At 40.6% G+C, this 144179-nt stretch overlaps 7 protein-coding genes, 1 non-coding gene and 1 pseudogene across 9 annotated transcripts; 5 read left to right on the top strand and 4 right to left on the bottom strand.

Annotated features, from left to right (window-relative positions):
- Positions 1-254: 254 nt before the first annotated feature.
- Positions 255-3902, bottom strand: LOC143850103 (formin-like protein 8 pseudogene; annotated as a pseudogene).
- A 6527-nt stretch (positions 3903-10429) lies between these two features.
- LOC143850977 (uncharacterized) lies at positions 10430-17336 on the bottom strand. The gene is made up of 3 exons (XM_077360286.1): positions 16646-17336; positions 10986-11057; positions 10430-10895 (listed from the first exon to the last, which is right to left on the bottom strand). The coding sequence occupies exons 1-3, from the start codon at positions 17243-17245 to the stop codon at positions 10893-10895; spliced, it is 675 nt and encodes a 224-aa protein (XP_077216401.1). The 5' UTR covers positions 17246-17336; the 3' UTR covers positions 10430-10892.
- Positions 17337-19024: 1688 nt separating this feature from the next.
- LOC143851752 (serine/arginine-rich splicing factor) lies at positions 19025-30698 on the top strand. The gene is made up of 6 exons (XM_077361239.1): positions 19025-19619; positions 23447-23498; positions 27377-27460; positions 29785-29849; positions 29956-30189; positions 30306-30698. The coding sequence occupies exons 1-6, from the start codon at positions 19056-19058 to the stop codon at positions 30402-30404; spliced, it is 1098 nt and encodes a 365-aa protein (XP_077217354.1). The 5' UTR covers positions 19025-19055; the 3' UTR covers positions 30405-30698.
- A 2418-nt stretch (positions 30699-33116) lies between these two features.
- LOC143849609 (B12D protein) lies at positions 33117-46277 on the top strand. The gene is made up of 3 exons (XM_077358691.1): positions 33117-33270; positions 33427-33515; positions 45907-46277. The coding sequence occupies exons 1-3, from the start codon at positions 33235-33237 to the stop codon at positions 46052-46054; spliced, it is 273 nt and encodes a 90-aa protein (XP_077214806.1). The 5' UTR covers positions 33117-33234; the 3' UTR covers positions 46055-46277.
- Positions 46278-48510: 2233 nt separating this feature from the next.
- On the top strand, positions 48511-49809 carry LOC143850104 (uncharacterized). The gene has a single exon (XM_077359409.1). The coding sequence runs from the start codon at positions 48511-48513 to the stop codon at positions 49807-49809; it is 1299 nt and encodes a 432-aa protein (XP_077215524.1).
- A 6179-nt stretch (positions 49810-55988) lies between these two features.
- LOC143849993 (putative E3 ubiquitin-protein ligase HIP1) lies at positions 55989-69813 on the top strand. Its single transcript, XM_077359328.1, has 6 exons — positions 55989-56145; positions 63455-65286; positions 67837-67887; positions 68535-68582; positions 68662-68805; positions 69156-69813. The coding sequence occupies exons 2-6, from the start codon at positions 63544-63546 to the stop codon at positions 69285-69287; spliced, it is 2118 nt and encodes a 705-aa protein (XP_077215443.1). The 5' UTR covers positions 55989-56145; positions 63455-63543; the 3' UTR covers positions 69288-69813.
- Positions 69814-72305: 2492 nt separating this feature from the next.
- Positions 72306-72424, bottom strand: LOC143852062 (5S ribosomal RNA). The gene has a single exon (XR_013236641.1). It is a non-coding gene; the product is annotated as a 5S ribosomal RNA (ribosomal RNA).
- A 6086-nt stretch (positions 72425-78510) lies between these two features.
- LOC143851086 (AP2-like ethylene-responsive transcription factor TOE3) lies at positions 78511-81779 on the top strand. Its single transcript, XM_077360406.1, has 10 exons — positions 78511-79170; positions 79275-79300; positions 79756-79786; positions 79870-79957; positions 80058-80203; positions 80369-80413; positions 80489-80580; positions 80674-80831; positions 80934-81101; positions 81373-81779. Exons 1-10 carry the CDS (start codon positions 78767-78769, stop codon positions 81571-81573), a joined length of 1359 nt encoding a protein of 452 aa, XP_077216521.1. The 5' UTR covers positions 78511-78766; the 3' UTR covers positions 81574-81779.
- A 13776-nt stretch (positions 81780-95555) lies between these two features.
- Positions 95556-117029, bottom strand: EBS (PHD finger family protein / bromo-adjacent homology (BAH) domain-containing protein). 2 transcript variants are annotated; one of them, XM_077360306.1, is made up of 5 exons: positions 116567-117029; positions 115745-116087; positions 115554-115622; positions 107997-108138; positions 95556-95922 (listed from the first exon to the last, which is right to left on the bottom strand). In XM_077360306.1, the coding sequence occupies exons 1-5, from the start codon at positions 116637-116639 to the stop codon at positions 95896-95898; spliced, it is 654 nt and encodes a 217-aa protein (XP_077216421.1). In that variant the 5' UTR covers positions 116640-117029; the 3' UTR covers positions 95556-95895. The 2 variants fall into 2 exon arrangements, with proteins under 2 accessions (XP_077216421.1, XP_077216422.1); XM_077360307.1 differs by having other exon boundaries at positions 107997-108135; positions 116567-117015.
- Between the last annotated feature and the right edge of the window lie 27150 nt (positions 117030-144179).

The following is a 144179-nucleotide window of genomic DNA, read 5'->3' on the forward strand; positions in this document are numbered from 1 at the left end:
AGCCGTAATAAATCCACTTGGTAACTCATCTTCTGCAGAAGTTTAAAAAGAGGAAATGCTTATGAGAGAGACATCACCATTGAATGCTAGGAACTGGAAATAGATAGAGAGTCAAAGACAGATCAACAGATTCATCCGGCTACATTGCATCTAAAGTTGCAAGTAATATCATCTATCTTAGTACATATTATTTTGCCTCTCAGAACTAAGAAAAGAATTAGTCAAACCAATAAATAAAGTGTTCACTTGCTAATGGATTCTGTTTCTCACCTCATATATTTATGTACAAAATGCAAAATACTCGACTTCTTTAGAAGCCGTTCTCTGAATCACTAGAAGAAGTATTGGACTTATATAATGTGAAATGTGTGGGCAAGTTTGGAAATCTCACTGGAACTCTTTCTATCGGTCCCGTCGTTGATTGCATCCCAATGCTTGCTGCTGAAGGCTTCTTCCTTTGCTGATTCCTGGCTATGTCTACACAAACCTGATCCACCATGCCCAGAAAATCTTTGACAGTGAGAAAGAGCTGTAGTGGGTTGGCTCCTTTATCTTTAGAAGCCCCTGCCTGATAGTATTCATATGTTCTCTTCACTAGGTCCATCACCCTCATCTCGTCTTCTTTCACCACCTTGAGCTCCTCTTCTGCTGCCTCCAAGAACCCTTTCATCTCCCTCACAAACTCCCGACCTTCGCCCACATCTTGACTTGCTAAGAACTGACGGATTCCGCTGACTCGTCCGGCGAGGATGGAACATGCACCGACAAAATCATCATAGTCAATTGTTGCCGCCTTCTTTACGTTGGAGAATTCGATGCTGAGGCCTATGACCACTGGCAATCCGAGCATTATGTACTCCTCCTCTCTATCTTCTTTTCCAGTAACAGCAATGGAGTTGGATTTGTCATTGCCCCTGCCAAGACTGTAGTTTCGGTTGATCACACAACGTTTGCCTTCCGACCTCACGACTTCTTCAACGACAAAGTGGAGTAGTGTTGTTTTTCCATCGATGCTCTTCACATCAGAGAGCTTACATAGTGTGGAAAGGTTGAATGCTTGTGCATTTCCTCTCATCGTACCTGCATTCATATGGTTGCCGGCTTTGAGGACTGCTTCGAGAAGTTTTAAGAACAACCTGCATATTCTTAGCTCCTTGCAAGCTGATTCAAGAGTTTGCAATGACTGCTTGAGGTGGAGGATCTCAGGGTCATATGTACATTTGAAAAGCATGGTGTTTAGGCGGTTAAATGGGGAGGGAACAGTTCGTAATAGGTGAAAGAGGAAGGATTCGGCATCAGAAAGTTTGGAAGGGTCATCAGAGAATTTGAGGATCATGGTTTCTTCTTCTTGGGTGGGAGCAATTCTGGTAAGCTTTTCTAGGATGTCAGTACTTAGGCCTTGGCCTTTGAGCAGTGCATCAAAGATCTCTTGCCGAGTTATTGCAAGTGATCGCAGCACTATGGCTATATTTTGAGACTTACAGGCGTCGAGGAGGCAGATCTGAGTTGGGGGCAGGTTGGAACCGGAATGACTGGAATTTGATGAGTTCTTGTTGTTTCCATCTGCAGATTTTTTGTTGGCGGCGGCGTAACCAAATAGAGCTTCCATGAGATTGTCGTCAAACCTGTCGAAAAATAAAGAGGAGAATTCAGTAAGAAAAAAAGACATTGCACAAATTGCATGATGGTTTTGCATCACTTTTCTTGAACACCAATAATATGTACTGAATCAGTATCACTCTGATAAAAAGTATTAAATTCATAGCCATAAACACTAATTTTCACATGTAGGCAGTTCTTGCGAGTTGTTTCTCCTCTTACTCCACTTGCATTTTGTGCATAGTCTGTAGAATTAGCAATCTAAAATGGCTGTACTCAGATTGCTGTTTACAGAGAATTGTACCCAAAATGAAATTTACACAAGCAAAGAGAAAATCTGATCTTTGTTCGTGAAATAAAAAAAATGAAGAAAGTAAAGTCAGTGCAGGATGTCTTGTTGCCCCGATGACATTGAAGCCAAGAGTGGATGAAAGAAAATTGGAGGCCATCCCACATCTCCGATAGGTGTATTGGACATGTAAACTGTTGAACCATCAAACTTAAGCATCCTTTTAGTAGAATGAAACTACGATTCTCGTGGGGCCAGAACAAATTGTGATTATCAGACGGTCATGATCAACTGATTGGCGATGGGGCTCCCATGATGTTCAGTCCAGATTCATGATCAAAGCACCAATATCTCTAATACACCTCTTTAGCACAAAAATGATATGCTAAAAGTGAGAAGTGGCTGCTCCATGGATCATCATTCCCCGGAGAAAAAGGACTGTTGACATTCAATGATGGCATATTTTCGTCAGTAGGCGCCCACGAGATGGATGGTGGTCATCTGTGGCAAAACCAGAATCCGGCAACACAAACCCAATCTGTTCCACCCTCTCTAAGAGACTTCACTGAACTACACCCAAGGTACAAAAGATTTTTTTTTTCCTAGCAAAATTAAGTACTGTTTCTGATTTGAGGAAAATTAGAGTGTAATGAAATAAAACATATGATGAAGACAATTACTGGAATGAGCCGTCGTTGATCTTGTCCCAAACCATGGAATGTTCTGCGTGAGCTGTCACCTTATCCCAGTGCAATGGTTTTAGCTTTGTCTGAGCCACCTCTGTCGATCTCTCCTCTGATGAAGTCTCTGATATCTCACTGGTACTTGATTTTCGTTTCAATGCTGATGAAAGTATGATTGGTGGCTTTAATGATGAAGAAGACCCACCAGCCCGACGTGGAAGAGGTGGTGGCACTGGAATTGTATTTGTCATGACTGTTGGACGACATGGAGGTAGGGGCCGTTGCGACATAGGTTCTACTTTAAGAGGTCGTGGCGGTGGATTATGAACTTTCGTGATAATCGCATCAATTGGATTAGTACTGGAGAGAGTGTGATTTGGACCTTGTAAATCTGGCTGAATATGAGGTGGCGATGAATTGAAAGACTTCAAATAAAGCAATGGAATTTCCTGAATTTGGTTGGATTTCGAATATGGAACTCCCTTCCTTTCCGCTCCTTCTTCCTGAATTCGATTGGATTTCGAACGTGGAACTCCCTTTCTTCCCGCTCGTTCTTCCTCATTTCGATTGGATTTCAAATGTGGAACTCCCTTTCGTCCCTTTCGTTCTTCATCAATTCTATTGGATTTCAAATGTGGAACTCCCTTTCGTCTCGCTCGTTCTCCCTCAATTCGATTGGATTGATTAGATTTCCAATGTGGACCCGCTCGTTCTCCCGCACTTCGACTGGATTTCGAATGTGGAACGCCCTTCCTACCCGCTTTTTCCTCTACATTTGGTCTATCCAAGAACTTACAAAAACCACTCATTTGATTGCCATCTTCAAGCTTCTGCCAATACAGCACATCATGGCCATTCTCATTGACAATTACCCCTTTGAGGTTTCCATCAAATGGAGAAGTATGTGCATCGTCACGAGGTAAAGTTCTATTAGTCTTTGCAAGTTGGCGGCGACGGCATGCGATTTTGTACCTCTTGAGTAAGAAGAACAAGAGACCGCAGATAACGAATGTGATAGCGGCGGTGGCAGCGATGGCCTTGGTGACATTACTTCTTGAGGACTTTTTCGAAGGCGGCAATGTTACTGGAATTTGCGTTGAAGCGTTTGTAGTAGCCTTTTCAGGTAAGTTGGAAAAAGAGGGATGAGGGGATGTGGAGAATGCTGAAGAAGAGCCTGAAGGATAGATTTTTTGGAGAGAATTGGATTGAAGAAGGTTTCTCCGATGAAAAGAAAATGGTGAGAAAGAATAAGAAGAAGCAACAGTAAAGGAGGAGAAGAAGAAGAGCAAGATGATAGAAAGAAGAAGGCATGGCTGATACAAAAGAGCCATGAAAGGGTGGAGAATTATGGGATTGTTTGGCAAAGAGGAGAGAGGAGACTCCTTTGTTGTTGCTGTTGTAGATGTTTGTTTTGGAGAAGGGATGTTCTTTTTCTAGTTTTCTTTTGTTTTCTTTCTGGTTTTTGAATTATAGTTGGTGACAGTTTCAAGAAAGAATTCTTGTCGCTGGTGGGCTTTCTTTATCAAAATGGGTTTTGCACTTTTGCTATTTGAAATGACCAAAATGCTCTCAGAGATGTTGGGATGTTAGTTTTTCTTGAGAGGAAAAGGAGGGGGCGTTTTTAGTAAATTTGCTCTTTTAACAATAAAGATTTTTTTCTCTTCTTTCTGCTTTTGAATTATAGTTGGTCACAGTTTCAAAGAAGTTATTGTTGTAGCTGGTGGGCTTTCTTTATCAAAATGGGTTCTGCTATTTGAAATGAACAAAATGCCCTCTGAGATGTTGGAAATTAATTTTTCTTGAGAGGTAAAGGAGGGAGTGGTTTTAGTAAATTTGGGCTTTTAATAATAAAGAAACATGTGGGTATGTGTTTTGCTCCGTCCTTTGTATCTCTTCTTCCTTTTATTTCTTTGTTTTTGTGGGGAGATGTTGTCTTAAATCCTTGTATTGATATTGGATTAGCTGTTTATTGCTTGTGAGGGACAATGATAGCTACTGAGAAAAGTATAAAAATTAGAGAAAAGAGTGGTAATATCAAAAGAAAGTAATATAGATGTACGGAAATACGATACGAATTACGAAAGCAAAGGCCAATGCCGGCCGAAGTCTCTCTAAAGAGAATCTGACCATTGGCCGAGCAGTGCCATTCTCTTAATCGTATTGTTTTGTTAGAACAGCTTTTGAAAAAAATTCAAAAAAAAAAAAAAACAACTGTTTTTTTCTAGCGTATATGACTCTATTCTTGTTATGTAACTGATGGGGTATAAAAACAGCAGCCTATTAGCTGTCGACACGTGGCCCGAGGATGGCCCACCGCAGACCCCGCGTCAGCAGGAGTAGTTTGGTAATTACCGCAGAGTAGGTGAATTCGAACTTATAGCTGGCCGACACCTGTCCTGGGACAATAACTCCCCAACTACCTCAGGTTTCCTTCTATAAAAGGGCTTCCAAAGCTCATAAACAAGGTTAATAACTTCTCACCCTCCACTCTAAAACTAGCTCTGCACTCCTGCTCATACTGACTTGAGTGTCGAAGGGCCTGTCCGGAGCAACACTCCGGGTTGGTCTTCTGACCTCGTTTGCTCCTTGTGCAGGACTCAATTCCTCAGCCCCTTCACTTCTGTTCCTCAAGATTTAACTCATAAAACTCATCCACTTCGGCTCCTCGGGTCCTCCAGCTCGGCTCTTACGTCACTGCCGTATCTGTTACTGATTTTAGGCCTAACAGTAACAAAGAAAAAAATGTGAGCTAGCAAGAAAATAATTCATGCAAAAAATGGCTATTGATATCCACACCACCATGTTTTGATAATGGGGTGAACTCCCCTTGCGCTATACTTTTTAATTGGCTGCTTAGAGTTTTGTGGGAATTGTAATAGTGTTTGAAAACCCGTTAAACAATGTAAGTTCGCCTCATTATCAAAACATGGTTGTGCAGATATCCGTAGCAAAAAAGATGTACAAATATGTGCTTTTAAAAAATGGAGAGCTTAAATTTATGAGTTCACTAAGCAAACAAATATTGTTAAGATGTAATCTTAATGATCAAACTTGCGATCCAATCCGCACAGTGCAATATGATCAATGTGATCCTGGTCACATGCCACATGAACTCCCTACATGTAAGATCAACACTAAATAAATTTATCGTTTAGCTTCTCTTGTGAGCTCTTAGATAGATCAAGGTTCTTGGGTCATCCAATCATGGTGGAACCCGTAAACTTTTTTCCCCTCTTCTCCAAGACACAGGGCGTGTCTCTGGATTGTGTTTTAATGAAAACCCGATTTTATTTTCTTAGCATAACCCTCTTTGTTGGGGTTTAGCCTCTAGCTCATTGGTAAAAGGCTTTGTTCCTCAACGAAGAGGTCGGAGGTTCGATCCCAGCTTACCTACCAAAAAAAGACACTCTTTATCACTTGTTGTATACACTACGAATCCCTTAATGGACGACCCTATCATTCATGATCGAAACTCCAAAATTCCAGAATCTCGTGGGCCTTATTCCTTTTAGATTTTGCGAATTGATTTTGAGTCCAAAACTGACTACTGGACTCAAAATTAAACACAAATTTGACTCCAATAATCAGTTTTCGATTTTCAAAATCGATTTTGAAAATCGAAAACTAACAGGGCCTCAAACAAGACTAGTCGGCAAATCATTGGCTTGCAAATGAATGGTTTGAAACATAGGTAGCTAATAGTTCAAATTTGATGCAGTTGATTAGACAAGTTTGGATTCAGGTAAAACTATTTAGAATGAAATAGAATTTTGTGGAAATCATGTTACATCATTTGGATTGTTTGATTTCCATGGAAATCTATTTCACCAAGGGGCTCTGCCTCCTTTGCCTAACATCTTCGACTCTGTTCTTATTGTTCATCTTTGCCCCATTTTATTCACTTCGACTCTAGCTGAGCCAAGGAGGTCGCCGATGCTATCAGGAATGATAAACATAAATAATAAACTGAAGGGCTTGCAAAGTGCATTTATTATTCCTTTAGGGCCCGTTTGGATACCCCTTGGATTTGGATTTGGAGGTGGATTTGGATTTCCAAAATCCATGGATTTGAAATCAAGAATTTTAAAATTCACAAATTTATAAATAATGCCGTTTGGATGACCACGTATAGATTTAGATTTCAAATCTAAATTAATTTTTTTTTTTTTGGATGCACTTTGGATTTGAATTCGAAATCTAACAAAATCAAAAAGCCCTAAAATACTTGATATAGGGGCATTTCAGTCATTTTCCATGATCTAGGAGTATTCTAGTCATTTTATCCTGAATGGGGGTATTTTGATCATTTTTTATGTCATAAGGGTGTTTTAGTCATTTTCCATAACCCAGGGTATTTGGTCATTTTCACCCGGTATAGGTGTATTCCGGTCATTTTGCATGACCCGGGGGTATTTTAGTCATTTTACCTAATATGGCGTATTTTTATCTCATAGGTATTTTTAGTCATTTTTCATGAGTCATAGGCCATTTTTACTTGATATAGGGGTATTTCGATAATTTTTCATGATCTTAGGGTATTTTAGTCATTTTACCCTATATGAGGTTATTTTGATCATTTTTATGTCATAAGGGTATTTTAGTCATTTTAAACGACTCGGGGGTATATTGTCATTTTTACCTAATATAGGGGTATTTCTAGTCATTTTTACCTAATATGACATATTTTTATCATTTTTATCTCATGATGGTATTTTTTGTCATTTTTATGAGCCATTGGTCATTTTTACTTGATCAAGGGGTATTTTAGTAATTTTTCATGATATTGGGGTATTCTAGTCATTTTACCCTGTATGAGGTTATTTTGATCATTTTTATGTCATAAGGGTATTTTAGTCATTTTGCACGACTCGGGTGTATTGTCATTTTTACCTGGTATAGGGGTATTTCGGTCATTTTGCCCGACTCGAGAGTTTTCTAGTCATTTTACCTAATACGATGTATTTTGATCAGCTTTTAATGTCATGTGGGTACTCAAGTCATTTAACACTTTTTGGTATATTTTGATCATTTTAACCCTTACGGTTCATATTTAGATTTATAAATAACCTCTCGCAGAAAGGATTCATAAATCCAAAAAATTACACTAACATGAAGAATTTGTAAATCTTGTGGATTTCACTCAAATCCAAATCCAGACGTCATAAAGGCTTGCCAAACGCCGAATTTAGATTTAAAAATCCAAATTCACCTCCGAATCCAAATCCAAGGGGTATCCAAACGGGCCCTTAATTCTGTCTTTGTCTGCCCCATTTTTATAGTTGTAAATGCTCTTTTTTGGGATGAACCAATGGGGCGCCCTTCATTTTATCAATCCTCTAGAAAATCTACGGTTCTGTGCTCAATTTTGGTGTCCAACTTTGAATGATTTTTCTAAATACAATTGAAGATGGTGCAAGAGTATACCAAACTAGCAAATAAAAGTGAACCAAAGAAGCTCATCTGTAACAAATCGGGTTTGTATAGAAGTTGCAAACCTTAATGCTCCCTATATGTCCAAAAGATAAAAGCAAATCAAATTAGAAACAAACTAATAAAGTGGTGAGCACCAAGAAACAAAACAATTCCAACCATTTGTTTAATGGCTTTTTTTGCATTGAATATAGAACATTGCATATTATAATAGTAAAGATAATATTTTTCTAATCAACTATGATTAGGTTCCATGTGTTTCTTGATTAGACAACAAGGACTGTATTGGGAATTCTTTGATCCTCTTTCTCCTCCGAGGAAGAAGCAAAACATAATCAACTTGAATTCGAGACAGCTATTCGTTGTTTTGTTTAATATTATTTCACTCTATAATTATTTTTTAATTATTAAAACTAAGGGAAGTGACGATCTATCCACCCCATTTTTTTTACTTGGACAGCCACCTCTAGTGTATCTATGACTGCAGATGGCCTGCTTTACCACACGTGGGAAGGATTCAACGGGCCCGATTGCCCGTGGATGTGGCTATCCCATGTTAAAAAAGGGGCCAATTTATCATTGCCCAAAATTAATTCACTTCAACTTAAGAACACATTATTCTGAGAGAGAGAGAGAGAGAGAGAGAGAGAGAAGAGAAAGAGATTCTAACAAACTCAATGCACTCCCAACTCATAATCCCCCATGAAAAACATGCAAACTCTCCCCAAAAGAAAACCCAGAAATGATGTAAGAAAAATCATGGCTGCCATCAAAACACTATCCAACCAAGTCAGAGAGAGAGAGAGAGAGAGAGGAAATAAAACTCCATTGAAGGAAAATAAAAAACTAAAACAGAACAGCATCATACTATATTCACATCCTTGTTTTACATGAAAAAAGCCTAACATGACTTGGGTCTCCCAGAAATCCATTGATAATCCTTGTGATGTTGCCTGCAACGAAAGGAACCAGGGTGACGAGTAGGAGAGCATATGCACTGCTTTGACACATCACTGGTTGCACCCACTGCCACTGTAGGTGGCACCCGTGGGCTCACATCATCAACCAAAGCCACCTGTACCTGCAAACCAGACCATGAATATTGACCCACAAGGCTAAGCAGAGGGAGACCCGGATGGCACATCTTTTCTTCTCTCTGGCTATTTTTTTTTCACTTTGAAGGCTTTCTTTCTCTGGGTTTTGGCAAAGAGATTGATTCTCTTTCTGGGTTTTCTCTCTCCTATTATTTTTTTTAGTGATTCTCTTTGAGAGCTTTATGGGTGAGGAAAGGAGGAGAAGTTGCGTTGCTTGTGGGTGAAGAAATGCTTTCTTGATTCTTAGAAAAAGGATTGTCTTTTACTTGGATGATTTCGGCTTAAGCCTATCTAAGAAAGGGAATTTGTTACACTTGTCAATGAGAGGAATTGCCAGGATAAGGAAAGGAACCTTTAATAGGCTGGCCAAACGCTTGAACCTACATGTGCATTTTGGCTTGCCAAAAAAGTGGCTAAAAAAATACAGCTGATGGTATTGGGTTTTTTTCCTTTTGCTTTTTTTCTACTTGTTTCTATGTTGAAGATTTTGAGCTCGTTAGAGATGCCTACTTTTGGGTCTCATGGCTTTCCTGGCTAACAAAAAAAAATTGTCCCTCTACAACAGCTTTAGTCTTAAGTCTTATTCTGGAGGTGTGATGGGTGATGTTAGACACACCTGGGCTGTTTTAGGTGCAACGCCAACCCTAACCCCACACTGAAGTAGCATTACCTCAACCCTAATCTGACCTAACCCAAGCCTCAGGTTGAGGAAGATTAACTCTAACTCAACCCCCCTCTAAATCTCTCAACTCTAATCCAACTTTCCAAATTAGGTCGGGTTAGGTTTGGACTGGCCCAAACCAACAAATAGAAAAACATACAAAAAATTGTATATTGGCTCAAGCCGTGTTCCAATAAAATCATGATAAAATTAGGACGGAGTGATCAGGGTCGGGTAAGGTTGGGTTGCCCAAAGCCTCAATCCTAACCCAACCCAAAAGTAAATCAGGTTGGATTTTTTCCAGCATTAACCAAACCAACCTGAGGAAAGGCCAACCCAACTCGAGCAAAAATAGGGTTAAACTCATCGGGTTTGGGTTGAGAACGACCCAAGTTGCACCCCTATGTTTTCAACATCATCCTTGAGCGATGAGAATTAGCCTTGGGATGTTATGTTTAGGCTTCAATACTATTCATGGTACAACTGTTATGAAAGCCAGAATGAGGATGCATGGTTTCTGACTGTAGTTGTGTTCCCGTTGAACCATTGTCTGAACTTCGAAGAAAAGAATATACTAATAACAATGTGAAAAAATGTGTCCAGAAGAGAAATTAGGCCAGCTAATGGGGACCAGCTGGACATGATATATGCAACCATTGTTTAAAAACAAGTCTCTTAAAAATATAAAAAGATGCTTTAATTTGAGTTCAAAACACCACAGTTGATTGAGAGATGATATAGCAAGCCAAATTCAACGTTCTCCAATTCAAATGACAACAGCTGTTTTGGATGCTGGTAGGCCTTCTTGTACTGAACCAACCCATTGCTCTTGCAGATCTCCCCATCGAAAGGGGCGTGGCTCTGCATTAATCAGCACTAAAAGGAAAAACTACACCATCACACCTTAATTTGCTAGATTAATTGAGTATTATCACTATCCATCTCATGATAAAATTTGAAATACTACAATGTTTATCAATAAGCTCATTAAGCACGATATTATGTTACAAAGGCGGCCCATGATACAAACTTCATTCCACAGATACATTAGAAGGCAGGGGTAGATGAACTTTTGGCATTGGAGGACGCCGCACCACCACATTATCGGCCAAGTTCTACGGCATGGAAGATCTTTGTCACTGAATGTAGGAAGAGAGAGTTAATGGATTAGAAAAGAGCAAACAATGAAGACAACTAGACAGTCCACAAGAAAAACTTGAATCACGAACCTCAGGATAGCAATCTTGTCGAATTATGGTCTGATTGGCAGTGTTTACATATACCTCACAAGACATTCTTGCCTGATTACAGAAAGAAAGTATGAGGACCAACTTTGTAAGACCCACACGAGTAACTATAAGATCATATAGAGCAGGCATGAAAGAACAGACATCACATATAATGAAGGGTTGAGAGTTACAGCACGATCTACCCATGCTCTATGGAATCTTCTATAAAACAGCCAAGTTTGAATAGGATAGAAAAGGAACTGCAAGGATGGGGATAATCAACATAAATCATCATTGTAGATTGAAAGTGGGAATTTGAAAAGGACCTTAGAAGGTAAGCAAAATATTGCACAAGTCACTTTTATTGCAACAAACATAGATACAACAGAAATGAAATGGGACGAGATGTCCCTGTTACAACAATCACGCCTATATCCTAGCACACGTTAATCCCTCAATAGTAATCCAAAGAGACGAGCATAAGCTCTTTTAACTGGGAGATAGAAGCAGTAGCTTTGTCCTGGGATACGCTGGAGTCAAATTACAGCAGGAGTGTGGGCGCGATAGGGGGTTCTAGATTGGGGCTTCTAATGGGTTTTATCGGTCCAATATATCTACAAGCTTCTCTTGCCGATGTCACTGGTCTCGTCAGTTAACAGAGTTTGGGGGATTCTTGCTCCTAGAGTATGCTTTTTTGGTACACCATAGTTCTTAATAAGATCTTGACGATGTACCATTTGCAAAGCCCCTATCCCTTTAGGTGGGAGAATATGTTGACCATATATTCGTAGGCGAGTATTCTAAGTTGCTTCGGCATTTACTAGGTGTCACCAAATCACTTTACCGAACTTTTTGAAGCCCGGAAGTTCTCTCCATGGTTTGAAAGGGGAATTATCTTATGGAGCTTGGTCCTGTTGGCTACTATTTGGGCTATCTAGAAAGAAAGAAATAGACGTATCTTCAAGGGCATAACGAGCCTCACATTAATTTCCATCGGGTGGTGTTGTCGATGTTGGCGAAATGGGCTGTGGCTCTCCACCGATTTAGGAATGTCTCAGAAACCGCTTTAAGATGTTGGGTAGAGACTTGCTCTAGTAGGGAGGAGTCTAACACTCTTAACTCCCATAACCCGCATCGGTCTCCTCTCCCTACCGGGATATTAAAGCTGAATTTCAATGGATCTAGCATAGGAAATATGGGCCAGTATGCGTGGGAGGCCTTAGAGATGACTTTGGTTTTATGGTTTGGGTCTTCCCTGGACCAATTGGCATCAAATACTCAAGTGAGTTGGAAGTGCTTGCTTATCCCTCACGGGATCTGACAAGTTGGTAGTCAAGACTCAAGACGTCGACAACTTAATTGTGGAAGGCGACTCTCTAAATGTGATTAGATGGTTGAATCAGTGTAGTAAAATCAGAGAAGTATTCACTTTTGGGTAGACCTCGGCTCTTAATAAGGTCTTGATGGTGGACCATCTATGAAGATGAAAAATCATCATTATCCATCATTGCGCCCTACGCCTTAGGGTAGTCAAGACTCAAGACATCGACAGCTTAATTGTGGAAGGCGATTCTCTAAATGCGATTAGATGGTTATATCAGAGAAGTATCCATTTTTGGGTACAACACGGTCCTTAAAAAGGTCTTGACGGTGGACCATCTATAAAGACGAAAAATCATCATTATCGATCACTGTGCCCTACACCTTCAGGTGGGAGAATCTGTCAACCATATATTCATGCATTGCAGAGGGGACAAAGTGATTCAAGCGAGTATTTTAACCTGCCTCGGTATTTATTGGGTGTTCCCTAATCACTTTGCCAAACGCTTTGAAGACTGGAACTTTTCCCCGTGGCCTGAAAGGGAATGATCTTATGAAGTTTAGTCCGTTGGCCACTATTTAGGCTATCTAGAAAGAAAGAAAGAAAGAAACATATCTTCAAGGGAATAACCAGAGAGCCTCACATTAATTTCCATCAGGTGGTAATGTTATCGATGGTGGGAAAATGGACTGCGGTTCTCCCCCGGTTTAGTGGAGTCTTGGAAACCACTTTAAGACATTGGATCGAGATATGCGCCAGTTGGGAGGAGTCTCAACGCCCCCCTCCTCCTCCCCTAATCCGCATTGGTCTACTCCCCTTATCAGAATATTAAAGTTGAATTTCAATGGATCTAGCATGGGAAATCCGAGCACAGTAGGGGTGAGCGGCCTCGTAGGATCTGGCAAATGGACCAAATGGCATAAAAGAGAGAATTGAGGCAGAAGTATTCACTATCCTCATAGGATCTGGCAAGTTGGTAGTCAAGACTCAAGACATTGACAATTTAATTGTGGAAGGTAACTCTCTAAATGTGATTAGATAGTTGAATCCCTTAGAGATGAGCTGACACTCAATTGGTCTTTTTCATGAAAAGCGGACATGAGATAACAAATCAAGTGCTTCACTAAGATATCAACGAGATTTTGGATCTCTTTGAAGGTCATCATGTGAAGTTCCGGCATGTCTGGCGGTCAGCAAATAATGATGCTAATAGGTTGGCTCGGTCCGAGGTGTATAGGACCCGTATAGAGTTGTTTGACTTTCTCCACCCATGACGAGATTTTTCTTTTGTTCTTTTTGCAACTGGTATGGATTGTCCTTGGGGTTTCCCCCTTCTCTTTTCATTAATAATAATAATCTTGCCTACTCTCTTTCTCTCTCTCAAAAAAAAAGTCCAAACTCTGGAGATGCACAGCTAAGACCAAACTCTACAATGGAAACGAATCACCAATTACTAGATCTTCTATATCCACTCCTTTCTTTGCTAGTTGGTCTGTCATTTCATTTGCAGATTTGAAGTTGTGTTGCATCAACAGATTAATCATGATGCAAAGATCTAGAATCTTCACAATAGTCCTACCTATTTGCCATAGCCCCGTCGAATTTTTGTTCGCCCACGGTATCACATTTGATGAATCATCTTCTATAAGAAGCTGCCTACTTAATGATGATGAGGAAATCTTTAAGCCACAATGTCTTTTTCTTCGTAAGAGTCACATTCATTAGCTGACCCGATGGAAGCCTTTAACGCTTGACTGGGTTCGGCTCAACTCGGCCTCCCTTCGGAGCTTCCAACAAAATTGACTTTTATCCAACCCCAAGGGAGGGGCTACCATTTGGGTTTGGCAATAGCTTTAGATCCTTTTTACCAAACAATATTACTCCAATACCAAGGTATATCCTGAGTTGAGTGATGGCATTTTCTTGCAACTTTTGCTCAAATGATGATATTTATCAATTTTTATTTCCGTTATCATTTTATCAATATCCCCAACATAGAGGGCGAGCCTTGGCGCAACGGTAAGGTTGCTCCATTGTGACCTGGCCCTCTTCATACCCCGCAATAGCGGAAGCCTCGTGCACTGGGCCACCCCTTTTTTTATGTATGTAACTTATTACTCTACATGAGCCCAATTGATTTTCGGCCATAGGGTCCTCCATCTTATCCCAATAAATAGATTAGTGAATAGTGATTAGTATGCATGGGAGGCTATTACTTTTTTGGCCATTAGGCCCTCTATGTAGGCCCCACTAGTATATAACTAATTACTATACATGTGAGTCTCATTAGGCCATCTATGTAGGCCCCACTATTAGTTTTTCAATTTTTACGTCACAATCATCCAAATAGTAGAAATACTTTTCTAGGAAAAGGTTTTCCTTTCCATATTTATTGAACCAAACAATCAATATAGTTTTCAAATAACAGAAAGCCTACAACTTTCCGAGGGAAGCCCTTTCTATATGGAAAGACTCTTTCCTTCCAACCAAACACGCCCTCAAAGAAAAGGTTGTCAATTTCACCATATTTAAGGTTTCTCCCAAGTCTAATGTCTCATGCCATTGTCCTATACTCCAATAGCTCGTTCTCTCAATGTAGTCAAAGACTCTCACCCCTCTATTGGTAGCTGAAATCCAGAAGCGGGTAGCGTAAAGGTGACTCACTAATCATAAATCCTCCCGAGACCTTACCACCCCCCCACCCACACACACACGCCCTCTCCCTACCCAATACCTAACTCTAGGGAGCTGAACCACATTTAGACCGCCCTGTACCCGAACCTTTGCCTATTTTGGAGGGTTCCTACACTCCCAATCCCCCCAAACTTAGTCATGTTTTTTCCCAATGATTTTTTCATAAGCATCTTTTCATCACCATATCTCCATAGCTACTTTCCTATGAATGCTTTGTTTCTCAATATTAACTTTCTAATACCAAGGTCACCATGCTTCTTTGATTTACATACTTTTTTCCATTTCGTAAAATGCGTGATTCATTTGTTTGATTATCCTCTTTCCCAAAGTAACCTTTCCATTCCACTTGCAACCTTTGTGGGCATCATGAAAAGAGACATAAAGTACACCAGTATATTAGTCAAAGCTGCTTTAATTTCTTTCATAAGTATAGTTCTTCTACCGAAAGAGATGTAATTTCTTCTCCAAGAAACTAGTCTCCCTCCATTCTGTTAATGACCGGGACCCAAAGAGAGTGTTTTGGTATCCCAAAGCCTAGTGGAGCTCCAAGATAGATAAGAGGCAACTTTTCGTTTCTACATCCCATGATACTAGCCAGCGATTGGACTTCCTGATGCACATTGATTCTTATTAGCAAACCTTTTCAAAATTTAATTTCCAATCTCAAAATTATCTCAAACCACATTTTTTCTAAGTATTCTTTTTGAGGTTTTTTTACTTCCACTTCCACCTTGTTTAAGAAGATAAATTTGTGATAGGAATCCAAGACAGTCCTTGAAAGTGGACCAAAGAATACCCAACCCTGAAGCCCCAATTCTCATTTGGCATGAGACTGATGGAGAAGAGCCTATGTGGGTGTATCCTAGCCATAGGGAGGAGGCATTTGCCTTTCTTTTATTATGAAGAGTAGCTAAGTCTTTTATTATTAAGTCATTTAAGTCAAATGACACACATATGTTTTATAATACACTTAAGTTATTGAGTAATACAAGAAGACGCACATGTTTTAAAAGTCACTTAACCTATTCAGTCACCAAGGGAGTGCACTTTGCCTTTAAAATTTTCCAGGGTTATAGAGGGTTGCGTAGGTATAGAGTCCAATGTAGAGGCTTGATTAAGTCCAATGGATAAACCATAAGGACATGTGGCATGCTAGGATAGTTGGGTCTTTTCAGAAATAGAGTAGAAGTTGAGTCCTTATATGAGTATGATTGGATTTTCGTGGGCATCTTGACCATTGAGCATACTTGATAAATTAGAATAAAACCCAATGCTTGCAGCTGCTTGCTCTCTAGAGATGTGATGATTCAAGCTAGGTGATATAACTAGAACACGAGGGTAACAGCTACCTTCCCTAACCATTTAATCTGCTGACAATCCTAACCCCAGTCCTTTTATGCTAACACTCTTGATCTATCCCAGATTCAAGAATTGCAATAAACCCCTAGTTCAAGTTGGTCACTCAATTTAAATCCAATTTATTTTGCATGCTTACACAGACATAAAACAAGAAAAATGAAATGAATGATGCAATCATCATAAAGAACCAGAAGAACAAGAAACATAACTAATAACAAAATAATCTAATAATCTAATAAAAATTCAAGAAGATAAAACAAAATTAATCTAATAAAGAACCACTGACCTTGAGCGGAACATCTAAAAAAAGAAGACCCAAATTTCCCTTAAACTGAGTGACCGTATCAAAAGGAATAGAACCCTTAGCCAAATCATCAAGCAAGTAGAAAACATCATGTAAGATCTCAATCCCATCAAGATGTAGAGTGGCATTGACATAAGAAAAACCCCTAGCCCTCACATGACCCCCCTCAGATATTACAAACCCCAACTCCCTCCCTCGATACCCAATCGAGACCACAATCGAATTATAATCCATAGAGAAGAAATCTTTGTTACGAACTTTGAGGGTGAGATCTAATGAGACGTTTAGGGTTATGATTGGGAAGAGAGAGGAAGAGGATTTTTTGGTGGAAAGGGAGAGATGATCGAGGCGGAGACGGACGACCGTTAGATCTGGATGAGAGGGGAATAGGAAGAAGATGGCTAGTGCTGAAAAGAGAGCTATGGGGATGAAGGAGAGGACGCAGCGGCGGAGTTGGTGGGTCCTACGAGAATGGTGGTAAGGGGGAAGGAGGAGAACGTAGTTATTGTTGTTTGAGAAGCGATCGTCTGTGATTTCGTAATAAGGTGGTGGTGGTGGTGGTTCTTCTTCTTTTCTTCCCATCTTGGCTGGGAACTTGGGACTTTGGGAGTAGGAAGGGCGGTAGGTCCTTGGCCCTAAGAGGACTGGTTCTTCTCAGTGAATTCTTTTATTTTTCTAATTGAAAACTGATACTGGCACTACCATGTTTTAATAATTGCACAGACTCATCTTCCCTTCAGTGTTTTTAAATAGCTGTCAAAGTTTATTACAGTTCCCAAAAAGCTCTAAGAAGTAAAACAGACAAGACATACTAAATTTCTATAATTATTAATTTATAGTAATGCCAGTATCAATGGCCATATTTGTGGTAGTCTTTGCAAAGTCTTTAACTTTGCTTTAGTTTGGTTGCTTGGAGTGGTTTTGAGAGTAGTGGAATAGGAAGTCGAAGGGAAGAGACAAGCAAGCATTTTGATTTGTCTAGAATTATCTCAGAAAATTGTGTAATAGTGTTTGGTTGCGCGGCATATGCTAAGAGAATAGGAGAAAAAGTAAGGATTGTCATTACCAATATAAGGAGAGAGGAGAGAAAGAGAGGGAAGAGAGAGAGCATCGTTCCCTAGAAAATTAAACTATGATTCTTTTCTTTTGGAAGAATGGGACAAGAAATAAACAAGCAATTATTACACGAGAGAAATCCAAAGGGACTCAAATGCATTTTGGCAACCAAACGTGGAATGGCTTGCCAAATCCAAACCAAATTCCAACTGCCGAGCTTTTGTGCAACCAAACGATTGGCAAAAGATAAAAAAAAGGAGTACACCTTGACAATTTGGAAGGGAAAGTGTATAGAAGCCCCTTTTGATTACTTGGGGCACCCGGCAGCAGTCTACATGGCAATCAACCCCATTGAATCCTTCTGACGTGAAGTACATCAGCCCCTCTGCAGTCATTTATACACTGCTGCTAGGTGTTCTAAGTATTCAAAAGGGGCAGATATATCACTTCCCTTTGGAATAGGTAACCCATTGTAATCCAAAATCTTCAAAAGGGACCCAACGAGATGATCCAAATAGTCCATTGGATCGACCACACAGTAACTAGGTCGTGCCTCAAAAAACATTTCCACGGGATGATCCTAGTCCTCCTGTCTATAGAGCTACTGCATTTGCAACTGCATATTATGGAAACCTCTATAAACCAAAGGGTTGGAATCATCCTATGGAAGTGATTTTTGGGAACAACCTATTTACATTATAGCGTATCAAATGGACAGTTTGGATCATCCTATAGTCCTATATGCCTGCCTACTTCAAATTAGCCCCACTGTGACGAGTACACGAACGAGCCAACATGACAGGAGGAGCCCACGCGTACACCGGACCATCGTACGCCGGACCATCACCCCAATCACAGAAGATATCCTGATAGCCACTCGGACTCTGCATCGAGCCCCAGCTTATCAGAATTTCGGCTGTATGACGGAGCAAGACTCCAAAAATAGAAGAAAATAAAAGAGAGAGACTATAGACTCGGCAAGTTCATGAGGGAGAACAATCTGATCCAACTGATGACAAGAGATTTGAATGAATCGTGATTAAGACCTAGTGGATGGTTGACACCCCAAGCCTCGCAGGGGATGGTTTAGGAAAGAAATTATATGCCCAAAATTTCCATAGGGCAATCCTAACCCTCCAATCTATAATGTTCAGAACCTCTATAGATTGGAGGGTTAGGATCATCCTATGAAAATGTTTTGTTAGGGGTATGGCCAAACAAAATGGACAGTTTGGATCATCCTATGGAGTGGGCCTACCCGTAGGTCCCACCACAAACTTAACAAATGAGATCTCTCTTGCTCATATACAGAAGAGAATTTCAAGCCCTTGAAGTAATGGAGGAAGAAAAAGCTGCAGCTTATTACGAGGAGCTCACGCGCAAAGGTGAAGGAGCAGCCAAGTTCAAGCAAGGCCTTGGATACTCTTCACACTCTTCTAATCCCAATCTTCCTTCAACCAAAACCACACCTTCTTCATCTTCATTCCTCACCGCATTCGTTAGGGCCTCAAGCCCTAGCCGCGCTTCAGAAACCGAGAAAAAAACCCAACTCCACAACATTCAAAACAAGCTAAAAAAACATGTTTCCCCTTCAAACCATTCCCATAGCTTTCATTCTTCTAGTCGGAAGAGAGATGGGTCTTCAAGGAGGAGAAGAAGAAGCGGGTCTGAATCATCTTCTTCAGAAAAAGAAGAAAGACTTCGTATTCGGGAAAGAAGTAGAAGGAGAAGAAGTAGGAGCTCGTCTCCGCGTGTAGGAAGGTCAGAAAAGAGGAGAGGGGATGAAGGAGATGGGTACAAAGTTGAGGGTGGAAGCAAAGGTAGTTCAAAGGAGGGGATATCTAGGGATAAGAATGTTGGTGTTGATTATTCGCGGGTTATCGATGGGTATGACAAGATGGTTAGTAGGCAGGTTTCTTGGTTTTTACTCGATTGTGCATTTTGGGGGTTTGAGTGATAATTTGATAGTTGAATTTGGTCATTCATAAGTTTTGTTTATTTCGGGCTTTTGGTAATAATTTGGTATCTAATGCTGGATGGGTGATTAGGTTTATACATTGTAGTTTGACATTGCTTGATGGATTCATAAATTCTGTTTATTTTGGGATTTTAGTAATAATTTGATATCTAATGATGGATGGGTTCATACATCGTATTTCGACATTGCCTGATGGAATTTGTTCTTTAGTTTTTATGATGACTTCTAAGAAAATTTGTTGTGCAGTACACTAGCATGCTGTCATTTTTTAGCTCTTCGTGTTTGATGGATTTTCATGATGATGCATTGTGTAAGTTTGTTTGGGCCTCTTCATATCTCCTTATCGAACATAACAGGATAGTTTTGTAGTGGCTACTTTCAATCTAATTTAGTTTTACTCAATTGAAAATCTTCTTGATGGGGCATATTTTTTTATACCCACCCAATTGTTGAAATGGGATGCTTATTTTGGTTGCCTATTGATGCCTCCATTTGTGGATGATTGGGGGAACTATGCACGTAGAAGATCGAATTATGCACGTAGAAGATCTTTAGTTGTACTCAATCTTCTGAACTATTTAAATCAAACCATAAAAGCTTTGGTTCTCGAGTGTAAATCAAGGTTGTTAGAAAAATAATCTAGAGCAACCAAGGCTCTGATACCACTTTGTTGATGAATTACAGCCCAGATAAAGTTTTCCCAAATCTGAACTGTGAAATTAAATGGGATGAAATAAATATGGAAGCAAAAAATAAATGACAAATAACACCAGAAATTTTTACGTGGAAAACCCTCCGGGGTGAAGGGAAAAATCACGGGACCGTAGTCCACTTGAAAACTTCCACTATAGTAAATAATGGGTTACAACATCACCTGCAGGGTGGGTTTCTTACAGAGTGCATACAAGCGTTGTGCCTTCAGTGTATAGCCATAGGTAGTTAAGTAATTAATACCCCTCATACACTGGCTCTTACTACACAGCTATCAAAGAACTGTGTTTCTCTCTCTCTCTCTCTCCCATTCTCTCTTGTCTCTCTGCAGTGCACTTTACTTGTGCTTCTGCTGATGATCTTCACTTCCTCGGCTCCTCTATTTATAGTTGTGCAAAAGAGGAATCACGCATGCATTCGCCGTATATGGCTATCTTTCATGCATGTGTAGTAAGACTTTCGTCATGCACCGTCCAAGACATTTTTCAATAAAAATGTCTTGCGATGACTAACACCACATACGTCTACATCTTCTCTTTATTATATGACATACACACACCTACTTATTTATTACACACACATTGCATTTATTATTTAAAACAAAGAAACTAAAACTTTCTTTGTTTGTTTTATTGAGCGTGACCGACACTCCCTAAATAGGGAGGGACCCACTTCAACAAATCTCCCCCTCATGACCTATTTGGAGAGGCCGTCAAACCCGCTTCTTTTCTGCAAGCTTGTAGCTTTTCTCTAGGTAGTGTTTTTGTCATCATGTCAGAGCCATTGTTATCGGTGTGAATTTTCTTAAGCTGTAACAACTTCTTCCAACACATCACGTATCCAGTGATACCTTACATCGATATGTCTGGATCTGGCTCAAGCAGGTACCAAGACAGTGGTACAAGAAGTTTGACTCATTCATGGAGAAGCACGGCTAGAACAAAACCACTGCAGAGCACTGTGTGTTTGTCAAGAAATTTCTAGACGGTGATTTCATTATCCTCTTGCTTTTCGTTGATGTCATTCTAATTATTGGCCATGTTACCGGCAAAATTAGCAACCTGAAGAAGGAGTTGAGCAAGTCCTTTGCCATGAAGGACTTGGGACTGGCAAAGCAGATTCTTGGGTTGAGGATATCCCGAGACACATAGAACCACAAAATCTGGCTATCTCAAGAACGACATGTTGAAAAAGTTCTCAAAAGTTCAACATGAGCAAAGCTAAACCAGTTTGTTCTCCACTTGCAAGCCACTTTAAGCTCAGTGTGAAACAATGTCCTCCAAGTGAGACGGAAAAATCAGAAATGGATAAAGGGCCTTATGCATCGACAGTCGGCAATTTAATGTACGCCATGGTATGCACAAGACCTGATATTGCTCATACAGTTGGAGTTGTTAGCATGTTCCTCTCAAATCCTGGTAAGGAACATTGGGCAGCAGTCAAATAGATACGCAGGTATCTTAGAGGTACATCCAACATTAGTTTATGTTTTGGTAATGGCAAACCTGTACTACAAAGTTTTACAAATGCAGATATGGCTGGTGATGTGGATACGAGAAAGTCCACGTCAGGGTACGTATTAACCTTTGCTGGGGGAGCTGTATCGTGGCAATCCTGATTACAAAAGTGTGTTGGCTTATCCACCACAGAAGCAAAATACATTGCTATAACAGAAGCATGTAAATCGGTCCTGTGGATGAAGAAGTTCCTACAAGAATTGGGCCCGAAGCAAGAGAAGTTTGTTCTATATTGTGACAGTCAGAGTGCAGTCCATCTTAGCAAAAATTAAACGTTCCACTCCAGATCCAAATACATCGATATAAGATATCACTGGATACGTGATGTGTTGGAAGAGAAGCTGTTACAGCTTGAGAAAATTCACACCGATAACAATGGCTCCGATATGATGACAAAGACACTACCTCGTGAAAAGCTACAAGCTTGCAAAAAAGAAGCGGGCTTGACGGCCTCTCCAAATAGGTCGTGAGGGGGAGATTTGTTGGAGTGGGTCCCTCCCTATTTAGGGAGTGTCGGCCATGCTCAACAAAACAAACAAAGAGAGTTTTGGTTTCTTTGTTTTAAATACTAAATGCATTGTGTGTGTAATAAATAAGTAGGTGTGTGTATGTCATATAATAAAGAGAAGATGTGGACGTGTGTGGTGTTAGTCATCGCAAAACATTTTTGTTGAAAAATGTTTTGGACGGTGCATGACGAAAGTCTTACTACACATGCATGAAAGCTGGCTATATATGACGAATGCATGCGTGATTCCTCTTTTGCGCAACTAGAAATAGAGGAGCCGAGGAAGTGAAGATCATGAGCAGAAGCACAAGTGAAGTGCACTGTAGAGAGAGAAGAGAGAGTGAGAGAGAGAAGCACAGTTCTCTGATAGCTGTGTACTAAGAGCCAGTGTGTGAGGGGGTATTAGCTACTCATAGCCATACACTGAAGGCACAACTCTTGTATGCACTCTGTAAGAGACCCACCCTGCAGGTTATGTTGTAACCCATTATTACTATAGTGGAAGTTTTTAAGTGGACTACGGTCTTGCGGTTTTTCCCTTCACTCCGGAGGGTTTTCCACGTAAAAATTTCTGGTGTTATTTGTCATTTATTTTTCGCTTCCATATTTATTTCATCCCATTTAATTTCACAGTTCAGATTTGGGAAAACATTATATGCAGGCACAACAAATAAGGGAAAATTTTCCCAACATTATATGCAGGCATGTAATTCAGCAATAGTAATATTTTTCCCAACACATGTCGGGTTTATTATGCAGGCACAACAAATGAGGGAAAATTTTCAAATGAGCATATCATATGGATGTTCACAAGTGGATTCAATTTTTCCCATCCTTAACAAGCATTTGTAGAAATAAAGTGAAAAAGGACCAAAGGAGTGTATTCTTTCGAAAAAAAAGGACCTAAGGAGTGTCGGATCATATGCGTATTCTTCTTTCTTTCCCTTATCTGCCTTTTCTGTTAATTGTGATTTTGTAAGATGATGCCATCTTTCCTTTTGGTTTCTTAACAGACACCAGCTGAAAGAGTTAAAGCGAAGATGAAGCTCCAGCTTTCTCAAACTGGTAGTCTATTGGATGCTCTTTTAAGATTCTTGATTTTTCTCCATTTGTTACCACCTTGATGTTATAGACTTATAGTGATTTTGTTTTTCTTTAGCATACCCACTTTTTGCCAATTGTGCCATTCTTTATGCAAGTGATCTGTTCTCTACCACCATTTGAGTGCATTGACCTTTCCTGTTGTAACGTGACCTTGATTGTGCGCGGAGAGTTAAATGCCTTACATCTTGTCTCCCCTTTTTTTGTCTCTGTACTGACCATCTCCGTCCTTATTGCTTTTAATAAAATCGCTGTCCTTAAAAAAAAACTGCCTTACATCTTGCATGTTAATATTGGCAGTTTTGAAGCAAATGATTTTTTCCCAATGACGGATCCTTTTATTTAATTCACACCAACAGTTGCATTTAATGTTCTTGTGTTACATCTTTTGCATGTTGCACTTGTAAGTACTTCCATTGGATGAGTAATCCTTCTAACCAACTGTAGTTGTGTTTATTGCTTCTATGGACAGTGAGATGTTGCTTTATTTATTTAGAGTATTCTTATTTTTATTTTTTTTTAGAATTAACAGTGAATTTTATTAAATTTATGGTTGGGACAAGATGTCCCAGTACAAAAGTATTAGGGGGGAACCAGCAGACATAAGCCTATTGAGAGGCTAGAGGATCTATTTACATTTGTCCCATTAAAAGAACCCCTTCTTTTGCCAAAACGTCCGCCGAAGAATTTGCAGTTCTCCTATGATGAAATAATTGTGGACGAATATTCCTAACAAGGTCCCGAATCTCATCAAGAATATACTGCAATCTCCATGGCCCACCACCTTGATTTCCAGCCCAAGCTATCATATTTGACGAATCCCCCTCCACAATTAACGGGCCTAAATTGTGACTGGCGTACCACCGGAGGGCAAATAGCAACGCCCTAGCCTCAGCTTCATTCGCATCACATGTTCCCGCTGATCCGGAGTAGGACATTATCATTCTATTGGAGGGATCTCGAATCAAACCTCCAAAACCGGCTGGTCCAAGGTTACCTAGTGAACTTCCGTCAAAATTAAGCTTTAACCATCCCTCTCCCGGAGCCACCCATTCCGGAGTGATTGCCACCTGAGGCTTTCTTTCGTTTAAAACCACGTTCCAGTTTCTCAGAGCCACCCTAGTGGAGTACGGAATTTTACCTTTCGCCTTCGCCCAAGATATGAGTGATAACTTTATTTCCAGCGCTAAGTGCTTCCAGTGCCGGATTTTGTCTGAGAAAATTCTATTGTTCCGTTCCTTCTAGATGTACCATATAATTGCAAAAGGTAGGGGACTCCATAATGCTTCGCCCAAACAGTCATAGAATGCCCCTCGCCAATTTAGAATGACTTCGGATATTTGTCCCTGCATTACCCATTGAATTCTGAATGATCTAAACATGATATTCCATATTCTGTTTGCATACGAGCAATGGATAAAGAGGTGATCGATAGTTTCCTCTGCGGCACCGCATAATGCACATTTGCTTGCTAAATGAAGACTACGCTGTTTTAGCCGGTCGTCAGTATTTTGCAATTGTACAATACTGTCCAAGCAAACGCCAAGATTCTCGGCGGAATAGGTTGTCCCCCTTTTTTTATTTATTTAGAGTATTCTAATTTTGAAATTTCTTGATGTCTGCCAAATTTTCCTGGATAGTGATAATTTAAATTTTTAGACATCTGGACTTTCTATAAATCAACATTCTACTTCGCTCAAGAGCTTGAGTAATCATTCCTCTAGTTAATGCATTTTGATGTTTGGCCCTCGTGCATACAGTTGCCCAACTACTCTCTTCGTCCTCCCTCTTTCATTGTGCACTTCCGGCTAGTATTCCATACTTTGGCTTTAGATATTATGTTTTTTTTTTCATTGATGATGCTATTCAAAATAAATATGGTTAATCAAACCTCGTCGAAATCTTTCATAAATGGGTCCAAACTCAATTTGGGTGTGCCATCGAGATATTTCATTACAATAATGGAAGAGAATGCCTCTCTTTTGATTTGGCCGTGAATACACCTCTCTTAAGATCTATTTTTGTGGCAGAATCATTGAATCGAATTCCTGTCCTCTTGTCCTCATACCCGCCAATAGAACAGTCACGTTACTGAAGGAAAATTACATGTAGGTTGTAGATGGATCTATATCATAAAGTAATATGCAAATGGAGAATTGGAAATGTATAAAGCTCGCCTGGTTGTCAAAGGATATACTCATACGTATGGAGTGAATTACTTTGAGAGATTTGCACCTGTGGCAAAGTTGAACTCTATGAGAGCCATCATTTCGATAGTAGTTGATCTGAGGTGGCCTCTTTACCAACTTGATGTTAAGAATGCATTTATTTAAAATAGCCTGCAAAAGTTCATATGATCCAGAGGGCTTTGTACCCCAAGTGAAGAAACATTTTGTAAAACAGAGGTGAGAAGGTACTGTTACCTTAATTGTGTATGTGGATGGCATTACTTATTGGAGATGATAGGGAATACAGCAATTGACGGAGTATCTGCAAAAGGCCTTTGATATTATAGACCTTGGTCATCTGATATATTTTCCAGATCCTCTCGTGGAGTTTTCCTGTCATAGAGAAAGTATGCACTAGATCTTCTAATAGATATTGCTTGTCTGGGGTAAAACCTATTGACACCTACTGTGGTTAATCAGAGGCTATCTGGGTGGAAACTTAGTTGGAAAGCATTGCAGATCGTTCCAATGTAGAGGCTAACTACAGGGCAATTTCTGTGATTGAAAATAAAACAAACTATGCTGATGTTCTATCATCTATGACAATCAAGCTGCCATACATATTAGCCTTTGATCCTGTATCTCATGAGAGAACCAAGGATATTGAAGTAGACTGTCACTTTGTAAGAAAAAAGGTGTAGTTTAGTGAGATCTCTTCTCATATTCGTTCTGAAGATTCGTTGGCCAACATCTACACTAAAGCTCTTCCTAAGGACCAACGTCAGTTTCTTTCATCTAAGATGGGAATAATCAACATCCATTCGCCAGCTTGAGGGGAAATTTTTAAGTATATACACCATGGTGTTCCAATTTTTCTGTGTATATCTTTTTTATTTTCCACTTAGGTCTTACATTAAGGCATGCTTGGAATTCTCACCTTTTATGATAATTCATAAATAAAAGAGAGTCGTCCCTAGGGGAGACAATCTCACAATTCCCCTCTCTTTCTTCTTCTTTTTCTCTCCATTCTTTTTTCTTTTTTCCTTCATATTTACAATTATATCAAAGTTGAAATACCTAGATTGTTGTGTTGTAGTGATAGAGCAAATAAACTTATATGTGAAAGACTGGGCTTCTCTTTTGTTGTTGTGGATGGATGCTTCAAAATGCACTAGTAAAACTATACTGAAAATTTTGTCGATGTGCATGTTTGGCATTTTCCAATTTTGTTGGTTATTTAGATTGTGATATGTCAACTCAATGAAAACACAAGGTAAAGCCAGGAAATAATGTCGAAACACATCGAGTAGACCTGACTTGCATGCTCTCTTTTTTTCACTATTTGATCCACTAACGTACACACTGTACCGTTTTTGTTTCTGATACCCTAACATTGCAACCCTATATTTACTCTTTTGGAAATGGATGTACCTCTGCCTATTCTTTTTCAAGATGTGGAAAAATAATGCTTTGAAAGGAACCTGAAACCATTAACCAAAAAAAGAAAGTGGCTGACGTATAGATCAAATTGATATGATCAGTTAAGTACGGACTTTGTTTATCTATGATTGAAACCTGAGATTGACTACAACTCTAGTTTATATGCTTAACGAGAATTTCCACCTTGTTCAGAACTTTTGATTCAGTATCCTGTAATGTTTTTGGATTTTGCAGTTGCAAAGGACACAGTGATGGGGGCAGGATGGGAACGCTTTGATTTCGACCAGGAAGCTCCACTTGATGACGAAGAGATCGAAGGTAAATATGGCCTCCTTTTCTCATCTTCTTTATATTCGTGAATATACTTGAAGCACTACTTGCTTTGGGAGTGACGCAAAAATACTGCACTCGTCTTCTGGCATAATTTTGCCTGTTTTGTGTCAGAATCTTTCTTCCAAGCTATTTAGGTGATTGCAAACTTGGCATATGAATCTTTTGTTGGAACTTAAAACTAATCTTGAGTTGCTTTGACGCCACTTGAAAATTTTCCTTCCGCACGTCCCTTTCATCCATTCTTATATTGATATCCTTTATTTACAAAATTGGAAGCTTTTCTGTATTCTTATTCCGTCATTTACCATTAACATTTAGGATCTTCCTGTTCACAGCTTTCCATCCTGTGAGCCACATGGTAGGTGATCGATCTGTCCACCTTTTTTTTATGTCAATTACCAATAATGTTGGTTCCCTGAACTATAAAGACTTAGGTTTATTTACCAAGTTGGATGATTTTCTTTTTGAGTTCACTGCAGGGTCCCCATTGGGGCCAAAATTTTTTGGACCGAATATCTCCACCGCAGCATTGCAGATGGCACAAACATTTTACCTCCTTTTTGTTCTTGTAATTCTTGGAGGATTGTTGGATAGTTCGGTGATTGCCTCCAATGATCTATGGATACACAGATCCGAATTTCTAAGCTGTAAATTCTATGAGAATTTGGAATGGTAATCTCCAGCTTTCCAGCTCAAATCAGAAATCATCTTCCTTTCTAGATAATAACAATTGCACTGAAATTTTTTTACAAAAAATCCCTGACCTTTCATTGGAGAAGGGCCTCCACTCTGTTCTCTCTCACCGCAAGAAAAAATATCCTTTCCAAAAGAAAAATGTTCATCCCATTTTTCGTGTCCTTTTTGTGCATGCCCATCCCTTTTATATTGTATCTCCAACAACCTCAGCTACTCATTGGCTGACACTTTCAACTTTTGACTCTCTCGAGAAGGTTATTGAGAATGAATATTTTAGGATGCTCTTTCTCAACACGAAGCACACATGGAAGGGGCTGATACAACCCACAACTGGAGGCGTCCATGTGTATAGCATTTCCCATAGGCTTGCCCTTCGAGATTCACACGGTTCAGGCTCTCTTTATGTCTGACTTTCTGTTGTGCACGGCTTCTTGTTCCACCCGGTCTTTCATCCTAGATTCCTAGGAGTCCCAGAAACCTCTTCTCAATTCCTTCAAGACTTTCCGGGTATGTCGACCAACTGTATCGAGCGATTTTCGACGGATCGTTACTTCCTAGAATTGTGCCATTAATATGCATAATAGGTGCCTTGGGTCCCGCCTTGGGTTCCAAGTGTCTTAATTATTATCTCAGCCAGAAATCTTGATTTTCCGAATATCAAACCCAACTATACGTCTGTCTGAGACTTTTTTATTTTTTTGAATGGTTGCAATTTCATTCATAGAGAAAAGGGGAAGACCGAGATGGCCAACCCAAGAGTGCAAATAGAAGCCACAAGGGAAACAAAGAGAGACAATAGAAACAACAAACAGAGATCACGGGGGAAGGAAATCAAACATCTCCGGCTTCTGCTTCCCCACACCATCCCTAGGAAGTTTATCTGCCACACTGTTAGCAGACCTTCTTGTATGTTTAAATATGATTGACGAACCTTCCACCGGTATTGAATCTCGTCAAAGAACTGGGCAAACCTCCAAGGTGGGACAGTCGATCCTTTAAGCCACCGGATAGCGTTTAAGGAGTCACCCTCCACAATAACATTATCCATACTTTCTTTATCCGAGCACTTTATCCCCTGGTGGACGGCTCTAACCTCCGCCTCGCTAGCATCTTTAATCCCTAGCGGACTAGAAAAGGCCCAAATAACATCACCACTTGAATCTCTCGGGACCCGTCCTATACCAGTTGGACCAAGGTTACCCATACTAGAACCATCAAAGTTTGTCTGATACATGGATCTAGTAATCTGCACTAATCCATAAAATGGGTGTTGATTTTGTGAAAATGCACGGTCATAACACTCTTTTTTTCCTATGTTAACCTAAAATCAAAGGTCAAATACCTTATTCAAAAATTGATGTGTGGCGGGGATGTTGGGTCTAAAAGACTAAAACTATTCTTTTTACTAAAGACAATGTCGCTATTTTCTTTTTACCTGTCAACTGGTAAATTATGTTTCGCCAAGGCCATGTATTGGTGTCTGATAGTCATTGACACTTCATTTGATCATCAGTTTCTAAACAATCTTTCACACTGCCTTATTTTATTAAAAATGTGATTCCCTTCAAGTTTCGGAGACCTTACTGAATATTTATCTTTCCCATAATATTTAGTGGCTGAAGATGATGCTGCATTGGTCAAGGATATGGGGCGAAGCTTCCGGTTTTCTGCAGTGGAGGTACGCACACTGAGTTAGTCTATATACTTGTTGATGGACTGAGGAATATGTAAGAAACCTGGTATTTCAAAAGTCTCTGATGGAGCTTGTTTCCTTTGTTTCCAAGGCAAAACGGGAAGAAGAAATCAAAGCTGCCCATGATGAGGCCATGTTTGGATCAACAGCACCTTCTTCTCTTGGCACGAAAAATGAATATAACCAGTCTGCCCATGACGAAGCCGTGTTTGGAGCAACATCAGCATCACATCTTGGTACAGAAAGAGAACATAGCACAAACTTTAACAAAGAAAATGATACAGAAACAGGCAATGAATCCCGCCAAAACCTCATGAGTGACAAGGTAGGAGCTTTTAATGGCCCCCCTACTACTGATTTTCATCTATCAACTTTTCGTACGAGAAAATGGGAAAAAGAAAGAAACACCGATGTTGTGAATTGTGATCACTTTGGTTGCAGGTGCTTGCCATGAAACAAGGTTCTTGGCGGGATCGAGCTCGTAAAGTTCATGATGGATCGAAGACTGAGAATCACCGGAGGTCTCAAAACCATGATTAAGTTGCTAATAGGTCCTTCCTGCAACTCGGTTTATAAAGCGACTTGCTTGTGAAGCATTGTATCCAATGTGTAATGCAGGTATGAACTTATGTCAGGTAGAATAACAAAATCTGTTGATTTTCCTTACTGTAATTTGCCTTGTATTTGAGAAACAAAAGCAAAAGTTCAACCTTTATTTGGCAGAGGCAGAACAATTGGGTAGGAAGATTGAAAATGAAGATGTAGGTGATCACACTAGGAAACAGATTGAAATAATTTAATCGGTTTGGAGGGTTGAAACTAGAATTGAAATCACCAACTTGAATTAATGTGATCTCTCTTAAAGATACATTTTCCATCACTTTTAGTTTTTTGTGTTTGGAAAAGTAACATTTGATAAAGGGAAAGAGAGATAGTGGTGTAGCACGACGTAGACTTTCCAGGAGGTCACCCATCCTAGTAGTACTCTCGCACCAAGTATGCTTAACTTCGGAGTTCATGGGATACATTTACAGTGCATCTGTGCTAAACATGATTGCATCCTTCCCTCTATTATACGTGGCTATTGAAGAACTTCAGTCCCAAAGATACCAATACCCAATTACACCTGGTCTTCAATTCCTGCAGTTCTGCACCAAGAGGGATGATATCTCCTTCATAAGAAGTGAAAAAAAATGCCAAACCACCCCCTTAGTTGAAATAATTTTAGTAGAAATTGTTTTTTAGATTTCTGTAAGTAAATAACACTTGATATCTTGAATATGGAAAGCATTCTCCTAATATTTTAGAAGTTCATAAATCTGTCTTATCAAGTACTATAATGCATGCAAAAAATACCAACCTTGGATCTTGATCAACGGCTTTGGATTATCTGATCAGTGTGTGATCAAGAAGATCAGGGAACGTGAATGATCGCGACTACTTCTGATTAATTTATTGTTATTTCAAGATTTAAGAGTTCTTCTTTTTTATTCTTTATTTTGTTTTGATTTCAAGATGGAGATAGAACAGAGTGGTGCCCCAACATTAACAAGTTTTTGTCATATCTATTTGTTAAAAAAAAACCTTAGAAATCTGATTTTTGGCTAACTATTTTTTCCATGGAAAATATTTTCCAAATAACCAAGGATAATTTCAATCCTATTAGACCCCACAGTTCAATGGAATATCATCTTTTTTATGGTCTAACTACCAAAATGAATTGAAAGATGGTGAGTGTAAGTAGGCAAATTCTATCAAAACTAACAATCTATTTTTGGGCCCCACCGGTATTCAAGATGTGTAATTGAGACCGTTGATCTTGTAGACCATCATCTAGTGGGGGTGTTCAGGCTATGAGTGGAGAGAGTTTTTAAAAAAAAACACAGGGTTGCACTCCATACAATCATCCAAGCCATTCATTTATTGGGCCCCAACGTAAATTAGGCTGTCCCCAATCGTCTTCATCAGATAATCCTAACCCTTCTATCTATGGAGGAATACCATATTATAGAAAATTCTACAAATCAGAGGGTTAGGATCATGCTATGGAGATTATTCTGTGCACTCGGCCTAGTTGAGCCCCAACAAAACTAATGAACGGTTTAGATCATCCTACTTTTGTCACGGTATCTTTTGAAATGGATATGCTAGGGACCATCACAGAAGGGAGCCACCTCAACGCCCAAGCACATGAGCACATCCTTTATTAAAATAGCATATAAGGGCTATTGATATTGCCACTATCATAATATTATAATTGCACGCACTCACCTTGAATTTTCCTTCCTAATTAGCGTATGATAGCTTTTTTGGGAATTGTGATAACCTTTGACAGCTGATTAGAATGTAAAAGACAAGGTAAGTTGGTGCAGATTATCAAAACATGGTTGTGCAAAGCTGCAAATGTCAGCAGTCTATGTAAAAACTCCAGTTTGAGCAGAGAGAAAGAGAGAACTTGCCACATCATACGGACCCACTTTGGGGACCACTTTTGGGCAGCCCCCTCAATAAAAAAAAAGTGCTGATAAATTCGCACCCCGTGTAGGATAATTCACATCCCTTGAACGTGAAAAAACGTGAAAAAGCGTTAAAGTCTGCCACATACCCTCCCTTTTTATAGGGGTCCAACTCGGGTTGGATCCGACCCGACCCGAGGAACCCTTTTTTTCCGAACCCGAACCCGTCCAACTCAGGTTGGATCCGACCTGACCCGAGGAACCCTTTTTTTCCGAACCGGGCCAGCACATGCCAATTGCCACCTTGAGTTTTGATAAACATGGGCTCCAATGTTTGTCGTGTAGTATTTAAAGGATGTCATAGGAATACTAGGGTTCTTACAAAGCTATTAAAGCCCTTTAAATATTACACGACAAACATGGGAGCTCATGTTTATCAAAACATTGGAGTGCTGAAATCATTTCCAGGAAAAATCAGCTTTTGGACCAATAAATCCGAAAATGGAATAAATCAAACGGGATTTCCTAGAGACCATCGCAAAAGGCATTTGGCTGGTTGAATGTTGCATTAGAGAGCAGCCACATGTGCTCACTTTTTAACAGATTTTGTTTTATTCATGAGGGGGCTGCTCTATCATGCAACAACTGGCCTGCGAAATGCCTTCTGCGATTGTCTCTAGCAAATCCTAAATCAAAGATATCGGATTTGTTCATATCCACTCTACATTGGTCATTCCCCCGGTAGAGTGGATATTTTTTAGCAATTCAGGGGCATATCGGTCATTTCAGATATCAGTCTTCTCCGCTATATAATTGTGAGTGGTGTTGCGTTTTTCTAGGTTTAGATCTTGTTCTCTTTCCCTAAATCTTCTTCTCTTTCTTCATCTTTCAATCATCTTGCAGGGCCTCGATTCATGGCTTCTACCCCTAATCGATGGATTAGGCCTGAGGTAATCTCTCTCTCTCTCTCTCTCTTTTGAGATTTCTCTATCTTTCAAACAATAGATGTGTTTTATCATTTGGGATTTCGATCAAGACTCTCTCCTTTTCTCTTTCGATATTTTTTGGATCTGTAATCTGCTAATTTTTTTGGTGGGTATGTGAAGGTATTGCCGCTCTTTGCGGCGGTTGGGGCTGCTGTAGGAATCTGTGTATTTCAGCTGGTTCGCAACATTGTTATCAACCCTGAAGTTAGGTCAGTACTTTGCTAATATACTTTTATTTTTACAATAATTTAGCTTTTGTATCTGTTTGAATTCCCATTGATTCTACTCTATTTTGCTCAACTCAATCGGATTTCTTCACTGTCTATCATCAACATACTTTGTCTTTTGTGTGTAAATCCAATATTAGTTGTGGGTCTGATATTTTAGTTTGGTTGATTGAGTTTTCTGTTTTTGGGTGTTACATAGAATCACTATCCACTCTATTTTTTCGTGTATCATGTTTTTCCTTTTTCCGATTTTTGTATAATTTTCTAGCATGCATAGAATGTATTCTTTTCCTTTCTCGAGTCTGGGTTCTTAAAATATTAGGTTTGCTTATCCTCGCAATTGATCTGCTATTTCATTTATTGCGCCTCACGGATTAATGATGATCCACAGCCTTAAAACATCTCCTTTATCATATAGTCCTACCCCTCCAATCAATGGGCTGTCGTACTATTTTCATATGGAGAGCAAAATGTCCTCTAAATATATCATCACCTCTGTCTCTATCTCTCATGAGCAGCACTGGACTATCTGAACTAGATATCAACGAAGAATATTGTACACCCAATTTATAGATTAATCTGATCTGAATCAGAACATCTGAACTTTTACTGATCTAAGCAGTATCACCTTAGAGATTGTGAGGAAGATACAACATAGGAAATAAAGCTATAAAGTCTCCAAAGCATTTGAATATGGATCCTGAAAGAAGAGAGCAGAATCTCAAGGTGCTCTTGGATAAGGAAAATATCAAGAGAATATCAAAGGTCTTAAGGATTACAACAAAGCTTCAAATGAAGTTGAAAGAAAATGTTCTCCCTAGTGAACCAAACAGATCTCAGTAAAACTTAAGGGGCTGTTTGGATACGTGGATCTTAAAGTCTTGGATTTCCTCAATCATGGATGGCAGACAAGGGAAGGAGATCGTCCCGTCGTTTTCTGATTTCTCACCCCTCTTTTTGTCGAGCGAGAGTAGGAGATCGTCCTAAATTCAGGTTTTAGAAACCTCAAGATGGGGAAGAGATTTCTAAAACCTGGATTTCTTAAAACCCAGGATAATGGATTGTAAAATCCAGAATTTTACGCAACTTTCAAACTACAACCTGGATTCTAAACGTATCCAAAAAGCCCGTAAAAGAATCTCTGGGTTCTTACGGATTGAAATGAAGAACAGAAAGATCTTATAGATTGTTACAAAATAATTACTAATGCTTGTAGAGACTATAAAGAGGTTTGCAATTGTTCAAAAGAAGAAACATAGAGGATTGCCCTTGTTATCATGTTATCACCATGGTTAAAAATCCCAAGTACTTTTACTTTCCAATTCTTCCTTGGGCTGCTTCTATCCTTGTAATCATTGATTCATTGGCGACGTGTCATAGGCTCTGATGAACCCTTTTGTAGAGTGGGATGGAGAAGCATTTCACGCCACAGATGGTTCTGAGGAAGGGGTTTCGTCTAGCGCCTTCATCATGTTTTCAACCAGTGAAATCTTTTTGATGCCAAGCTTGACTTTTTTGATGTTGTCGATGTAACTGTAGATTGTTGGAATCACGAGTTCCTGAAGCCCTCTACCACTGCTTTGTCACGACCATTAACCTCTTCGGGCCAAAGTTGATGCCTTTTCTCAAGGTTGGTGTAAAGACAACAACCGGGGTATTGAACAAGCCACTAGCAAAGATGCGCGTGGGTCATGCGTTTGAAGGGGGTGCTACTTGTAGGGATGTAATAGATTTGGGGACTGAATGGGCCATCGCTCTTGACGTTTAGGGTTGTGACGTCAAATAGGTGTGCTACTTTCAGGAATGTGACGGGTGAACAAAGCACCATGGAGTTTGAAGAGGGTTGTGTTGTGGAAGGGGTGTCGACGATAGGGACGCAGGGTGAGTGGGTGATGGTTACTGAAAGAGGGATGTGAGAGAGATGGTGATGATGATTTTCTTTGAGGGAAATTAGGTCATTTGTGGCCTTAAATGTGAATACAATGAACAAGTGGGGTTGATGGACTTGAAAAGGGGTGGAAATGTTATTTTTCATTTTTTATATAATGTATACTTAACAAGGGATTGATATCTGTACGATAAGAAACAATAACCAGATGCCCTCATTTGTCATTTTATAACATAATGGGGTAGGGGTGGGGGTGCAGTGAGCTAGTCATCTTTAACACGTAAAAAAGGAAAAAAGAAACTTCTTCCCTTGTGAGAGAGTTAAACATGTTATTGGGCTTGATGTAGTTTTGGATTATCGGGTATTGCAAGCACGATTGAGTTATAGTAGGCTCTGGGGGATGGTGAGAGCAGTGGCTTGCATGATTCTGAGCGACTTTATCTAGGAGGGCTTTCTGCTGGCTGCGATTTTGCATTATGACAAAAAGATGTCAAGGATGGAGACAACATAGTAGGAATATTTGAGCATTGGGAGTGATGAAAAGCTTGTTCTAGAACTAGTGCTCACCCCAAACGAGCCAGATTCCATGATCTTGACGGCGCTCTCTTGGTGTGATGGGAGAGGTTGTTTTGTTAGACAGAGCCGTAGCCGCTTTGATCGAGATTGGAGGTGGATATGTAGAAGGTGGCGTGATAAGGGTGAGCATAGAAGTGCAATGGGGTCTCATATCGAAAGGAGCGCCTGTGCGGTAGACGACTAGTAAGATGGAGTTGAGGACAGATATGGTTCCACATGTAAGCAGTGTCACCAACGAAGTCTGAAAAGAGCTAAAAACAGAGTTGTGTTTGGGTGGGACTAAGAAGTTATCAACATCAAGAGTTTCAAACCAACCTGATTTTTCAATCAATGAATTGATGATTTTCTAAGAGCAAAAATAAAATAACACCAAAAATGGGGAGGCAGAGAATAACTCAACTCAACTCAACTAAGCTTTTGTCCCAAACTAGTTGGGGTCAGCTAATGAATCCTGTAGAAAATTTAGATGAAGAAGGTGAAAGGATCTACCTGGCTCAAATTGACTAAGTCTAATCTTGGCACTAGTTGGGTTCGTCTACATGGATCATTTTCTTCCATTCTCTCCTATCCAAGGTCATGTTCTCTGTTATGTTCCTAGCCATCAAGTCTTTTCTCACTGTTTCTACCCAAGTTGTTTTCGGTTTGCCCCTATCTCTTTTTACTCCATCAACTTGGCACAAGTCACTTCTTCTCGCTGGAGCATCCAAATGCCTACGCTTGCTTAATTGTCGAAAACAAAATCATATTATTGTCCTATCCTATGGTCGTAGGCACCATTGCAAGATAACATGTCAATGACACCCTTAAGATTTCTAAGCTCGTGGAGTAAAAACCCAACAAAAGGAAAGAATAGCAAAAGCAAAAGAGCTAAGATCTTCTTACCTTGTTGTTCGAGGTATTGGAATCCGGAGTTTAAGGAGCTTGGGCTATGGAGGCTTGAGAGACATAGAAGAGGGATGATGTGTGTTTGTGTGTGTGTGAGAGAGAGAATGCATAGTCATTGTTTTGGTAATATTGATGTAGGTGGAGGTTTTAAGGAAGGTCTATTAGAGCTCTTAATCTTTACTGGAGTACATGTGAATGTATTCCGATTTTAAGGAAGGTCTATTAGAGCTCTTAATCTTTTTCCGATTTTTGTATAGTTTTCTAGCATGCATAGAATGTATTCTTTTCCTTTCTCGAGTCTGGGTTCTTAAAATATTAGGTTTGCTTATCCTCGCAATTGATCTGCTATTTCATTTATTGCGCCTTACGGATTAATGATGATCCACAACCTTAAAACATCTCCTTTATCATATTGTCCTACCCCTCCAATCAATGGGCCATCGTACTATTTTCATTGGGAGAGCAAAATGTCCTCTAAATAAATCATCACCTCTGTCTCTATCTCTCATGAGCAGCACCGGACTATCTGAACTAGATATCAATGAAGAATATTGGACACCCAATTTATAGATTAATCTGATCTGAATCAGAACATCTGAACTTTTACTGATCTAAGCAGTATCACCTTAGAGATTGTGAGGAAGATACACCATAGGAAATAAAGCTATAAAGTCTCCAAAGCATTTGAATATGGATCCTGAAATAAGAGAGCAGAATCTCAAGGTGCTCTTGGATAAGGAAAATATCAAGAGAATATCAAAGGTCTTAAGGATTACAACAAGGCTTCAAATGAAGTTGAAAGAAAATGTTCTCCCTAGTGAACTAAACAGATCTCAGTAAAACTTAAGGGGCTGTTTGGATACGCGGATCTTAAAGTCTTGGATATCCTCAATCATGGATGGCAGACAAGGGAAGGAGATCGTCCCGTCGTTTTCTGATTTCTCACCCCTCTTTTCGTCGAGCGAGAGTAGGAGATCGTCCTAAATTCAGGTTTTAGAAACCTCAAGATGGGGAAGAGATTTCTAAAACCTGGATTTCTTAAAACCCAGGATAATGGATTGTAAAATCTAGAATTTTACACCACTTTCAAACTACAACCTGGATTCTAAAATCTACGTATCCAAACGGCCCGTAAAAGAATCTTTGGGTTCTTACTGATTGAAATGAAGAACAGAAAGATCTTATAGATTGTTACAAAATAATTACTAATGCCTGTAGAGACTATAAAGAGGTTTGCGATTGTTCAAAAGAAGAAACATAGAGGATTGACCTTGTTATCATGTTATCACCATGGTTAAAAATCCCAATTACCTTTACTTTCCAATTCTTCCTTGGGCTGCTTCTATCCTTGTAATCATTGATTCATTGGCGACTTGTCATAGGCCGTGATGAACCCTTTTGTAGATTGGGATGGAGAAGCATTTCATGCCGCAAATGGTTCCGTGGAAGGATAATTGTGGTAATTTTACATCCAATTATCAAACACGTGGTCCACAAACAGCTTATTCATAGCACTCTTCTCACAATCAGCCTTATTGGGCGTACTACCGCCCTCATCTTCGTCATTCCTATTAGTATCTGGTTATACTAGATTATCTTCATTCATATTAGCCCCATCATCAACCACAATTAGACCATGGGCGTCAACTTCTTCAATACCTAACCCGCTGGCTTGCGACAAAGTGTCATCAACAAAACCTAAAGGTGTACTGTCACCATCCTCAATACGTAACCCACACAGTTGCGAAGAGGTTGGTTCCATTTACCTAGTAATTGAAGTAAGAGAAATAAAAGAATGTACCCACATGATAAACAACCATAGAAAATGGAAAACGAACCTTTTTGTTCGAGAATTTGGGAACCATTTGTGAAAAAAAAATCAGTTTATTACTCACAATCAGTTCACTAAATCATACACATACAAGGTCTTAATGTTGAACCCGAAAATCAGAATAGAGTAGGTCTAAAACAAAGGCATAAAAGGTACAAAAACCCTAGAAAAATCTCTCCACAGGGAGCATCTTCACATTATTGGTATGAACTATGTATCATCAATGGTACAGAAAAGGGTACAAAAACCCTAAAAAATCTCAACCTGGAAGATGCAAAGGCCCTGTATCTAGGTATCACATCATGGGTATGAACTAAGGTGGTAGAAATTTCCCAACCTGGAAGATGAAAAGGGTACAGAAACCCTAAAAAATCAAGCATTTTTTTGTGATACCTAAAAAATCTACAAGCATGTCCTGTGGATAGATAAATTTTCAGGTGATACCTAAAAAATCTACCAGGTGAAATAGAGAAATAGGGGTTCGGATTTGTGTCAAAAACCCAACCTATCAACCCAAAACGAGTGCTCTTAGGGTACAGAAACCCTGAAATGCTTGAAGATGAAAACCCCAACCTGGAAGATGAAAAGGGTACAGAAACCCTAAAAAATCTCTACACAGGGAGCATCTTCACATCAAATAAATAAATAAAAATGAAAACGACTCACCTGGAAAATGAAATGAAGGTTGCAAACGACTCGCTCGAAGGAGAATCCTCGCTCCACGGACGATTGAACTAGGAATTTGCGATCTTAGGGTTTGGAGAAGAGAGAATGCGTTAAGTTGTATTCGAAACAGTGAAATGCGTTAACTTGGGGCCCCACATAAAACAGCCAATAGGCGTTTTTTCCCACTCAAGCGCATATAAGCCCGGTACGCTCAAGCGCATGAACATTTTCCTCTCTCTCTCTCTCTCTCTCTCTCTCTCTCTCTCTATATATATATATATATATATATATATATATATATATATATATATATATATATATATATATATATATATATATATATATATAGAACAACCGAGATATTGAACATAAGGGATTGAGGACAAATCTGGTTCCACATGTCAGCAGTGTCATTAACAAACTCTGAAAAGAGCTAATAACGGAGTTGTGTTTGTATGGGACTGATCAGTCAAAGTCGAGTTTCAAACTGACCTGATTTTTCAATCAATAAAGCGATATCATTTTCTAAGAGCAAAAATAAAATAACACAAAGAATGGGGGGGGCGGAGAGTATGGTTTCTTAATTGTCGAAAACAAAATCACATTATTGTCCTTCCTATCGACGTAGGCACCATTGCAAGTTAACATTTCAATGACAGCCTTATGATTTCAAAGCTCATGAAGCAAAACCCAACAAAAAGAAAAATTATCAAGCAAAAGAGCCAAGATTTGTTCGAGGCATCGGAATTCGGAGTGTAAGGAGCTTGGGCTATATAGGCTTGAGAGAGAGAGAGAGAGAGAGAGAGAGAGAGAGAGAGAGAGAGAGAGAGAGTTTGGATAATATATATTTTTTTGAATGTTCATTGTTTGCATATTATTGATGTAGGTGGAGGTTTAAAGCAAGGTATGTGGCTCCTAATTTTTTCTTGGACCACATGAGAAAATTTTAGGAAAAATAAGAATTTATTTTATTATATTTTAATGATGTAGGAAGCTCCTATTATTGCCCCAGCTCTTGAGATTCCACCATGACGTTAACTTTGTAATCTTTGCATAGTGGGGGCTCTATGATTGTTTTCGCCCATGGACATAGGCGCCATTGCTGGACCACATAAAATCTCATGTGTTATTGCGTGTGCTTGCTTGTTTTCAGTAAAGATTACATCAAGGCTTCAAATGAAGTTCAAAGGAAATTTTCTCCCTAGAAAACCGATCAGGTCTCTGTAAAATTAAAAGAATCTCTAGGTTCTTACGGATTGAAATGAAGAAAAGAAAGATCTCATAGATTGCTACTAAATAACTACTAATGCTCGTATATACTCCAAAGAGGATTGCAATTGTTCAAAAAGAAGAAACATAGAGGATTGCCATTGTTATTGCGCTGTCACCGTGGTTAAAAATTCCAATCCCCTTTGCTTTCTACTTTCTCCTTGGGTTGCTTCTCTTCTTGTAATCATTGGCGATGTGTCCTATGGCCGCGATGAACCCTTTTTTTAAAGTGGGATGGAGAACCATTTGATGCCACAGATGGTTCCGAGAAGGGGTTTTGTCTAGTATCTTTATCGTCTTTTCAACCTTTGGAATCTTTTTTATGTGAGGCTAGACCTTTTTGATAGTGTAGATTGTTGGAATTATGAGTTGTTGATGCCCTCTACCTCCGCTTTGTCACGCCCACCAACCACTTCGGGCCAGAGTTGATTCCTTTTCTCAAGGTTGGTGAAAAAACAACAACTGGGGTATTGAACAAGCCACTACCAAGTACGTGTGTGGGTCATGCGTTTGAAGGGGCTGCTACTTGTAGGGATGAAATAGATATGAAGAGTGAATGGGTCATCGCTTTGGATGTTAAGGGTTGTGACGTTGAATTGGTGCGTTTCTTACAGGTATGATACATAGATAGGGGTGAACAAAGCACCATGGAGTTTGAAGAGGTTGTTTTATGGAGGGGGTGTTGCCCATAGGGACGCAAGGAGAGTTGGGTGATGGTGACTGAAAGAGGGATGAGGGAGATATAGTGATGATTATTTGCTTTGAGGGAAATTAGGTCTTTTATGACCTTAAATGTGAATGCAATGAACCAGACGAGTGGATGGACTTGAAAAGTTGTGGCAATGCTATTTTTAATTTTTATATATAATGGATTCTTATAAGGGATTGATATCTGTACACGCTCAAGAAATAGTAACCACATGCCCTCATTTGTCATTTTGTAACATCAGGGGTGGGGTGAGGGGCAGTGAGCCGGTTATACTTAACAAATAAAAAAAAGGAAAAAAACCAAACTTATTCCCTCTTGAGAGTTAAGCAACATGTTGTTGGGCTTGTCGTCCTTGTTGTTTATCCGGGATTATAAGCACAATTGAGTTATAGTAGGTCCTGGGAGATGATGGGAGTAGTGACTTGCACGAGTCAAAGCGACTTTGTCTAGGAAGGCTTCCTGCAGGCTGCGATTTGGCATTAGTCAGAGAAGAAGTCAAGGATGGAGACAACAATCGGAAGAGTTGAGCATGGGGAGTGACGAAGATCTTGTTCTAGAACTAGTGCTCACCCCGAAGGATATTGTGTTAGACAGATTCCATGAGCTTGATCGAGATTGGAGGCAGATACGTAGAAGGTGGCGTGACAAGTGTGAGCATAGAAGTGCAATGGGGGTTTCAGATCGAAAGGAGCAGTTGTCGTGCAGAGAGGATTGCCATTGTTATCTTGTTGTCATGGTGGTTAAAAATCCCAATCCCCTTTGCTTTCCAATTCTTGCTGGGGTGCTTCTCTCCTAGTAATCATTGGCAATGTGTCATTGGCCGTGATGAAGCCTTTTCGTGGAGTGGGATGGAAAAGCATTTGATGCCGTAGATGGTTCCACAAAAGGGGTTTCGTTTAGCATCTTCATCATGTTTTCAACCTTTGAAATCTTTTTGATGCCAAGCTAGACCTTTTTTATGTTCTCGATGTCACTATAGATTGTTAGAATCACGAGCTGCTGGAGCCCTCTACTGTGGCTTTGCATGACCACCGACCTCTTCGAGCTAGAGTTGATGCCTTTTTCAAGGTTGGTGAATAGACAACAACTGGGGTATTTAACAAGCCACTACCAAGGATGCGCTTAGGTCATGCGTTTGAAGGGGGTGTCAGTTGTAGGGGTGAAATAGATGTGGAGAGTGGATGGGCCATCACTTTGGACATTAAAGGTTGTGAGGTCGAATAGGTGTGGTACTTGCATGTACGAGATATCGATAGGGGTGAACAAGGCACCATTGAGTTCGAAGAGGGTTGCGTTGTGGAGGGGTTCCGCCCATAGGGGCTTAGGGGGTGGGTGATGGTGACTGAAAGAGGGATGAGGGAGATATGGCGATGATGATTTGCTTCGAGGGAAATTAATTTGTTTAAGACCTTAAATGCGAATACAATGAACAAGAGGGGTGGATATTGGCTTGAAAAGGGGTGGAAATGTTATTTTTCTTTTTTTATATATAATGTATATCTAATAAGAGATTGATATCTATACGCTCAAGAAACTATAACCACATGCTCTCATTTGTTACTTCGTAACATCCGGGGGTGGGGGGCAGTGGGCTGGTTATCCTTGTTTTTTGGAAAGGATAACAAATAAAGAAGGAAAAAGAAACTTCCCTCTTCAGATAGTGAAGCAAGATGTTATCGGGATTGACGTCCTTGTGGATTATCAGGGAGTTCAAGCACAGGTGAGTTATAGTAGGCCATGGTGGATGGTGAGAGCAGTGGCTTGCATGTGTCTTAGCGACTTTGTCTAGGAGGGCTTCCTACAAGCTGCGATTTTGCATTAGTCAGAGAAGAAGTCAAGGTTGGAGACAGCATAGTCGGAAGATTCGAGCACTAGGAGTGACGAAGGTCTTGTTTGAATTAGTGCTTCCCCCGAAGGAGCCAGGTTCCATGTGCTTGACGACACTCTCTCGGCTAGAGGGGAGTGAATGTTGCGTTAGACAGAGCCAAAGCCCCACTGATCGAGATTGGAGGCTGATAAGTAAAAGGTGGTGCGACAAGGGTGAGGATAGAAGTGTAATGGGGATTTCAGGTCAAAAGGAGCGGCTACCTCTCTGGATGCTGTCTTGGAGGTTGGTAGACTCTTTACAAGGGTTGTCAGTGAATGGGAGGAAGTTTCATCACTCCCTCCGGTTATAAAAGGAAAAACCTTATGGGTAAAGGCAGTACCAGAGAAGGCAGACTTGAGTCGGGCCAGGTAGGTGACTCTGGTGCATAGGCATTTGTCTGTGAGTTTTTGAATTATCCACCAGATTGAGAATTGGAGAGGGACGGTGGGGATGACGATGGGCCCCTATCTGCATCGCTACAGATGAAATGATAGACATCGTTGCAGAGGAGCTGCCGTTCCCATTTTGAATTTCAAAATATCATTGATGGGACACTTTCTTCTAGTTGCGTGTGTGGGGAGCTTCTTTCTGGACTGACTGCCGGGTGTCTGGCTGCGACTACAGGTGGTGAAACAGCATTTATTAATGCAGAGGCTGAAGTGATATTTCTGAAATTTTACATCGGCACCAAACTTATAGATATAGGAGATGCAGATATGTTTGGGCCTTTTGGTGGGTTATTGCGAAAACCAGCTGTGTTTCTGCTTTTGTTGGATCGGGCCTTCAGAAATGTAGTATGATTACTTTCATGTTAGATGGTGGTTTGTGTTGTCAGAGGGTTGATGTAATTTGGATTGGGTCTTTTCGTGGGTTATTGTGAAAACCAGCTGTGTTTCTGCTTTTGTTGGACTGGGCCTTCAGAAACGTAGTATGATCACTTTCATGTTAGATGGTGGTTTGTGTTATCAGAGGGTTGATGGAATTCCTTTTGGAGGAGCTACTCAGTGGGCAGCAGGGGCTTTCTGATCAATTGGAGTCCGAGTCCCTAATCAAGGTTCTGGATTTGGAAAAGCGGTGTTGGAGGGCTTGGAGGGAGGGAAGCAGTATGCCATCTCTCTCTCTCTCTCTCTCTCTCTCTCTCTTCTTTAATGGTCGTCTTCTTAATCTCTTATATAAATAATCTTTCTTGGTTTGATAGCTGATCGCTCCAGGTATGCCCTTTTCTGTTTCTTCGATTTCATTGTCAACACTAGATGAGTCTTCTAGGGTCTGCAGGGCTGGTTCTCGGATCCCATTGGATTCTTATGGGAAGGAATTTCTCTTAGATGAGGTTGCAATAAATCCATTGGATAATCTTCTTCAGCTCTCAGTTACGAGTCTCGGCATGCGGTTACTATGGGTGATCACGAGTTATGTGATTTTCAGAGGACCATCGATCACTGGTATTGTAGATTCCTCAGATTTTGAAAGTTGAACTGATAAGAGAAGTATCTTACAGTAGGACTGTGTTAGTTATTCAGCCTTAGTTGTGGTAGATTCAGATGGGAACCCACCGAAATGCCCCTGAGCAATTTAGGTGAAGCTAAGTTCGAAGACATTAAGATACTAGTAGAAGCGCACTTGCTAGATTATATGCAAGAACTAGACCTTTTAGTGAGTTCTTCACAATGCCTCTGTCCAGGACAAGAAATCAACACATAGGTTTGAAGCCCCTTCGTTTTTTTTCCTTCAAGCAAATGAGTAAAAGACAGAAGAAACTAAAATCCCCTTTACTTCACTAATGAGAAGTTTGAAGAAAAGTTTCCAGCTTCTTATCAAGCAACTTTATCTTCTTGTTAGAAATTCTCTTCTGATATTAACCAGGCTACTTGAGCTCTCATCACTTATATATCTGGCTACTTGAGTTCTCCTCACCCCATCATCTAGATTCAGGTTGAATCCGTACAATAAGTTTACCTTTATCATGGCTATGTATATTTTTACCTTACATGTCTTTCATAAGAAGGAACAGCTTAGAGCATAGCCAGAGAGGTAAATAGGTTGCAAGTTAAAGAGGCAAATAGTGACTTCATGTATCTTTTGAGATCATTATAGGCATGATGTGGGACTTCTTTGGATACTTACCAAAACCGCTTCTTATTTGCAGACATGGTTATTTTAAGTTAAATCTTATTTTCAAATGTGACATTAAGGCACTGATAGAAGTTTTTTTTTTTTTTTTGAATGGTGACTGATAGAAGTATTATAACCACTTTGGAATCCATTTTCATACAAGTGCATGTTTCGCAACGATGAAAAAAATATTTCATGTTACATTAGTGGCGCCAGTTGTGAGTGATGGGCCAAGCAGAACAAACATTAGAGGGGGTGGGAGAGGGGAGCATGAAAAAAAAACAGGGAAAAAACCATTTCGAAGTAGGGTATTTTTTTCACTGTTTTTAAGGATTTATAATACACTCTCCACTCTTGCCCTCTCAAGTAGTCTCTCCCCCTTCGCCCATCTCAGTTCTTTCACAATAGGGCTCATGAATATTCCATGAAATAAATTTTCTTGGTTGCCAAACATGACCTAACTATATGCAAATAATTTTTATGGGGATCCAAAGAGGCCTGTACTTGATAAATTTAAACAGTAAGAGGCCTTTGTTTGTTGTCTTTCTTTTGGTTTTACACCAAGAACAGGGTGAATAAAGAAAACAGGGCTGCTGGAATATTGGACAACCATGCTGAAGGGGAAAGATATGCTGAACACTTTGTGAGGAAGTTTGTTCGCAACAAAAAACCTGAAATCATGCCGGGGATCAACAGTTTCTTCGCCGATCCAAAATGATAACAATTTGTCTCAACTCAAAAGTGTGGGAGGTATATGGAACTTCTTTGAGATGTTAATTGTTGTGCTGTGACTTGTTTTGTGGTTGTGATTCTACTCAGAATAGAGTTTGCATGATTCAGAACATATCAGAACGCTTTCAAATTAATAAATCGCTGAAACATGGTAGATGTGATATGGTTTTTGCTTATGTGAATAAAAGTGGAGAGCTCCCACAAGAAAACTGTGCCTGAGATCTATGCTGTGTTGTTGTTTAATGTTGTACAGGAAGACTTCTTAGTGAAAAAAAGATTAAAAAACCTGCTTATGTTTTGTATTTACAACATATCTACCATACATAATAGGAAAAATAGAGCGAATTGGAATTTCCAATTGAAGTTAGTCTCAGATGGGTATTCTTTGGGTTGGTGTTAGGTAATCTACCCTAGGCTCCCCACTCTGTACCCATGTGAAGTGGTGGTCCCACATGATTTGGAAAATCGTGTAAAAAATCACACCACCCCTATTTGCTTGTGTTTTAGCAGTCCATATTTTCTAAAACTGATCGGAGTGTTAAAATAATCTGATAGAAAAAAATTCTGGGGCCTCCCATCTCCATGTACTAGACCTATAGCCCATATTTTCTTTTTATCATGCTTGATCAAAGGTCTAGAATCATCTAATGAGGGTGGGATCAAGACCAATCGACTGCACTTGTCATCCCAAATATATTCGTAGACACGATTGCTGGCAGCAGAGGCCTAGAGGGTAAAAAGTGGCTGAAAATAGGAAAAAATCATCATAATTTGAGTAGTTTCCTGATTTTTGAGGCTATTCTTGCCCTATCCTCACTCCTGTCCTAAGCCCCTCTGGCATCTATCCCTCTCCCACTGTCTCTCACCATTGGGTAAGTTAATATTCGAGATAGCCAAACGTGGGGCGCCATGGTTAAACCTAGATTTAACCATGGTTAAACTAGTTTAGACCAAACTGAAACCTTTCAAAATTCAACTTTACTACCATCCTTCTATCTGCCTCTTCAAAATTCAACCACTTTGAATATGTAGTCATAAAAAAAAAAACAGAGAGGAGAGGGAAGCCCATCTTTCTACATCATCATCACTTCAAAGAAAAACAATGTGGGCCCCCGTCATGTGTTGGATGGGCCATAGACAATTTTGTTTAAGGAAATTATTTATTCGCCCCTCTATTTTTTATTTTATTTGGGACAGCTCCCTCTAGTGTAAAAGAGTAGTCATAAATTCACTAGAGGGAGCTGTCCCAGGTAAAAAACACGAATTTATCCCTTCCCTTTAATACAGTTCGGTTGGCAAAAGACAGTCCTTATCCTCTGTACACATCATGGAGCAATTCCACATTGACCAAATTTACTCTAGTGGGCCCACCAAGCCCAATTTCTCTATTGCACTTGTGGACTTGGGCCCCACAACCATGTGAAGATGCTGATTGAGGATTAGGCATCTTGTGGGCACCACCGCCACATCGTACGGCCCACAAAATGCCAACTGGCATTTATGATGTGGGTAGACAATTGGGTTCAACATCTCCATGTGGGCCTGCCGCCCAACTGTTTGGAATTATCTCAAACAACATTAAAACATCTCCCTATCTCTTGATTTCTCTTCAATTTTTTCCTCCTTTTGACTCTCTTGTATATTATGTTCCATACTAAAAAGCTGTTTTCCTCCTCCTCAAAGGGTCTCTCTCAAAACCAGGCAAGCTCTTATGGAGAAGAGCAGGTCATTCCCTGAGTATTCTTCCTCGTCTTATTCACGAGGATTCGGGTTCGAAGACCGCTCGAAGTCGTACAGTTTCAACGGGCCGAGCAACAAGGAGAGCGGATTCGCCGCCTCTAGTGATCCCGAGCTCAAGAGGAAGAGAAGGGTGGCATCTTATAATGTATTATCTATGGAACGCAAGCTCAAGTCGTCGGTAAGGAACAGTGTCAAGTGGATCAAGACTAAGTTCACGAAAATACGCCATGGCACATGAACATTTTACTGTGACTCCTTTCTCTACATTTCATGTATCGAAACCGCTTCGTAAAATTCATTTTTTTTTAAAAAAAAAAAATATTTGCCACTTACATACACGTTGATTACCGTTGCTAATTATGATAATAAGAAATGGGTGTCGTAAAGAAATCTATTTTTTCTTAATATGATCTAAGGATATAACAAAATAATTCTGACAAGAATCCTTGAAAAATTATTCCATGGAATATTTGTTGGCCCAATTGTGAGAAACGAGCTGAGAGAGGGAGGGGAGAGAGACTTGGGAGGAAAATAGTGGAAAAGGCATAGAGAGAATACTAAAAATCCCTAAACCAATGAAAATATTACCCTGCTTCAATTCAAAATGGGGTTTTTTTCCCTATTTTTTTGGGGCATTTTTTGCTCCCCATTTTATGGTTCCGATCCAAATACCTAAGAGGAAGAAACTTTTGGCAAATTCCAATGCCTCATTCCCTTTCCTGGGGTGCAAGAAGCATTTTTAAGAACAGATATGAATTCAAGGTCCGAATATGTTATCTGGTGGGTGAAGGAAGGGACCTGAATTTCTGGACGGATCCATGGCACCCTGATGGGCCAGTGGATTCTCAAACATCTATAGGCACCATGCTATCAAACATTCCAAGGAATGTATCTGTTCATGATATCCGTAGTGATTCCGACTGGAAAGAAGTCCTCAACTCTGGTCCATATGGAGAGCTCACTCAGATTGTTCATTCTGGTCTCTTCACAAAGGAGCTCCCAAGTTATCCGCTCGTACCTTGGTACTCTTCTCTTTGGTTTCCTGGCCATCTTCCTCGTCATTGCCCAGTAGTGTGGCAAGCTATTCAATCCAGACTGAGTACAAAAGACAGACTTTTCTTCTTGGGTTCCCAAAGAGACTCAACATGTTCCCTTTGCAGATCTGAACCAGAAACTCACCATCATCTTTTCCTTGCTTGTTCCTATTCCAGCTGGGTTTGGAGATTCATTCTCTTGAGGTTTGGGTATAGAAGAAAACCAAATAATGGCCTCCAAAAAGAAGAAGAGTGGCTGAGAAAAACCTTCAAAGGCAAGGGCCAGATTGCCAGAGCCATCAGAATTGCTTTTAGTGCTACTGTGTCTCACCTGTGGAAAGAGAGAAACAGACGAGTATTCGAGGAAAAATCCACCCATAAGCAGCAAACTCTCAAAGATATTTTGGATATCATCAAATTCAAAACTCTGTACTTGAAGCTCCAAGATATCCCATCAGAAAAGAACATAAGGATCTCAAATATCCTTGGTCTCCCCTGTTTTAGCAAAGAAAAATCGTCAAGACATTGCACATGGGATCCTCCTCCAGAGGACATGGCTAAACTAAACTCCGATGCCTCTTTAGCAAATGACCAGGGTAGTATTGGTGGCCTCATCCGAGGCAGTACTAGTAATATTATGGTAATGTTTTCTTGGAATAAGGCCCCAGAAACTATTTCGGAGCTCGAACTTGAAGCCATCCTGGAAGGAGTGAAGCTAGCAAGGTCTATGGATATCAGAAAGTTATGGATTGAAACAGACTCAATGAATGCTCTTCAAATCATCACAGGAAAATGCAATTGTCCTTGGAGGAAGAAAGTCACTCTAAAGTTACTGCAAGATCTTCTCACTTCATTTGAAATGTGGAAAGTGTCACACCAATGGAGAGAAGCAAACCAACCGGCGGACTATCTCTCTAAACATGACTGCCCTTTGAAAGGAATCAAAATTCTTCCCACCACAGCATAGGTCTCTGAAATTCTGATGAACCTTGTTAAAAATGATGCCCTGGGAGTCGGTTACTGTAGAATGCAATCTTTTCCCTCTGTGGCCAGTTTGTCCCTTTGCTTCTGTTTGTCTGGCCTTGTGCTTGTGTTGCCCTTGGGGCCCCCTTGTATCCTATCTCTTTTTTAGTTAATACATCTGGTTGGGGTCCTGCCTAACCCCAGCTTGCCAAAAAAAAAAAAAAAAGGTCTCTCTCTGCGCCCATCCCTCACAACTGACCATGGAATTTTTATTTTTTTTTTAATGGTCGTCAAACATGCCCTAGTTTGTATAATTTTTTTTCTGCATTTTGTTGCTTAATTACGTGTCTAACTGAACCAAGATGAGACCGAAAATAGGACTAGCTCCGAATGAATTGGGTCCGACTAGTTCTTGAAAGCGTTAATAGTGAGAACCAAAGAGAAGCGAGGGTTGTCAACATCAACGTAGCCCTCCCCCTAATATACATAGATAACTTAGTTAAGTAGTGCTGAAAAAGTGAAAATATGTCCACCTCCAGTTGAATTGGGTCGGACGGCTCGGACCAATTTAGGAAAACAACATTGATTGTGACAACCAAGGGGAAGAGAGGACTATCAATATCAAAACTAGTCCTCTAATATAGATAGACTAGCATGTTGGGGTTCCACGCAAAAGCAAATAGTCCCATATCGGATAAGCGAAATGTGGGGATGGGTTATAAGGGAATGGGCATCTTGCCCTTAACTGCTAGCTTTTAGGGGTAAGTTCTACCTGGTTAAGGTCCCAACAAATAGTATCAGAGCACGGGGCGTGGTGAACCCGGTTTGCCTTCGAGGCGGGAATGTCCCTCTGGGAAAATCTCGGAAACCCACGTGTAGTATTGCCTCCGAGGGCGGGAATGTCCCTCGGGGAAGATCATGGAAACCCAAGTGTAGTATTATCTCGTGGTTCCCACGTTGCCGCCGCATGGAGGGGCGAGACTGTCCATGTTGCTTCCGCATCGAGGGGGAGATTGTTGGGGTTCCACGCAAAAGCAAATAGTCCGACATCGGAAAAGTGAAATGGATGGGGATGGGTTATAAGGGAATGAGAACCCTCCCCTTAACAACTAACTTTTAGGAGTGAGTTCTACCCGGTTAAGGTCCCAACATAGCATTCTTGGTCCACACTATACGAGAGTGTAAAATAATGGGCCCCACCCATCAAACATGAGGGGCAAAATGGTGGGTCCCACCCTATGCATTGGCTTGGGTGGAGATTGTGGGACCCACCCCATCAAAACACGAGGCAAAATGGTGGGCATGTCCTATGCATGGGAGTTGGTGGGAGGCACCCTAATCAACACATGGTTTAAAATAGTGGGGCCCCACCCTATGCATGGATTCAGGTGGAGATGGTAGGCCCAGTCATGGTTGTAAAATGGCAGGCCCAAGTCCCAACCATGGGTTTGAGTAGAGATGTTTCAAAATGATAGGCTTCAGCTTCTTTTAAGGAGGTAAGCTAGGATTGCACTTTTTTTTTTTTTGGAGAAATTACATTTACACCCCCTCTAGTTTCTGACACATCCACTTCTACCCCTATAGTTTAAAACGTGACAACACCCCTGTAGTTTCAATTTGTAAAAGGTAGGTCCCCTTAGTTGACGGTTCGTCCACAGATTGAAGGGTTAGGATGATCCGATGGAGCTGATTTTTTGGGCACACCCTATCTATGTCAGGGCCCATCAAATGAACGCTTTGGATCATCAAAACACTACCAAAAACACAGTGGACCTACATTGTTTGGATGATCCAAAGCGTTCATCTAATGAGGCCTGACATAGATAGGGTGTGCCTAAAAAATAAGCTCAATCGGATCACCCTACCCCTTTAATCTGTGGACGAACCGTCAACTGAGGGGGTCTAGGACTGCACTTGAGCCTTGAGGTCCAATTGGCATAAATGTTTCAAACCGGCGGGCATGCACTTGGACAATCTAATAGTGTAAGAGGACTCACTTATCGTGATCAAGGGACTTGAGAAGAATTCTCTTCTTTCGTAGAGATTTTTAGTGATCTTCGATGAGATTTTTGATAGACTTGAGGGTGCATTTCATAGTTCCCGAAAAAAAGCTCCTACGACTAACGGTGGATTTCAAGAATCCGCCAAATACCCCCTAAATCCGCCCCCACTAACCCCCGGCCCTTAGTCTGTTTCCATCATGTCAGGTACCAATAAAAAAATAAAATGATGTGAGGTGACCAACGAACGGAGAGGTGAATGAGCTAGCTAGGATGGGAGTATGTCGTCCGTCTCTTCATTCAATCAGTTGCTTTTGAATGAATAAGATCTCATCATTTCAAAAAATAAAATAAAAATTGCAGCCTCGAGGTTCAGAGACAAAGTGTCAGCCAATTGAGCTACGGACCCAACCCTGATGGGCCTCATCTTGTCGAAACATGTGTTGTAAAATGATCGGTCCTACTCATGCTATGCCAGCATGAGGCTGATAAAAACAAATTCTATTGAAAATATTTTCCAATAAAAATTTTCTATGAAAAGAAAATGAAGGACAAAAGAAAGCAGGGGAGTGATAAATCGACGTAATGTACCCGTTTTAACGTAAAAAGTTAGGGCATGTGAACTTGTACGGTGTTTTTGGTGGGGCAGAAGGAAACTTTACTCACACGCCACGATTTATTGAGTTAAAAGGGGTAGATATATGGGGGTCGATGTATCACTGCCCAATAAAGAAACATGTTTATTACAGTGGGATTTGCTAGGTAATTTCTTGGAAAGCCATTTCTCAGCCGTGTTTTGCATCTAATGACATCCACGTCAGATTAGGGGTTCAACTCGGGTTGGGTCCAGGGGCGACGGCACTTGTAACCCTTAATTTTTTGGGAAAGAACAAATATACCGTTATTGGTGAATGTCACCGAATGCAGAAAATAGATGAAAGGGTGCCCCATTGGTGAATGTCACCGAATCCATTTATTGTTCTTTGACTTATACAAGTTATAAATGCACATTGGTCCCGTTCCACCAGTGGGGTTTGCAAGAGAATTTAACATTCCGCTTTTTGACGAATGATAGACTGAAGGGCGCCCTTGCAAAAACCAGCTCCAAGGGCGCCCCCATTGGTCCAATCTTAAGAAAGTGATCCACTTTCTCACTTTCTTAAGATTGGACCAATGGAGGCGCCCTTGTAGCTGGTTTTTGTATGCCGCACTTTATTCTATCATTCCTCACTTGAATATGTTTTGTTCTTCGGAACAAGATTGAAATATATAGCCAAGGGCATTTTAGCCGAAGTGATGTTTACGCCGCTGGTGATGGAATATATAGAGGGTTTTTTTTGGAAACTAAATATTACTTTCGTTTGTTTGGAGAAAAAAAATTACTATAATTTTTGCCCCCTTTGTGCAAAATTTCTGGCATCGCCCCTGGTCGGGTTCAACCCGAAAAACAGGGGCCGGGTTGGGTTGAGTTTTCCCAACCCAGGTTGAGTTCGGGTCGGGTTGAAGCTCGTCAGGTTGGAAGTTGGGTTGGGTTCAGGTTAAGTAAATGGTGCTTTGGGTCGGGTGGGTTGAGGGGTTGGCCTCAACCCCGACCCGAGTTGCGCCCACATCCGGGAATTAATTGAATAAGACATAATCTGCTAAAAAGTCAACATGTGTGGCAGTCATCACATGCAAAAGATATATGAGAGATGGCTTTCTGAGGAACTGCCTCACAGATTGAGATTTTATATGCTTTGTGCCCATGAAGTTCAATATTTTTCAAAAAGTATAGTGGGGCCCACTTTTATAAGATGATCCCAATCGTTCATTTGTTGAGCCACACATATATAGGGGGAAATGTTATCAGCACTACTGTATTTTGATGAGGGCACTCCTCACTTTATTAAAAGTACGGTATGGCCCGCATCACAGGATGATCCAAACCGTCCATTAGATGGGCCACAGCCTAAATATGTTGTGCCTCAAAAATCATTTCCATAGGTTGATCCTAATCCTCCTATTTGTGGAGATTTATTAGAATTATCAGGCGGAAAGAGCCGGAATCTGTTTTCCGCCCCAAGAGGTGGTTTTCTGATTCCGCCCCGGAATGTGGTTTTTATTAGAATTTTTTTAAATTAAGAATTTTATTTTATTTTTTCCGCATACTTGTATAGGAGAATTAGAATAGGAATCAGATAATGTCGATTCTGATCCTTGATTCCTACAATCCAAACCCAGTGTGCGAAAGGTAGATAGAACATTATAAATTTATAGTATGATAAATAAAGGGAAATGATATATTTGCCCCTTTTTCCTCCTCGGACCACCTGCTTGCTTGTCGTGTAAAAGATGGTTACAATTACAAATACAAATACGCTAGATAAAAACAAAGGGGATTAATAGGTCTAGACCGGAGAGTCACCAGCTAGGTTTGGCAACATGCGAGGTGTGAAAGGGAAAAGATGGGGTGGGGACGCTTAGAAAGTGAGAAAGACCATGTGAAAGGGAAGAGATGGGGTGTGAATCCTTAGAAAGTAAGTGAGAGAAAAGTATTTGGTAAGGAAAATATGTATGCTCCTTCCTAAGATACATTTATTAGGCCTCATTTCTGTCTATGAATGTTATCAAATGTTACCATAAAGTCTTTTGAGACACATTTATTGGTGCGTTTGGATTACTGGAATCGGAATCGTATTTCGATTCGATAGGGTTCTGATGTTTTGGTTAAAAAGATGATAAGAATCATAGGGCGGAATTGACATTAGGGCATAGAGAGAGAGAGAGAGAGAGAGAGAGGGGGGGGTAGCAATGAAATTTTTATTGGAATTTTTTGAATTGAACATTTTATTTTAATTGTTCTTCCAATCTGTTCACATGGGAATTGAAAGGATGCCGATTATGATTCCTGATTCCGTCACTCCAAACACAACCTTAGAGATACGTAGATTAGGCGATCGTGAGCCCTGATCCATCAACTCTTGTTTAAGGTTCTACTAAGAGTTCTTGGTGTTTGACTATCTCCCCCCTTGATGTAGCATCTTTCCTTCGTGTTTATTGTAAAATTAGTTTTTGCTCTTTGTATTTTAGGACCATCTTTGTATTGGGCTTTGTTCTTTCTCTTGATTTTAATATAATTTTCCAAAAAAATAAATATATTATGGGTGGCTTGTAAATGAGATAAATCCAAATGCCATTGCAATGATAAAATCATAACCATTCGATCGATCGATCGATTAATCGTGTCCCTCCGCGTGAGCCAAAGATCCACCATTAGGTTTGATCCTGACCGCTAAAGATACGCCCTCATCAACATCTAATCATACATCTGAGCTACTGCGTATCTCCTTTATATGTATTTTTTAGCTTCCTTATCTATTTCAGTATCCTTCTAAACAAACCCAGATCTTATGTAATCTTTCTATTATGTCATTGATATCTTATTTTTATATAAAGGATAACCCTCACATGCTGAGATAGCTTAGTCTAGTAGCAAAAGCAAATACAAAAGCCTTGTTAATACTGTACCAAAGGTCATTTCAATTTGTGGTGTGACATTATCTATTGTGATTTATCTTAGGGGTGCAACTTGGGTCGGGTTGGAGTTGAGCTTTTGCTAAAAAAATGAATAGGAATCAACCTGATATTAAGGTAAAAGCTCAACCCGAATTCCAAAAAATCAACCCGAGTTGCACCACTAATCTTTTATCTCACTATCATACCTCTCTTTCAAGCTCACACCAAGCATGTGGAAGTGGACTATAAGAAGGTACACATGCAACCCAAAAGTATAGTGTGACCTACAAACTGAATGATCTAAGCCATTCATTTATTGGGCCCCGGCCTAGATAGGTCGAACTCCAAAATTCTTCTCCATGATCCTAACCCTCCTATTTGTGGAGATTTATGTACATCATCCAATTATATGTATAAAACCCATTGATGAAATGAAGAAAAGGGATCGAATCACAGCTTTTAATGTAGTGGGTGATCCACCAGATTAACGGCCAGGATCATCTATGTCAGTTTGAGATGTAAATAGGATTGCATGGGATGAGGTTTTTATCCCAAGCGCGTAGCCCAGTAGCATTTTCAGACAAAAGTCAAGGAGGTGTGTAGGTGAGAGCCATACGGCGCGGCTCCATTTCGAGTAAGTCCGGCTAAAGTTAGACACCCCTTCTAAATTGGTAAGCGCACCCCTCAGAAGAAGGACATATCTCTCTCTCTCACACACACATTTTCCTCAAACCAACCTTTCTAAGCTATCTCTCTCTCATTTTTCCCAACCCAAACCCTTCTAAAGTTAGGGTTTGATCATCGATTCATCGATTTAATCCCTTCTTTGCTCTGCCTTTTTTCAGGTACGGATTATTCGATGTTTTTTTTTTTTAAATTTTGAGTATCGATTAATGAAAATTAATTTTTCGATTGCCTTGAAATATTCAGATTATGATCTAGATCTGTCTAATATAATATGTGGATGGATGATTTGAATGACATAGACTTATTCGGTTGATTATTTTCTGTTTATTCTAGTTCTCGATGTTAGAAATTAGGTTTTGAGGAAAACAAAGGACCTAATCTGGTTCTTAGGAATTAGGTTTTGAGGATTTTTTTTAAAACTTTGTTTGGTGATTTTGCTAAATTATTAGGTTTTTTGATCTGTTCATTTTTCTCATGTTGTATTTTTGACGATCTGTTTCTTGATTTGTTCATGAGATGAAGGATTTCATCGGTACTTCCCTAATAAAATTGATTTAGCTATGAATATATCTATATAAGACATTTTATTATCTTTGCTAAGAAAATGCACAAATTATATATATATGAGGAAACTGTTGGTGCGCTTAAGCTCACCAAACTTATGGTGCGCTTAAGCGCCCAATCACATGGGGGCCCACTTTGTTAGGATGATCCAAAGCATTCATTTGAAAGGCCCTTACATAGATGGGGGGTGTACCAAAAATCAGCTCCATAGAATCATCCTAACCCATCCATTTGCGGAGGTCAAAATGGACAGACATTGTTTGTCCACAAATCTGCCCATTTTTGCCCTCCTCAAATGGAGGGGTTAGGATGATCCTTTGGAGCTGATTTTTGGTACACCCCCTATCTACGATAGGGCCTTGCAAATGAATGGTTTGGATCACCTCAGAAAATGTGGGACCCATGTGATTGGGCGCTTAAGCGCACCATAAGCTTGGTGAGCTTAAGCGCACCAACAATTTCCTCTCTCTCTCTCTCTCTATATATATATATATATATATATCGGAAAAGTGAGCGTACTCGGTCAGCTAGATAAGCTTATCTACTCGGTCGAGCTAAAAACAGTGGGGGCTCACATTTCTTGGGTGATCCAAACCATTCATTTGAAAGGCCCTTACCTACATAGGGCGTCCAAAAAAAATCAGATCCATAGGATCATCCTAACCCGTCCAAATGTGGAGGGAAAAATGGGGAAAAATGGACAGACACAATTTGTCCACAAATCTGCCCATTTTTGATAAAAAATTGATCAAATATATATATATATATATATATATATATATGGGATTTCCAAAATTGATCGAAAGAAGGCCTATTATCATGTAAAATGGCCCTTTGTGGACTATACGCTTGGAGGAATGGGTTTTGGACTAACATGGAGGAAGTGGATAATGGAATGCATACCAAATCATTGGAAGCCCTAAAGGATTTTTTCAAAGCATGAGGGGTTTACGTGAGGGAGATCTGCTCTCTCCTTTCCTTTTCACGATCGTGGGAGAAGCCTTGAGTAAGATATCAGTGAAAGCCGAGTAAGTTTAGTTGGGTTGATAGAAGGGGTCAAATTTAGAGGATTGATCCATCTCGCAACTTCAGTTTGCAGATGACACCATCATTTTTTGCAAAGCTTATTAACCTCCATATTATCTTGACGTGGTTCGAAGTGGTCTCAGGTTTGAAAATTAACCTGAGTTAGCTCAATAGTAGGGTGTAATGTGGACCATAGCCAATTGCAGAGCTTAGCGGATGTTTTGGGTTGCTCAATATCTTCTTTCCCGCTAGTGTACCTAGGGTATCCCATTGGCAACATTATGTATCTCAATCATTGAGAGGATGGAGAAAAAGTTGGAGGGTTGGAAGTCTTTTCTCACTTTTGGGGGTCACATCACTCTTATCAAAGCGGCCATAGCCAATCTTCCATTCTATTATATGTCTTTATTTAAGATCCCGACAGTGGTTCGCAAAGAAGCTGGAAAAACTCCAAAGAGATTTCTTTGGGAAGGGAAGGAGGAAGGGAAAAATTGAAACACTTGATAAGTTGGTCTCAAGTGTGCTTGCCAACGAATGAAGGAGAATTGGGGATTGAAAATCTTATTAGAAGAAACAAAGCTCTCTTTGGGAAATATCTACGTCGCTACGAAACGGAAAAGAACACTTTTTGGAAGAATGTTATCAAAAGTAAATATGAGGAATCCAGGGATGGGTGGGAGGTTGGTAGACTAGTTAGAGGTTTCTACGTCGTTACGAAACGGAAAAGAACACTTTTTGGAAGAATGTTATCAAAAGTAAATATGAGGAATCCAGGGATGGGTGGGAGGTTGGTAGACTAGTTAGAGGTTTTTACGTCGCTACGAAATGGAAAAGAACACTCTTTGGAGGAATTTTATCAAAAGTAAATATGAGGAATCCAGGGATGGGTGGGAGGCTGGTAGACTAGGTAGAGGTTGTGGCTCGGGGGCTTGGAAGTCGTCCATTTACCATATCTATGATAATTTTTCCAGGGGATTAGATTTAGAGTGGGGGGATGGGAAGAGTGTGGGATTTTGGAGAGATAGGTGGTTAGTTATTATTATTATTTTTTTGAATGGCAAAGAAATGGTTAGATATTAATATATTATCCGGTTGTCTCACATCTTCTGAGCCTTTTTAGGATTGTTTGAGATAAAAATGTGAGGGTTTCTCCATTTAAAAAGAAAATGTGAAGGTTTCTGATTGTTTCCATGGATTGGGGGGGGGGGGGGGAAGGGTTGTGTGGGGGTAGAATTGTCTGGGAATCTTACAAATTCTAAGATTATTTGTTATACTAATCTTCTTTGCAGGTTAGAGGAGATCTACATCCCTTTGGATCAGCCAGATCTCTGGCTATGGCCCCCAGAATCTAATGCGTACTCTCGTTAAATCGCTATTTAGATTTCTGGGCAATCCTTCAGCCTCTTCCTTAGCAGAATGTTTGGAAGCTTTCAAGCCTTTTTCTGGACGACGACTCTTAATAGCATCAACATGCAGGATAGGTTGAAAGAACACCATCTTCGTCTGGCAAACAAGTGTTATCTTTGTGATTCAAATGAGGAATCGCCTTCGCATCTCTTCATTCACTACAAATTAGCTTCTTTCATTTGGGACCAGGTTCTTAATTAGTACACAGAGTCAACTGGGTATTTCCGAATTCAATACTAGAGATATTGGGAGGGGGGGGGGGGGGGGCTGGAGAATAAAAGGTTTTGGCTCTCTCAGGGTCTAACACTGTGGCGCCTCACACCTTTTGTTGTATTTTGGATTATTTGGATGGAGAGGAATTTTCGTATTTTGGAAGGCAGAAAAACTTCTCTTGATTGGATGGTTGGGAATATCAAATCAACAGTAGTCTCTTGTGCTCTTGAACACCACTCTTTTTCTGTAGGCTTCATATTTAGAGATTGGAACACAATTTTGAAAGGTAACATTCCCAAAACTAAAGTAGTAGTGAGATGGAAGCCCCCTTCAACAAATTCCATCAAACTCAATGTCGATGGTTGCTCCCTTGGCAACCTTGGCAAGGCAGGTATTGTAGGTGATAAGGAATTCTTTGGGCAATGTCAGCTACTACTTCACATGCCCAATCCCAAGGTTTTAAATTTCGGTTTCGGTGTCGGTTTCAGTCACCACCGAAACCGAAACGTTTCGGTTTCGGGCCGAAATTATGTAGAAATATGATTATGATTTCTTTTCTTTTTTTAATTTCGACCGAAATGTCTAAAATTTCGATGTAAATTTCGGCGATTTCAGTGGAAATTTTGGCTATTTCGGTGAATATTTCATAAATTTCGGTGGGAATTATAACATTTCGGTAGAAATTTTGTAAAAAAGGCCAAAAACGAAATTTCAGTGACATTTCGGCGAAATTTCAGAATTTTGGTGAAATTTCCGAAATTTCGCCGAAATCTTGTAAAGAAATGACTTCATGTAAGTTTCGTTTCGGCCGAAATTTAAAACCATGCCCCATCTACATCATCGACTCTATTGAAGCTGAGGTTCGTGCACTCCTCCAAGGATTGACCATTTTCATAGGCAAATGGAGGGTAGTTTGGCAGTAAAAAGCAATTCCTCTAACACAATTTTGTGGGCTAAAGGAATTTGCAACGGGTTACAGAGACTAGTCAATCTAGTAGATGAGATTAAAGATCTAAGTATGTATGGTACAATCACTTTTTCTCTCATTCCTAGTAAAAAGCAATTCCTCTGTAGGCTTCATATTTTGAGATTGGAACACAATTTTGAAAAGTAACATTCCCAAAACTAAAGTAGTAGTGAGATGGAAGCCCCCTCCAACAAATTCCATCAAACTCAATGTCAATGGTTTCTCCCTTGGAAACCTAGGCAAGGCAGGTATTGTAGGTGTTTAGGAATTCTTTGGGCAGCATCATCTACTGCTTCGCATGCCCAATCCATATTATTGACCCCATTGAAGCTGAGGTTCGTGCACTCCACCAAGGATGGAAGCCCCCTCCAACAAATTCCATCAAACTCAATGTCGATGGTTGCTCCCTTGGAAACCTAGGCAAGGCAGGTATTGTAGGTGTTTAGGAATTCTTTGGGCAGCATCATCTACTGCTTCACATGCCCAATTCATATTATCGACTCCATTGAAGCTAAGGTTCGTGCACTCCACCAAGGATTGACCATTTTCATCGGCAAATGGAGGGTAGTTTGGCAGTAAAAAGCGATTCCTCTAACACGATTTTGTGGGCTAAAGGAATTTGCAACGGGCCGCGGAGACTAGCCAATCTAGTAGATTAGATTAAAGATCCAAGTATGTACGATACAATCACTTTTTCTCTCATTCCTAGAAGTGCCAACGATTTGGCTGATCGTCTAGCCAAATTAGGAGAGCATATAGTGCCTCATTTTATACGGGGAAATCTTTACTGATTGGAGTGCACTTGTAATAATTTCTATATTCTTAATAAAATTGGTATCTTTTTCAAAAAAAGAAAAAGAAAAAAGAAAAAAAAGAATTAGCTTTGTCCCATTGAAATCCTTGTTGGATTGATTTTTTTTTTCCATTCTAATCCTTGTGTAGGCTGCCATGATTTAGCCGACACTTTGATTTTATTGTCAACACACGTCCTGCTGTGTCCGACACGATATGTGTGTCCACCTGTCTCGACACTCCTTTGGACACTTTTAAATGTATTGCTAGGAGTGCTAGAGTTAATGTGGGCGTATGGACACGTATTTGTGTAATAAATCAATAATTTAATGTGTATGTACGTGCCACCATTTCTAAATGTTTAAATGTTGCCATGTCAGACAACTCGTATCCGTGTCGAAACTCGACACACGAATCCGTATCGACAAATTGTGATTATATATATTTTCTATTTTAGCCGTGTTCCCGTTTGCCGTGTCCGACACTTCGTGTCAGTGTCAACACGCGACACTCGTGTCCGTGTCCACAAATTATAGGTAGGATGTTGTTTAGTATTTCTGAGGCCAGTTACACTAAGGTTGATGATTATCTAGTTATGGAGGTGATGAGGGTTACCCGGACTCCTATTTCTTGTAGAATTGGAGGAGTTTGCATGGAGTAGTGACTTTTTATTCCCTAGTCATTCGAGTTTCTGCTCTCTTATTATGCTAGTTACTTAATGCATGAAGTACAACACTTTTATACGGACTAAAGTGATTGGGAACACTGTATGAATATCTCAATGAGCCAATCATTGACTTTCCCAAGTGTACTCGATTTTGGCCCTAATGAGTAAGAAATTTTCCCATGACTCGCCCAAGTCTACTCAATTTTTGCCCTGCCAAGTCATTCAAACATTCCTTTGACCTGCCCAAGTCAATAAGAAACTCGATGTGCCAATCAGTGACTCTCCAAGTGAACTCATTTCCTCCCTTTTAAGCTATTCATTAATTAATTCAGAGCTGAGAACAGTCATAAGTCTGAAGGCAGCCAAAACCAAAAACAAAGAAAGAACAAAAGAAAAAAGAAAAGAACATAAGATCGTTGAGGTTGCCCTCACGGATTTACCACCAGTGGCTTGGGACCACTGTATAGTCAATTGATCAACTCAACTGAACTCAACTCAACAAAGCCTTTGTCCCAAACTAGTTGGGGTCAGCTAAATGAATCCTTTAGAAAAAAATCATGAAGAAGGTGAACTGTATAGTTAATTGGTATCAATAAAAATCGCCCCAATCCAGAGATTGCCCAAGGTTTGCCAAGCACTACATGCCAAGCAAAACAGGTTTACCCGAGCACTTCATGCCAACTTGGTTTTACCTTGGCGAGTTCTTGTCTGGGCACGAGTTCTTAAATACTGACTAGAAAGATTTATCAGCATGTCAAATAGCAGACCTAAGCAAAGGGAAGCATCCTATTGCCCTTTCTAGCGAGAAACTCAATGATGTGCATAAGTGGTATTCTACTTATTATGTTGAGTTCTATAGAGTTGTTCATGGCTTTAAGAATCAAGGTTTGAAGCACTCTTTGATTCACGGGGAAGTTGTTTTACACCTTATTCATGAAGCTTTCAGGTATCGTGATCCCCCACCACCACCCCAAAAAACGAATACTCAACATGCATTATGGATTTATTTCCCTTGGGAATACACTTTTATGCTTAAACGCAAGTTTAATGCTCATAATCGAGGGGAAGATGCATTTCATCAACGAATGTCTCTTTTGGGCTCCTATCTGTGGATGTCGTATGTTTCAAAGCTTTGAAAGATCTCTAAAAAGAAGACCTTACATCACAATCAGCATCAAAGATGTCAAAATCAACAAGGGGATAATTTCTGACAAATTTATTTTGCAAGATATGTGTCTCTTAGTTGGCTCTCGTCTTTACAGTCTGCAAGTTTATCATTATGAGTGGATCACCACAAGTTGTCGCAAAAAAGCAAAGCCTTAGAGAATAATCATGGAGTGTGATGTGGCACATCATGTGTTTGGCATCATTCCGTGCACACCTTGCGATATTACTTGTTGGGTATGTGTTGCTACTTGGGTCTAATGGATGGCATTAGTTCTAATTACGGATGGCCTAAATTGTAGGTTGTGACTTGAGTATTTTATATTCCGTCCTTAAAATTTACGATTGAAAAGATGTGACCATGCAAGTATTTTCGTCATTTTATTTCTGCCTTTTGCATCCATAGATAGGACATTCTTTTCTTCAGTACTTAAGTATAATTTTTAGTTTTACAGTTCACTCCACAGTAACAGGCTATCGGTGTATACTTCTACTAACATGCTTCCTATCTTTCTGATTTCTCTTGTCTCCTGTCTATGTGACGGCTTCTTACGATTTCTCATAAATATTCTGTTTCCACATTGCATAGCTTTTGTTACAGTCACTGTTTTTGGCCTGTGTGTTTTCCGGTACCTTCCTTGAGCTTCTCTAACATTCCTTTTTGCAGGCTGCATAATTTGATTTCTGCAGGAGAAGTGTTATACGTGACATTACTACCTTTTACAAAGTTTTCAAGGGGAAAACATATCAGCCCTAATGCAAGGGCAAAGGAGTACTGTCCAGTCCTTAACGGAAACATTTGAATTTGACCATGGGTCTACCTCAAACAACTCTGGCATGGAAGAACTCTTCTGGAATAACATGCTAAATCATGTTGACTCCCAGAGCTTGCCAGATTATCTACACTCTCCCAGTGATACAAATATTGCATATGTGAATTCTGTTAATCATGACAGTGGGAACTTGAATATCTGGAATCTTGGCGGATCAAGCTCTGTTGATCCCACACTAAACCAGTCTAGCCATGATGAATCGAAAATTGAGCATGCGTGGACTGCCTCTCTGACCAATCATGCTGGACCTAGTTTGAGATTAGAAGAAAGGAGATTTGAACCAAACATTCTTTCTTTGGAAAGTGTGAATATAAACCTTAATACCAATCAAGTTGCCAACGAACCATTGCTATTTCAAAATTCCAGTTCTGATGATATTCCTCAGACTCAAAACCTCAATCCAGGATTTGATGGGAATGGTGTCCTGGTCATGGATGCAGCTATCTGTCCCCATCCTTATAAATTAGGCGGATCAGAAACTGAGCGGATTCCTTCTGCTAGTGGTTCTACTGATCCTTGTGCAATTGCCTCTGGAACTGTTGAGTATTTTTCTCAAGATGTTGATGGGAGACCTGGTTGTTCACTGGATGGTCGACGTTTATCCTGCAAAAGGAAGGCCCTTGAGGGAGTTTCTGGGCAGTCGTCTTTAGGTGGAAGTTCAAGTTGCTTCCAGCGAGCTGAGACCAGTGTATGGCAGTCTGTTCCGGCACGGCATAATGCTGCTAGTAGTTTAAGTATATCTAGTCCTGCGGAGCATCTTTCTGTTGTCAATCCTCACGAAGGACAGTTCAACCCAAGATTTGGCGTCGATGTGAGAGGAATAGCTCCTGACTCTCATATTGGTTCAAGTATAGCTGGAAATGCAGAAAACTCGCAGAGGAATTTTCGAATGCGGGTTAATCCTGCACATCAACAAGATTCTACCACACCCAATCTAATAATTGCCCCAGGGAATGCTAGTGGACGTTCTCATCTTTGGTCACCCCTTCAATCTTCTTCTAGGCTTCCCCCATTTAATCATCCCTTGGAGTCTAGGCCAGCAGCAACCAGTGCAAGCTCTTCTCAGTCGCAATCTGTTGTGCCACATTTTCCTGGTTTTCCTGCACGTAATCTGCACCCTTACCCGTGGAATGGGGCTCCTAATGCAAGAGCTAGCAGTTCATCAAGTTCTCCTGTCATTGCAGGAGAGAGACCATCTGCTTTCCGAGAGGAAGCAAACTCAAGGAGCATTCCAAGAAGCATCTCAGAGCATCCAATGTTTGTGCCAGCAAATGAGATGAGGAATTTCACACAAGATCCAACAAATGGGAGTTTGGTCAACGGGAATATAAGTGTACCTGGAAGCTCTGTCTCTTCATCTCGAATTGGCTCTAGTCCTGTAGTCCATCCTACACCAGGTTTGACCTGGGTACCTTATCAAAATCCTCCTGGTCAATATCCGCAAAGGTTGTCAGAGCCTGCTTTTCCTCCACTACGTTCAACTGCTTCCACTTCCTCACAGGAGATGGTGCTTCCATCTGTAGCAGCTCATCAAGGTCATCATCTGCCATATCTGAGGTCAGCATTCTGGATGGATAGACAAGGGGGCGATGGTGTACTCGGAGTTCCCTTGTCATTGCGTAATCTGGCAGCTGCCCCAGAAGGGAGAAGCAGGCTAGCATCGGAGGTTTGTTCTTGAAATAATTGTTGCCTTTACACTAGTAACTTACTTGCATGATATATATATGATTTATCTAGGGAAATGATACTTTCACCCCCACCCCCCCCCGCATTACGTATGTGCCCCCCCTTATAACGTGATTTGACGCCAAAAAGCATTAAAGTTGCCCACTTTTCACGTCAAATCACGTTATAAGGGGAGCGTGCCCGTAATGCAAGGGGAGTGAAAATATCATCTCCCTAGCGTCCATCGCAAAAGGCATTTCGCTGCTGCTCTGTCGCGTGTCAGACCACCCACCTTGTGAATGGAGACAAAATCTGTTGTCTTCATTCACGAGGTGGCTGGTCTGACATGCGACAGACCAGATGTGAGATGCCTTTTATTTTATTTCTTGGATACACACGCGTTGGTTGACCTCCACCAGAGCACACCTCCTTCCCACCATTCCAAAGGTTGAAGGTGGAAACAAAGCTAAAGGACGGAAGAGTCTTTACCTAGGATATTGTGATAGCCTTTACAAATATGAAGGCTGAGCCGGCCAAACCCTTGAAAATTCTAGCATTTCTCTCATTCCACAAGACCCAGTAAAGCCACATTCCGAAGAACTTTGCCTTTCTTTTTCCAAAGGGCCAAGGGCCAAGAATCAATGAGTTGGTCCAAGCGGGCGGGGTAGGGGTGGTTATTCGGTTTAAACCGAACCGAATAGACCGAAAATTGGTAACCGAAATAATTTCGGTTACCAAAATTCGGTAAAACCGAAATTATCCGAAACCGAACGAATTGTGGGAGAAAAAGAGGGAAAAAAAATCAAAATTTCGGTTTGGATCGGAGGGCTAGGATCATCCGATCGAAATGATTTTTTGAGCACAACCTAATTAAGTTGTGATCAATCAAATGGACGGTTTTGATCATCCTACGGAGTGCACATATAGAACTTTTTTTTGGAAAAAAATGGTTTTCATCCATAATTTCGGTTATTCGGTTAACCGATTTTTTTTGTTGTTGAGAAAACCGAAACCAAACCGAAAAGAAAAAAACCGAACCGAACCGACCAATTTGGTTCGGTTCGGTTCGGTTATTCAGTTTTAACCGAATAATCCTCACCCCTAGGGCGGGGAATACCCATAAGATACCAAATCTGCACAGGACACTATTCCAAACCTCCCTTGCAAACTTACAATGTAAAAGGAGGTGATAAACCGTTTCACCTGCTTTGATACAAAGAGCACAATGGTCCACCATCAACATGTGGCGATGGCGCAGGTGATCAACTGTCAAAATCTTGTCCAACATAGCCGACCAACCAAAGGTGCACATCCTTGGGGGAGCTGGGATGCTCCACACTTTGTCAGCCTGCGGAGATGCCGTGCAAGAAGTGAGTTGGATGTAGAAAGATTTGACGTTGATATCCCTTGCACCGGATCCAAACTCTTTTATTAGTACCCGAGCAACGAACCGCTCCAACTCCCTGTCAAAAATGTTTTGAAATTCAAGTCCCATGCAATGCCATTTTCCCCTTTAACGATACATTCCTTCACCCAAATATCTTTCTTTTTAGCTACGGAAAAGAGGTCTGGGAAGATGTCACAGAAAGCCTCATCGCAACACCATTTAGCCCTCCAAAATCTGATTCTCTCCCATGAATAAACTCTGAAGTGGATGTCTTCACTAAACTCGAAGTGAAGTTTCAGAACATCTTACCACACAGTTACTCCTCTACTGTGGTATTTATCATCTCATTCTCATCTTCAAGGCAGTTCTCCGTATTGCTCTCTGATAGCATTCACCCACAAATGGTTACTTTCTTCGCCATATCTCCATAACCACTTGCCCAAAAGCGCTTTGTTTACCTCCTTCAGACTTCTAATGCCCAAGCCACCCGCCTAATAGGCTTACAAACCTCTTTCCACCTAACAAGATGTATTTTCCTACTCATTCAAACCTCCCCAGAGAAATCTTCTTTGGATTTGTTCTATTCTCTTTATAACACTCACGGGCCATTGAAAGACGGACAAGTAGACAACTGATAGATGGGGATATTCACTAGGAGCCTAGGACAGCTTTGATCAACGTATTTAATGTGTTTTTAAAACTCCCATATGTTTGGGGTTAAAAAGACATAAGATGCCCTTAAAACAACTATATAATGGGTAGACAAGAAGGCTAAAATAGAAAAAAATTGAAAAATACCTAGAAAATCATGACGTGTGTCACCCTGTTTCATTCGGTGCAGCCGAAATAAAACTAAACTTGGCAAAAAAGACCGGAATTCTGACACGAATGTTCTGCCCTACTGTTCTATACCATTTTCTTGCTGAGGCGGTAATGGAATTGATCAGTATGATTTACACTTTTTTCTCATGATTCTAAAAGTTATACGTTCTAGTTACACAATGAATTTACAAATCATAGCTATTTTAATTTCTTGTGTAGTATCCTGCCATTTCAAGTTTGCAATGTTTAAGTTTGATCTTTACATTTGCTTTTTTTTGTTTAACATTCTTGTTAATCTGAATGTCTTTTGGTGCTTACAATTCAGTTACTCTTCTATAACAGATACGTAATGTATTGGAGCATGTGCGCAGAGGAGAGAATTTAAGATTCGAGGTTAGTTATTTCAATTTTGTGCTCTGATCTGGCCAGTCCGTCATAATTTTATTTCTTGTTTATATCAAGGGATCTGCTAGGCAATTTCGCAGAAAGCTATTTCGCGGCTGTCTTTTGCTAGTGAGAACAGGCACCTCAGATGAATTAAATGAATAATGCAGAATCTGCCAAGAAGTCCACCTGTGTGGCCGTTCTCACATGCAAAAGCTGGCCGCGAAATTGCCTAGCAAATTCCTTATATTAATAGTGCTTGTAGTTATTCAACTTTTTATGTTCTGCATATGACTCACATCTATCTATTCCAGTTTAATCTATTTTAAATATTGTTTATATTGATAGCCTTTATTGTTTATGGGGTTGGGCCTGTGGCTCAATGGTTGAGGCTTTGTTTCTCAACCTTGAGGTCGCAGGTTCGATCCCAGTTTACCAACCAAAGTTCGATCAGCTGGTGTGGCCTGACTGCAGGCTCACCAGTTGAATATCCCACCCATGGATGTTATTAGAAGTGCAAAACTAATGACATAGTAAACATCAATCCCCATGGTCTGTAATTATGACCACATCTATAATTTTATGTGCTGATGGGGATGTGTCAGGATTTTCTAATCCTTGACCAGTCTGTATTTTATGGGGTTGCCGACTTGCAGGACCGACACAGAGACATGCGACTAGATGTGGATAATATGTCTTATGAGGTAAGGACAAGTCACCACATGATTTTGCCATGAAACATTCACACACCCTCTGAGCATTCTCGATGATTGTATTTTTCAGGAATTATTGGCATTGGAAGAACGCATAGGAAACGTAAGCACGGGATTGAGTGCGGAAACTATTTCGAAGTGCCTGAAGCAGTGCAAGTATGTGTCAATTGCATTAGGAGCACAACCAGAGATTGAACCATGCTGTATTTGTCAAGTAAGTCACTTGAAACCATAGTTTTAAATTTCAGCCGAAATATTTCGATCTCGGTCACAAAATTCACACCATGAATCAGATTTTTACAGGATTTTGCCGAAATTTCGTTTTTTACCTTTTTAAAAAAAATAAAATTTCCACTGTAATTTAAAGATTTCCACCGAAATTTTAGACATTGCAACGGAAATTTTAAAAATATAAAAAATTTGAACCTAAGTTTACATGATTTTTGGCTGAAATTTGCACTGAAACCGAAATTTAAAACCTTGCTTAAAACATATATGCTGCTTAATGTTTGGACGCGAACCATTTAAATCTAAAGCCCATTTTTCCTGCAATTGGCACGGCAGGAGGAATATGTTGAAGGGGACGGGCTTGGAACGTTGGATTGTGGGCACGACTTCCATGCAGCTTGTATCAAGCAGTGGCTAATGCAAAAGAATCTATGCCCAATTTGTAAAACAACGGCTTTGATTACCTGATGATTGAGATTGAAAGCCTTATCTCAGAGAGGGAGAGTGAGGTGAGAGAGAAAGGGAGATAAAGAGCGTGGTGAGTCCTGAACGACTGTTAGTTCGTAAGAGCCTTCATTCCCTTGCTTTTTATTGAATCCAACACATGGGTGCATAATTACTCTGTTTAAACTTTCCAGTTTTTCCTAATCTATTATTTCAAGTCAGTCTTGGTACATGCCAGCGGAATGAGGGAATGAAATCCCACACAGATAATAGTTTCAGGTGGCCGGGACAAGGTCAGGTGTTTGATATTCTGTGAAATCCCGAGAGGTCGCTGAGGCGTGGCGAGGTGAAGGTGAATTTTGTCATCCTAATGTATAAACATGGCGAGTGAGGCTTTTCACCATTTTTATCTGGGCACTATTCCTATGGCATTGACAGAATTTTATTTATTTTTCTATGCAAACAGGGCATAGCAATCAAATCCATCATTCAAGATGGATATATTTGGATTAAGGAAAATCAGCTCATAGTAAACTGCAAGCTGTTTGAATTTCTTCTATGTCTGATCTATTTTTCAGGCAATCTTGGTTTTTTTTTTATTTTGGGGGGTAATTTCTGCTATGTTTGATCCGTTGTTGAAGCAGTCTTTGCTTCTTGGCAGTTCCTTAAAACTTCACATTATCTATTGTTTGTTGGGGCTGTTCTCCCCTGGGATAGAAATCCTTGGATAAGTTGTTGCATAGATTGGCCACCTTGCTTGGATAATTTTGTCTTCAATAAACCCTTGGGATTGACTACCCCTGCTTGTATAGTATACCCTACCCATTCGGGGGGGGGGGGGGGGGGGGGGGGGGGGGCGCGGGGCGCAGACGTGAATGGAGTATGTCATGGAGAAGAGGCCCTTTGTGTAACCATTGGCCGGGTGCTCATTGGGACTTCTCATGGCCAATAATGATTAGATTTTGCTTAGTTTAGTGACTGTTGGGCCTGTCAACGGATAGTCCCAGAGATCCTCTGGGTTCAAGTACATTTAGTTAGGACAAATATTTAAAAAAAAAAAAAAAATCTTTCGATTTGAATCATGGTTTTAAATTTCAGCCGAATTTATAAGATTTTCACCGAAATTTCCATCGAAACCAAAATTGCCACCGAAATCTTGTTTTCGGATTTTCAAACCTTGGTTTGGATTGAGTGCAGATGCTAAGGCTGTGTTTAGATTGGTTGAAACAAATTACTCGAAAAATCTTAGAATGCTGATGTAAAAAATACCTGATAAGTTGGGTCGTGAACTTCATTCTCAAGTTGCATTTCACTATTTGGGTCCAGTCTGAAGTGATAGGATCTATTGTCCCATAGTATTTTTAGGGGAGTGATAAATCGACCCCCATGTATCTTAATTCGACCCCTATGTCTATGCTGTGAGGAGCTGAAGTGGCAAAAAGAAAGAGAATAAACATGAGAGGAGAATTTATATGATGGGTGGCCGTGAAAACACGTGAAGTCTTGGAAAACAGGTATGGCCCACTTCTTCTTTTTTTATGATCCAAACCGTTCATTTGTTTGGGCACAACGTAGATAGGTTGTGCCCCAAAATCATTTCCATAGGATGATCCTAACCCTCCGATCTGTAGAAGATTCCATAAATGGTTTTTGGAAATCTCCATATTCAGATCAGTTCAGATTGGAGGGTTAGGATCATCCAATGGAAATGATTTTTGGGGCACAACCTATTTATGTTGTGCCCAAACAGTGGGCCATACCTGTTTTCCAAGACTTCACGTGTTTTCACGGCCACCCGTCATATAAATTCTCACATGAGAGATAGAAAGAGGGCAAGAGAGAGGTTGCATGATATTACTAATTCTATTATTTTAGAAGTATTCAATCCGATTAAAAATAGTGCAGTGATAAATGGACCCCGTATATCTTAAATCGACTCCTATGTCTCTTTCTCTCTACTATCGTCGATTTAAGATATATGGGAGTCTGCCCTATTTTTAATCGGATTGAATACTTCTAAAATTGTTCATGTTGACTCCTTAGTCATAAGATCAGCTAAGCCTCATTTGGCCGGCAAGTTCATGGTCATTATGGAGAAATCCTTTACGAAGAGGATACATTAGCTATATTTATATATGAAAAATCGAGATAAGGTGATATGACGCAAGGTCTTCTAAAAGTGGAACAGGTGCTTTTCTTCTAGTACTCAAGGCTCTTTATTTTGGGGGAGTATATTACACCTGGGTGGTACTTCCTAGTGGAGGGGAGAGCAAAGAGGGTGAAGGAAACTGCCACATCTGTGGATTTCCAATTTCTTATTTCCACAACGAATTTAGAAATATGATTTTTTTCACTGTCAGCTGTTGAATTAGAAATCGAAGAATTTGATCCGATCCAAATTACAATGCAAAAAGGGCTGCGAATGTGAGGAATCCAAATCAAAATCTTCTCGGCATCCTAAGGGCCCGTTTTGATACCTCGTATTTTGTATTTGGATTCGGAATTGAGTTTTGAATACAAAATGAATAGATCTGCCAGCTCATGTTGAGGGAGACAGAGATGGAAGTGGGTACTTCCTAGTGAAGGGGAGAGGTTGAGGAGTAAAGAGGGTGAAGGAAACTGCCATATCTGTGGATTTCCAATTACTTATTTCCACAGCATATTTGGAAATCTGTTTTTTTTTCACTGTCAGTCGTTAATTTGGAAATCCAAGGATTTGATCCGGATCCAAATTACAGCACAAAAAGGGCTGCAAATGTGAGAAATCCAAATCAAAATCTTCTCAGCATCCAAACGGGCCCTAATAGAATTAGTAATATTGTGCGACCTCTCTCTTGCCCTCTTTGTATCTCTAGTGTTTTTTCCTTCTTTCTGATTTTCATTATTCTCTTCTTTTCGCCACTTCAGCTCCTCAGGATTCCCCAACCGAACTGAGCCTAAGCAAAAAGCTTACTTGGGTGAAGAATTGATATCTACACCCATTTGTTTTGCTAGATATATTGGTTCCTGATGTACTCTTTTTTTGATAGGTTAAAAGTGGCAGGGGTGCAACACGAGGACTTCCCAGGAGGTCATCCATCCTAGTACTACTCTCGCCCAAGCACGCTTTACTTCGGAGTTCTGATGGGATCCAGTGCATTTGTGCTGGTATGATCGCACCCTTGGCTCTTGATGTACTTACTAAAAGAATGGGGTGGCAATATCGGCTGGAGGGAATTGATATTTACACTCAATTTTTTGTATATTCCTAAAGAGGGCATGGAAGATAGCAAAGAAGGTCCTCCAAGGGGGAGCTGTAAACGGATGCCCGAGCAGGTAAGAAATGGACCCTTAATCGGACCCAGATGCTCTTCTTCTTCTTTTGGTAAAGGAAAAAATCATATTCTGCATAATCATTCTGCTCTTCTCTCATTCTTGTCTACCTTAAACTTGTGAAACAACCAATTACTCCAAAAGCTTAAACTGTTAGGATTTGTGTTATATAATCAAAGCTTAAGCTGTTAGAGATTGTGTTATCTAATCATTTATACTTCAACAAAGCTCTAACGGTCAGTTTGGGTGTAACACCCACTAGCATTTTGGGGATTACAGTTTACAGAAATTGAATCCAAAATGGAAATGGTTTGCTCACGCAAATTGACCATTGAACGAATATTAGATAATACCCTGAACCCACTTGCATTTTTGGGACTACACACAAATTGAATCCAAAATTGAAGTGGGTTGCATGCCCAAACTGACCATTAAACGAATTTTTATAATACCCTGAACCGAAATTCATATTTGGAACATCAAAATTTCAAGCTAGCACTGCTCAATTTATAAACAGGAACCGAAATGTTCTGTTCTTCGAAGAGTACATATCTAACAAGAAAGCAAGACAACACTCTGTACATACGCAGAGACATGTTCAAAATGCTTAAAAGATTTGCTTCTCTATGAATTCTCAATAGCATTGCCAATTGCGGGTGCAAGATCCGTTACATTTACGGTACAAGCTGTAGTTATTTCTATACTTTGATCTTTGTGGAGCAACAATACTTTGTTTTCTCCTCAAGTGTATATCTCTGTCATAAATGAAGTATTTATTGGAGTTTGATGCTTATGAATCAAATCCATTCTTGGATAAATTGACCTTGGAAATCAGGTCAGATTGTGGATTGATAATATGTTCAAACAGTTTATGAAATGAAATGCAGGCCATGTGTCATTCATCAAACATGTAGCTGCAACTCAGCCTCCTAAACATCTTGATTATTTGTTGAACATGCTTCGAGCAAGAGGTGGGAGTTTCTGAACCTCCTGATCAGCTTGTATTGTTTATAAACATTAATTTATAGTATCTAAAACAGTCATCAATTACTATGTTATATGGTTACTAAGTAGTCTCCTTTTATATTTGTAAACTGCAGTTTGTTTCTATGGAGAGCTATTCTTTCTCATTTCTAGGTTGGCTGTAGTTGTGACATCTATGAACTATGATTTTCATCAATACCATATATGAAATGGACATGAATTACTAGCTGGCTTTACTGCCATAAAAATTTAAAGAACACTTATTTGGTGCTTTGTGTCAGATCATCTCGAGTCCACTGAGCTTTTTTATTGAACCTCAATCAATAGAACTTGTTAGAAATGATTGGTCAGACATACTCCTTGTTTGAATTACTTATATCAATTGAAACTTAGCATTTGATTTTCGCATCGTGAATCATGAATCCGAAACGACATATGTAGAGAAATTTGATAATTTGTTTACTTCTGTATTCTATATTAGTATCTTTTATTTTCCCTTTCTCATTGGGATTTCTTTGATGAGTGGATTTCATGTTTACTTGCTACTAGAAATAGTTGGTAATCTCAACTCAACTCAACAAAGCCTTTTTCTCAAACTAGTTGGGGTAGGCTAATTAGTTGGTAATTTGGCCTGTAATTTTCTCTGTCCTGATTCATTATCATTAACAGCCGAAGATTGCCATCTCTGCAGCTTTAGGCACAATGATCTGTTTACTTGGTTTTTGCCAGAACATTTACATTCCACGGTGGCTATTAGAGCATAATGGCTTCAATGACACCGGCCGAGCTTGAATGATTTGCTGGGAAGTGATCTACATGCACATAGAAAATGAATATGTATCTACATAAATTCTCAATATTAAGTACTATCATAATATTTTTTGGGCAGTAATAAATCGACTCCCAAATATCTTAAATCGACTCCCTATGTGTCTTTCTCTCTCCTCTGGGTTAGAGAGAGAAAGAGGAGAGAGATAGACACATGAGGGCTTTTTCCCACGCCAAGGAAATGCCAACCTACCCAAGTTGCACCCCTGCTTGAGGTAGACAAAAAATTCTGACATGAATGATCCCCTAACCCTCCGATCAATAGAGTTTCTATAATGTGCACCCTCCACAGATCATTGGGTTAGGATCATCATATAGAAATAGTTTTTGGGGTACAGCCTCTTTACATTGTCGCACAACAAATGAACGGTCGGATCATTCTATGAAGTGGACCCCACAGTACTTTTTCGTAAATATTATGAGTTCAAGCACCTTATAAAGTCTCTCTCTCTCCCTCACACACACACACACACCCCCAAGAAAAGGAAAGATTAAGCATCTAACTTTCGCTGCTTTTATTTTATAGATGTGAGAGCACTATGAGCTCTTGGCTCTTTCTACTGTATTCAAGGATGTGGGACTACCAATCTTCATGGTCCCCTCCCCTCTCCTCTGTTCTCTCCCTTTCTAAGATGACAAGGGAGGACGATTTCTAAAGTGACCCCAACCAGAAAGAAGTAATATTCAAAATAAAATTAAAAAATTTCTTTTAAGATGAACATAGTTTGCTTCTTTAATTTTACACTAAGGAAAAACAACCATATTTGGCATGGACCCACCGTCATGTGCACATTGATCGGGCACACGGACATTGCTAGCAATCAGAAGTCTTTGGGTCTATTGCCGTTGATCCCACCGTCGCTCGATGATTCTAGTCCTTTGATCAAGCATGATGAAAAAGACGTCCAAGATATTTTTAAGTTATTTACTAGTATGTTTAGGGAAATGATTTCAGCGCTACCATGTTTTGATAAAGATGCACAACAAATCTTGTTGTTTAGTATTTGAAGGCTTGTAAGAGCGTTTTGAGAACTATAATATTCTTCTCACGTTAAATACTAAACGCCGCGCATCTTTATGAAAATATGGTAGCACTGAAATCATTTCCCTATTTTTATTAGAGAAAAGTGTTCTTGCGCAGCTGCTCAGATAAGCTATCTGAGTAGCTGTTTCAAAAACTCATGTGGCCCCACATTTTTGGGGTGATCCAAAGCATTCATTTGGAAGGCCCTTCCATGGATAGAGTGTGTACAAAAAATGAGCCATTTAGGATTATCCTAACGTGCCATTTATGGAGGAAAAAATGGTCAGAAACAGTGTCTGTCCATTTCCCCCTCCACCTTTGATTGGGTTAGGATGATCATAGGGCTGATTTTTTGTACACACCCTATCCGTGGAAGGGCCTTTCAAATGAATGCTTTGGATCACCCCAAAAATGTGGGCCACATGAGTTTCTGAGCAGCTGTGCAAGAACACTATTCTCTTTTTATTATTGTTGTTGTTGTTTGTTGTTGTTGAGAAAATCCGCCAGGCAAATCCGATCCGATCGTGCACAAGTAAATGAAAAAGTAAGAAGAAACACAAGCCACGTGATTAACATCGAGATCTTACGTGGTTCGGCCAAGATGCCTACATCCACGGGCAAGAACATGATCTTCCATTATGAGAAAACAATATACAAGGATTACCATGGATTAACCCAAACCTGCAAACCTGCAACTCTTTCCTTGCTTCTCTCAGCTAAGACTGTACACCGAGAGTAACCCGAGAAAATCCGAAAGAAAACCCATGAGAAAAACCCCTTTTCTCTCTCTCTCTCTTCCTCTCTCTTTCTCTAGCCCAAACCACCTACTTGCCTCCACTTGCCGACCATACTTTGAACCGTAGGAGCTTAGAAACTTTTAAACTAGGTTTTCCAAAAAAAAATCCTAAAAAAATCTGCTTTCTATTTTGCCTTCCCACACAAAGGGAAACACAAGAACTTTCCCAACAATCTCCATCTTAGCTTTTTTCACAGCCACTTGAAGACTTTTCATTGATGTTGCAACTTGCAACCGGTTTGCTATTGCCGCATACCACCATTAGTCTTCCGAAGTACCAGCTACATACCATCGAATCATCCTGGTTCTAACTTCTCCTGATTCGATCAACATGACGAATACATATATCTAGCTGTCAACCTGTTAACTCACACAGTCAACTCTGAAGAAGGATCTTGATACATCCTCCCCAATGCAGGTACCATCACCTTCTCACCATCGTCTGTAATCTTGAAACCCGTCTTCTATCATCTCTCATGCAAATATGTTATGTGATGGTCCCTAGCAAATCCCATTACGAACAGTATAATATTAGCCTTATATTACTATGGTGTAGGTTGTACAATACTTTTAAAAAAATACTTGACAATGGTAAGATTAAACCCACGTGGGACCCAAATGTAATGGTGTGTGTGTGTGTGAGAGAGAGAGAGAGAGAGAGAGAGAGAGATTCTACTTGTAGAAAGAAAAGTCCCTCGTCCTTCTTTCTATTATTGGAATTTTGCATACTTTTGAGGATGAGATGGAATTAGGGTTCCCTGTCAAGGTGGGAAATGACGTGTCCTCCTTAGCAACAACATATGTGGGGAGCACATTTATTCTCTCTCATATTATTAGGGAAAGTTATATATATATATATATATTCTCCCCCCTTTGCTTCTTCATGCCACCCCCCTCTACTGTGTTTCTGCTACTCTTTTTAGACCTAAAGGGGATGACCCTGGGAAGAAAAGTAGCCAGCCGAATATATCATTTCCCTGTTATTGATAATAAAGTATGTAATGTATCTATGTTTGGCATTTAATACGAGACTTAGTGAACGGTGATTGGCCTCTTGAAGCCTCCAAAAAGGGAAACGTGGCCCTCTCCCGTACTCTTGGATTTTGGACTTCTCTAGAAAAACCTTCCTTTTTCCCCATATTCCCCGTTTCCTTTTTCTTCATCTGCTGTAATAAGATTCCACACCCATATTAACAAACACCCTTCCCTTCTCTTTCAAATTACACACCTCAAAAACGAAACCAAAGTATATAAATCAAGGAGCTCACCTAAGTTTCAAATACTTTATTATTATGTTATGAGTTTTTATATGGTGTATCGTATGCTCCAGTATTTCTACAAAAGTAATAACGTACGGCTTACACCATAGGATGATCCAAACCGTCCATTCGAAATAGGTTGTGATCGAAAAATCATGTCTATAGGATTATCCTAGCCCATCAAATGGACAGTTTGGATCATCCTGTGTGTAAGCCTTACTGTACTTTTTCAAAAGTACTGGACTACAGGGGCTTGCACCAAAAGTACATAAATTAAATTAAGGAGTTGATGTTCGTTTAAGATTATGACAACTGATTGTGAGTCTAAAAACCAATTATCGGACTAAAAATTATGTTTAATTTTTGGTCCAATAATTGCTTTTAGTCCAATAATTGTGAGTCCAAAACCTATTATTGGACTAAAAATTATGTGAGGGTTGCTGAGGAAAACGGGATCCTGTGCTGCTGGGAAAAACAAGGAGCCCTCTGTCATGGCACGTGTGCAATATACAAAAAAAGAGTGCACGTTATCCCCACATATACATAAAAATCGGAAAAATAGCCAAATCGATTGGCTATTTTCTCCTCTCCTTCTTTATTTTTTAACTACGGATCCCGTTTTAGATAGAGGTGCAACTCGGGTCGATTTTTCCGAATTCGGGTTGAGCTTTTACCTTGAAATCGGGTCGGGTTCAGGTTGTTTCCTATTCTTTTTTTTTTTGTTTAGCAAAAGCTCAACCCGACCCGACCCAAGTTGCACCCGTAGTTTAGTAGTGTTTACCAAATTATGTTTAATTTTCGGTCCAAAAATTGGTTTTTAGTTCAAGAATTGTGAGTCCAAAACCTACTTTTATCATTATTTCATTCAAAAATTTGTAAGTCCAATAATAGGTTTTGGACTCACAATTGGTTGTCATTATCTTAAACGAACATGGGCATAGTACTTTAGGGGGTGTCTCAATAAAGAAAGGGGGTTAGATTCTGGAAAAGTAAGTAGGTGGTTTCTATTAGCGGATAAAGAATTGACACACAGATTATGCTTTTCGATTTGGTTAACGTCGGAAACAGAAGAAAGAGAAGCTTTTCTTCTTCTTTTTTCCATTTTGACAAGAAATAGAGGGTTTGTTATGACTTTGAATAATAAGGTAATATGATTGACAATAAGAGTCTAATATAGAGAGAGAAATAGAATAGATAGAGAGAGAGAGAGAGCTTGTTTTTGTGAACCCTTCTTTAGAGAGAGAGAGAGAGAGAGAGAGAGAGAGAGAGAGGGTGTTGAGATTTTTCAGTTTTTTTTTTCATGTGGGATTTGAATGACTCCCCGGATCAGAGGAGAGAGACCTCAGAGGGGTGTATTTATCAAAAAAAGAGTCATGGTGATGAAAAGGGTAAAGGGGTCGGATTCATTGGATCCGTTTCTAGTGAAGAAGAAGAAGAAAACGGGCCGGTGGTGACCCGGCAGTTTTTTCCGGTGGAAGATTTGGAGGGGATTCAGAGTGGGGGTGAGAAAATTCCGGCAAGTCCTCTCCCGAGGGCCCACTGGGTCGGGGTCAAATTCTGTCAATCGGAGCCTACTGGGTCCGGAAAGCAATTGGATGTATCTCAGCCTTTGAAGAAGAGTAGAAGAGGCCCTAGATCAAGAAGCTCTCAGTATCGTGGTGTCACGTTTTACCGGCGAACTGGCCGTTGGGAATCCCACATATGGTCAGTTTTTTTTTTTTTTTATTTTAATTTTCACACTAATATATTTATTTTATTTTTTTCCCTTTTTAGTCTTATTTGTTTCTCTTTATTTTGTGTTGTTGCAGGGATTGTGGAAAACAAGTTTATTTGGGTACGTAGATGAACACATAGAAGTTTGGATAAATGATTTTATAATTCAGGATTGTAAAACCCTGGATTTTACAAGCTAAAACTTGGGTTTTACAATCCTGAAAATGTACAATCTATATTTTAGCTTATAAAATTTGGGTCTTATAACTTATAAAATCCAGGTTTTAGCTTGTAAAATCCATGATTTTACAATCCTAGGCTATAAAATACTTGTATCCAAACTGCCCCATATATAGTACTAGAAAATTTCTTCTTTTTTAATCTTTTTGTCAATTGTTTTTGTAGAAATATTATTCTTTTTTCTTTTCTGTTTTTTTAATGGGAAAAAAACATGATCTTGTCTAACAATATTCTAATAATGAACTATAGAGGTCAATTCTTCTTTTCTTTTTGTTTTCTGAATGATTTTTGTAGATTTTGAAGTTACTGACATTGGAGTATGAATTTCCAATACAGGTGGATTTGACACTGCTCACGCAGCTGCTCGGTATTTCTTTGATTTGTCGTCTTTTCTAAGAAATGTTTTTCCACTGAACATTTCGAGATTAAATTCGAGAACTTTTGTTTCAGAGCATATGACAGAGCAGCAATCAAATTTCGGGGTCTCGACGCAGACATCAATTTTAATCTCAATGAATATGAGGAAGATTTGAAGCAGGTTAGAGTGATAGATAGAGTTGTTTTATTTTATTTTCTTATCTTTTTATGTATCTAAGAACAGTAATCAAAGCTAAGGGATAATGGTGTGGGTGTAACAGATGAGTCTTCTGACAAAGGAGGAATTCGTCCATGTTCTTCGTCGCCAAAGTACTGGATTTCCTCGTGGAAGCTCTAAATTTAGAGGGGTTACTTTACATAAATGTGGAAGATGGGAGGCTAGAATGGGGCAGTTCTTTGGAAAAAAGTAGTCTTCTCCTCCTTTTTTTTTTTTTATAAAACTAGTGAATCATAAAGAGAAGTTCTGGGTTTTAGTCCCTTGTCTTTTTAAAGATTTGTCTTTTTAATAGCGTTCCTCGATTTGTTTATCACACATTTAAAAAAAATTAATTTCGGTTTGTTAATTTAACAGATATGTGTATTTGGGGCTTTTCGATTCTGAAGTTGAAGCTGCGAGGTATTGAAAATTGTGTGATTATATTCAGATCATATTGAATTGGGGTTGTTTTAATCTGAAATCTTACTTGTTCAGGGCTTATGACAAGGCAGCGATCAAGTGTAATGGGAGGGAGGCAGTAACTAATTTTGATCCTAGTATTTACGAGAACGAGATTAGCTCTGCTAGTATGTAATTTGAGAGGTTTTGCTATTGCTAACTATCAAAGTCTCGAAATTTTCCTCTTTGCACATTCCTAATTGATCTGATGTTTTGTCTAGAGAGTGATGCTGTTGATCACAACCTGGATTTGAGTCTGGGGAATTCAGCTTCGAAACGGGACAGTTTAGAATCAATGGAGGACGAGAGATTGAATCAGTTGGATCGGCCATTGCTCGAAACCGATTGGAGGATGGGCGGGCGGAGCATCAAGCCAAGGGTAATGCACGATCTCCTCATCATTCTCTTTCGAACCCAGTATTAATTCTACTGAAATTCTCACTTTAGAACCTGAATTTCCTTTCTTTGCTTTCGTTTTCAGGTTGATGGGGAACAAGATCTTATGATGCTCAATCAGTCCCACACCCACATCCAATCTCCAATCTCATTCAAAATGAATGATATGAACAAGTACACCCATTACAGTAAAACCAGAGAAACTCCAATGCTACATTTGATACAACACCAGCTCAATCCTCCCTGTTATCAAGTGGGTAACCAAAATTAACCATTTTTATCAATTGGGTTTGTTTTGTTATGTCATTTTTTATCTGGATTTCAATCCTTTTTTTTTGTCAAAACCAAAATTAACGAATTTTATCAATTGGGTTATTGGGTTTGTTTTGTTATGTCATTTTTTTAATCTGGGTTTCAATCCTTTTTTTTTATCAATAACCAAAATTAACCAATTTTATCAATTGGGTTATTGGGTTTGTCTTGTTATGTGATTTTTGATCTGGGTTTCAATCCTTTTTTATCAGTTTTCGGGCAGTAACGGAGGACGAACTGGAGGAGGAGGGGGGCTTTCTCTGGCGAAGGGCAGTAGCAATTGGACTTCTGGTTCAGCTCCAACACAAGTGTTTGCTACCCCCGCAGCATCATCAGGATTCTCATCACAGATAATAAAACCACCCAGTTGGCTGCAGAAGAATGGGTTCCACTCTCTCATGAGACCCACCTGACCCCGTATTTTTCTGCTTTGCTACTAAATTCTCTCTCTCTCTCATTTTTCTTTTACCCATACTTTTCTGCAAACTAATCCATCTTTTCTCTCCAAGGTTGTAGTATTGTATGTAACCATGTCTTTGATGGGCAAAAGCAACTGCATTGTTAACCATGTTTCCAAGGTTGTATTTGTTATGTATGGCGTATAGGGATTTTTGGTTTATACTAATTGCACAATGGAAATAGAGTAATAATGTGCGTAATCGAACCATATATAATAGAATTAATCAAACATCGAAGAAGAAATGAGTGATCGGTTGGAAGGATGTTTGTCGGGAGGTAATGAGAACAAAAAAGGAATCTCTCTGGTGAGTTGGAAGGATGTTTGTGTGCCCATCAATAGGGGTGGTTATTCGGTTTAAACCGAACCGAATAGACCGAAATTTGGTAACCGAAATAATTTCAGTTACCAAATTTCGGTAACCGAAACCGAACTGAAATTATCCGAAACCGAATAAAAAATCGGTTATTCGGTTATCCGAAATCAAACCGAACCGAATAACCGAATTGTGGGAGAAAAAGAGGGAAAAAATCAAAATCTCGGTTTGGATCGGAGGGCTAGGATCATCCGAACGAAATGATTTTTTGAGCACAACCTAATTAATTTTTGATCAATCAAATGAACGGTTTTGATCATCCTACGGAGTGCACATCTAGCACTTTTTTTTGTGAAAAATGGCTTTCATTTTTTTTTTAGAAAACCGAAACCAAAACCGAATAACTGAATTTCCAAAAAAAAAAAACCAAAACCGAACCGAAAAGAAAAAAACCGAACCGAACCGATTCGGTTATTCGGTTTTAACCGAATAATGCTCACCCCTACCCATCAAGGTGGGTGGTTTGGGTATTAGAAGATTTCGGGAGCTTAACCACGCTTTGCTAGGAAAGTGGTTATGGAGATTTGGTGATGAAAGATCTCATTTGTGGGTTAGGGTTATTTTTAGTATGTATGGTTGTCAACTCGGAAGGTGGGAGTCTTTCGATAATTTTAAGAAAAAGGGTCTAACAGTGTGGAGAGATATTTTAAAAATGTCTTCCCTGTTCAACCTGAAGAGGATAGAATTAAGTTTTGGAGTGATTTATGGTGTGGTGATAGCCTGCTTAGGTTGTTGTTTCCGAAAATTTTCTAGGTTGCGGTGAATAAAGAAGCTATAGTGAGTGAGTGTATGGTTAGTAGGGGTGGTGTTTGGAAATTGTGTACGGCTTATAGAAGAAGGTTCTTTACTTGGGAGTTAGATTCTGCGGCTAAACTTAGAAGGCTTTTGGATAATGGTTACATTAAAAGAAATGGGATGGATAAGAGCAGGGGCGGAGCTACATGTAGCATAAGGGGGGTAGCTGCCCCTGTTGAGTTGGGCCAAACTCCTTAATAGGCCCAACTCAATTGGGCCCAACCCCCTTTAAAATTTGAAGCCTAGCCCCCTTATGTATAACCTGCCCCTCTTATGTACAAATCCTGGCTCCACCACTGGATAAGAGAATATGGACTACAGATTCTTCTGGGTTTTTTTCTGTCAGATCTTTCTATACGAGCCTGATGCCCTGCCCGACTCCCTCTTTTTCGGCAAAGGTGTGGAAATTTCATTGTCCGCCGCATGTAAGTATCTTTGGTTGGGCCGCATGTCGCGACAGGATACAAACCATTAACTTTCTGAGAAACCGTGGTATGTGGCTTGTTGATCATTGCCCCCTATGTCTTGTGGATGGGGAATCTGCGGATCATCTATTTATGCATTGCTTGCCACTTCGTGGGTGGTTTAGAAGGAGAGAAATGCGCGGGTGTTTGAGGGAATGTCCAAGGCTCCTCATTATCTTTATATGCAGATAATTGCATTGGTTATAAATTGGACGAGATGCCATTCATCTTTCCAGTTTGTCTCAGCTTTTGATCTTTGGGAAAGATGGGGTGTGGTGTGTTTGAGTAGTGAGTGGGCTAATAAAGTTGTGCAGAGATGGGAACCACCGCCTCTAGAAGTGTTAAAAATAAACTTTGATGGTGCTTGCTTTGGGAATCCTGGTCCAGCCGGGGTGGGAGGTTTATGTCGTGATGATGCTGGCAAGATTCTTTGGACTTTTGGGGGCCCTTTGAGTGTGACTGATGCTACGGAGGTGGAAGTCCAAGCGGCTTTCAATGGCATAAAAAAGGTGAGTAGGGACCGTCTGAAGAGTGTAATTGTTGAAGGGGACTCGTTTAATGTTATCAGTGGCCGAGGGGTGGGGGGCTCCACCTTGGAGGTTTTTGGATATTTTTGACGAAATGGAAGATATATTGGCGGAATCAGATATTGAGTTGATCCATGTTAGAAGGTCTGCTAACGAGAAGGCGGATGCGTTGGCTAGAAGAGGGGTGGTATGCAACTCGATGAATTGGTCTGATCAATTTCCTATTTGATGTCCTTTTCATTGTGTAATTAGTTTTTTTATTTTTTGTTCTGTAACTTCAGGAATTCCCTTTCTGGTGTCCCTTCTGATTCTTTTATAATATTTGTCATTTCAAAAAAAGAAAAAGAAATGAGTGATCGGTTGAGTTGAGACACGGATTAAAATCCGTTGTCCTTAACGGAAAATATTGTCCCCACATACAACGAATCAACGGTGCAGATAGAGAGAAAATTTTGAGATGAGAAAACAAAATAACATAACATATTTGAATACCTTTGCATATTTAACATATATTTATAGGAATTGAAGAGAAATATTGAGAGACGCTTCTCTTCAATTGTATCATTAAAAATCTCTTAAATTGTATCATTAAAAATATATGACTAAACCGACTTAATTAAAATATAAATTTAGTATTGCATCTCTAATGAGAGTCGACTAAACTGATTTCATTTTCCATCTTTTATTTACTTTTGTTTTTTTTTTTTGAAGTGATGAAAAAATATATTATAACGGAGGGGGACCTCCAAGACTGAGATGAATTAAAAAAAATTTATTATTTATTTACTATTAAGATAATAATAATAATAATAAGAGGAATGATAGATGCAAGGGCTGAAGAGGGGCCCTGGAATACATCCACGACATTAAGTGCAACCGAATTCAGTTTCTTAACCGAATTAAAAAATGATCTGGGTCTATTCAAGGGCCCTTCTTCAGCCCTTGCATAAAGAGGGCCCTTGCATCTATCATTCCTGTAATAATAATATCACCATATTTAAACACTTTTGCGGATTCATTATCATATGTTTATGGGAATCAAATAGGAATAATGAAGAGAAGCTTCTCTTTAAAAATATATGTGAATTTTCAAGTAAAAAATTAATTAATTAAAATAGTAATAGTAATATCTAATTAAACAACAAAAGAGGAGCTTATAGCTTTGAATTAATACACGAACTATTCTTATATAAAAAAAAATATTCAACATTATTCCATCTCTGACCAAACTGATTTCATTTTCCATCTACTATTCATTTCCTATTAAGATCATCAATCATTTTATTTGTGGGTCCTTTCCACTTTAATTTACTGTAAGCTCAACTATCTTCATTAAAGCTGCTGTTTCAGACATTCCTAAAGAGGAAACAGACAAAGAAGCCAAATCCATTGGGTTTTTTTTTTTTTTTTCTGAAGGGTGTAATTATCAAAATGAGGGGGTTACGTCATGTCTAGGAAATACCGTCTGAGAGGGATGAGGTGTCGCTATCCTCGTTCTTGAGAATCAGTTCACTTGCAGGGAAGGCTATAATTGTGAGAGAGACTTAACCAAAGCACCCAAAGCAGAGCCTTTGGCCAAAAAAGCAAAACAAACCTTAAAAGCTTTTCTTATTTGTTATTTGAGAACCCAGTCAAATTTACAGTAAATTTCTTGCTTTGGTCCCACCCTGAAAATGGAACCTAAAATCAATCCCTTTCATAAAGGAGAAAAGGCTATGTAGTTATCAACAATGTATCATGTAATCTAGGGCAAGCTTTTGTATTGGAAATTGATATTTACACACCCCATCACAGTAGATAGACCTACTCCCTGTTTGGATTGCAAGAAAAACATTTCTGTTGGAATATTTTTTCTTTGGAATTTTTATGAAAGTCAAACAGGGACTTTCAGTATAAAAGTACCAAGTTGCTTAGCAACTTTAGCGAAACTAATGGAGTTTCTAAGCTTTTAAAGAAACTCCCAACACCAAGGGGCTATTTGGATACGTGGATTTTAGAATCCAGGTTTTAGTTTGAAAGTGGTGTAAATTTCATGATTTAACAATCCATTATCCTGGATTTTAAGTAAGAAATCCAGGTTTTAGAAATCTCTCTCCCATCTTGAGATTTCTAAAACCTGAACTTACGACGATATCCTACTCTCTTGCTCGACAAAAGAGGGGTGGGCAATCAGAAAACGACAGGACGGTCTCCTTCTTCCCTTGTCTGCCATCAAGGATTTTGAGGAAATCCAAGATTCTAAAATCCATGCATCCAAACGATCGGCATAAATTTGACGGTAAAAGGACTAAGATATGCATTCTTCTTTTCATGTTCTTGTTGCCTGATTTTTAGGGTTTTTAGGGATGACCAAGAAGGAGAAAAATGGAAACTGACTCTAAAAATTTGACAAGAAGAATAATAGGAAAACTTAAATAAATGAAAAAATTGTAAAAATGTGACAAGAAGAAGAAAATTAGAAAAAAAAAAGAGTTGAAACACCAAAAAGAAGGAAGAAGATGAAGGAAAACAAAATAAAAATAAACACTAAAAGAGAACATTATTTTATTAGAAGATATTTGTTACCCGGACATGAACTACCCTATGATAGTTAGGGTAGTTCACAGGGTCCGAGGGGGTCCCCCCCAAACCACCACAACCACCACAACCACCAAGTGTAAATTCCTAGCTTCGCAACTGGGAGTTTATGTTTACTCTCGGGTTAGCACATGTTTACTATTAAGGTAGTACGAAAGTAAACATCCACTACTCTGAAAGTAAATATGTGCTAAATGGAGAGTCAACAATCGACATACACAACCATCAAAGTAAACGTGTACTACCCTCACTACTAAGGTAGTAAGGTAGCATGTTTAATCTCGGGATAGCTCAGTTTCTCTAACAAGCTACTGCTCATATTTTTAGCATTTATTAAAAAAAAAAAAATAATTTGTTCTTCTTGTTTGATTTTTAAGTTTTTTTATGAGTAAGAACAAAAAAAGTTATTTTTAATTTTCTTCATCTTCTACCACTTAATTATTATTCCGTTCGCCTTCTTCTTCTTTTTTTCGATTTATTATTATTGTTATTATTATTCATTTATTTTCCTTTTTCTTCTTTATTCCAATTTTAGGATTCTTTTCTATTTTTCTTTTTCTTGTTGTTCTCCCATCCCTCTCTACAAAAAAAAAAGAAGAAGCTAAAAGCCCACAAAAAAAAGAAGAAAAGAAGAAGAATGGATACTTCAGTCCCTTCACCTTTAAAACTTTTTGTGTTGGGAGTTTCTTTAAAAGGTTAGCAACTCGATAGTTTTTCCGAAGTTACTAGGTACCTTCATAGTTCTACCAAAGTTGCTAGGCAACTCGCGTGGTACCTTTTCCTTTCTCTTCTTCAATCAAACTATTTCATATATACACAGTTGCCTACACATTAGTTCCTTTCCAAATTAAATAGAATGTACATCAACTTTTGTAATTCAGTGGAACTACTCTTAGAATGGTACACCACGCCAAGAGTATGGTACACCACGCCCGTATGGTCCAAACTCAGTTTAAATGTCATGGCCCCCACCTTCGATTGCTCGTGACCCAAACATTGTCCTAATAATAAAGCCCCCCTAAAATATCATCTCCCGGGCGGCGATGATATTTTCACTCCCCCCCCCTCTCTTATTATGCATGCGCTCCCCTTATAAGGTGTTTTGACGTAGCGCTAGGGGCTGAAAATATCATCTCCCTAAAAATAAAGCCTTGAGAAAAAAAGATTTCCAGTTTTCCACTATCTTTGAGGCTTTGTTCACTTGTTTTCCCGGGAAAGGAAAAGAAAAGGTTTCCTGGGAATCTGATGTGGCATTAGGAAAAGAAATCCAAGGAAACTGTGTAGGAAAAGGTTTCCCGCGCCTGTTCATGTGCGTAGGAACAGTGCAGGAAAAGGTTTCCCGAGAAATTGATTGCCTACCTTTTTTCACTAGTTTTCCCGGGAAAGCAAATCTGACCAAAATAGTGGAATTTGGTTTCCCACACTTGTGAGAAAAGAGACATTTCCACATCATTTTTGGCAATTTCCATGTCATTATTTGACATTTTGCACCTAGGCTTGTTACTTTCTCAAGAAAGCAAGTGAAAACCAGAATTCTGTCTTGTCAAGGAAAAAAGAGGCTATTTTCCAGGAATTTGCTTTCCCGAGAATGCAAGTGAACAGAGCCTGAGATTAGGATATTGGGGTTGTAAGTCTGTCCTTTTCAATGAGAATCACAATTCAAAATAGTAAGTGTTTTATGTAACCCAAAAATGAAGTTCCCCCCAAAGATTATAAATACTCGATACAAATACCAAAAAATATACTTTCAAAATAATATGGTACACCACTGGTTAAGGATAAAGAGATGGTCTAATCTCCATTCCATTGCAGCTAAATAGTAGCAAAATCTGCTATTCACTTAGGGGCTGTTCGGATTGCAGGAGGATTTTTTATTTATTTTTTTTTGGAAAAGAAACACTTTTAAGATATTTCTTATTTTTCTATTTTTTTTTTTTTTTGAAATGGTGGATCTTTATTAGAGAGAAGAAACGACCTTGACTGAGGTGGTCATAGGCCTACAAGTACAATAACCATAATAATAATAATAATAATAATAGAGGAAAGCGTTCCTGAGCAATAGCTCAGATAAACTATTTTTTGAGGATCCAAAGCATTCATTTGGAAGGCCCTTTCATGGATAGGGTGTGACCAAAAATCAACCATGCATGATCATCCTAACCAATCAAAGGTGGAGGAGAAAATAGACAGACAATGTGTGTCCATGTTTCTGTCCATTTTTTCCTTCACAAATGGCAGGGTTAGGATGATCCTATAAGGCTGATTTTTTGTATACACCCTATCCGTGGAAGGGCCTTCCAAATGAATGCTTAGGATCCCCAAAAAAATGTGGGGCCACATGTGTTTTTGAGCTATAGCTCAGATAAGCTTATTTGAGCTATAGCTCAGGAACACTTTCCTCATAATAATAATAATAAAAATAATAAGATTTCTCAAGGGGGAAGTAAAAAAAAAAAAAAAAACTCTAGCTTGGCTCTAGCAGCTCCTGCTCGAGCAAGGCAATCCGCTTCACATTTCACCAATCTCATAACGTGATGTTAGCGAACCAAATGACCCTTGACCCGATCCAAGATCTCATCAAGGAAACACTGAAAATCTCCAAAGGTGAGGAGATCGGCCTTCCAACTATCTAATGACATTGAGGGAATCACCCTCCACTATAAGATTATCTATCTCTCTTTCTGATATCAACCTAATGCCCTCAAGTACAACCTTTACTTCCGCTTCATTTGAATATGCAGTTCCCTATCAGGCCTAAGAAAGCCCACTTTGTGTCACTTCTCTCTATCTCTAAAGACACCTCCTATAACTGAGGGCCCCGGGTTTCCCAAGCTAGAGTTATCAAAGTTTAACTTCAACAACCCAAACGAAAAAAGTAAATATAACAAGTGTCAAGAAGTACTTTGTTTTTTGTGATTAACTTGTATTCTTCATACTTGGTATTCAAAAACCGGGAAGACTCCCTATCTTAGCCGGGTTGACCCTCCCGACTCGATCTTCGGGTTGTGTTGGGTTAGAATTGAGGGAATGCTACCTTGGGTTGAGCTAGGGTTTGACCCAACTCGACCAAACCTGGCCCGAGTTGCATCGAACTTAGAAAAAGGAGGCAAAGTGGTGGGCTTTTGGCTTTTAAGAGGGTGTTTAGAAAGAGGAAACAAGTGTGCTTTTCACTTTTATGTATTGTTTTTTACCTCCGGGTAAACTAAAGGCCTCTTCACTAGTCACTACCCTTTGCCTCTCACATAGGAATAATCTATGTAATGTGGTCCCATCCACACTCCATTGTGTTTTTACTTTACTTAAACGTTAAAACCCTTCTCCCAATACCCAAAAAGGAGTTCTCTCTTTTTCCTGGTTTTCCATTATTGGGCTAGCTTGAATGGCAGTGCAAAGTTGAGGTGGGGTGCCGTTAATAGAAAGGGCTCTAACGATATGTCACTGTCTTCATCTTCCTGACAAAGAAGTTTTTGTTTGAAAGAAGAACCCTAAACCCTAAAACCCAAAACCCACTCTCTTTAGCTTCAGTCCCTTTCTTCATCTGCCTGACAAAGAAGTTTTTTGATACAGACAAACCCTAATTCTAACACAAACCTTCTGGTTGCCATACGTTCTAAACTTTCTATTTACGGAAGTTTCTGACCAGTTCATTGGATTTGGGGGTGTCCATCTTATTTTTTATCAAATCTTCTGCATTCTTCTCTCATACACGTGTGTCTGTGTATACTGTAAACGTAAAGTTTATACTTTCTATTTGATAAGTGCACCCTTTTGCTTAATTTTATCGGTGGAATGCATTTACTCACTCGTACGCAAGGCCGTTGGGCCACATAAAAACCTTGCCGACGCTGATCACTGTACTCCCATCTCATGTGGTCCCAAACCCTATACAGAGAGAGAGAGAGAGGAGAGAGAGTTGGGACTTGGGAGTCCCTTTGTATTTCAAATTAATTCGAGCTAGTCATAAATAAAATGAATAAAGAAAAACAACATGTCAAGACCAAACTTGGAATTTTGGAGGTGATCATAATAAAAATGGATAAAAGATGACAAAAGATCCAGGACCCAACACAGTTTTCATCTTCTTTCAGCCCATCTAGTGAAACCAATAATCGATTTTGTTTTCTCCATTTCCTTTTGTTATTTTGTTTGGCGCCTAACCAATACCCAAAAGCTCCAGAGATAATGGAATGTGTTAGGCTAGGCCCGTTAAACCTGCCTGGTGCAATGTTAGGCTGAGTCCCAACTAGTCCCACACCTAGGCAGGTCCCCCAACTCAAGACCATAACATACTACCACTACCACACTTCTACACCCACTGTCCTCAACAGCTTTCACTTTGTCCTTATATCCAGATAGCCCTTTCCAAAGGTCATCCCTTCCGCGGCGGCCCACTCCATGGCAACTTTACTCTGGATTTTTTTACCAGATAGCCCTTTCAAGATGGTCCTCTCAACAAGTCGTGGCTTCCTTGACTTGAACACGAGATGTGATGGCTGTTCTAACACCAAATGTTAGGTACCTAACTAATACGTAAAAAAAAAGTCCCTTTAAACCCGTCCCATACCAGGTTTTATCGCACCTAGTCCATGCCCAGGCGGGCCCCACTCAGGACTGTAACATATTTCATGATCTAAAACTTCATTTGCTGAGATGTAAATTTGTAGAAAGGGTCTTCTAAGGTGGGGTCAAGTTAGTTATAGCTCATAAATAAAATAAACAAAGAACCACAAAAATATCTACACCCAACTTGTTTTCTTCGAGCTGTTCACATATAAAATGAATAAATAATCACAAAAGATCCGAGAGTCAAGTCATATTGTTTTTCTTGCTTTCTCTCAAATCCATTCCATGATCTTAAATTTAGCTTGCATAGATATCCAAGACCCAAGTCGATTTTTATCTTCATTTGACCCATCTAATTAAACCCAGTACAGATTATTTTTCCCCTCCTTTTTTCTTGTTTTCTCTCTTTGATGTAAATTTTTAGAAAGAATGGTCTCCCCCATGGGTGGCGTCAGGGTCATGAATTGGGAAAGGCAAATGGAATTGGGTAAAGTGAAGAAAAAAAACAAGCAATAATATACACGGCACAGCACAGTAGAAAGACAAGAACACGCAACGGTCACTTTGGGGTGCTTTGACCTCAGATGAATTTGGATCACTGAGATTTTCGTCAACATGACGAAATAGATAGTGACTCTCCCCCAAAAATCTAAACCAAAGCTTACTTATACTTGTGAAAGGAGAAAAACAAGGAAAAAAAGAGTGATTTTTCTTTTTTTTGGTTGTAAAAGAAGATTTCTAAGTTGTGAGTTGAGATGGGTGGTTTAGACCAATTGAATTGAATGACGAGTTGCAGTCTCAACACAAGAATGATGATGGCTTTGAGTTGTTAGGTGGTATTAATTTGGAAACTAGAGGTAGATACAAGGATATATATGACACATGTTAGGTGTGACCCCCCTCTTTCCTTTTGGTGTTTATCCATAAAAGCTCCGGGCCTTCTTGCCTCACCTATTAGCAAAAATTAAATGGAGTCCACATGACTCTCTCTCTCTCTCTCTCTCAATTTGTAGATATATATCATTAAGGTGGCAACTTGGGTCGGGTTTTACCCGACTAGAAAATAGCATCGGTCGGGTTTAGAAATCGTGGGTCTTGGGTAGGGTCGGGTTTTAGTTTAAAAATCCGGCTCAATCTTGCGTAGGGTCGGGTTTAGAGAATAAAAACTCGAAACCCGACCCGACTTATGTAGGTGTACTATGACATTTTTAATTATCTCTTGAATAACATACCAAATTATTTTTCAATATATTGATATAATTGTTTTCAATGAGGTGATCATGTTTGTGATGCGGAAATATAGTTTTCTTCTTAAATTTATACACTCGATTACATAAATTTAGAGAAGACTTGTTGTTTTTTCTACAACGCGTCAATGTGAAAAAATCCGACCTACTCGACCCGACCCAAGAATTATCATGGGTAGGGCCGGGTTTGGGAATTGTGGGTTTTCGGAAAAAAAAAACCCAACCTGACCCGACCCGAGGCATTTCTCGGGTAGGGTAGGGTTCTTCAAAACCTGACCTGCCCGACCCGAGTTGCACCCCTAATATCATATGGGATTTGCTAGGTAATTTCGCGGCTCACTTTTTCAAGTGAGAACAGCCACATAGGCTCATTTTTAGCACATTTTGTCTTAGTCATTTAATTCATATGAGGTGGTTGTTGTCCCCAACAAGTGACTCAATACGGCTTTCTGCGAAATTGCCTAGCAAATCCTATATGTGTTTTGTTGTTGTTGTTGTTGTATTCTACCACTATTCAGAACCCTGACGGGCTATGTGCGCGATGCACACACGGGACGTTTGAAAGGAAAATTTACTCTTCAGATTTCCACTAAAGGGTATTTCAGTAATATTCGCTATGTAGTGGCATTGATATATAAGCCCCATGTTAGGGTTACGGGTTTGAGATTTTTCTTTGTGTTTCCTTGCCAAGAAAAAGAGAGTTTGTAACCCTAGACTGAAATAGTGAAGATCTTCACCTGTGGTCGCAGGCACACCGCCGAACCACATAAATATTGTGTTTCTTATGTGTTTGAGTTCTTTCCATTGTTTCTTTACGTTTTTTTTTGCTGTTGAGAAGGTATTTCTCGGTTTTCTACATGTGCGTGTAGTGAGAAAGAGAGAGATGCTATATAATATGTGAGCATGTATTTCTGTGTAAATACCACAAAAAATAGAGTGGGGTTCACCTATTTAGGTGAACATCATCGTCCAAGTTTTAGGGCGGTCATAGGACCCAACTCGGATCGAATACACTTATCTGTCACAAAGCATTCGAATCCTAACTCAATTGGGTCCAACCTGGTTAGATCTTTGGATCCTACTTTTTGTGTCTATGCCACAACATCTGTCACTGTCCTACCATTATCATACACAGTATAAATTTTGTAAAATCTTAGAATTTTCAATATGTTTTCAATGGCAATTCGACACGATCATACCACGACAAATGGAAACAGCGTGCATCCCCCGGCAAATGTTGATTAGGTTTTAGGATTTTTAAGGGTTGAGAGAGAGAGAGAAGATAGAAAAATCATTGTCTCTCATGTTTAGCCTAACTATAAAAAAAAAAAAAAAAACATGAAAGGTATTTTAGTACTATGTCAAAATAAATTTGAATCTAAGACAATGCAATAGACTTTTTCGATAATGTCTGGGTCCCATCCAATTAAATAAGAGTTGTGTCCTCATCCTACTTGAGACACTCCAACCAAATTTCACATCAATTGTCTATGTCCCACCTATTTAAGAGTCGAATCCAAAGGATATGTCATGTGCCACGGCCTTGATGGGCCTAAGTTTAACTTTTCTTTGTCACACATAAGAGAAGGAATCTAGTGAAACCTTTCATAAGGAATGATTTTATGCTAAAACTTTCCATTTTTGAGAACATGATATTTGTGGTCTACAGTCTCCCCCTATCTCTATACATATCTCTTCTTTCATTAGGTTTGATATTGAATGAACCCAACCCGTTCAACAACCATCTTCTTTCCCAATAGAGACATCACCTCTATTTTTATGGCTTCCCATGACATGATTCCCTGTTTACAAGTCATGGAAATGTTGGTGGGGACACCCCCAATTGCTGCTTTTCCTTTTTAAGGAAGACCTCTCCTTTGTCAAGGAACCCTTCTACACCACTTATTTTCCCCACCTTACCTTTTTCTAATCAACCTCATGCCTTACCCTTTTTACTCTTCATCTATTACTTCCATAACTTGTTGACAAAGATGTCCTCAAACATTGAAACTTTACCCCTTCTAACCCCTTCCTTCATTTGGGTCTCATCACACATAAGGTATATGTGTAGTAATTAAGGCTGTTGATCTAGTTCTCACAAGTATCACATCATAGGTATGATCCTGAGCCATCGACCGTAAATGGGCTGTCTTTGATTTCTCGTAAAAGTTTTTCCTTTGATTTTTAGCATTTATGGGTTAGGATTGAGAGGTGAGAGGATTATTATTCTCCATAAGAAAAGGATTACATAAATATGTCTTGGTCACGAACCTTTCGAATACCTTATCAGTTGATATCCTTTTCGAAGTATTGTTTGGATCCTATTTTTTAATCTTGGTCACTATCTATTTTTAATCAGTCAATTGGAGTGTTAGAGGTCATAGTTACGTTGTACAGAGTCAGTGCTTAGTGTTGATGGGGAGAGAGAGAGAGAGAGAGAGAGAGAGAGAGAGAGAGAGAGAGAGAGAGGGAGAGGGAGAGAGGGAGAGTACATAATCGAGCAGTAAATTGAAACTAACATAGATTCCAATTTCTTTACTTTCCTTTTCCTCTTGATCTGAGAGAAATGTCAAGAGGTGAGAAAAGTCTTGCATTTGGACAATATCCAGCCTAAGGCTGTCATGTCAGTACTGAATGGCTAAAACACTCTTAGGATTAGAAAATGTGTACTTTGATTAGAATAGCAAAGAAAGCTATCAACTGTTTATAAAAAAAGTGACCCATAGAGTGTCACTATCAAACCAAGGTAGTGCAGATATCATTTCCTGTAAAACTACATACTTGTTGCATTAGTTTGGTTGTCTAGAGAACATGATTTTTGTTATGATCTTTATAAGCTTCTCCAAGAAACATTGCACCCCAAAAACCGTTCTTTCAAAAGTATCAAGCCATTGATCTGGTGAACTACAAATACCATCTAGGGTTTGCAAGTCCTCACCTGGTTGTTCTGGCCTGCAAAAACCTGTTTTGTTTTTGAAATTTGAGTCCAAAACTGAATATTGGACTCAAAACTAAAGCCCTGTTTTGTTTTGGATTTTGAGAATCGATTTGGGTCGAAAATTGGTTATTGGACTCAAAACTTAAGCCCTGTTTGTTTTGGATTTTTGAAATTGATTATTGATCCAAACCTGATTACTGGAATCAAAATCCTTTCCTTTAATTTTGAGCCCAATAGTAAGTTTTGGAATCAAAATTGATTTTCAAAATCCAAATCAAACAGGGCCAAAAAAAATCTCTTGAGATCAAGTCTTCTCTGACCAAACTGTTCTTGTAACAAAACAAAAAGGAGCAGTTCAGTAATTGATGCGCTGATCGATTCGATGGTACTGGTTAGGGAAGCAACTGTAAATTCTCTCAAATACACTGTAATCTTAGCTTAAATATGCAAATATCAAGCCAAATATTGACCATGTTCAAGTATAAATGGGAGCATCTGAAATGGGAGCATCTGATTAAGAGAAAGCATATTACAGGTACAAAATCCACATCTCATGCCCAAGCAAGAATGCAATTTTGCACAGATTGTACACATGGGATGACACATTCCAAATTACTAACAACACCCAATTAAAGACACATCAAGTTAAACCATAAATTAAAAGAAAAGCCTCCAGTTTGTGCAACCACGGTCTGTTCTCTGCACTGTACAATTCCACATTACCAACAATGAAGAGACTTGCAATAAAAAGCATATATACCTCTCCTCATGCCATATCCTTCACATCTGTATCATCTCTTTCTTCGTTTCGGTTCCACCTTTGAATACAAAACAGAAACAAACCATGAAAATGAGAATCACCAATGACATGGTTATCAATGGCAATAAGCAGTTTATAGATGCCTTGATGATTAACAAAAGCCCCAGTTACTGTTCTATTCAACAATTACAACCAACTCTTACAAGAAGATATTAGCTGGATTTTCTATAAAAGTGCATGTTTGTATAGTGAGCCACCGAAACCTACAGAAAACACTGAATGGAATAATACCATACTGTTAAGTTTCCATCCTCACAGAAACAGCACTGGAGAACTGCATGGTTATCATCCAATCTAAGAAACTCATATGTAGACATTAAGAAACAGAAAAAGAGTGATCGAGCAGGACCTAGGACGCTCTGACGAACGCTTTGATTATTAATGGGACACTGACACCGAAGTCCAAACACAAAAAGACCGAGTAGGACCCAACTGGATTATACACAAACGGATCATGACATGGAATGAAGGATCAGATCCAAATTGGGTTCATTGACGGCCCTAATATAAAACAAAGCCAAATTGATATTTTCAATTCAATCCATTCTAGCACATCAAAGTGTATTAGATCTCTCTCTCTCACACACACACACACACAGACACACGCGCACACACACACACACACACACACACACACACACATATATATATATATATATATATATATATATATATCTGTGTGTGTGTGGTTTGTGAGCAGAGCTCACAAACCATGGGGGGCCACATTTTTGCGGGGGATCCAAAGCATTCATTTGGAAGGCCCTTCCATGGATAGGGTGTGTACGAAAAATCAGCCCTATAGGATCATCCTAACCCATTTTCCCCTCCCCCTTTGATTGGATGGACACACGATGTCTGGAGGAGAAAAATGGGCAGAAACATGGACACACAATGTCTGCCCATTTTCCCCTCCCCCTTTGATGGGGTTAGGATGGATCCTATAGGGCTGATTTTTGGTACACACCCTATCCATGGAAGGGCCTTCCAAATGAATGCTTTGGATCCCCCCAAAAATGTCTCCCCCCCCCCCCAAATGGTTTGTGAGCTCTGCTCAGATAAGCTTATCTGAGTAGCTGCTCACAAACCATTTTTTGGGGAATCCAAAGCATTCATTTGGAAGGCCCTTCCATGGATAGGGTGTGTACCAAAAATAAGCCCTATAGGATCATCCTAACCCCACCATCTGTTGAGGGAAAAAATGGGCAGAAACATGGACACGCACTGTCTGTCCATTTTCCACTCCACCTTTGATTGGGTTAAGATGATCCTATAGGGCTGATTTCTGGTACACACACTATCCATGGAAGGGCCTTCCAAATGAATGCTTTGGATCCCCTAAAAAATGTGGGGCCACATGTGTTTTTGAGCTATAGCTTAGGAACACTCTCCTCTCTCTCTCTCTCTCTCTCTCTCTCTCTCTATATATATATATATATATATATATATATATATATATATATATATATATAAAAATATATATATGAAAAGGTTTCTGAGCTCGAGCTCAGCCTGAACTAGAGCTCAGAAACACCATCTCCCATAGTTGTTTCACTCATCCAACCCATTCATTCTATAGGTTATGATTAGGATTATGATTTCTGGTTATGGTTAGGGTTATGATTTATGGAGGTTTAAAATGGATGGCTAGAAGATATGCTTCTATAGATCGAATGGTTAGGATTATGGTATGGAGATGGTATGTTAGGAACAACCTATCTATGTGAGCTCCTATAGAATGAATAGATTGGATGAGTCAAACAACATGGAGATGGTGTACTTATAGTGCTCTACCTTAGGCTGAGCTAGAGCTCAGAAACCTCGCCTTCATATATATATATATATATATATATATATATATATGTGTGTGTGTGTGTGTGTGTGTGTGTGTGTGTGTGTGTGTGTGTGTGAGCTGGTAGTAATAGGAAAAAGAGAGTCTAGAAGAAATGGTGCTTCTTTTTTCCTTCATCTTCTTCTTCTTCCTTATTTGTTTCTTTTTTCTCATGATGCTCGTGTAAGGCGTACCCTCCACTGCCGACGGCCACCGCGGCAGCCATTTCCCCTTCGATCTTGTGCTTATGTGCATACTCCGGATCCTTCTTTGCCTTATGCTTCTCATGTAGAGCAAAAGCACCAGAGGCCGCGACGCCTAGCATTGTAATTGTAGAGAAAGAGAATGTAATTGTTCGGTTAAACGAGAAGTAGGTGAGACGTAACATCGAATTGGAGATATGGAAAACCATGTTTCCCGAAAAGTGGTCCACTCTGAAGAGGTTGGAGAATGAAAAGAAGGGGTTGTCACCTCGGGTAAGATCCCTGGAACAAAAAATTAATCAATCCGAAGAAATGAAAGAAATGGAAGCTAAACTGACAGCCAAAAAAATTGGAGATGAAAAAGAGTCTTAGCACTGGTGAATGTGGTGAATGTGGGATGTATGACTATTGCTGCAGTAGCTTTGGGCATGGTCTATCCAAGGAAAAGAAGAAAAGAATAGAAGATGAAAGGACAAGCTGGAAAAAAGGTCTGTGTACTCACGACCATGCATATGCAATTCATAATATAATCTGAACTGTCTTTTACAATTTTATTCTGTTGCTCTTCTTATTCATGGGTTACAGGAGGAATAAAGAGTATGGACCATAATTCTCTTTTTTTGAGTTTTTTTTTTAAAAAAAAGCCTAAAAGCTATGCTTTGCAAAAAAAAATAGTGTGATGAATGGTGATAGGTGAGGGGGGAAGGGGAAAAGGGAAAAAGATATATATATATATATATATATATATATAGAGAGAGAGAGAGAGAGAGAGAGAGAGAGAGAGAGAGAGCAAGCGTGAGTTCCCTTTACATTTTTCCAAGATTGGGGCTTTCGTGGGGATTCACGGATATTTATATCGAGGGCTTAGCTATTTAAGTAATGGCCCCCCGCACTTGACCAATAGATTAAAAGAAATGGTATTAAAAGGGCTATAAGTAGATTGCAGGAATTTAGACAATAAGAAATAAGTGGGCCAAGGCTAAAAGGTTATAAAAGATGGGTTCAAAAGAATAAGTGGACATGAAAAAGGGAGTAAGGCGGGTCATTGGCTGACATAGACATCCACACATCCAGGCTAAATAAAAGAGCTAATAAATCAAATAAAAATACTACGTAAAGGACAAATAAAGCATAACCAATAATCTCAAAAAAAACTAAATCTAACCGCCAAGATGATGTCAGGATCACATCACGTGTTAGCAAAACATGGCCTTTGTTGGGACTCGGGTATAACTCACCCTTAAAAGCTAGCCGTTAAGGGCAGGGTTCCCATTCCCTTATAAGCCCATCCACTTCCCCTCAAATTTCCAATGTGGGATATTTGCTTTTGCGTGGACCCCAACAATCTCCCCCTCCACGCAGAAGCAACGTGGACAATCTCGCCCCTCCACGCAAGAGCAACGTGGGAACTACGGGATCTTCCCCGAGGGATTTTCTCCATCCTCGAGGGCACACAGGGGTCACCGAGATCTTCCCTGAGGGACTTTTCCATCCTCGAAGACACACCTGGGTTACCACGCCCCGGCTCTAATACCACTTGTTGGACCCGGGTAGAACTCACCCTTAAAAGCTACCCATTACAGGGAGGGTGCCCATTCCCTTATAAGCCCATCCACATCCACTCAAGTTTCCAATGTGCGATATTTGCTTTTGCGTGGAACCCCCAACAACCTTTTCTTTTAATTTTATTAAACTCGTTTTTTCATGCGTATCGTTGACATTTTATTCAGTGAACATTCAAAACTTCATAAAATCATTAAAAAAAACTCCAATCATTTCATTTTTCAGAACTTTTCAAAATAACTTCAGAAAGGGAAAGTATTTCTCCCTTGAGAGTATCTCCCTTTAGTGTTTAGTTTCTCCTTTCCTTTTTGTTATTTCCTTCTCTTTCTCCTTCAAACTTGAGATGTGCTGAAATGAGATCAAGTGTTTAACATAGAAGAAAAAATCATTTTGGGTGAAAATTAGTATTTGCTCCTAAAGAATATAATTTGATTCTGTTGATAGGCTCACATTGCATCATAGGAACCGCAAAGAGGATACTTTTATGGCCCCAAGTAGTGAATTTCCAACTTTGAGGTTCAAAACTTCCTGACAATGTGAAAAACCCATTGCACTTTCAAGCTGACTGGTTTCATCATATGCCAATTCATAGTTGCTCGATCTATTCATAGACAAAGTATATGGGCATATGTATACATGCATGTATGTCATCTATCATAATTATCATCCATCAAAATTGTATGCTATTTTCATATGGAAAATGATATTTTCAGCCCAGCAATTAGCCATTTCACCTTTAAAGACTGCTGATGTGGTATTGACTGCCCCAGCCAATAAAACTATTTCATTTCTTTAGAAAAATGTTTCATTGGCTGCCTACCGAACTTATAACAGAACTGAGAAAAAACTAGATTGCTTTATCATTGTGATGGCCTTTACAAAACTCGAGATGGTTGACAATGCCGGATCTTATTTTCCTAAAGAAACTAATTGAAACCGTTGTGATTCAAAGTAGACCGCCTCAGAGATCCCACTTGCTAAGCCCGAGACGCTGACACCCGTCTCAAAGCTCTGGCGTATACATCACGTCGCCATTGGCAATTGGGCAGAATCAGGTTCTAAAATAGGAATTTGAGGCGGTCTATAAAAGCATTGCTTAATCCTTGACATGCATCATCATCATCATCCTCAAGGGTAGCCTTTCCCCTTTCCTTGAGTGGCATAAAAAGTAAATTTTTTGACAACAGAAACGTCAAGGGGTCAGCAAGCGGAAAGACAAATGAGGGGGTTTTAATGGGTGGGGGGTTTTGTTTTCTGCACAAAACTCAGATCCCTGAAGGATAAGATCAAAGTATGGGCAGCTCAGGAGCGTCATGCTAAGGAGTTCTAGAAAGAGGAAATTCTTTTGGGGCTGGAGCAGTTGGAGAGCCGAGAATCAAATGGGTAACTTGGAGATGCCGATCGTCAACTAAGGGCAAATTATTGGTGGAATTTGAGGAAATCATCTGTAGGGAGGAGATATCTTGGAGACAAAAATCGGGCACGACTTGGTTGAAAGCGGGGGATAAAAACTCTAAGTTCTTCCATAGGATGGCAAACGCTAGGCGAAGGGTCAATTCCATCAATTGCTTGGTGGTTAACGGGAACCACTTGGAGGATAAGAGTAGCATTTCCAATTCCATACTGGATTACTACAGGAATTTATACACTTCTTCCTGTAACTGGAGGCCGAAGATGGGGGGTGTGTCTTTCAACAAAATCAATGAAAGTGCTCGTGATTGGCTGGAGAAGGAATTCACCCTAGAAGAAATCGAGATGGCTTTACATTCACTAAAGAAGGACAAGGCCCCGGGGCTGGACGGATTTCCGATGGGTTTCTATATTCGCTATTGGGATTTGCTAAAACCGGAGGTATGGACATTCTTTAACGAGTTCCATCTCAGTGGTGTTTTGAATAAAGAGGTTAACACAACTTTCATCACTCTTATCCCGAAGAAAGAGGAGGCTATCGAGTTAAAAGATTTCCGACCTATCAGTCTCGTTCATAGCTTGTATAAACTCTTGGCTAAAGTGCTAGCTCGGAGGATTAGTACTGTTATGGAACAAGTGATATCGAAGTTTCAGGGGGCGTTCGTGAATAAGAGGCAGATCCTAGATGGGGTTCTAATCGCTAATGAAGTGCTTGATTCTATGAAAACGAAGGGTGAGAGCGGAATTATAGCCATAATAGATTTGGAAAAGGCTTACGATCATGTTAAGTGGGAGGTGCTTCATTATATGTTGGAAAAAATGGGTTTCGGTTCAAAACGGCAATCTTGGATAAGGTTTTGCGTCTCAACGGCTTCTTTCTCGATTCTGGTGAATGGATCCCCTTGCGGTTTTTTCAGGAGCTCCTGTGGTCTTCGGCAAGGTGACCCACTGTCTCCTTACCTTTTTATAGTGGTGGTTGAAGCTCTCAGTAAGTTGATCTCTTTGGCCGAAAGAAAAGGCTTACTAATGGGGCTTATGGCGAGCAAGGACTCCTCCCCTATTTCTCATCTCCAGTTTGCCGACGACAAGTTGGTGTTCTTAAGGGAGGGGCATCAATATTTGACCAACTTGAAGAGGCTTTTCCAGTGGTTTGAAATGGCAATGGGACTCAAAATCAATTTATCGAAGAGCGTTATAGCCGGTATAAATATGACACCTGAGACAGGGATGGAACATGGAAAGATTTTGGGATGCTCTGTAAGTTCATTTCCTATATCATATCTAGGGCTGCCTCTGGGGTTTGGAGTTCCAAGAGTAGGAATGTGGGACTCTATGATTGAAAGAATTGAGAGAAAACTGAATACCTGGAAGAAGAAGTATCTATCCTTTGGAGGGAGAATCACGCTTATAAAAGCGGCTTTAGCTAACATGCCGGATTACTATATGTCTATGTTCAAAATCCCTCCAAAGGTGCGGCTCGGATAGAGAAAATCCAATGTAATTTCCTCTAGGAAGGAACTGAGGGGGAGAAGAATCGGTTGAAGCATTTCCTAAAGTGGTCAACGGTGTGTAATCCAAGATAAAGGGGGGCCTCGTGATAAAGAGGATCAGATTATGTAACAAATCCCTAATGGGGAAATGGTTATGGAGATTTGGGACTGAGAAGGATGCCTTATGGCATGCTATTATTGGATATAAATATGGGAGAGGATGGGGTGACTGGGTCTGTGGTGCCCCCTCGGGATGGAAAGAATCGGGGGCTTGGCGCTCAATTTACTCGGTGTGGGATCAGTTTAGCAAGTTCTTCAGGTTCAAGGTGGGAGTTGGAGATACAGTGCGGTTCTAGTCTGGTATATGGATTGGTGAATCATCTTTATGCGATTCCTTCCCTATTCTTCACAGCATCACAACGGACCGCCACACCAAGATATCAGATTATTTGATTCGCAACCCTGAGATAGGCGGGAGGTTCTGGGATATACGTTTGAGAAGAAATCTCAAGGATAGTGAGATTGATAGTTTCACGGCTCTCCTAGAAACTCTAGCTACTACTTATCTGTCTGCAAATGTGAAAGATGCGTGGATAAGTGGATTTGGATTCCGGATACGGAAGGCGTATTTTCAGTGAAATCTTTTTTCCTGAAGTTGGATGAGTCATCCCAAGTTACTCGTTCGTGGAATTACTGGAAATCATATATTCCATCACATGTCGCGGCCTTTGCATGGGTGGTCTCGCATCGTTGTATAAATACATGTGAGAGATTTCAGACAAGGAAGATCCATCTTACTAGCTAGTGTATTTTATGCCAAAAGAATTCGGAGACACTGCCCCTTCTCTTCATCTGTTTGGATGGACATAATGAGATTCTGTGGAATGGCTTGGGTATCATCAAATAGCATTTCTGAAACTATGAAGAATTGGGGAGGCGCTTATAAGGGATGTATAGGAGAAACGATGTGGTGTTATGTACCCTATGCCGTTATTTGGTTTATCTGGCTAGAACGAAACAATAGAATATTCAATGGTAAATCCAGGGCAGCTTCCCATATTTCTCTTACTATTAAGATTGCCATCATTCAGTGGGCGAAATGCAAGGGGGAACTCCCATATTCGGTTGATCAGACTCTACGTAAGGGTCAAATTGTGTTTTTGGAAACAAAAGCATCACATTCCATATGCCCATGAATCCACGATGGAGCGCACCCCCCCACGGATATTTAAAATTAAATTTTGATGGAAGCTCACAGGGAAACCCAGGTCTGGGAGGAATTGGGGGTGTTTTGCGTGATGCAAATGGTTTAGTTATCATGACTTACTCAAGGCCGGTTGGGTTTTGTGAAGCAAACGAGGCTGAGGCAAAAGCCTTACTCTTCGGTTTGAGGTGGTACAAGTCTCATAACATGGGTCCTTTAATCGTGGAAGGGGATTCCACAAATGTCATCGCTTGGGCTGCGAGCATATGCGCTGGGCCATGGCGGTTAGCAAATTCTGTGGAAGAGATTAGGGACCTTATTCGAGATATCCGCCCTTCTTTAAGGCATAGGAGACGGACGGCGAATTCGATGGCGGATATCTTAGCAAAGGAGGGTGCAAGACGACCGAATATGGAAATATCTTTTAACGACGCCACGGGGAATACTTAAGATCTAAAATGTTTTGGTTCTTGTATATTCACAGGGACAGCTTGTCCCGTGTGTCAATATGTGAATTTATACTTATGAAATGAAATAGTTACCTTTCAAAAAAAAATGAGGGGGTTTCCCTCTCACATTTACCGAGCATCAATACTGTTTACATATATCATTAGTTATACATTAATGTTAAATTATGCTTCAAATATTATTAAATTATATGGTGCATAAATAACAACTCCCTTTTGGGAGCAATTGTAGTCCTGAAGATAAGTAGGTGGAAGACGAGAACGAGTAGAACTCCGTAGTGCAGGAGTAGAGGAAGGAGGGACAAGAGATTGGGTTGGCAAGTGTGCTGGGGCTTGGTGCAAAGGGCTCAACAGTTGCAGTGAGTTCAACAATAGGAGAAGCAACGGGGACATTAGGAGGACAAGGGGAAGAAGGTGGTAAAGGTGTGGGATAAGGGTTAAGGTCAAGGGCTGGTAGAGGAATGACAGCATGATCGTTGTTGTTGGGTTGTTGATGTAAGGGAATATTTGCTCATGAAACTTGACATCCTGGCTGACAAAAACAGATTGGGTGTCAAGATCAAAAGCCTTATATCCCTTTTGGCCACAAGGGTACCCAAGAAAGACACAACGCCATGCACGACTATCAAATTTATGTTGGGAGTTAACATTATGGGCGAAACACAGGCAGCCAAACAAACGAAGGTGTTTATAGTTGGGTGGGGAATGAGTTAGGACTTCATGAGGGCTTTTATTATTGAGAAGTGGTGATGGTAATCGGTTAATTAAGTGGGCTGCTGTAAGCACACATTCGCCCCAGGAAGACAATGGTAAATTTGATTAGAAGTGCAATGCACGAGCGACCTTAAGCAAATGTCAGTGCTTTCTTTTTTGTTTTGAAAGGCCAATGTCAGTGCTTTCTTTCGGCAACCCCATTTTGCTGGGGGGTTGCAACTTGCAACACAACTATGCTGATGTAAAATCCCATGTTCATTGAGAAAAGTTTGCATATCGGTACATGAGGGAATCAAGTTGTTAGATAAAAATATCATTTTTAAAGTTATTGTGGAAGGGGACTCCCTAAATGTGATTCGTTGGCTAAAGGATCTTCACCCTCATCCTTGGAGATTTGCTTATTTCTTTGACAAGATTCAAGATCGGGTGGGATCATCTTCTATTGTTTTCAGGCATGTCTGGAGCTACGCTAATGAGGAGGCTGACAGGCTAGCTAGGGAAGGGGTTCAGAAAGCTGCTTTGGAGCTCTATGACTTTATGCCTCCCTCAGGGTCACTTTTGTATTTTCCGTTTCTTGTTTTTTCTTTCTTTCTTCTTTGTATTTGACAATCTCGGTCCCTTTCTTTAATGATATTTGCTGCCATTCAAAAAAATAAAATAACAACTAATATATAGAGCATAACAACATAATGAGGTTGTGCAAAATATTTTCTTGTTGATAGGTAAGCTAGCTTGAACCCACAACCTCGTGGTTGCGACACAAAGTATCTTTCAATTGAGATACAGGTTGAAGCTCTGGTAGTGCATAAATTACACATGTTAGATATTGTGTGATAATGCAGTATTTATGATTATCAATAATGATAATATATTAAATATATATGGGTCATGAGGGGGTGGGATCACGTTCTAGATTGGGAGGGAACATGCTACTTGCACAAATGAGCTCCCAATTAGCAGATTTACGGTCCGGAATGGTTCATCACCTTATATGGAAGGCCCGCCTCTTAAGACAAATATAGCTAAAATAGAACATGCCTACAAAGATGCCCAATGCCCCAAAACTAAGATGATAGACGAAATATAGAGGAGATCATTATGAACAAGATGTGGAACTGATCAGGCATGGAAGAGCTACATCATGACAACAATTGTGCCAAGAAGCGACGATCCCTCACATGTCTGTCCTCTGAACATTGAAATTTCTTACCCTCACCTCACTTGCCTATAAGGGTTATGGTATTTCCCTCATTAGGATTAGGGTATTTGTGGTGAGAAAGAACAGAGAAATAAAGGGGGCAGGAGAACTCGATGAGGAAGAATAATCCATTGATCACCATGTGATGATCGACCACAACCCTCTCTTTTTCACATTGATAGAAAACATGTGGATCTGACCCATCCCATTTATCCAGACGCATCTCTAAGATTGTAGCCTTTTGTCAGATTTATTTTTTGTTCTATTTGAAAGGCAAATGCTTATCAATGAGTGGGATTGCGATGACAAGCACCCCAATGACACTGATATTGCATTTTGAGCATTTGTAGCTCAGCAAAAGAAAGTGAATTGTAAACCCTCGCACGAGAGAGAGAGAGAGAGAGAGAGAGAGAGAGAGAGAGAGAGAGAGATGCTGCCATGAAGGAGTGTGAAAGGGAGAAAATGAAAGGGAAATAAGAAAAATATAATTGTTATAATGATCAAACCTCATGCATAGAATTGACGTGGAGAAGGGTAGAAGGGAGACAATGAAAATAGTAATAAGCAAAAAAAAATAATGGTACAATGATCAAAACCCATAGTTAATATTTTTGAACAAATTGAAAGGGCTCTAAAGTTCAAAACAATTAATGGACAAAAAATCTATTATGTTCATGATGCAGATGTATTACCATTCTGTCACATATATTGCATATATTCCCAACCCTTGTACTACATGACAATAACAAAGCTGTCACTACATGACAGACAATAACATAGCTGTCACTACATGACATCATACACATGAACATTCCAAAAATCCAAATAAAAAAAAGAATGTTCCAAACATGTTTTTGTGACTGTGCACAGCCTGATTTTAACATGACCAACCAACAGAATCACATGGTTTGAACATTGAAGTAGTGTACTGTAGACAACATGTTACTTGCTTATTTCCATGAATAATAAACTAGGAACTGACACGAAATATTTCAACTTCCCTTACGCAACAGTCCACTAAATTGCCAAAGTATAAGTGCATGAAGTGAAAGCCTTGTAGATCATCCATTAAATCACATAAAAGATAAATGGTGTAATTCACTTTCCAAAAACAAAGATCAAGCTTGTGGAGAACATAAATAACACCAAGATCACTAAAAAAGTTTGCAAATGCAACATATAAAATAATCATAGAACTCAGTAGGAATTTGTAAAGAAAGCTCTCCAGCCTAGCTAGAAGATACACAATAGGACACTTAAGTTGTAACTTCTAACAGCAAAGGGAGGTAATCATATCAACTAATTGAGATGATTGTGATAATTTTGCAATTAAGGATCGAATGGAATATCTTTGAACAAGGGAAGTATTAGAAAAAACCTCCTAACACAATATTAGTGAATGTTACATTTCCATTTAAAAGTTACAAGTCGGATGGCAACTAAGGAAACAATAGTATTGTGTGATGTAGTAAGCTAGTGCGTCCTTTTGGGAACAGGCCTAATTTGCAAAATGACCTTACATGGATTGAGCTTAATATAAGATGGGTAACCTTTTAAAAAGGCTCCAAAATGCATCCATGACTAAGAGGGAACTTGGACACCTAAGATCATTGTATGCATCAACAAAGATCTACCCAGCACTAACATGTTCCTCGTTGAGTACACCTAAGGATTCACAACAAAATATCAGTGCCCAAAGATCTTTCTTCATCCAATACAAAACATTTATACAAATAAAGATCTAGGGAGCAAGCTATCATGACATAAAACCACACAATCATTGCACCTCCTACATAAAAAGGTATGCCTTAGATGGACCATAATCTTTCTATATATAGGTGATTGAACGGCATAACCCCCACTTCAGACCATCACAAGAATATCAGTAGTGAATGAAAAAAGTAATGCTATACACGATGGGTTACAAAAGGGAAATACAGATACTTGTCCCATTAAGCCTGGGTGAGAAAAAGAAAAAAAAATCAGCATTCTCACCTTAGTCTCAGCATGTGGTGAAACAGGGAAAGTGTTCGGGGATCTTTTGGCCTCATCATCAGAGGAACATTCAGAACACAAAAAGTGATCTAACTTTTTTGCTTGTTCAATAGTCATGCCCATACAAGAAGGATGAAACCTGCTAAGAAAATGATACATGTAAGACAAATAAAATATCAACTCAAATCAACTTAACAAAGCCTTTGTCCCAAACTAGTTGGGGTCGGCAAGATAAATAAAATATAATGTATGTAATCAAAACAACTAAAAGGAGCAATGAGAGAATGTCACTGACTGCAAGCATTTTCTTTCTGAAATAAAATCACTTGTTACCCCTCGGAAAAAATGAGCGCAAGCGAGGTGCTTTCAAACAGCAAAAAAATATAAAATTAATTTTAGAATCTATTCAAATTTCACCAATCAGAAAACAATCTCCAAGAGGAAAAGTTGGATACACAAGCAAAATGAAAATAAACACATTTATGAATATTTTTGTACAAACTTTATTACGAACAAGAACTTTGTTTAAAGGAAAGTATATGTTGATGGCAATACAAAGTTCAAAACAATCAACAACTTCACTAGCTAAATCTCATTCATTTGTTTCTAAGAAAACATAAGTATAAACACAGGTAACCCAAAGAAAATCCCAAATCTTATCTAAAATACACACCAATCTCCAAAGACCTGGATTTAATTTAGAAGTCCAAGAGATACCATTGCTAGAATCCCCCTCCACTAGTAACCTTGGCTTCTTACAAAAATATTCCAGAAGAAATTCTTCTAAAAGAGTTTGAGCCTCCACCTCAATTGAATCATTTACACAGTTACACCTAATGGCCAAATATACACTCAGACCACCTTGTCCTTGTGATATGTGGTCAACCACCACTGCGTGCCCTTGCTAAGCCAGGATTTTCCAAAGAGCTACCAGAAAAATCGAGCTTGAGTACTCCAATGGGGTTCCCCGATATGCTTAATCCCTCTCTCTTCTATCATTATCTTCAGTCGTGCTTCTTCTCCCAATGGCATGTGGTGCAATCCCTTGGTGGAAAAATGTCTCCAAACCACAGTGCACAAACGTCTTAGGCCTTAGGAGAGATGCAACTAAACTCCACATAAGGGAAAAAATGCTTTCCAAATATGTTACAACGGTACATAGGAAATAAAAATGTGATTTAGTATCTTTTCCGCTCTTCTAAACATGCAACATATGATAGCAGCTAGCTAGCACATGCACTCTATCCTTTAAATGATCATAGGTTAAGCTTGTGTCGGTCATCATTGTCTAAGAAAAGGTATGCACTTGGGAAGGGAAGGGAAGGGAGCAGCACACTCATAGTAATGGATGTGAGGGCATCAAAGAAATATTTAACTAAGAACACACCATAACTCCACAAAACCCACCCCTCCTATCTATCCCAGCCCAAGGGTGTACTCACTCTAGCATACCTAACAACTCTAAGAGACGATTACTCTGATATCTCCCACAAAACCTCCTAAATAGTATGATTGCTCTACCATAGCCACTTCCCTTTCTCAAAATAATGGACAAGTAACATCGAGACATTGTAAAGAAGACATATTATCATAAGCATGGTTTTCCTGGTGTATCAATTACACCCGGAAATAGAAAACCTTGCTCGGGAAGAGATATCAGTGTTGCAATATTATAGGATGCTAATGAGCAAATGGGAAGAGTTGGATCATTACCGACCCATTGATCGCAGTGTTGACGACATGCACGGACAAACAGAGCAAAGGAGGATATTTGAGTTCCTAAAAGGATTGAACCCTGATCTTGAGCTTTAGAGGGTTCAAGTCCTAGGAAAGGATCCCCTACCATCACTTGAGACAGTGTATAACCACATATGAGGGCAAGCTAGCAATAGAGCCAACAGAACGTGTCTCATAGTAGTTACATCTCAATCCAAGTGATCTGCAGTAGTATCTGATTTGAGACATGGTGATGGCTCTAGCAGAGAAGCAAATATAAGGTGGCATGACAACATATGGGAGAAACAAGGCACACATTGTAGCAAAAAGAGGCACACCAAATAGATGTGTTGGGATCTTCACCCCCACCTACGGCAGAAGTTCAGGGGTCCTAGTGCTCCCATAGCATCCACTCATACGGTCAGGAGAGCTCATGAAGACCTTCCATAATTAGCATCATGCAATGCATCGAGAGACCAAATCATTGACGATCTTTGAAATTGCCTTTCACTTCTAGAGACAGCATCAGGTTCCAAAACCACTGTGCAACAGCCAGGTACTTACACCTTGTTCATTATGTTTCCTTATATCTTGTCAGTCCACCTCCAAGACAATTGATTCAGAAGTTTCAAATCAAATAACTGGTAAGAAAGATGGTTTCCTTTCAGTTCATTCATGTCCTATTAGAGATAATGTGAAAATTGCAAATGGATCTATCATTCTCGTGTCTGAAAAAAGGGAGCTTTAGAGTTCAATCTTCCTTAATTATCTTATGTTCTTCATGTTCCTTTTCTTCAAATCCATTATCTTTCAGTAGTCTTACAAAGAATCTCAATTGCAATGTGAATGTTTCCCTCGTATTGTATCTTTTAGGACTTTTTCCCACGCATTGTCTTTCATGACTTAAAAATGAGGAAGATGATTAGTGGTGGTGGTGGCTTGCATCTCCTCAACCCAGCTGGACCAGCCACTCCAGTGGCTCTTCATTCAGAATCCATCCAAAATAAAGACAGGGCGATCTTGTGGCATGGCATTCGTGCCTTGGTTTTTTTTCCATCTTGCATAGTTTGTTTCCACATTTTTTAAAGGCAATAATTTAGTGGATCATGTGAGATACGTCAAAACATTGTTAAACCACTACTTTTTAAAATGGTATTACCTGAGACGTGTCAATTTTCGAAACAATGTAGAAACACCTCATTTTTCAAATGGTCGTAAAAGTTCAATTCCATTTCATATTATGCATTTTTCAATGAGTGAGGATCATCCCCAATTGTGTATGATTTTGGATACCGCTACTTTGTTTTATTTATCGATGATCTCTCCAGGGTTACATGGCTCTATCTTATGAAGTATACAAATGAAGTTCCAAGCATCTTCAAGATCTTCAATAAGGAGGTTCAACCAAATTTGAAACAAATATCAAAATTCTTTGATTATATAGTGAGGTGAGTACACTTCTCACGCTCTACAAAATTATCTGATGGAGACGCCACAGCATGCATCTCTTGCTATATCTTAAGTTCTTCAACCTAGGGGGCAGGGCGTAAGAAAGTGTGTAGACTAAAGAAAGTCATATACGGCCTCAAAAAATCACCTCGGGCATGGTTTGACAGATTTAGTTCAGCTATGGTTCAAATAGGGTTTGAGAGAAATTGTGCGAAACATTTTTTTATTCATCGAATTAGTAGGGAACAATACCACAATCTTAGTGGTATATGTGGATGATATAGTCATCATAGGCAACAACATCAAGGTCATACAATAACTAAAAGACCATCTTGGATGAACAACTAATATCAAAGATCTTGGTCCTCTCAAATATTTTGTAGGGACTGAAGTGGCTAGATCTAACCGTGGCATGCTCATATCGAGAAGGAAATATGTTCTGGACATGACATAGGAAGTTGGTAAATTGGTAGCAATGCCTGCCAAGTGCTCTATGGAACTAAATCACCGATTGGATGATCAACAAGGGAAGCCTTGTTGATCATATAGGGATAAGCGGATGCAGATTGGGTAGGGTCACACACTGATAGAAGATCTACAAGTAATTATTGTACCCTTGTTCGGAGTAATCCAGTCATGTGGAAGAGTAAAACAAGTTATGGAGAGATCCAGTGCTAAGGTGCATGACAGGACTATTGGTCTATTGCTCATTCGACTTGTGAGCTTTTATAGCTTAATATACTCCTCACATAAATAGAAGTAGGAGAGGATAGCCCTGTGAAACACTATTGTGATCGGTAGGCAGCGACACACATCACCTCACTGATATTTCATGAAAGAAAAAACACAGAGAGGTTGATTGTCACTTTGTGAGAGAAAAAGTGGAGGATAAGATCATTACAGCTTCATACCTCAGAGGATCAGCCCACCGGCATCCTCACTAAAGTTGTTCCTAGAAACTGTCTACAAAAGATTCTTCCCAAGCTAGATATGTTTGACATTCACAGTCCAACTTGAGGAGTGTTGAAAGATACATTCATTTCCGGTTATTACTATACAACTTCAGTCAAGGGTATTCCTATCATTTTGAAATAAAAGAATTAATAAAAATAGGGAATGCCAAAAAATGAAAAATTACGAAAATGAATTTTGATAATTGTATCTCCTCAGTGTAAAGGTGATAACGGAAGAATCCCATAGAGAACCATTCCTTTTGTTATTTATGGCGCATTGGGAATGAAATAAACAAGATGACTTTTGATAATTGTATCCCCTTGGTAGAGAAATTAATTGGAGGAACCAAGTTATCAATCATTCCTTAGGCTATTGTTAGGAATGTATTTTGAGAGCTATAGGAGAGAGATTTCTCCAAAATTGGAAACATATCACTTGGAGACTATCAGGATAAATGCAATTGTAGCTAGATGGATTGGTCCTCCAATTGGCATCATAAAACTAAATTTTGATTGAAATTCATGTGGTGACCCTAGGCCAACTGGGATTGGTCATCTTTTTAGAGGTAATGAAGAAATTTTGACAAGCAGAGTCCAGCCTCACAAGAATAAAAGCTACCAATTAAGCAAAGTGAGTGCCCTATCTCATCTATGTATCTTCAGAATGAGTTGGAAGGCCCTTTATGGATAGGGGAAGATCTTTCAATGTGATAGCTTGGGCGTTAAAGTCAAATCACAACCCTTTGGCGGTTAGCAAATACAATTTTGAAAATATGTAATCGTTGCAAAAAAAAGGGGCAAGATATAAAAAAAAGCAGTGAACACCAATTCTCACTAGGGAAGAAAATAAAAAACCTCCAACTTGGGCCTACAGCCTACCAACCCCCGCCCAGGCTAACCTCTCCACTTCGTTATTAGCGGATAATCTCACATCCTCAAAAGAAACCGAAAACTCCCCCACTCTTCAAAATATCGTCCACCAAATGCGCGACTCTCCAAGGGTGAGGGCGGCTCCAAAGAATCCACCTTATGACATTGAGAAAATCTCCCTCCACCACCAAAGAGAGCAATACACTCTCATCAGTGAGTCTAACGCCATGGATGACCGCCCTTAGCTTCATTAGAGTTGGCTATCCGTATAGGACCAGAAAAAGCCCACTTGATACCACCCTTCTCATCCCTAATTCTAGGTTACCAAAGCACGAGCCATTAAAATTTAACTCATACAGCCCTGGGTCAGGAAAGGCTCATCTAGGGCAAGGGGTTTCCTTCTGCACAACACTCAAAAGATAGTGAGCGATATGATTTTTGTGGAGAAAGAGAGGGAGAGCTTTTAGCCGAACTGCAGAAGACCTGATGATTTCTTTCCTTCCATATCACCCAAACGCTAGCTAGCAAAACTACTTTTCCAAAGGATTCTCCCTTTTCTCTTCCAAGGAGTTATGGACCAACAATCCAACAGATAGGCCATTCGAGAGAGGGAAATCAAGAATATCCTGAATCTCCTAAGGATATTGCCCCAGATATCTCTAGCATACTTGCAATGGATAAAAATATGGTCTCCAATGTCTCCCCTGCTCTACAAAGGGAAGAATGATCAGTAATCAACATTTGCTGGTTTCTCACGTGTTCCACAGCAAGAATCTTGTCCAGAAAAGGCGTCCACGCAAAGGCACACAGTCTAAGAGGGGCAGGGATGCAGTACACTCTGTCCAAGTGCGAAGATAGTGGCCTAAGTGCAATGTCGTGATAGAAAGATTTGACAGCTAAGACTCGGAAGGAATCCCAAATCCAAACCCTCGTATGCTTCCCATGCTTCTTGATGTTCATGTCTTGAAATCTGTAAATGCCCACATTTAGGAATGTAGACTAGAACTACAATTTGCAGGCAAAGATGTTTTTACTGCATTGGCACCATGCAAAGCACATCCATATGAACATCATGACCTACTAATCATGCAATCAAAACAGTACATATGGAAGAGTTTACATGTAGTACCTAAGATTTTATCAAGTAAAACACCCAAAAATGGTTCTCCCGATCAACTGTAAAATATAAATCTAAATCTTCCTATGAGACAAACGAGCTAGAAAACCCATACTACTAGTAAGCCAACTTCTTCCAAATAATTATATCTAAAGCAGATACATATTTAAAAGCCAAATAAATCTGCAAGCAATCCAAAGAGAGAAAAAGAGATTACCATGATCATACGTGCATGCAGAGAACTAAAGGTATAAGTGTATAACCCCTTCGGCTGTGGCAGGGAAGTGTAATAGTTACTCAGCATGATGGCAGCGCATGGAAGTGTGGACCTCACTGTAGCGGATGACCCAGAAGATCATTTCTTTTGGTGTTAGCTGGCCTAGGAGTATGTTCCTGGCCACCCTTAATTGATTCTATGTAATGCAAGTAGGGACCCCTGGTCCCAGTGTAATTTTCATAGTATCAATAAAATCGTCAATTTTCAAAAAAAAATAACCCCTTCAAAGTAAATGCCAGAGCATCTTATTGGTAAAGCATGTCAGTGATGATATAGCCTTGCTATAATCCAATCATGAAACTCACTGCACACTGATAGCTGGAGGGAGAGAATAACTGTAATTTGCCCTCCAGAATTCGAAACAAGAGTCAAACTCAATGCTTAATGTAATGTAAAAATCTACCATATTCTGAGAGAATTTGAGATCATCTAGAGTGAATTAAGGATATAGTACCACTAGACTAATAACTTGTTCTAATAAGCACAGTGGATAGTGGCATAAATTGAGTTTTAAAGCTCAAGTTTTTAGACTATGCAAGTTGATGAAGCCTGATATGGGGCAACATCGCGTAACAAAAAGCAGCAACACTCACATCATGCAAATTATACATAGAATGCAAAGAGGTGGTTGATAAATTATACATAGAATGCAAAGAATGCCAAGAGGTTGTTGATTCTCATTTTTTGGAACTAGTCATGAATGTTTATTTATTAAGTCTGTGGTCCATTAAACATGAATATGTTTTTTTTTTTTGAAGAGCGCAACAGACTGGCCCATTAAACATGAATATTTTCCGTAACCACCAGCAGACTACTAGTATAAAAGGCCCACCTTGCCGAGCACAAGATAATATCATGATTTGACATCAAAGAATCAAACTGCAACAAGTCCAATGCACTACCTATTCATAATCAAAAGCATACAAGCCCTCTAACAATGGGTCATCGAACTGTACAGACCTAAGATTAAGGGACAAAATTATCTTGAAGAAGAACTGCATGGTGTCAAATCCCATTCCTTAAAGGAAAAACAAAATAGTCATTATTATCAATATCATTAGTATTGGTGCTTTATTATTATTTACTTTCAACATTGTTCTTGTTAATTTGCATGCCACCATCAGAAGCTAAAGAGAAAATGAAGGCAAAATTTCTTAAAGATAATTAATGTTTACCAGTCTTTGCACCCTTCACACTGAACCATGAGATCATCCGGGTTGTAAGGCATCTCACATTTGCAATACCTTCAAAAAGCACCAAACAAAAACCCAAAAAAAAAAAAATCAAAAAAAAAAAAAAAAAAACAAAAACAAAACAAAAAACAATAATGAGTAAAATGGAGAGGTATGGTTAGACTGAGAATTACACAGCGACACGGTCAGGGGTGAAGCCTCCAGTGGAGGCCTTGTACTCAAACCGGCAGAAGTAGTCCTCGGCACCGACATTCTCGAGCTTGGTGTAGTTCTTGAAAGAGTGGACAATGCACTTTCCCTCAATAGTGTGGGCACTCTGAACATCATAGTGGTCTGAGAGGAACAGCTCTTTGGCGCCATGGAACTGCCGCCTCCCTCCGATGGACTCCTCCGGCCGGTAGTACCATCTCACCCGGACCTTCACATTATTTCGGTGATCGGCCTCGATCTTCTCTACCCGAGCCACGTACGGTGGCTTGTCGGAATCCGACGGGCGCATCAGGACACAGTCGCCAGCTTCGGTAATGCAATGGAAAAAAAACCCAGAAAAATCCAACTATTAAACCATCCATAAAACCCAAAAAAATTGATCCAAAAAATCCATTTATTGTGTTTTACCTTTGAATGACAATGCAAACAAAATCCCAGAAAAATCCAACCATTAAGAAATCCATAAAACCTAAAAAATTGAAAAAAAATCATTTTTTGGGAGGGATTAAATTGGGTTTATTGCGTTTTACCTCTCAGTAACAATGCAAACAAAAGTCCAGAAAAATCCAACCATTAAACCATCCATAAAAATAAATAAAAAATGCAATGCAAACAAAAACCCAGAAAATCCAACCATTAAACCATCCATAAAACCAAAAAAAATTGAATAAAATGCAATGCACACAAAAATCCAGAAAAATCCAACTATTATCCATCCATAAAACCAAAAAAAAAAAAAAAAAACATTTTTTGGAGGAGGGTAAGCTGGGTTTATTGCTTTTTACCTCTGACGATTTTGTTGGTGCCTTTGATTGTGTAAGCATCCAAATCCTTCTTCCCAGGCTTTGTTTTGGCCATGCTCTCTTCTCTATCTACAACTTTCCTCTCAATCCTGGCTTTTATCTCTATGTAACTAAAAATCTATCAAAACCCAGATGGGTATAAGTATTACCTGCAGAGTAAACGAAATAGATTGTTTTTAGAATGTGGAGATCGGCTTAATTCCTCTTTGAGGGTGAAATCCAAAACCCAAATGCATCATTTTTTAGCGTTTGATTGATTGATGGGAGATGGGTTTTTTCAGGAGAATGTAATGGTGGTGGTTTAGGGTTTGAAAACCTCAGGGAGGTGGAGAATGGTGACTGTGAAGGTGGAATGACAAAAACCCTAGCGCTCTCTCTCTCTCTCTCTCTTTCTCTACAACACACGCGAGATGAAAATAAGAACGTTGAAAAAATGACAGATGCTACGAGCCTTCGCGCGAAAGGCAGAAAGAAACTGAAATAAGAAACGATTTCGCGTTCGATTACAAAGAGGACCATTGAATTGCCCAATTGGGTGTGCGATGGAATTTGACAATTTGCTCATTTTTTGGATCAAATTTTCTTAACCGTCCATTTCAAAGGTCTAGAGCTATGGGTTACTAGGTATTATAATACTGGCCCATCCATGGGATGGCCCACTTGATTAGCATCCCTAATCCCATAATTACTTGTTTGGTGCAGAGATTAAGGCACCATGAGATGAATCTTTGTGTGGATAATGGCATAATGCATAGGAGCATAAGTTTTTAAAAAAATAAAAGATATGTTGAAAAGTGAGCTCATGTGGCTGTTCTCTCCTGCAAAAAGACGTCGTGAAATGCCTTTCCGAGAAATTCCCTAGCAAATTTAAAGATTTTAATGCATTTCTACTTTTCTTAATGAACTAATGCAATCTTACTTTCGTCACTAACCACTTTTGTGCACATTAAGGACATTATTAATCATCTCAATTTCATCACTAACCACTTTTCTCAGTGCAAGCTTTCGCGGAAAACCATTTCGCGGCTTACTTTTGCAAGGGAGAACACCACCTCAGATGAATTAAGCGAAAAAAGACAAAACCTGCTAAAAAGTGAGCCTGTGTGGCTGTTCTCCCATGCAGAAGTGAGCTTGAAATGGCTTTCCCCACCATTGCCTAGCATAGCAAATCCCTTATAATGGATTTGCAAGACCCTGGCATAAGATATTTCGCGGCTGGGCTGTTGCATGTGAGATCAGCCACACAGGCTCAGATTTTGTCTTTTCTCATTTAACTAATAATTCAGCTAAGGTGGCGGCTCTCACATGCAACAGCCCAGCCGCGGAATGCCTTCTGCGATGGTCCCTAGCAAATCCCATAATATAAATTGGGGCCCACAAAATTTAAAATTTCTTTTTCATTTTTTAAAAGGGAAAAAAGTAGAGCCATATTCACTCAATTGGCTTGGGATTTATGCCCAATGTTTCTTTCAAGATGAAAAGGAAAGCCGCATCCAAGGTTTTGAAAATGGGTTCATTTTGGATGAAAAGGGTACCTTTTTCCTTTCAGTATAGAAAGGCCTTTTCTCAAGGAAAATCCTGGGCAACCAAACAGTATAAATTGATGAAAACTTGGAAAAGGTTTTTCTTTCCACCACTTTTCAGCTATATGGACAGGAGGCCTTCAATGAATTGTTTTGCTTATTTGATGCTGAGTGTTGTACATGCTTAATTTTAGGCTATTAATATTGGCACTATCATTTTCTATAACGTGACGAACTCACATTGTCTTTTATTATTTAATTGCCTGTTAGGAGGCTTTTGGGAATTATAATAGCCTCTGACAATTGGTTAAATAATAAAAGACAAGGTGGGTTTGGCCATTATCAAAACATGGTAGTGCGAATATCAGTAGCCTAATGTTAACCAATCATTTGTGAGCGATTATCTGAGGGGTCAACATCATTTGAGCATTGAAATTTGCTGTCAATTCTACATACATATGGGCCTCTCATTTATGCCATTTATAGAATTATCAGAAATCGTAGATTTGCCGGCGAATCTTTTTTTCCAAAAAAAAGTACTTTTTTGCAATAATATTAAGAAAGCAATGGTGATTTAAAAAGGACCAAAAAGAGTGATTTTCACTGTTTATGGATTTTGGAGGACAGAAATGCCCCTCGTGCCCATTCCACTAACTGGTTTCTTGTCAATCACAAATCCTAGGCTAAAAGTAAGCCTTTAACATTTTTTCCTTTGGGGAATGATATTTCCACCCCCTTTGACGGATAAAATCCCCCTCCCCCCTCCTAACGTTTTCCATGATAATGATTCACTACTTGAGGATAAATTCACCCCCTTTAACGTTTTTTCTTACCTTTGAAAGTTAACAGATAACATTTAAAGGGGGGATTTTATCCGTCAAGGGGGAGGGGGAGAATATCATTTCTCTTACCTTTTTCTCTTCTCATTTTCAGCTTTCATGTTCAACCTTTTACCTCATACCTTTTTCAATAGTGGTTAAGGAGTGTTGGAGTAGTGGTTAATAGCGTTCGAATAGTGGTTCTTGTGTTTACATAGTGTTTCCTAAGTGTAATAGTGGTTAAAACTATGTAAATAGTGGTTCAGAGGGTATAAATAGTGGTTCCAACTCTACCATCAGTGGTTCATGGGTGTACGTAGTGGTTAAAACAATATAAATAGTAGTTCAAGGTTGTAAAAAATGATTCATTGGATCCGATTCCATCTAGTTTAAATTGGTTCATTGGATTGGATTCCATTTACTTGAATAGTGGTTCAGGAGTGTTGGAATAGTGGTTCAGGAGTGTTCGAATAGTGATTCATGTTTTATATAATGTTTCCTAAGGGTTAATAGTGGTTCAGAGGGTATAAATAGTGATTCCAACTCTACCATCAGTGGTTCATGGGTGAACGAAGTGGTTAAAACAATATAAATAGTAGTTCAGGGTTGTAAAAAGTGATTCATTGGATTCGATTCCATCTAGTTTAAATTGGTTCATTAGATTGAATTTCACCTACTTGAATAGTGGTTCAGGAGTGTTAGTATAGTGGTTCATAGTGTTGGAATAGTGGTTTATGTATTTACATAGTGTTTCCTAAGTGTAAATAGTGGTTTAGAAGGTATAAATAGTGGTTCCAACTCTAGCAATAGTAGTTTGTGGGTGTAAGTAGTTGTTAAAAAAAACAACAACCAAGAGTCGACTTAAGTTTTGACTTCAAAACTTCTATTTTCTTTAAAAATTGAACAGAAACGTTACAAGGCGCTTCAAGAGTCAACTTCAAAAGAAAATGAACCTGAGTCGACTTTGAAACTATTGTTTTGTTTAAAATCAACTCTAAAGTTAACTCCGAACTTTATGCTGCATATCATAATAAGCAGAAGCCTTTTCAGTCGCCCAAATCATGCAAAGCTATATATTGATACGCCCAAATCTTGAACGTGTAAGAAAACAATGAACTTTTCCTTGTACGTATATTCAATTACAGAAAATAATTAAAGACATTAAAGTGATCATTCATCTGTTCCTTCCATGTAGATTCAATTACAGAGAACAATTACAGAAATTAAAGTGGTCATTCATCTGTTCCCTCCATGTACATTCAATTACAGAAAACAATCAACGACATTCAAATTTTCCTTCCATGTACATTGTTGGCAAAGTTGTATATATTGACACGCCCATACATATCCTCTAAGAATTCATCGAGTAGAGTTCTTCTCATAGTAGTAATATCAGCGTGCACGAGGTCAAAATTTCATACCTGCTCAGGCATTCAATTTCCTTAATAACAAATAGCCTACAATCAAAGCTGCAAGAAATGAAGACTACATGAAGTTAGAACTGAAGAGATTTTAAAGTTGTAGGGACCAGTTGAAATCAGTTTACATCACCAATATTTTTAAATGGGCCGTTGAGCAGGTCCATCCACTTAAAATGCACTTATATCTACATCTTTCGCCTACCATACTTAACCCTAAATATTGTGATACATCCCTAACTTCGAACCACTACTATCACATCACTTATTCTAAACGCCCTAAGTTGTTTTTGGCAACACCGCACTAAAACGGTCATAAGTTTTTTGTGTAGTTCAACACCTTCTAGTTTGACCAAATGTCCAAATGGGCTACTTTTTATCAAATCTTCATGCTCTTCCCAAAGTTTTAAGGACTATATGCAGTCGTCAAAACATGAAGGACAACATCTAGATGAAAGATAAATAACCTGCACAGAAATGCATTATCATAAAAGCGTAAACACTTACAAAAAATCGCTAATGAATGAATAAATGTACGGGTTGAAGTCATAGTTACTCACCATAGTGTTAGCGTAGCCTTAGTTACTCCGCCATTTTCTGCAGAAACAAAACCATTGCAGTATGTGAACTTATGTTATACCGGAGTAGATGCATACTAAAGACAATAAAATATAGACACTTTCAACCACTAATTACAGATTCCAACCACTAATTTCTCATTATATACAGTGTGCACAAGTATTTCAACACTTCGGACCACTACATTGACACTTTCAACCACTAATTAAATATTTCAACTACTAATTTATCACTATAAACCACTATTACACCTATTTGGACCACTATAGTAACTTTTAACCAATTACAAACAATAATTACAGAGTTCAACCACTAGTTGGACACTTTCAGCCACTAAATAGAAGATTTCAACCACTATTACACCTGGTTGTGAATTATCATCCACTATTTATATATTGTAGCACTAAAAAGACACTTTTAATAAGTAATTATAGATTTCAACCACATTTCAAATAATAATTAAAGAGTTCAACTATTATTTGGACACTTTGAAGCACTAAAACAAATTTCAACCACCTGATTGGTGGTGTTCATGAGTAGCGGTAGCTTGTATACCCTCGACGCAACTGGTTCAGCCACACTCAAGTGGCTTTTCACTCAGAATCCATTCAAAATAAAGACAAAGTGGCTTTTCACTCAGAATCCATTCAAAATAAAGACAAAGTGATCTTGTGACATTCACTCACTTGGCTTTTTCTAACTTGAATAGTTTGTTTCCACATTTTTTATTTACAATAACATAGTGGATCTAGAATGTGAGACGTGTCAGTTTTCGAAACATTGTCGAACCATCATTTTTCAAATGGTAATAAAAGTTCAATACCAATTCCTATTATGAATTTCGATGCGTGGGGAATTGGGGATCATTCCCAATTGTGTCTGGTTTTGGATAATGCTATTTTGTTTCATTATTGATGATGTCTCTAGAGCTACATCACTCTATCTTATGAAGTCTAGAGACGAAGTTCCAAACATCTTCAAAATCTTCCATAGGATGATTCAAAAGCCTTCTACCTAACAATTTCTGTTCCGATATCAAAAATTTCTCTTTAAAGGTCCTTTTACATCTCACGAAAACCTAACTAAGTACTAGATTCCACCCTCCCTAAACTTCTATCCTAGGCCACTGACTATTGGCATAAAAATTGGACTTATGTTCTAGGCTACTCATATTGATAAGAAAATAGACATCTATTATTATTGGCTATTCACTATTGAAAACAAAACATGTTTACACTATTGAAAACAAAACATGTTGATGGGGTCCAAAATATGCAACCAATCGGCTGTTGACACGTGGCCCTCACAGGGACCACTGCAAAGCCCACACCTGTCCCCTGCTAGGTATGCTGCCTGGACCAATCAGGGACTTCCACCTGCCCTTACTAGGCATGAAACCTGGTCCAGTCAGGTGTTACCACCTGTCCTGGACAGGTGGCTCAGAATCACTATAAATAGCCTTCACTTGTGCTAAGGTGAGGGATCTAAAATCTGATCCAAGACCCTAAGCTCCTCAGTTCGGAATTGCTCTGCACTCCTGCTCATACTGACTTGAGTGTCGAAGCGCCCGTCCGGAGCACCACTCCGGGCTGGTCTTCTGACCTTTTGTCTTCTTGTCAGGCCCTAACAGCGCAGGACTCCATCAGCCCTTCAGGTCTAGATCAGCCCTTCAGGTCCAGATGAGCCCTTCAGGTCCAGATGAGCCCTTCAGGTCCAGATGAGTCCTTCAGGTCCAGATCAGCCCTTCAGGCACAGATCAGCCCTTCAGGTCCAGATGAGCCCTTCAGGTCCAGATGAGCCCTTCAGGCCCAGATGAGTCCTTCAGGCCCAGATGAGTCCTTCAGGCCCAGATGAGTCCTTCAGGTCCAGATGAGTCCTTCAGGCCCAGATGAGTCCTTCAGGTCCAGATGAGTCCTTCAGGTCTAGATCAGCCCTTCAGGCACAGATCAGCCCTTCAGGTCCAGATGAGCCCTTCAGGTCCAGATGAGTCCTTCAGGTCCAGATGAGTCCTTCAGGTCCAGATGAGTCCTTCAGGCCCAGATGAGTCCTTCAGGTCCAGATCAGCCCTTCAGGTCCAGATGAGCCCTTCAGGTCCAGATGAGTCCTTCAGGTCCAGATGAGTCCTTCAGGCCCAGATGAGTCCTTCAGGTCCAGATGAGTCCTTCAGGTCTAGATCAGCCCTTCAGGCACAGATCAGCCCTTCAGGTCCAGATGAGCCCTTCAGGTCCAGATGAGTCCTTCAGGTCCAGATGAGTCCTTCAGGTCCAGATGAGTCCTTCAGGCCCAGATGAGTCCTTCAGGCCCAGATGAGTCCTTCAGGTCCAGATGAGCCCTTCAGGTCCAGATGAGCCCTTCAGGTCCAGATGAGTCCTTCAGGTCCAGATCAGCCCTTCAGGCACAGATCAGCCCTTCAGGCACAGATCAGCCCTTCAGGTCCAGATGAGCCCTTCAGGCCCAGATGAGTCCTTCAGGCCCAGATGAGTCCTTCAGGCCCAGATGAGTCCTTCAGGTCCAGATGAGTCCTTCAGGCCCAGATGAGTCCTTCAGGCCCAGATGAGTCCTTCAGGCCCAGATGAGTCCTTCAGGCCCAGATGAGTCCTTCAGGTCCAGATGAGTCCTTCAGGCCCAGATGAGTCCTTCAGGTCCAGATGAGTCCTTCAGGTCTAGATCAGCCCTTCAGGCACAGATCAGCCCTTCAGGTCCAGATGAGCCCTTCAGGTCCAGATGAGTCCTTCAGGTCCAGATGAGTCCTTCAGGTCCAGATGAGTCCTTCAGGCCCAGATGAGTCCTTCAGGTCCAGATCAGCCCTTCAGGTCCAGATGAGCCCTTCAGGTCCAGATGAGTCCTTCAGGTCCAGATGAGTCCTTCAGGCCCAGATGAGTCCTTCAGGTCCAGATCAGCCCTTCAGGTCCAGATGAGCCCTTCAGGTCCAGATGAGTCCTTCAGGTCCAGATGAGTCCTTCAGGCCCAGATGAGTCCTTCAGGTCCAGATGAGTCCTTCAGGTCTAGATCAGCCCTTCAGGCACAGATCAGCCCTTCAGGTCCAGATGAGCCCTTCAGGTCCAGATGAGTCCTTCAGGTCCAGATGAGTCCTTCAGGCCCAGATGAGTCCTTCAGGCCCAGATGAGCCCTTCAGGCCCAGATGAGTCCTTCAGGTCCAGATGAGCCCTTCAGGTCCAGATGAGCCCTTCAGGTCCAGATGAGTCCTTCAGGTCCAGATGAGCCCTTCAGGCACAGATCAGCCCTTCAGGTCCAGATGAGCCCTTCAGGTCCAGATGAGCCCTTCAGGCCCAGATGAGTCCTTCAGGCCCAGATGAGTCCTTCAGGTCCAGATGAGTCCTTCAGGCCCAGATGAGTCCTTCAGGTCCAGATCAGTCCTTCAGGCCCAGATCAGTCCTTCAGGTCCAGATCAGTCCTTCAGGTCCAGATCAGCCCTTCAGGTCCAGATCAGCCCTTCAGGCACAGATCAGCCCTTCAGGTCCAGATCAGCCCTTCAGGTCCAGATCAGTCCTTCAGGCCCAGATCAGCCTTTCCGGCCCTACCATAACCTGTTACCAATTTTAGACCTAACAGATTTGGCGCCATCCGTGGGACCCCGCAACAAAAAGCTGTTCGAAATCTCACTCAGACAAAAATGGTAGGACGGATTGGCGCCGAGAACACACGCCCCCATACCGGAATCAGACTCGTCATTTCACAAGACGAGACAACAGCCTCCGGGACAAGCATGTGCATCCTGAGTCTAAGTGTTTGCAGTGCTTGCAGACTTAGACCTCAGCAGCGCTGCAGAGGTTCACTCCGTAGAACCTGTTTGAAGCGCAGACTCAGCGGTGGTTGTGGAACCCAGATCCGGGACGGGCGTGAGGGGACGGGCCCCCGCGCGCCCGTCCCGGATCTGGGTTCCACAGGCTGGCGACTCTGCTGGGGATTGAAGGCTGCGCGAGCAAATTCTAGACTCCGCTTGGGAAACTGATTTTCTTAGAGAATTGACCTTTCAGAGAGTGCACTTGTCTGAGAAGTTTGAAGTTTGGCTCGAGATATACTCGTACATCTCTTATCTCAACTTACTGAAGACATTGGCACTGATTGCCTTTTGTGCTTGATATCTTTTATGACGCAAGTCATAAAAGATGCCCCTAGTATATTGTGTTTCCATGACAGGAGTTTTAAGGAGGCAGGACAATGATGGTTGAAGAAAAGATGCTTCATTTCATGAAGGCTCGAGGATGCAAAGTTCTTTTGTATGGAGAGAATAGGACAATAACCATGATGGCTGAGTCTGGAAATCTCTTCTTTCGCATGGCTCACTTTTGGAGGCTTAAGGTCTCGGGTAGGTTTGAACAAGATGTCTCCCGCCCCTTCTGATACCTAAACCAGGATTTACTCTGAATTTTCTTCGCATTTTGGAGGACACACTCCCATTCTTCCAGCACCTGACAGTTTGGACTTTGCAAGGAAAGGGAACACAAATATGAAGGAGGAACAGATTTCCAAGGACTCAATCAAAGAAGACTCTTGTTGTTCGGAGGACTCGACTCGCTTTCGACTCACTCTTGGATCTGATGTGTTATTTTTCAAGGGTATGGCTTAGCCACTCTTAGAGTATTTCGAAGACCGTGTCAAGAGGCACTATTCTCCTTTTTCGGTGTTTATGTCATGATTATTATCCCTTTCGGATTGCTCGGTTTCAATGCCCCTAGTTTAGATGAATGTTAAAGTAAGCTTGCTGGCACTACTTGGACTCCAAGATTTTACCCTGGTTGAAGACTGTTTCTCCACCTCAATGATTCGCTTTTTCGTTGGAAGTCATTGCCATTGACCAGATTGCCTTGTCAGGTTTTCAATCTGGCGGACCGCTTGCCCTAACTTTTGCCTGGTTCGCCCTTTCGGGTTTTCAATCCAGCGGGCTCGATACCCTAACTTTTGCCTAAGCTGAATTTTCAGTTGTCAACTTAGCGGGTAAATGACCCTAAATTTTGCCTAGACCGCCCTCCCGGGTTTTCAACCTAGCGGGTCTTCAAACTCCATCATTTTTTCTTCTTGACTTTGAACCTCTGCTTGTTCACCAGAAGGACTTTCTAGGCGGGCTTGGGTTCAAAAGGGTTAGATATCGGAAGTTCAAACGATTTGGATCGAATCTGGTCTTGCCAGACTACCTACGTACCCCAAAAATGGAGGATCAGATCCGCGTAGTTCGCTTTGGGTTTAACAAAGAATGGTTTAGCTTTTTAGCTTCAAAAGTTTGAAAAGGGGATGATTTAGCTTTTATCCCCAAGGATTTGACCGAACCTGAGTTGATCAGGTTGCCTACGTACCCCCGAAGAGTTGGGGATCAGGTCCGCGTAGTTCGGGTCGAAATGCCCCTGGTTTGCGGGTGTTTGAAAAGAATGTTTGATTTTGTTGAGGCTCGAAGGTGTTCGCAAAAGGATTTTTTTAAACTTGGGATTTGTGGCGTTTAAGGCTCTGGCGTCCAAGGATGACCTTCTGATGTTTTGGCATACAAGCTTCTTGAATGGCTAAGGTTCAATGGCTTTGAACTTTTTTTTTTTTTAGGAGTCTGGCGGCATTTCCTGGCAAGACTTCATCTGCACTGTGCAAGCTAGACTGATTGAATTCCCACTTTGTCTTTGAGATCTTGCACTGATATTTGGGATTCTACGACTCTGGGTCTTCTCTGAATGCTGAAGATTTTGAAATTTTCAATCTACTTATCGACTCCGCTTCCTGCGATTCTGATGCTCTTGAGGAGTTGACGCGGGGCATGCTCCCTTCTCCTTTCTTCTCTGGATTCTATCTTATTTTTCTTTGTTCATTCTGATTTTTATTTTTTTGCTTGGATGTGGGGAATGCCCCTACGCCTGGAATGCTTTAACTTGAAATTCCATCGCAATGTATAGCCCAAGTATTCTTTTTGGGGTTCATGCTCTATGCTCATGACTTTGTTGTCCGAAAGTCTTCTCTCAATTTTTCATTCACTGCATTTGATGTTTGGTATTCTTCATTTGAATTTTTTTGCTTTTTTGACCTGTCTGAAGCCGAGGGTGACTCACATTGAACGATGCCAAGGCACGCTTCTGGTTTATCCTCATAGGACCAAGCAACACTTCTTTGAACCCTCTAAATAGGTTTATCGATTCTTTGCGCTCTTCGGGAGATTTTTCCAATCCTTACTTCTCGAGTTTCGGATTTCGATACCACTATCCACGGTATCGATTTCATCTGCAAGTGGCTTTGCTCGACGCTCTTCCTCTCGTTTGATTATCTTTCAAATCACGAGGAGAATTTCATCGGCATCCTCGTCCGAGGAGGGTGTCTTTAGTTATTTTAAACATTAGATCCAAGAGTGAATCATAAAACATTGAAGATATTGAAATCAAACTTTACATTGAAGATATTGAAATCAAACTTTATTGAATTGAAAACTTTCAAGTACATCAATAGTTCTCAACACGCCTCAGTGGGCTCTTCATCAGACTTGACAGAAAATAAAACACCGACTCTAAATGAAAAAGACTGACAAACAGGACACCCCCTTCTTTTTTCTTTTTCTTTTTGACATTGACACTATGACTCACCAACCTTCAACACAAGAGTTGGTATACACTCGATAGAAGTTAAATCTTGAAACATGACATTTGGAACACCTCACTTGAAACACGACACTTGGACGCGGACAAGGACTAGGCACTGAAGTTCAGAAGTACACGTCTTCCTCCATGATGTTGTCGGCTAGTGGTTTCGGTCCTGGTATAGGAATCTCGGAAGAGGCGGTCCCATGCAGTTCTGTCGACCTGGCCCAAACTGCCCTTGAAAACCTGCTGGTGGCATCATGCTCTCTGCCCTGACATTCTTCGGAGGCTCACATTCTGACATTTTTTCTTTCCCTTTCGGTTCATCCCTCTGCTTTGATGCAGCATAAACAGAGGTGGTGGAACCTTTGAAGGGTTGAATAGGTCTAACCGGTGCATAATTCATGAAAGCACAGAGTTCAGGAAGAAGGGAAGAGTCTCCATCTATTTCGTCCTGAATTTTGTGTTTCAATGCCAGGCACTTTTCTGTTGTATGACCAATACCTCTATGGTACTCGCAATACTGATCTCTTCTCCAGTGCTTGGGGAGTGGGTTAGGAATAAGCTTCGGATCTAAAAGTGTCAAACGACCTTCGCTGACCCATTTCTTCATGATAACTTCCTGAGAACATGGTAGCTGAGCGCATTCTCTCCTCAGTCTCTGACCCATCCTCTCTTCCACTTCTATGATTGGCTTCTTAAAAGGTTGACGATAAGGTTCAACATTCTGAACTTCACTGGGAACAAATACAGGCTTCGTCCCACTATGCAAATCAACATATCTGTCAAGAATTAAACTCTGAACTGATGTTTCTTCTGTCATAGTACCCATATCGGCAAACTGCTTAGGAGCTGAATCATATCCGGTAGACAGATATCGTATCTGAGTTTTCATCTCCCTCACTTCTTCAGTTAACATGGCCATCTGACCAAAGAGTTTAACCATCCAGTTTTCCATTCGGATGAGGGCCGACCTTTCAAAAGATTCCTCCATTGGTCGAAGGCTTGATGGAACAGGTGGCATTTCTGAGATAGGACGAATAAGGGATGCAGGATCCAATAATGGTTCATCCGTAGAGATAGCTCCTACCATCGGTAAAGGGCCAACTGATCTTTGCACTGGTTTTTTGGTAGCCCCGGGTTCTCCAACAACTACCTTACCACCCTTGATAAGTTTTAGGATCTTATGTTTCAGGGCTTGGCAACTGTTGGATGAATGTCCATGAACTCGATGATATTCACAGAAATCTTGTTCATAAAATTTGCTAGGAAGAGGATTTGGAGGAGAAGAAGGTTCAGGAAGTTCAAGTTTACCCACTTCGACCAATTCTCTCAAAGCTTTTTCAAGATTCTTCGGCAATGGAGGAATCTCTTTACCTGGCTTCCGAATAGGCTTGTTTCTTTTCTGAGCCACCTTCTTGAAAGGTTGACGAGAGGTCTCCACATTACTGACTTCTTCAGCTGCCACCATAGTCCTCTTTCCGTCTCTAACATCAGTTGAGGTCCTTGTCTTTAGGCCTTTAGCCAGTGCATCCTCTACTTGGGTTCCCGTCTTGATGAGGTGATTGAAATCGAGAAAGTATTGGATAGCCATATGATGATAATACTGTGGAGACAGGTTCTTAACTACAATCTTGATCTGATCTTCATCGGACAATCTGTGGGTCATCTGAGCAGCTTTTCTCCTCCATCTTCGGATGAAGGAAGTGAAAGTTTCATTATGCCCCTGTTTCAACATTTTCAGATCCCTTTTGGTTACCTCTATCCCTTCCTCCATGGAAAATTGTTCCACAAACTTGTTAGCAATGTCTTCTAAGGTTCGGATCTCTTCAGACTTCAGACTCAAAAACCATTTCTTTGCAGTTCTGACTAGAGATCGAGGGAATACGAGGGCAATCTGCTCTGGAGAAAGTCCATGTTGCTGTAGAAGAGGAATGACAGATTTCAGATGACTGGTGGGGCATCCCGTCCCATCATACTTGTCAAGATCAGGTACTGTGAACTTAGGAGGAAGAACAACTCCCGGGACTATCATGAAGTCGGACATGCTCAACTTCTTAGGGCCTTGGAACTTCATGCTTTCCATTTCTCGGGTTAGCTTATCCAATCTATTTGTTATCGCTCTGCCCTCATTGGCTCTCTCCAGATGAGGGAAACAATTATCTTCTGCATACTGCTCATCCTCGACATCGTCTTCGACATTCAAAACAGCAAGCCTGGCCATTGCAGGATGTGGGGGAGGTATAAGTGGAATTTGCCGGGGTACAGGTTCTTCAGAAGTAGAACCTCTATCACTTTTCAGACGGACTATCTCCTCACTCATATTATTCATCTGTTGGAGCATAGACTTCATCAACTCATTCATCTCGGCCAGAGTATTTCCAGATTCAGCCATAGGTTCTGGTGTGGGTTGAATAGAAATAGGTACTGCAAATGAGTGAGGTCAATAAGGTCAGATTCCCGCCATGGAATGGACAAACACTATAGCTCAATATAGGGTAATCAAATGAAAATCCCATACACAAGCTGAGACAAAAGATGATACGAGTATATCCTCCCATGGATAAAATCCGGCAGCATAACATCTATGCAAGAAATGTGGTAAGATAAGCACATGGTTTGTCAACGAACCAGAAAAGATAATGATTACGCTCAAGGTTTCTAAAAAAAAATCGGCAGCATGACGGCTATACTAGGAGATATGGTACGGTAAGCACATGGTTTGTCAACAAGCCTAAAAAGATAGTGACCACACTCAAGGTATTTAGGAAAAATCCGGCAGCATGACGGCTGTAGTAGGAGAGACTCAGCAACTAAACATGAAGAGTATGCCGTCATGGTCAAGATAAAGCAGGGCTCTCAGCAAGAACACACACTCCGGTAATGATGATGGCAAGATAGACTCATAATCGACATGCGGAGTGATCTGATCAGGATCGATCAAATGATCAGGCTCACGGAAAACAGATCATGACTAAAAGAGCCAAGAATCTTATGATAATCCACAGAATGGATAGATGGGGAAAAATTGATTAGATTAGAAGGAAACCTAACTAAGAAGCAAGCCCTAATCTAATAATAAATATATACATATATATACATCCTAACCAGGGGCACCAACCCTAGTCTAATCTAGCGGAGTCGAGAGAGTCTCGACTCATGACAGACAAGTGAGTGTACTAGGACTGCGTCTGTAGCCACATAAGGTGGGCTACAATAATCTATAGATAGGACATGGCTCCTAAACCTAGGCTCCAACATGTGTAAGCCACACATGTTCGTCCTTATATGAATGCAATATACTTATATAAACACGGGTACTTCCTAGTTGGGTTTCACTAGGTCAGTAAGTATATACATAATATATAAAACAAAGTAGGGCTCCGAACTCAATCTATCGGGTACTATGCGTATGAAACATACTTAATATGTATAACTCAAGTGCACCGAGTGTTATACATAGTATGCTTCATTGCTCATCGGCTGCTGTAAACACAAGTGCACCGAGTGTTTACGGCTGCAGCGCTGGCGCATAGCTTGGAAATAGATTCAACAGCACCATCAGGGTGTAATAACATCCCAGTCGGGCACGCATTGAATCTATCCCGTGGAGCCAATAAAAAAACAATGAAAATCAATGAAAGAAATAAAAAATATGACAATGCCTACTGTGCAGTGTGTGAATCCCTTGTTTTAATTACGCACCTACTTGGTGCCCCTGGATTTCTAACGATAAAGTTCCCATTTAGCTTGATTTTGACCCAAATTTCTTCAAAATTAATTAAAATGGCATTTTTACGGAGTTAGGCAATGTTTCAAAAACTCCCCAGCAGAGTCGCCAGTCTGTGGAACCAGATCCGGGACGGGCGTCGTGGAGGACGGGCCCCCGCGCGAGTCTCTAGATCGTCCACGTGAAGGAGAGCCCCACCAAGGAACTCTCGAAAGAGTGCCCCTCACAGCATGAGCGGCGATGTAAAGTGAGATACCTCTCGATTCGGGGACTAGCCCGGATTCGAGACGCATCTTAAGCAAAGAAAGAGTCGCCATCCAAGGAAGTGGGCCCTGGATCCCATGCTGTGCTCTGTCGCAACAGATAACCAGAGATATAAAATAGGGTTCGTGCCTGATGACGAATGGGGAAGGGATTAGGCGCCCCCAATTCGCCCAAGTGCTAGCACCTGGTCTCTTATGCCATTTATTATTAATTTTGAAGAGTTTTGGGAGAAAATCATGTGAAATGGGAACGAATATCTCCGAGATAACGTCTAGCTAATCATGCATGTCTCGGAGATGAATAAGAAGCACACACAAAAGAAATGAAAGATATGTCGCCTAAGAATAGCTAGGTTATGAGTGCCATGCCTAATTGGTGTCTAAGTTCTGGTGGACAAGCACATGCATGCTACAGCTAAAGGTATAGGATCTGTACATAAAAATAAGAAAACACAGCAAAACACACAACACAACACGACTCGACACATGACCCGACACGACAAACCCTAGACTCTAATGCAATACTTGACTCGGACCAGGATGGCCATCCATCCTAGCTGCACTACGTATCCCGGCCTCGGGAAGAATCAGAGCCAACGTAGTTCGGTGCCCTATTCTAAACTACGATGCCTAAAACTCTAGGACCGCTATCCTAGACTCGATCCACTAGACTCGACTGATGTTTAAAGCTTTTTGTGCGATTGCTTAAATTCAAGTGGATTGTAATTTTTAGGACTCTATATGCCCTAACTAATGCAAGTTGATTAGCCTTAAGCTAATGCAGGTGGGCCCTATATCCTATGTGTATCTAGGCTGTGCATTCTAAGGAAAACCATGGGTTGACTATATGCTTCCTAGTCTAGCCATCGGTTCGACTAAATGTCTAACCGATCGACTTGAGGCCTCCTAACTCTAGGGACACTCACACGACAGGACACACCATATCAATACAAATCAGGACCGACTCCTAACTCTAAAACACCCTAAATATCTAGGACAGACTCCTAACTCTAGGGGAAGATCTTTTTGAAAAGGTTTTGAAGTTTTTTGTATTTTTTGGAGGTTTTGAAGTTATGAAAAATGGTGAAAGTTATGAGAAATATTTACAAAAAATGGTGACTGAAAATGGTGAAAGGGTGTAAAGATGGTGTCTAAAAATGGTGACTGAACTCAGGGTGCCAGCAGCACGCCTGAGCTGCCTACGTACCCCTCAGCTAGGGATCAAGCCATCCGTAGTTCGGACCAGAATTCCTAACTACTCTGCACATGACTCAAGATTTTTTGAGATTTTTGATTTTGATTATGTTTTTGGATTTTGAATTGTTTTTGAGATGTTTTTGAATTTTCAAGTGTTTTTTGGAATGTTTTTGTTGTTTTCAAGTATTTTTGAAATGTTTTTATTATTTTTTGACACCAGAGAATAAAATCCTATCATCATACGGGTAGGGAGACTTCTGGAATCCCGCAAAGGTTGGATAGCATCCTATGCTTTGCGGGAGAACGAACAGGAAAATAACTCGGCAAGGGTTGGACAGCATCCTATACCTTGCAGGAGCGGGTAAAGATCACGACTTGATGAGAGGATGGACAGAATCCTAACCCCTATGATGATAGGAAAAACTCCTGGACTGACTGAAGGACTGACTCCTGTGCTGAAGACTGTTATAATTACTATTTATAATTACTATACAAGATTACTATTCAAAAATACTATTCATAATTACTATTTATAAGTACTATTCAAAACTACTATTCAAAACTACTATTCAAAACTACTATTCAAAGCTACTATTTATAAGTACTATTCAAAGCTACTATTCAAAACTACTATTCAAAACTACTATTCACAGTAGGACCTACCAAGTACTATTCATACATCGGCGGGCCCCACACAAGCGGGTCCCACATCAGCGGGTCCCACATCGGCAGGTCCCACACAAGCGGGTCCCACACGTCAACGGGTCCCACACCAGCAGGCCCCACACAGCGGGCCCCACACAGCGGGCCCCACACAGCAGCGGGCCCCACACAGCAGCGGGCCCCACACAGCAGCGGGCCCCACACAGCAGCGGGTCCCACACATCAGCGGGTCCCACATCAGCGGGTCCCACACACAGCGGGTCCCACACACAGCGGGTCCCACACACAGCGGGTCCCACATTCTCTTTTGCTCGGATTAATTTCATTCATTTTCCGTCTGACCTCGGGATTTTATTCGAATATGCGGGTTTAGGGCCTTGTCAAAATGGGGTGTTTACACTTAGCTCGTTCGCTAGGCAAACGTGGTCGGATCTTGACGAAATTTCACAGGGACCTCGGTGGGACCCTAAGCTAGCTCAGGGTGCAATTTGGGACCCCAACTCACTGATTTGACGAGACTCGCACAGACAACGCAAACTTGGGTCTGGTCAAAATGGGGTGTCTACAGATGCCCCTCTTTGGCAGAGCGTGTGTAACACGCGAATGGCAAAGCTGAACAGACAACGCATTTTGATCGACCCGAAAACAAAAGAAATTTTTTTGGGATTTTTCGGTTCTAAGAACGATACTTACAAGGATAAAATGGATTTTGGTTTTGAAATTCAACACTCAACATGACTAAGGTCTACTTCCCCAGAAAATCAGTTTCCCCAGCAGAGTCGCCAGCCTGTGGAACCAGATCCGGGACGGGCGTCGTGGAGGACGGGCCCCCGCGCGAGTCTCTAGATCGTCCACGTGAAGGAGAGCCCCACCAAGGAACTCTCGAAAGAGTGCCCCTCACAGCATGAGCGGCGATGTAAAGTGAGATACCTCTCGATTCGGGGACTAGCCCGGATTCGAGACGCATCTTAAGCAAAGAAAGAGTCGCCATCCAAGGAAGTGGGCCCTGGATCCCATGCTGTGCTCTGTCGCAACAGATAACCAGAGATATAAAATAGGGTTCGTGCCTGATGACGAATGGGGAAGGGATTAGGCGCCCCCAATTCGCCCAAGTGCTAGCACCTGGTCTCTTATGCCATTTATTATTAATTTTGAAGAGTTTTGGGAGAAAATCATGTGAAATGGGAACGAATATCTCCGAGATAACGTCTAGCTAATCATGCATGTCTCGGAGATGAATAAGAAGCACACACAAAAGAAATGAAAGATATGTCGCCTAAGAATAGCTAGGTTATGAGTGCCATGCCTAATTGGTGTCTAAGTTCTGGTGGACAAGCACATGCATGCTACAGCTAAAGGTATAGGATCTGTACATAAAAATAAGAAAACACAGCAAAACACACAACACAACACGACTCGACACATGACCCGACACGACAAACCCTAGACTCTAATGCAATACTTGACTCGGACCAGGATGGCCATCCATCCTAGCTGCACTACGTATCCCGGCCTCGGGAAGAATCAGAGCCAACGTAGTTCGGTGCCCTATTCTAAACTACGATGCCTAAAACTCTAGGACCGCTATCCTAGACTCGATCCACTAGACTCGACTGATGTTTAAAGCTTTTTGTGCGATTGCTTAAATTCAAGTGGATTGTAATTTTTAGGACTCTATATGCCCTAACTAATGCAAGTTGATTAGCCTTAAGCTAATGCAGGTGGGCCCTATATCCTATGTGTATCTAGGCTGTGCATTCTAAGGAAAACCATGGGTTGACTATATGCTTCCTAGTCTAGCCATCGGTTCGACTAAATGTCTAACCGATCGACTTGAGGCCTCCTAACTCTAGGGACACTCACACGACAGGACACACCATATCAATACAAATCAGGACCGACTCCTAACTCTAAAACACCCTAAATATCTAGGACAGACTCCTAACTCTAGGGGAAGATCTTTTTGAAAAGGTTTTGAAGTTTTTTGTATTTTTTGGAGGTTTTGAAGTTATGAAAAATGGTGAAAGTTATGAGAAATATTTACAAAAAATGGTGACTGAAAATGGTGAAAGGGTGTAAAGATGGTGTCTAAAAATGGTGACTGAACTCAGGGTGCCAGCAGCACGCCTGAGCTGCCTACGTACCCCTCAGCTAGGGATCAAGCCATCCGTAGTTCGGACCAGAATTCCTAACTACTCTGCACATGACTCAAGATTTTTTGAGATTTTTGATTTTGATTATGTTTTTGGATTTTGAATTGTTTTTGAGATGTTTTTGAATTTTCAAGTGTTTTTTGGAATGTTTTTGTTGTTTTCAAGTATTTTTGAAATGTTTTTATTATTTTTTGACACCAGAGAATAAAATCCTATCATCATACGGGTAGGGAGACTTCTGGAATCCCGCAAAGGTTGGATAGCATCCTATGCTTTGCGGGAGAACGAACAGGAAAATAACTCGGCAAGGGTTGGACAGCATCCTATACCTTGCAGGAGCGGGTAAAGATCACGACTTGATGAGAGGATGGACAGAATCCTAACCCCTATGATGATAGGAAAAACTCCTGGACTGACTGAAGGACTGACTCCTGTGCTGAAGACTGTTATAATTACTATTTATAATTACTATACAAGATTACTATTCAAAAATACTATTCATAATTACTATTTATAAGTACTATTCAAAACTACTATTCAAAACTACTATTCAAAACTACTATTCAAAGCTACTATTTATAAGTACTATTCAAAGCTACTATTCAAAACTACTATTCAAAACTACTATTCACAGTAGGACCTACCAAGTACTATTCATACATCGGCGGGCCCCACACAAGCGGGTCCCACATCAGCGGGTCCCACATCTGCAGGTCCCACACAAGCGGGTCCCACACGTCAACGGGTCCCACACCAGCAGGCCCCACACAGCGGGCCCCACACAGCGGGCCCCACACAGCAGCGGGCCCCACACAGCAGCGGGCCCCACACAGCAGCGGGTCCCACACATCAGCGGGTCCCACATCAGCGGGTCCCACACACAGCGGGTCCCACACACAGCGGGTCCCACACACAGCGGGTCCCACATTCTCTTTTGCTCGGATTAATTTCATTCATTTTCCGTCTGACCTCGGGATTTTATTCGAATATGCGGGTTTAGGGCCTTGTCAAAATGGGGTGTCTACAGTGGTGCACTCCAGCTCATCCTAGTGGCTTGGAGATCAGTTCCAGTCGAGGACGCCAGTAGTGTGGCCCACTCCGGCTCATCCTAGTGGCTCGGAGATCAGTTCCAGCCAAGGACGCCAGCAGTGCCCACTCCGGCTCATCCTAGTGGCTTGGAGATCAGTTCCAGCCGAGGACGCCAGCAGTGAATATCAGTTCCAGTCGAGGACGCCAGTAGTGTGGCCCACTCCGGCTCATCCTAGTGGCTTGGAGATCAGTTCCAGTCGAGGATGCCAGTAGTGTGGCCCACTCCGGCTCATCCTAGTGGCTCGGAGATCAGTTCCAGCCAAGGACGCCAGCAGTGCCCACTCCGGCTCATCCTAGTGGCTTGGAGATCAGTTCCAGCCGAGGACGCCAGCAGTGAATATCAGTTCCAGTCGAGGACGCCAGTAGTGTGGCCCACTCCGGCTCATCCTAGTGGCTTGGAGATCAGTTCCAGTCGAGGACGCCAGTAGTGTGGCCCACTCCGGCTCATCCTAGTGGCTCGGAGATCAGTTCCAGCCAAGGACGCCAGCAGTGCCCACTCCGGCTCATCCTGGTGGCTTGGAGATCAGTTCCAGCCGAGGACGCCAGCAGTGGAGATCACCTCAGGCCGACCAGAAAATCTGGTCATCTGAAGAAGACAAAAGACCTGTCCGGCTGTCCGGACTGGATATGGCGCAAGCGCTAGAAGACAAAAGACCTGTCCGGCTGTCCGGACAGGATATGGCGCATTCGCTAGAAGACAAAGACCTGCCCGGCCGAGCCGCCCAGAAGGCTTAGCCGGACAGGATATGACGCGTTCGCTGAAGACGCCAAAATTCTGCCCGGCCGAGCCGCCCAGAAGGGCTCGGGCCGACCAGAAAATGAGGCCCTCAGGCCGACCAGAAAATCTGGTCATCTGAAGAAGACGCCAAAATTCTGCCCGGCCGAGCCGCCCAGAAGGGCTCGGGCCGACCAGAAAATGAGGCCCTCAGGCCGACCAGAAAATCTGGTCATCTGAAGAAGACAAAAGTCTGCCCGGCCGAGCCGCCCAGAAGGTTTAGCCGGACAGGATATGACGCGTTCGCTGAAGAAGACAAAATTCTGCCCGGCCGAGCCGCCCAGAAGGGCTCGGGCCGACCAGAAAATGAGGCCCTCAGGCCGACCAGAAAATCTGGTCATCTGAAGAAGACGCTAAAATTCTGCCCGGCCGAGCCGCCCAGAAGGGCTCGGGCCGACCAGAAAATGAGGCCCTCAGGCCGACCAGAAAATCTGGTCATCTGAAGAAGACAAAAGACCTGCCCGGCCGAGCCGCCCAGAAGGCTTAGCCGGACAGGATATGACGCGTTCGCTGAAGACGCCAAAATTCTGCCCGGCCGAGCCGCCCAGAAGGGCTCGGGCCGACCAGAAAATGAGGCCCTCAGGCCGACCAGAAAATCTGGTCATCTGAAGAAGACGCCAAAATTCTGCCCGGCCGAGCCGCCCAGAAGGGCTCGGGCCGACCAGAAAATGAGGCCCTCAGGCCGACCAGAAAATCTGGTCATCTGAAGAAGACAAAAGTCTGCCCGGCCGAGCCGCCCAGAAGGTTTAGCCGGACAGGATATGACGCGTTCGCTGAAGAAGACAAAATTCTGCCCGGCCGAGCCGCCCAGAAGGGCTCGGGCCGACCAGAAAATGAGGCCCTCAGGCCGACCAGAAAATCTGGTCATCTGAAGAAGACGCCAAAATTCTGCCCGGCCGAGCCGCCCAGAAGGGCTCGGGCCGACCAGAAAATGAGGCCCTCAGGCCGACCAGAAAATCTGGTCATCTGAAGAAGACAAAAGACCTGCCCGGCCGAGCCGCCCAGAAGGTTTAGCCGGACAGGATATGACGCGTTCGCTGAAGAAGACACAATTCTGCCCGGCCGAGCCGCCCAGAAGGGCTCGGGCCGACCAGAAAATGAGGCCCTCAGGCCGACCAGAAAATCTGGTCATCTGAAGAAGACAAAAGACCTGCCCGGCCGAGCCGCCCAGAAGGCTTAGGCGGACAGGATATGACGCGTTCGCTGAAGAAGACAAAATTCTGCCCGGCCGAGCCGCCCAGAAGGGCTCGGGCCGACCAGAAAATGAGGCCCTTAGGCCGACCAGAAAATCTGGTCATCTGAAGAAGACAAAAGACCTGCCCGGCCGAGCCGCCCAGAAGGCTTAGCCGGACAGGATATGACGCGTTCGCTGAAGACGCCAAAATTCTGCCCGGCCGAGCCGCCCAGAAGGGCTCGGGCCGACCAGAAAATGAGGCCCTCAGGCCGACCAGAAAATCTGGTCATCTGAAGAAGACAAAAGTCTGCCCGGCCGAGCCGCCCAGAAGGTTTAGCCGGACAGGATATGACGCGTTCGCTGAAGAAGACAAAATTCTGCACGGCCGAGCCGCCCAGAAGGGCTCGGGCCGACCAGAAAATGAGGCCCTCAGGCCGACCAGAAAATCTGGTCATCTGAAGAAGACGCCAAAATTCTGCCCGGCCGAGCCGCCCAGAAGGGCTCGGGCCGACCAGAAAATGAGGCCCTCAGGCCGACCAGAAAATCTGGTCATCTGAAGAAGACAAAAGACCTGCCCGGCCGAGCCGCCCAGAAGGTTTAGCCGGACAGGATATGACGCGTTCGCTGAAGAAGACACAATTCTGCCCGGCCGAGCCGCCCAGAAGGGCTCGGGCCGACCAGAAAATGAGGCCCTCAGGCCGACCAGAAAATCTGGTCATCTGAAGAAGACGCCAAAATTCTGCCCGGCCGAGCCGCCCAGAAGGGCTCGGGCCGACCAGAAAATGAGGCCCTCAGGCCGACCACAAAATCTGGTCATCTGAAGAAGACAAAAGACCTGTCCGGCTGTCCGGACAGGATATGGCGCATTCGCTAGACGACAAAAGCGCTAAAAGACAAAAGACTGTAGACACCCCATTTTGACCGTGCCCTGCACCTCCATGTTTTGTGCTTAACTTTCCCAAATCAGTGCGTTAGGGTCCCAAATTGCACCCTGAGCTAGCTTAGGGTCCCACCAAGGTCCCTGTGAAATTTCGTCAAGATCCGACCACGTTTGCCTAGCGAACGAGCTAAGTGTAGACACCCCATTTTGACAGGACCCTAAACCCGCGTATTCGAATGAAATCCCGAGGTCAGACGGAAAATGAATGAATGTGGGGCCCGTTGATGTGGGACCCATTTGTGTGGGGCCCGCTAATGTGGGGTCCGCTGATGTGGGACCCGCTGATATGGGACCCGCTTGTGTGGGGCCCGCTTGTGTGGAACCCGCTTGTGTGGGGCCCGCTGATGTGGGACCCGCTCGTGTGGGGCCCGCTGGTGTGGGGCCCGCTGATGTGGGACCCGCTTATGGTCAAAGAGATAAAAAGGACATCATCATTTTCTTTAGATTTTTGCATGATTTTTAAGCATTTAAATGATTTTAATTCATTATTAAATGTGTATGCTTAAAATCACGATCTGCATGAGTGTTTCAAATCCGTTTCGTCCCAAAATTTAATACGATGTTCTACTTGAATAGAGTAAAATAACTGTCAGATCGGATCGGACATTGGATCAAAGGTTTTCAAAAATTTGAGTGAAGAGTGGTATTTTATTTAAAATAAGGGTGAGTCTTAGCCTTGCTTCCCCCTTTGCAAGGGCAATGATAAGGTTACTTGGAGCCCATTTTTGTGTGTGTTTGGGAGACCCGCCCGGTCTCATTCTCTCGTTAGTCCTCTTTGTGTGCCGTTTGGTTTTGGGGAACACCCTACTCGGCTTGGCTTCATACCCCTACCCTTATGGGTATTGGGTTGCACATTTGTTGCACCCTACGGCTAGGTAGCTGTCCGGCCCGGCTGGGTGTTTCACCTTTGCTAAATATGCACAAGGTCTCTTATTCCTTTTAGACCCGCCCGGTCTCATTCTCTTGTTAAACCTCCTCTTTGTGCGCCGTTTGGTTTTGGGAGAACATCCTACTCGGCTTGGCTTCATACCCCTACCCTTATGGGTATTGGGTTGCACATTTGTTGCACCCTAGGGCTAGGTAGCTGTCCGGCCCGGCTGGGTGTTTTACCTTTGCCAAATATGCACAGGGTCTCTTATTCCTTTTTACGTCATTTGTGTCTCGGAGACAAGCCTCGTCTCATATAGAGAGTTTCCCCTTTAGGAGGCTTACCTAGCCTCATGTTAGAGTGGCCTCCCCTTTTAGAGTTGAGTCTTTAACTCGGTAGTGTTATTAGAGAGTCTCTGACTCATTTGTTCCCCCCCTTTAGTGTTGTTAGTTCGGAGTTTCTCCTTTAGAGTTGTTGATTACTTCGCTCTTATTGGAGACTAACTCAGTCTTATTAGAGCTTTGCTTGCTTGGGATCTTGGATCGTTTTCTCTCTTTTTGGGACACTATCTTTCTTGTTGTGGTTCGTCTCTTTGAGGCGTTAGTTGCTTATTCGGGGTTTCCCCTTTTGGATTTAGGGCTTTGCCCTAGTTTATGGTTGTTCTTGCGTGTTCCCTTTAAGATTGAAAACATTTAAAGATTCTGAGCATTGGAAAAGCTTTAAAATCCAAAAAAACATTTGAAAACTTTAAAAATATCAAAAAACATTTGAAAATATAAAAAACCTTAAAAAAAATCTAAAGTGTTGAGTGTTTCTTTTAGAAGCGTAGTTTGAGAGTTCGTTTTGAACTACGTTGGCTTGATCCTCTTCCACGAGGTACGTAGTGCAGCTTGGGATTTACATCCCAAGTCCAGCCAAACTTTTTTGTAAATAAATGTTTTAAACCTTCTTCAAAAACCTTTAAAATCTTGTTTTTCAAAAGATCTTCCTCTAGAGTTAGGAGTTTCTCCTAGATAGAGAGTTTTAGAGTTAGGGTTTTTCTTTTGATAGGTTGTTTGATTGTTTGTGTGCTTGTTTGTGTTTGTTTTAGAGTTAGGGGTTTGTCCTAACTAGGAGTTCCTCCGTCCGGTTAGTTGGCGATTCACATCGCCGACTGATGACTAGGTCTTGGATACGTTAGCAATCCTATTGTTTTCCTTAGGGCACACAGCCTACTTACACATAGGTTGTAGGAACCACCTGCATTAGCTTAGGGCTAACCTGCATTTAGTTAGGGCATATAGGGTGTCCTAAAATCTACAATCCACTGGAATTTAAATAATCGTTCAAGAAGCTTTAATAATTAGTCCGGTCTTTTAGATCGAGTCTAAGATAGAGGTCTAGGTGTCTTAGGCATCCTAGCTTATAATAGGTGCGAAGAACTACGTTGCCTTGATTCTCGTGGAGGCGGGGATACGTAGGCTTCTTTGGATGAATACCAGACCATCCGAGGACTCGGGCTAATAATTTAGAGTCTTAGGATTTGTTGTATTGTTATTATATGTTTTGATGTGTTTTCTTACTTTCTTGTACTGATCCTGTACCTTTAGCTATAGCTTGCATGTGTTTGCACATCAGAATTTAGACACCCATTAGGCATGTCACTCATAATCTAGCAATGCTTAGGTGACACATCTTTCATTTTATTTTATATGTGTTTATTATTTTTATCCTCAGGAAATGCATGCTTAGGTAGACGAGTCCTGAGGATTGTTCCCATTTCACATGATTTTTTATTCAAACTTCTTTGGAGTTACTAAAAATGGCATAAGAGACCAGGTGCTTGCACTTGGGCGAATTGGGGGCGCCTAACCCCTTCCCCATTCGTAACCAGGCACGGACCCTTTGTATCTCTGGTTATCCATTGCAAACAGAGCATTTGTTTTGGTTCCATGGCATGTCCATGGATGGCGACTCTGAGTTATTTTCGGATATATCTTGGTTTCGAGCCCTGGCTCCGGATCAGGATGTATCTCTTTCCTTTCATATCGCCACTCATGCTATGCTGTGAGGGTGGCATCCGTTTCGAGAGTTCCTTGGCAGAGCTCTCTTCCATTGTGGAGATCTTAGTGGATTGCAGGAGGGATCTCGCGTCCCTCGGCACCGTCCTCGGATCGGGGTCCACAGGCTGGCGACTCTGCTGGGGAATTCTTGAAATATTGCCTAACTCTATAAAAATGCCATTTTTACTAACTTTGGAGAAATTTGAGCTAAAATCATTTTAAATGGGAACCTTTTCGCTTAGAATCCAGGGGCACCAGATAGGTGCGTAATTAAAACAAGGGAATCACACACTACACATCATGCATTGTCATATTTTTTATATTCTTTCATTGTTTTTCATTGTTTTTCATTATTGGCTCTATGGGATAGATTCAATGCGTGCCCGACTGGGATGTTATTACACCCTGATGGTACTGTTGAATCTATTTCCAAGCTATGCGCCGGTGCTGCAGCCGTAAACACTCGGCGTACTTGTGTTTACAGCAGCCGATGAGCAATGAAGCATACTATGTATAACATTGGGCGTACTTTTGTTATACATATTAAGTATGTTTCATACGCATAGTACCCATTAGATTGAGTCCGGAGCCCTATTTTTTTTAATATATTATTTATATACTTACTGACTTAGTGAAACCCAACTAGGAAGTACCCGTGTTTATATAAGTATATTGCATTCATATAGGGTTGAACATGTGTTGCTCACACATGTGGAGCCTAGAGTTAGGAGCCTTGTCCCATTTGTAGACTAGGGTAGCTCACTTTATGTGGCTACACCACGGTCCTAGTTCACTCACTGGTCTGTCTTGAGTCGAGATTTTCTCGACTCCGTTAGATTAGATTAAGGCTGGTGCCCCTGGTTAGGGTGTGTATATATATATATATATGTACATATATGTGTGTATAGTGTATTATTCTTAGATTAGGGCTTATCCTTTCGAATAAGGTTTCTTTATCTATTTCAGTCATACGATTCTTTCAGACCCGGTCGATGACTCTTGCTCTTGCTTGGTCATCATCCAGATCGCGGTCTACCCTGTCATCTTTATCATATGATTATTCCTTTATCTCGGATTTATATCCGTTTTGTCGGCTGTCTGATCAGGGCCTACTTTCCACTGAGGTTTTTTGGTCTATTATCACCGATTAGAGTTTGTTCACTATTTCTTTCTTGGATCAGGCTGATGATTCTTGTTCACCACCTTTTATAGCCTGTGTTCATTTCTTGATTCTTTGTTATCCATTCTTCTTGCTAGCTGTTAGACCAGGGCCTGTCTATCAATGAAGTTTTCTGGTCTATCCATTAGCCACATTGTTTCATTCCCCAGCCTTCGGACCTGGTCAATAATTTTCCTCTATCATTATTCTGACCATGGTCTGCCTTTTGTCTCTCGAGTGTATAATTGTGTCGTTCCTTTGTACATAACTTATTTGCTGAGTCGATTTCTAGTTACCTTCTTGTACCTACACCATTTGTTAAGTTGATTGTCTAGATTAGGACCCATTTTCAGTGGGTATTCCTGGTCTAATTCATCCTATCTATATTCTCTTGATTTGGTTGGTGGCATTTCCCTTGCCATTGTTGAAACCATAATCTGTCATCTCGTCCTCAGATTGTACATATCTCTTGTGTGTATATGATTCTGTCGGTTGATTAGATTAGGACCCATTTCTAGTGGGGATTCCTGGTTTAATCAATTATATGTGCATTCTTTCAAATTCACCTGACGGGTGACCTGTACTTGTCACTCTTATGGCCACAGTCTACTTGCTGCCCTTTTGATTGTATATCC

Source organism: Tasmannia lanceolata, unplaced genomic scaffold (genome assembly GCF_043159265.1).
Source record: "Tasmannia lanceolata isolate RefF3 unplaced genomic scaffold, GAP_Taslan_0.1 ptg000018l, whole genome shotgun sequence".
Taxonomy (NCBI): Eukaryota; Viridiplantae; Streptophyta; class Magnoliopsida; order Canellales; family Winteraceae; genus Tasmannia; species Tasmannia lanceolata.

What these genes read in the sequence shown, in the direction of transcription:
- LOC143850977 (XM_077360286.1), bottom strand. Translation starts at nt 17,245, where the DNA reads ATGGGAAGAAAAGAAGAAGAACCACCACCACCACCACCTTATTACGAA. An exon ending in TTTTAGATGTTCCGCTCAAG is followed by an intron (nt 11,058 to 16,645) that starts GTCAGTGGTTCT and finishes TTCTGTAATCAG; the next exon opens with GCAAGAATGTCTTGTGAGGT.
- LOC143851752 (XM_077361239.1), top strand. Translation starts at nt 19,056, where the DNA reads ATGGAGGAAGAAAAAGCTGCAGCTTATTACGAGGAGCTCACGCGCAAA. An exon ending in TGATGACGAAGAGATCGAAG is followed by an intron (nt 27,461 to 29,784) that starts GTAAATATGGCC and finishes CATAATATTTAG; the next exon opens with TGGCTGAAGATGATGCTGCA. An exon ending in AAAACCTCATGAGTGACAAG is followed by an intron (nt 30,190 to 30,305) that starts GTAGGAGCTTTT and finishes CTTTGGTTGCAG; the next exon opens with GTGCTTGCCATGAAACAAGG.
- LOC143849609 (XM_077358691.1), top strand. Translation starts at nt 33,235, where the DNA reads ATGGCTTCTACCCCTAATCGATGGATTAGGCCTGAG. An exon ending in ATCGATGGATTAGGCCTGAG is followed by an intron (nt 33,271 to 33,426) that starts GTAATCTCTCTC and finishes GGGTATGTGAAG; the next exon opens with GTATTGCCGCTCTTTGCGGC. An exon ending in GTTATCAACCCTGAAGTTAG is followed by an intron (nt 33,516 to 45,906) that starts GTCAGTACTTTG and finishes CACCAAGAACAG; the next exon opens with GGTGAATAAAGAAAACAGGG.
- LOC143850104 (XM_077359409.1), top strand. Translation starts at nt 48,511, where the DNA reads ATGCCTCATTCCCTTTCCTGGGGTGCAAGAAGCATTTTTAAGAACAGA.
- LOC143849993 (XM_077359328.1), top strand. Translation starts at nt 63,544, where the DNA reads ATGCAAGGGCAAAGGAGTACTGTCCAGTCCTTAACGGAAACATTTGAA. An exon ending in GAGAGAATTTAAGATTCGAG is followed by an intron (nt 67,888 to 68,534) that starts GTTAGTTATTTC and finishes GCCGACTTGCAG; the next exon opens with GACCGACACAGAGACATGCG. An exon ending in AACCATGCTGTATTTGTCAA is followed by an intron (nt 68,806 to 69,155) that starts GTAAGTCACTTG and finishes TTGGCACGGCAG; the next exon opens with GAGGAATATGTTGAAGGGGA.
- LOC143851086 (XM_077360406.1), top strand. Translation starts at nt 78,767, where the DNA reads ATGTGGGATTTGAATGACTCCCCGGATCAGAGGAGAGAGACCTCAGAG. An exon ending in ATGAGGAAGATTTGAAGCAG is followed by an intron (nt 79,958 to 80,057) that starts GTTAGAGTGATA and finishes TGGGTGTAACAG; the next exon opens with ATGAGTCTTCTGACAAAGGA. An exon ending in GGGCAGTTCTTTGGAAAAAA is followed by an intron (nt 80,204 to 80,368) that starts GTAGTCTTCTCC and finishes TTAATTTAACAG; the next exon opens with ATATGTGTATTTGGGGCTTT.
- EBS (XM_077360306.1), bottom strand. Translation starts at nt 116,639, where the DNA reads ATGGCCAAAACAAAGCCTGGGAAGAAGGATTTGGATGCTTACACAATC. An exon ending in TGTGAAGGGTGCAAAGACTG is followed by an intron (nt 108,139 to 115,553) that starts GTAAACATTAAT and finishes TCATTTTCTTAG; the next exon opens with CAGGTTTCATCCTTCTTGTA. An exon ending in CACCACATGCTGAGACTAAG is followed by an intron (nt 95,923 to 107,996) that starts GTGAGAATGCTG and finishes TTGTATTCAAAG; the next exon opens with GTGGAACCGAAACGAAGAAA.